The sequence below is a fragment of the Oryctolagus cuniculus genome, chromosome 6 (assembly GCF_964237555.1).
Source record: "Oryctolagus cuniculus chromosome 6, mOryCun1.1, whole genome shotgun sequence".
In the NCBI taxonomy this organism is placed as follows: Eukaryota; Metazoa; Chordata; class Mammalia; order Lagomorpha; family Leporidae; genus Oryctolagus; species Oryctolagus cuniculus.
The window spans coordinates 135,649,243-135,793,421 of NC_091437.1; the positions used below are offsets into that span (position 1 = coordinate 135,649,243).

The window sequence follows — 144,179 nt, forward strand, 5'->3', positions numbered from 1 at the left end:
CCAGAGAAAAGCGACAAATCACATTCAGGGGTAAGTCAATCAGACTCACCCCAGACTTCTCAGCGCAAACACTACAGGCAAGGAGATAATGGCATGATATAGTTCAAGTTTTGAAAGACAAACAATGCCAACCTAGAATACTATACCCTGCAAAGCTATCATTTATGAATGAAGGGGAAATAAAGATCTTCCACGACAAACAGAAACTGAAAGAATTTGTATCCACGCGTCCAACCCTACAACACTTGCTCAAAGACGTGCTGCACACAGAAATACGAAAACAAGAACTTCACTACAAAAAAAATTGAATGTAGAGTAACCCACAAAGTTCAAAATACATAAACAGCTCATTTAAGGAACATGAAGGGGAAAAGACAGTACTTAACAGTAATCACATTGAATGCAAATGGTCTTAATTCCACGACAAAGAGACATAGACTAGCTGATTGGATAAAGGAAGAGAATCCATCTATATGCTGCCTTCAGGAGACACACCTTATCAGCAAAGATGCACGCAGACTGAAAGTGAAAGGATGGAAAAAGATACTCCAAGCTAACAGAAATCAAAAAAGAGCTGGCGTGGCCATCCTAATATCAGACAAAATAGACTTTAACATAAAAACTATTAAAAGAGACAGAGAGGGGCACTATATAATGATTAAAGGATCTATCCAACAGTAAGGCATTACTATTATAAATGTATATGCACCTAATTACAGGGCGCATGGCTACCTGAAAGAATTACTAAAGGATTTAAAGGGAGGTATACACTCAAATACAATAGTAACAGGGGACTTCAACACCCCACTCTCACCAATGGACAGATTAACCAGACAGAAATTCAACAAGGAAACAACTGAGCTAATTGACACCATAGACCTAATAGACCTAATAGATATCTTCAGAACCTTCCACCCCACAGACACAGATTTCACATATTTCTCCCCAGTACATGGAACATTCTCTAGGATTGACCATATGCTAGGCCATAAAGGAGCCTCAACAAATTCAAAAAAATTGAAACTATACCATGCAGCTTCTCAGACCATAGCGCAGTGAAACTTGAAATCAACAACCCAATAATCTCTACACCATATGCAAATATATGGAGAATGGACAACATGATCCTAAATGAACAGTGGGTCATCGAAGAAATTAAAAGAGAAATCAAAAGATTTCTAGAAACAAATGAAAATGATAACACAACCTATCAAAACCTGTGGGACACAGCAAAAGCAGTGCTAAGAGGAAAGTTTATAGCAATTAGTGCCTACATCAAGAAGCTGGAAAGGAACCAAACAAATGAACTCTCCATGCACCTCAAGGATTTAGAAAAACAGAAGCAAATCAAGCCCAAATCCAAAAGGAGGAAAGAAATACTAAAGATCAGAGAAGAAATAAACAGAATAGAAACCAAAAAAAAAAAAAAAAAAAAAAAACAATACAAAAGATCAACAAAACCAGGAGCTGGTTCTTTGAAAAAATAAACAAAATTGACACACCATTGGCCCAACTAACCAAAAAAAGGAGAGAGAAGACCCAAATCTGTAAAATCAAAGATAGTAATGGAAATGTAACAACAGACACAACAGAAATAAAAAGAATCATCAGAAACTACAACAAAGAGATGTATACTAACAAATTGGGGAACCTGGAAGAAATGGATAGATTCCTGGACAAATACAACCTTCCTAAACTGAGCCGTGAAGATATAGAAAATCTAAACAGACCCATAACCATGGAAGAAATTGAATCAGTAATAAATGCACTACCGAAAAAGAAGAGCCCAGGACCGGATGGCTTCACCGCCGAATTTTACCAGACATTTAGAGAACAACTAACCCCCGTTCTTCTCAAGTTATTCAAAACAATTGAAAGAGAGGGAATCCTTCCAAATTCTTTCTACAAAGCCAATATCACCTTAATTCCTAAGCCCGGAAAAGACACAACAGAGAAAGAAAACTACAGACCTATCTCCCTGATGAACATAGATGCAAAAATACTCAACAAAATTCTGGCAAACCGAATCCAACTACACATCAGAAAGATCATTCACCCGGACCAAGTGGGATTTATCCCTGGTATGCAGGGATGGTTCAATATTCGAAAGTCAATCAATGTAATACATCACATTAATAAATTGAGAAACAAAAATCATATGGTTATCTCAATAGATGCAGAGAAAGCATTTGACAAAATACAACACCCTTTCATGATTAAAACCCTAAGCAAGTTGGGGTTGGAAGGAACATTCCTCAACAGAATTAAGACAGTCTATGATAAACCAAAGGCCAGCATCATATTGAATGGGGAAAAGTTGGAGGCATTTCCATTGAAAACTGGCACCAGACAGGGATGCCCACTCTCACCATTGTTATTCAATATAGTCCTAGAAGTGTTAGCCAGAGCCATCAGGCAAGAAAAAGAAATTAAAGGGATACAAATGGGAAAGGAGGAAGTTAAACTATCCCTATTTGCAGATGACATGATACTATATACAGGGGACCCGATAAACTCCTATAAGAGACTACTGGATCTCATAGAAGAGTTTCGTAAAGTAGCAGGATACAAAGTCAATGCTTAGAAATCAACAGTCTTTGTATACACAGACAATGCCACGGCCGAGGAAGAACTACTAAGATCAATCCAATTCATGATAGCCACTAAGACAATAAAGTACCTTGGAATAAATTTAACCAAGGAGGTCAAAGATCTCTATGATGAAAATTACAAAACACTAAAGAAATAAATAGAAGACGACACAAAAAAATGGAAAAATCTGCCATGCTCATGGATTGGAAGAATCAATATCATCAAAATGTCCATTCTCCCAAAAGCAATTTACAAGTTCAATGCAATAGCAATCAAAATACCAAAGTCATTCTTCAAAGACCTAGAAAAAACGATGCTGAAATTCATATGGAGAAACAGGAGACCCAGAATAGCTAAAGCAATCCTTTACAATAAAAACAAGGCCAGAGGCATCACAATTCCAGACTTTAAGGCATACTACAGGGCAGTTATAATCAAAACAGCCTGGTACTGGTACAAAAACAGATGGATAGACCAATGGAACAGAATAGAAACACCGGAGACCAATCCAAACATCTATAACCAACTCATATTCGACAAAGGACCTAAAACCAACCCCTGGAACAAGGACAGCCTCTTCAACAAATGGTGCTGGGAAACCTGGATGTCCACATGTCGCAGTATGAAGCAAGACCCCTACCTTACACATTATACAAAAATCCACTCAATATGGATCAAAGAACTAGATATGCGCCATGACACCATGAAACTAATTGAGAGCATAGGGGAAACCCTTCAAGATATCGGAATAGGTGAAGAATTCCTGGAGAAGACCCCACAGGCATGGGTAATCAAAGATAAAATAAACAAATGGGATTACCTCAAATTGAAGAGTTTCTTGACAGCAAAGGAAACAGTCAGGAAAGTGAAGAGGCAACCAACAGAATGGGAGACATTATTCGCAAACCACCCAACAGATAAAGGATTAACAACTAGAATCTACACAATGATCAAAAAACACCACAGAATCAAAACAAACAACCCAATAAAAAAAATGGGCCAAGAACCTTAACAGACATTTTTCAAAAGAGGAAATCCAAATGGCCAACAGACACATGAAAAAATGCTCAGGATCCCTAGCCATCAGGGAAATGCAGATCAAAACCACAATGAGATTCCACCTCACTCCGGTTAGATTGGTTTACCTACAGAAATCAACCAACAACAGATGCTGGCGAGGATGTGGAGAAAAAGGGACACTAATCCACTGTTGGTGGGAATGCAAACTGGTAAAGCCACTATGGAAGACAGTCTGGAAAATTCTCAGAAACCTGAATGTAGCACTACCACAGGACCCAGCCATCCCACTCCTTGGAATATATCCAAATGGAATTGAAGGGGAGAAAAAAGCCATTTGCACATCAATATTTATTGCAGCTCAATTCACAATAGGTAAGAAATGGAATAAACCTAAATGTCCATCAACGGATGACTGGATAAAGAAACTATGGGATATGTACTCTATGGAACACTGTACAGCAATAAAAAAACAATGAAATCTGGGCATTTACAACAAAATGGAGGAAGCTGGAAAACATCATGCTGAGTGAAATAAGCCAGTCCAAAAGGGACAAATATCGCATGTTCTCCCTGTTCGATGACAACTAAACGAGCACCTAAAATGATACCCATTGAAGTGAAATGGACACTATGAGAGACAATGACATGAGCAGCCCTTGGCTAGACTGTTGAGGAACAACTTACTATTTTGTTCCTTTAGTATTTTTGTTGTTGTTGTTGTTGCTCGGTTTGCTCTACACTAGACCACTGGTTGAACTCTGCAATCAATGCACAACCATTCTTAAGCGTTTAAAAATTAACAAAAATTTGATCTCTGTGAAACATAGGAGTGGGAATAAGAGAGGGAGGAGATATATAGGATGGCACATACTCACTCAGACCTACCTCCAATGGTGGAACTAGAAATGTGCCAGGGGATTTCAACTCAACCTTACCAAGGAGGCAGGTACCAATGCCAGCACACTTGGTAAAGTGATAAGTATAAATACACAACTGATCAAAAAGATAGGGTAAGTGTCGAAGAAATTACACAAATAAGGCCAGTGTAAGCAAATAATGAAAGATAGAATCAAAAGGGAGAGAATGATCCTGCAGGGGAAGCAGGACACACAGCAGACTCATAGAATGGCAAATGCCCAAAACAGCACTCCTGCCTCAGAACCAAACCTTGGGACATTCAGATCTGACTAAAAGGTCCATTGTTGCTCCCTCTGTTCATGGAGGAACGACACAGGACCCTGCGCTGTTCTTTTGTCTGCTCGGCCCTCCCCGGGTTTGCTGCTGGTTCTTCCCGGGTTGGCTACCGACCCTTCCACCTCCGTGGAAGGGCGGTTCCCCCTGGCCACTTTCCCCATTTCCGCGGGGGAGCGGCACACCGCCGGCCGGCTCTCTCAGGGGCTGCACAGGTGTTCCTTCAGATAGATGTTCCCGTTAGATGTTCCTGGTGCATGTTGTCTCTCTCCTCCTTTATAGTCCTCTTCCACCAATCCCAACTCTGCTACCCACACGCCGAGTACGCTGCTCTCTTCCAATCAGAAGCAGGAACAGCTCCTGCAGGTCATCACTCAAGCTGGCGAGAGGCAGCTGCATAGAAGTTGTTACTCCCTTCTCAGCGCCTATTGTGGGAAAGCAGATGCATAGAATAAGTCTTAATTCCAGTAACTTAGTTTAGTCCGAGTTGCTCCCAGTTGCTCCCCACAGATCCCCCTTTCTTTTTATTTTTTTTTTTTTTTGGCGTTGATACGCGCCTGTCTTCGGTGCCCCACAGCACACACTCTGCTCTGCTTGCTGGAGTTGCCCACAGGTGCTTACAAGTCCTATCAATCAGGCAAACCGAATCCGGGTCCTACTTCGCCATGTTGTGAGGAGGTTTTTAGGTGCTGATGTGTGCCTGTGTTCGGTGCCCTGCAGTGCATGCTCTGCTCTGCTAGAACTGCCTGCAGGTGCTTACAAGCCCTACCAATCAGGCAAACCGAATCCGAGCCTTCTCATTGCCGTATTGTGGGGAGACTTATTGATGTTGATAACGTGCCTGTCTTCGGTGACCTGCGGCACATAAGCTGCTAGCCGCCCGCAGGTGCTCACCACCTCCCTAATCAGGCAGACCGAATCCAAGCTCTCTCATTGCCATGTTGTGGGGAGGCCTTGTTTTTCTCTATTTCTCTATCTCCGGGCATTCCTATTTCTCCTATTTTACTTCTATCTACCAGCATTCCTATTTCTCTCATTTTACTTCTAAACTTCTGTTTCTCTTATCCCTGCGGCTTCCTGGCACCCGCCCCGAGGCTGCTTCTTGGCGGCTTCCCGGCTCTGAGCCGCTCAGTCCGCGTTTCTCTCATCTGCGCGGCTTCCCGGCGCCCGCCCAGTGGAGGGCTCCCGGCTCTGCGCAGCTCGGCTTCGCGTGCACACTCCGCGGTCTCCACACCCTTCGCGCCCACACCACGGCCTTCACGCCAGCCCCGCGTTCCCTATCTATTCACACCCTGTGCTCTCTCTGCACGCGGCGGCTTCTGCGAATCACACAGCGTAGCTCACATTTCCGCCACTAGCATTCAATCCAAGTTCCCGGACTAACCTGGCGAATTCCAACCTGGCAGCACACTTCTCTGCCTCTGGTTCCAGATTTTTGCCTTTTGCTCCCCGGGCTGACTTGAAGAATCCCAAGCTGGCGTACGTCTCCGCCTCGGCCTGCACTCGCGGCTTCATCTTCCCTAACATTTTTCTCTACCCGGTATGCTTCCCTAAGTTTTCTTCCAACAATATTCCTCCCTCATTTCTCCTGGCCTCTCCCCACAGTCCGTATCCAAGTCTAAGTTTCTTATAGGTTTCACTTTCACTTTCAACCTGCAGTCCATATCTGAGTCTAAGTTTCTTCTTGCTTTCACTTTAAATCCTAACTTCTTTCCCACAGTCCGTATCCAAGTCTATGCCTAGGCTTTGGATAGCTTCTTCCGGCACCTTTTCCGTCCGGCTTTTCCCTAGGCTCTTTGCTAGTCTCTCTCTCCGGTATTTTCCACTTCTTCCCATTTCTTCCCTCCTAGGTTTCCTATCCGAGTCACGGCACCATTATGTCGCTCCCCCTCTTCGCGGAGGAACGACACTAAACCCTGCCTAGGCTTCATATCCGAGTCACGGCACCATTATGTGGCTCCCCCTCTTCATGGAGGAACGACACAGGACCCTGCGCTGTTCTTTTGTCTGCTCGGCCCTCCCCGGGTTTGCTGCTGGTTCTTCCCGGGTTGGCTACCGACCCTTCCACCTCCGTGGAAGGGCGGTTCCCCCTGGCCACTTTCCCCACTTCCGCGGGGGAGCGGCACACCGCCGGCCGGCTCTCTCAGGGGCTGCACAGGTGTTCCTTCAGATAGATGTTCCCGTTAGATGTTCCTGGTGCATGTTGTCTCTCTCCTCCTTTATAGTCCTCTTCCACCAATCCCAACTCTGCTACCCACACGCCGAGTACGCTGCTCTCTTCCAATCAGGAGCAGGAACAGCTCCTGCAGGTCATCACTCAAGCTGGCGAGAGGCAGCTGCATAGAAGTTGTTACTCCCTTCTCAGCGCCATATTGTGGGAAAGCAGATGCATAGAATAAGTCTTAATTCCAGTAACTTAGTCTAGTCCGAGTTGCTCCCAGTTGCTCCCCACAGTCCATGAGAGTCTCACAGTCCACTCTCTCACTGTCCACTCTGCCTGTCAAAAATAAATAAATAAATAAATAAAGACACATGAATATGGAAGAAGATCACGCCTCCAAGTCTCTTTACTTTTGACTCACCATGTAATCATTTCTCTACCATCCAACATCATCATCAGACACCTGAACTAATGAGGCTAGGCCTGATCTTGGACTGTGAACCTACAAAACTGTAAGATGAAATAAACCTTCGTTCTTAAGTAGCTTCTTTGTGGCATTTTAGTTTAAGTAACCAAAAGCTGACTAATAAAATAAGTAAAAGAGAGAGAAAATATGTTGAAATATGAATATATTCCTTAAGGAACTAAAAGTTCTTAAAATATATTCTTTTCTTGTATAAAATTGATTTACATATTCTATAGAAACTCATTTTTAACATTGTATCATCATGTATATTAGAATGTCAATTAGGATAAATTTCCTTTGGGTTAAATTTCATTTACCTAAAGCAAATATTTGACCACCTCTTTTTAATATCCTGGCAGTTCAAATAAATTATATTGGATACTAGGTTAAAAGCTCTACAAATGTTTATAATGGCTGGAAATCCAAGGATATTTCTAAGATATCAAATACTGAAAAATAAATCTACTTTAGCTTCTGTAACTCTGAATATTACATTGCATTTGGCAATGACTGTGTTCATGGGTAGTCCTATGAAAATATGTAAAAGGAAGTTATAGTCTGTATTTTTCTCTGTTCTGCAAGGCAAAGGTTGACCATAGGCTTTAGTAACAGATCCAACTCTAGTGAATTATGAGCATTACTGTCTATGAAGCATCATTTTGTTGTTTTGTAAGAGTCAAACTCTTAGATCTTCATATACTTCGCAGAAAATCTTCTGACACTCAAATGTGACAAACTCTGTTCTGAAAATATGTTTAAATGACATTTTCAGAATTTTAAGATATTTTTCTTAATATGGTATTTTCTATTTTTATCACCTGTGTAACTTGTTAAATAATGGATAGGGAAACAGGATTCCTCTTTGATTGCAAATTGTAAAAATAATAAAGGAGCTGCAGAAGTAGGAAGAAACTATAGGTCACCTAGAGAGGACCCAGGAATCTCTTTTTTTGTAAAGATTTTATTTTATATTTTTAAAAGATTTATTTATTTACTTGAAAGTCAGAGTTACACAGAGAGAGGAGAGGCAGAGAGAGAGAGAGGTCTTCCATCCACTGGTTTACTTCCCAATTAGCTGCAACGGCCGGAGCTGCGCCAATCTGAAGCCAGGAGCCAGGAGCTTCTTCTGGGTCTCCCATGTAGGTGCAGGGGTCCAAGGACTTGAGCCATCTTCTACTGGTTTTCCGCGCCATAGCAGAGAGCTGGATTGGAAGTAGAGCAGCTGTGTCTTGAATGGGTGCCCATATGGGCAGCTGGCGCTTCAGGCCAGGGTGTTAACCTACTACACCACAGCACTGACTCCAAAATTTTATTTTATTAATTTGAAAGTCAGACTTAAAGAGTTAGAGAGAGATTGAGGGACAGCCAGAGAGAGAGAGAGAGAGAGAAATCTTCAATCTGCTGGTTCACTCCCCACCTGGGTACAAGGAACCGAGCACTTAGTCTGTCCTTCTCCTTCTTTCCCAGGCACATTAGAGGGAGCTGGACTGGAATTGAAGCAGCTGGCACTTGAACCAGCACCATATGAAATGCTAGCATCACTGGTGGCAGCTTTACCTGCTACACCACAATAGCGGCCCCAAACCAGGAATGTTATATGTAGTAGGTGCTCAATTAATGCTTATGAAGTGATAAAAATGAATAGTTCTTTTGCTTATATTTCTGTAACAATGCCCTGAACACTATTGTAGGACTTTTTCACACATTTAATCCCAGAACCAATATTGTAAAAATTGTTTGGACTCAAGTAGAACTGTAGATCTCAGATCTCTATCAGAAATTATATGATATCTTAATATTTTATGTGCATGTTCTTAACCTGATGATATTTCCTTTATTGATCAATCAGTATAGCAAGTAATAATATCTCCACAGAATAAATTAAGAAGTACAGAGTTAGAAAATCAAATTAAAAGGCCTGAAGAATGTCCTAATAAAGTTAACTGAATATTTTTCCTGGTGGGTGCATTATTGCCAAAACAGAGACACAGAAGGTCTGGTTTGAGCTCCAAAATTCCTGCAACATGTAGATGTTGACATCATAGAAAAGTACACATATTATTTTGATTCTACAGACTTATTAGCTAGTGCTTTGTTCCATATCAGCAAGGCCCTTCCCTACACAATTCTTTAAAATGTTTGGTTCCTTTCTAAGACCCTGTCAACTCTGATCTTCAAGTTCTTTACCATCTTACTTAGCTATTTCTGATCGATTTATGGTTCTTAACTGAAGGTCAATTGATCCCTTTAGAAATGGTAATTGAAATAACTTAGATGTTACATTTCCTTAGCAGGATTTAAAATAAATAATCCTTTAATTAATAACTTTCCTTTATTTAGGACTTTGTATTAGTTGAAAAGAAATATTTTACATTTATTATTTATTAATTTTTATAACATTTTGATATTTTGTAAGGCAGCTATGACTTGTACTTTTACTCATCATATGAAGAAAGTTATATTAATTAATATTGAATATTTAATTTATTTTTGTTTATATGAAAAGCAGAGGACAAAGGGACAGAGATCCTCTGTCTACTGTTTCACTCTTCAGTTGCTTGCAACATCTAGGGCTGGGTCAGAGCAAAGCCAGAATCTCAGAAATCAATCTGGGTCTCCCACTTGGATGGCGGAGTAGTATTACTTGCTACATCCCAGGTTGCCATTAGCAGGAAGATGAAATCGGCAACCACCAGAATTTGAGACCAGACACTCTAATTTGAGATGTAATCACCAGGCCAGATGCCCACCCAAAGAAAAAACCTAGTGACTTGCCCACAGAACCCTGTTCCTTGGGATACTTCATGGCACAGTGGGGAAATGGGGTCTTTCCATTGACTCCTCTCCCTTGCTTTCTTATCTTTCTTTTTTTTAAAACTTTTATTTAATGAATATAAATTTCCAAAGTACAGCTTATGGATTACAATGGCTTCCCCCCCCATAACGTCCCTCCCACCCGCAACCCTCCCCTTTCCCACTCCCTCTCCCCTTCCATTCACATCAAGATTCATTTTCAATTATCTTTATATACAGATCAATTTAGTATATATTAAGCAAAGATTTCAACAGTTTGCTCCCACATAGAAACACAAAGTGAAAAATACTGTTTGAGTACTAGTTATAGCTTTAAATCTCAATGTATAGCACATTAAGGACAGAGATCCTACATGAGGAGTAAGTGCACAGTGACTCCTGTTGTTGACTTAACAAATTGACACTCTTGTTTATGGCATCAGTAATCACCCTAGGCTCTTGTCATGAGTTGCCAAGGCTATGGAAGCCTTTTGAGTTCACCGACTCTGATCATATTTAGACAAGGTCATAGTCAAAGTGGAAGTTCTCTCCTCTCTTCAGAGAAAGGTACCTCCTTTGATGACCTGTTCTTTTCACTGGGATCTCACTCGTGGAGATCTTTCATTTAATTTTTTTTTTTTCCCAGAGTGTTTTGGCTTTCCGTGCCTGTGATACTCTCATGGGCTTTTCAGCCAGATCCGCATGCCTTAAGGGCTGATTCTGAGGCCAGAGTGCTGTTTAGGATATCTGCCATTCTATGGGTCTGCTCTGTATCTCGCTTCCCATGTTGGATGAATTTGGAAAGCATTGTGCTGAGTGAAATAAGCCAGTCCCAAAGGGACAAATACCATATGTTCTCCCTGATCGGTGACAACTAACTGAGCACCAAAAAATAAACCTGTTAAAGTGAAATGAACACTATGAGAAACGGTGACTTGGTCAGCCCTTACCCTGACTGTTGATGAACAACTTAATATGTTATCCCTCTTAGTATTTTTTTTTTGTTTGTTCTACTTAATACTTTTGGTTGAATACTGTAATTAATACACAGTTATTCTCAAGTGTTGAAACTTAACTGAAAAGTGATCGCTGTTAAATATAAGAGTGGGAATAAGAGAGGGAAGAGATGTGCAATTCGGGACATGCTCAAGCTGACTTACCTCAAACGGTAGAGTTAGAAACATACCAGGGGATTCCAATTCAATCCATCAAGGTGTCATGTACCAATGCCATCTCACTAGTCCCAGTGATCAATTTCTGTTCACAATTGATCATAATGATAGGACTAAGAACCAATGGGAGCACATAAACAAGACTAGTATCTGCAAATACTATCTGCTTTCTTATCTTTCAACGTGAATTTGTAAACTTTTGAATTCACTGATAATTTGTTCTCAGGTTTTGCTGGTGTAATTCAGATTGCCTTTGATTTTGGGTCCTGGCAGATAGGTCTTTTTTCTGTCTTCTTCCTAAGTAACTTTTTCTGACCCAATTCTGTACTTACTTACAAAAGCTTAGGAAGACTTCAGTGGTCTCCATCTGTCATCGGAAAAAAATTATTCTGATGCCTGGATTTGGAAGTTGGGTCAGAAACTTAATCCTAAACTAAATAACATATGAAAATAATTTGCTTTTCTTTGCTGTTTCTCTCTGTCATGGCCTATCTAGAGAAGTAGTAGCAGAATATAATATCTGTTTCACAACTGCTTGTTGCTTGCAAGGTATGAACACATTTTTTCATAAACGTTACTAGCTGAGCTCATTAGCATAATTATTCATTAACATCATGATCATCGAGTTAACATTAAATTGAACTTTGTTTAAGCAAAATAACTTTGTTAATTTAATGTCAAGCTCTACCAATGCTCAGATTAGATAGGATCAAATTCAGAAGGAATCTTCTGATATTCAGTCATTTAGTGACATAAAAGATGAAAAACATTGGCCTCCTTTAAAGTTGGCAATAAAATGTATTCTGTGTAATAGTTGATCAAATATCTTCATCAAACACTAAGAATAAATCCTTCCCTGAAGTCAGTTATATTTTAACATAACTTAATTTTAAACTTCTTAGTTTTATGTAGCTTTAGCATTTCATATCACTAAATCCTGTTAAGCTTATCTGAACTGGTATTCTTTGCAGGAAACATACAGTGGTTCAAAACTATGATTGCAAATAATATCACTATAATATTTTAGTTGTATGAATAATTTTGTTTTAAATAGCTAGATATTTATCTTACCTGCTTGTAATTTTGTAATTAAGAAACAATTAGAGAGGAATTTAAATAGTGAAAGAGAAAATAACGGGGTATTATATTTTTACTTTGATACAGATCAGGCTCAAGATCAAATCCTCATATTTTGATGTTAAGAATGCATAAGACAAGAAAAATCTGTACTTAATAAAAGATTCTCAATTACTTTTTAATTATTTGCCTTGGGTTAATACAGGTGGCTTGAACATCACATGCCAGGGCAAAAAGATATTGGAATCATGGATAGCATTAAATGTATCTATCTCTGTGTCAAATCTATCTAGAAAATTCAGTTGTCATGTAGTTTGTCTACTCCATCATTTGCTGAGATCTAGTAATATAAGTATACTCCTTTTTGAGAACAGCATTGGGAAATTTGTTATCTTCATTGATTTTCCATTTATGCACTTCTATTTCATACTTCTCTCACATCCTGGATTGTGTTGAAAAAATTCTAATTCATGAACTCTTTCTATCCTCTATGGAAATTGAAGCTTTATTCTTATGTCAGTGGAATAGACCATCTTTCCCCAGTCACCATTTGTCTTTTGGGTGGTGACTTGGGATTCCTTCCACATCATGTTGCTTGATTTAATATATATCTGAATCCCTCATATGCTTTTTTTCCCCCTGAGGAACAGGTACTTTATTTGACTTATTTAATCTACTTAATAGCTGCATTTTGTTGAGAGCCTAAACTCCCTTCATCCTACAAAGCTTTATATCAAGATCTTGTTTTGTAAAATAATAAATGAAGTCATGTGGAAATAAACATTTGTTCCTTAATGAAGGGGCAAAATTTGCACATGGAAGATTTCTTTTAAAAATCAAATCTGTTTAGGTTTATATAATAAGACTATTTTCCAGCCAAATATTTGCTGGTTATTGGCTGCTAATGTAGATAATACAAATGAACTGGCTATTGTTCTTGTCATTTGGATGGTTGTATTTTGAAAGACTGTGAGTTAGGTATGATCTAAGTGATACAATGTCCAAAAGAACACTCTGTGTCCAGTCAGCTTCCTATACTCACTTTCCTCTATAGACATATTCTTTCTTTAATTCCAAGAGAAATATCATGTCGTTAGAAAATGTATTCTTGTGTAGCAGGTAAAGCAAAAACCTGCAATTCTGGCAGTTTGAGTTCTGGCTGCTCCACCTCTGATCCAGCTCTCTACTAATACACATAGGAAAGTGATGGAAGATAATCCAAGTCATTGGGCCCCTGCACCCACATGGGAGCCTTGGAAGAAGCTCTTGACTCCTGGCTTCAGCATGGTCAAGACCTGGCTGTTGTGGCCAGTTGGAGAGTGAACCAGCAAGTGGAAGATTTCTCTCTGTGTCTCTCCCTCTCTGAAACTCTGTCATTCAAATAAATAAAAATATTTTAAAAATTCTTAAAAATATATTCAAGGATCAAAATGATGAATTCAAACAACCACTTCTGTGAATAGTTATGAATCAGCACAAACCTGAGTCTATGATGGAACTAATGAGTTAGTGAATGTAATGGTAGTCTTGCTTTTGCTATGAGCATTTTGGGATTCTAAGCAAATATGGAGTAGATATTTAACCTAGAGATTTAGATGCCTATTTCCCACATAGCAGTGCCTTGATTTGGCTCATGGCTCCAACTCCAGCTTCCCACCAAGGTAAATCCTGAGTGGCAGCAGCGATGGCCCAAGTAATTGGATTCCTTCTAGCCATGTGGGAGACTTGGATTGTGTTTTGGATGGTGTCCCTATCCCCAAAACAGCTGGGCCATTGTGAGCATTTTCAGAGTGAACCAGTGAATGGGAACTCTGTCTCTCTTCCTGTTTTTCTTTCTCTGTATTTCTCTTCCTCTTTAAAAATGTTTGGAAAATTGTCTATTATCAAAAATTATGAAAACCAACACTTAACCCTTTTGTCAAATGCTTCTAAACGTGGTCTTGTAAAAAAAACTTGAGAGAATACTTATGGCATGATTCCAAGATGGCAGAATAATGACAGGGCTAGGAGAAAATAGTAAAACAAATAAACAAACAAACAAAAAAGTGGAGAAAATGCATTTTCAGGGAATGGTTGGAGGGAAAGCTGCAGTGGAGATTCTGCCGAGGGAGGAGGTGCAGCATGGACACAGACACAACAAAGGAGCCCAGCAGCCCTGAGCCAGAGAAAGTGCCAGCTTTGGAAGACAAGGTGAGATCAGACTGCCGAGGCTCATGCCACTGGTGATGTAGCTGTAGGGAAAGCCTAGCGGACTGCACTGTCTTTGAGTTCAGCCCAGAGCCCTGAGTGGAACAAGGTGCTGGCTCACACAGAGAAAAAGAAAAGGAGCATGTCTCTCCGCACCCCTTGACAATAGTGTGTGGCAACCAACTGAGAGAGGGCAGTGCCATTTGGGGCATAAGTAAGTAGCAACTGCTGCAGGTCTCCTGTGTGTAGCCAGCAATTGGCATGGGCACTCACCATCTTGTCAGCAGCTTGGGTACAACTGGTAGAGACAGTTGCCATCTAGTCAGCAGAGTCAAACTCAATAGCTCAGGTGCACGAACTCGTAAACAAGTTTGAAGAAGGAGTCATTCCAACATGAGTGCTGGCTGCAGAGAGTCTTGTAGCTGCCCAGCACTGTTGTCAAATGAGTAGGGCTGCATTGGCTGGTGTTGTGCACACATGTGATCCACGGATTTTACCAGAGGGAAAAATCTATGCTCTCCACTGACTTTGAGTCTGGCTGGGAGGATTAACAAGGGACTAGGCACCCATATACGACTGTGAGGTGCCCCCAGCTGCTCAACATATGACAGGCTCTGGGGCTCTAGACTGAAGCCGCATAGACAGAGCATCCACAGGTGGCTGGCTCTGTGAACATTTCAGCCTATCTGTGGATGAGACAGGGTAGTGAGGTGAATTGTATCCTGTGTACCCCATGGCTGTGGGAGCCTTGAGTGCTGAAACTGGAATTGTGTTGCTGCATCAGAGGGCTCAGGGTATAGCTAGGTCTTTGGGCAATCACTGTGTGCAGCTCCACATGCTTAGAGCTCCCTGATTGCCTACAAGGTCTGTAGTTACAATTAGGACTTAACAGATCTTTTGTGCAGTTCAGGCAGAAGAACAGATAAGTGTTGTAACCACTGAGACCTAATACCTGGGGTTTGATCACCTTGGAAGAGAGGAGGTGAGGATGTGATTATACCAACAGACAGGACCATACCTCCTTCTGTTAATAAGAGGAGATCTACCACACCCAACTTGGGTGTTACCCTGGATACTACCCCACCCTGGAGAACTGACCAGGGCTCTTTGGACATACCTAGCACACTCCTCTGGTTATACACTGAAAGAGCACAATTCCACTAAAGCAGAGAGGCCTAGTTCAAAAATAAAAGCCATCAGTAGGAAAAAAACAACAAGTATCTGTTCAAATGCCTAAAAACAAATGCAGAAATTCGTGAAACAAGATTAAGGAAAACAGCATGACCACTCCAAATGAACAACATAGGATTACTCAGAAGCAATGAGAAGCAAATCCATGAATTAAAGAAATACACGCATGATGTTAATGGAAGTTTTTCCCATGAAATTGAGATTTTAAAGAGAAATTGAAATCAAAATTAAATATTAGAAATTTAAGATTCAATAAGTGAAATGAAAAATGCAGTGGAGAGCCTTAAGAACTGTCTTGGTGAGGCAGAAGATCTTAGAATATTTGAGCTAGAGGACACAACTTTGGAAATTTTTCAGTCAGAACAACAACAAAAAAGAAGAAAATAGAAAAATTCAAAAAAGTGTTGGAGATTTATGGAATTCTACCAAACAACTCAACATACAGGTCTTATGAATTCCTGAAGGCAGAAAAAAGAGAATTGATTAGAAGTCCTATTTAGTGAAATAACTCAGAAAACTTCCAAATTTGGAGAGAGAAAGATACATCCAAATATAGGAAGCACATAGGACTCCTAATAGACATGATCAGAGATCTTCACCACCACCTGTGGTAGTCAAACTTTCAACAGTAAAACATAAATAAAGATTCTAAAATGTGCGTGAAATGCAAGATTACTTTCTGAGGATGTCCAATTAGACTTATAGCCGACTTTTCCTCAGAAACCCTTACAGGCTAGAAGGAAATGGCAAAATATAGTCCAAGTATTAAAATAAAGAAAATGTCAACCCAGAATATAGTACCCTGTAAAGTTCTCTTATGAATGAAGGTGAAATAAAGACTTTCCATAAGAAACAAGAATTGAAAGAATCTGTCAGCACTGGTCCAGCATTACAAAAGATGCTTAAAGATGTGATACACAAAGAAACAAAGAATGAGAATGGAATGAAGCTGGAATTTAACAACTCTTGAATCTCTAGAACATATACAAATACATGGATACTTAACAACATACTACTGAATAAACAATGGGTCTTAGAAGAAATCAAAATAGAGATGAAAAACTTTCTGGAAACAAATGAAGAAGACAATACATGATATGAAAACTTTTGGAATAGAGAAAAAACAGGGTTAAGAGGGACAATTACAGCACTGAGTGCCTACATCAAGAAACTGGAAACATACCAAATAAATGAGCTATCAATGCGTCTCAAAGACCCCCCCCAAAAAAAAACACAACAAAACAAGGCCCCAAATTAATAGGAGTAAAGAAAAATTAAAATTGAAACCAAAAGAGCAACAGAACAGGTCAGTAAAAGGAAGAGCTGCTTCTTCAAAAAAAAAAAAAAAATTGACGCACCATTGGCTTACCTAACCAAAAAAAAAAAAAAAAAAAAAAAAAAGGAAATGTAACAACATGTACAACAGAAATAAAAAAAAAGTCATCAGGAATTTTGATAAAGAACTATATACCAAAAAATTGGGGAAAGTAAAAGAAATGGGTAGATTCCTGACACCTACAATCCACCAAAATTGAGTCATGAAGACAGAGAAAACCTAAACATACCAATAACCAAGAAGGATATTAAAACAGTAATAAAGGCACTCACAATACAGAAAAGACCAGGAACAGAGAGCTTCACTGCTGAATTCTATCAGACTTTTAAAGAAAAATTATTTCTCATTCTTCTCAAGCTCTTCAAAGCAATTGAAAGGATGGAATTCTCCTAAACACCTTCTATGAGTCCAACATCACCATAACTGCTAAGCAACAGAGAAATAAAATGACAGACCAATATCGTTTGATGAACATATATGCAAACATCCTCAATAAAACACTAGCTAACCTAATCAAATAACACATCAGAAAGATCATTCATCCAGACCAGGTGGGATTTAGCCCAGGTATGCAGGGTTGGTACAAAATTTGCAAATCTATAAATGTGATACATCACATTAACAAACTAAAGAACAAAAACCATATGATGATCTCAATAGTTGCAGAGAAAGTATTTGAAAAAATAAAACATCCTTTTTTGATAAAAACCTAAGCAACTTGGTCATAGAAAGATCACTCTCAACACATTCAAAGCAATTTATGACAAACCCACAGCCAGCATCTTACTGAATGGGGAATAACCGGAGGCATTCCCACTAAGATCCAGAAACAGACACGGGTGCCGGCTCTCACCATTGCTATTCAATACAGTCCTTGAAGTTTTATCAAGAGTTATTAGGCAAGAAAAAGAAATCAAAGGGATAAAAATTTGGAAAGAAGAAGTCAAACTATCCCTATTTGCAGATGACATGATTTTATATATAGGGAATCCTAAAGACTGCACTAAGAGATTCCTGGAAATCATAAAAGAATTTGGTGAAGTAGCAGGATATAAAATCAACACAGAAACATCAATAGCCTTTGTATACACAGATAATACCATAGCTGAGAAAGAACTTCTAAGATCACTCTCATTCACAATAGCTAAAAAAATTAAATATCTTGGAATAAATTTAATCAAGGATGTCAAAATCTCTATGATGAAAATTATAAAACCTTAACAAAAGAAATAGAAGAAGACACAGAAGTAGATAAATTTTCCATGTTCATGGATTAGAAGAATCAATATAATCAAAATGTACATATTACTAAAAACAAGTTACAGATTCAATGTAATTCCAATCAAAATACCAATGACATTCTTCTCAGATCCAGAAAAAATGATGCTAACATTCATATGGAAATACAAGAGACCCCAAATAGCTAAAACAATGTTATAAAACTAAAACAAAGCCTGAGGCTACACAATACAAGATTTCAAAGCATACTATTAGGAAGTTGTAATCAAAACAGCCTGGTACTGGAAAAACAAAAACAGGAATAAATACAAAAATAAAAACAGATGTGTAGACCAATGGAACAGAATTGAAACTCCAGAAATCAATCCATACATCTACAGCCAACTTTTCTTTGACATAGGAGCTAAAATCAATCCCTGGACAAGAGCAATCTCTTCAACAAATGGTGGGGCAAAAACTGAATCTCCTCATGCAGAAGTATGAAACAAGACTCTTAACCTTACAGAAAAATCCATTCAAAATAGAAAAAGACCTAAATCTAAGACCCAATACCATCAAATTACTTGAGAAAATTGAAGAAACTCTGCAAGACATTGGCTAGGGAAATACTTAGAAAGATCCCATAAGTACAGGCAATCAGAGCCAAATGGATAAATGGGATTATATCAAATTTAGAAGCTCCTGCACTGCAAAAGAAGCACTCAGAAAAGTGATGTGGCAGCCGACAGAAAGGGAGATAATATTTGCAAATCTTGAACTGATAAAGGATTAATAACCAGAATCTATAAATAGCTCAATAAGCTCAAAAACAACAAATTAATAATCTATCTAAAAATGGGCAAAGGACTTGAAGTGGCATATTTAAAGAGAGGAAATTCAAATGGCCATCAGACACATGGAAAAATGCTCAGGATCCCTAGCCATCAGAGAAATGGAATTCAAAATCACGATGAGGTTTCACCTCACCCCAGTTAGAATGGTGTTCATAGAGAAAGCAACAAATAACAAATGCTGGCAAGGATGTAGGGAAAAAGGTACCTTATCAGTGTTGGGGACCGGCACTGTGATGAAATGGATAAAGCCACAGCCTGCAGTGCCAGCATCACATATGGGCACCAGTTCAAGTCCTGGCTGCCTCACTTCCATTCCAGCTCTCTGCTATGGCCTGGGAAAGCAATAGAAGATGGCCCAAGTCCTTGGGCCCCTGTACCCACGTGGAAGATCTGGAAGAAGCTCCTAGCTCCTGGCTTCGGATTGGCCCAGCTCCTGCTGTTGCAGCCAACTGGGATGTGAACCAGCAGATGGAACACCTCTCTCTCTCTCTCTCTCTCTCTGTCTCTCTCTCTCTCTCTCTCTCTGCATTGCCTTCTCTCTCTGTGTAGTTCTTCAAATAAATAAATAAATCTTTAAAAAAACAATGTTGGTGGAATGTAAACTGGTGCAGATATCTCAGAATTGTGAATCTAGACCTCATATGACCCAGACATCCCACTCAGGGATTTATCCAGATGAAATGAAATCGGCATATGAAAGTGTGATCCATACCCCCATGTTTATTACAGCTCAATTCACAATATCTAAAAAATGTAATCAATCCAGATGTCTGTATACCAAAGACTGAATAACACAATTTTGGTATATATTCATTATGGATTACTATATAGCGGTAAAATAAAAAAAAATGGACTACTGTCATTTGCAACAAAATGGATATAACTGGAAACCATTATACTTAGTGAAATAAGCCAGTCACAAAAAGTCAAATACCATAAGTTTTCATAGGAATGAAACTGACACTGAGTTGTGATGATAGTGAATAGCCCTCATCTCAGCTGTTAAGGAACAGTGTTTTTATTTCTTCATAATATTTGTTGAATTCTTTACTTAATGTAGGGTTAATCTTATGAGTATAAAGTAAACTGAAACTACATCTTTGTAAAATATAAGAATGGGGATAGGAGAGAGGAGGAAGAAGATTGGGAGTGTGGGCAGGCATGAGAGTAGGGTATAAAGTTTTACTAAGTTCCTGAATCTGAATATGTGAAATACATGAAATTTGTATACATTAAATTAAATTTAAAAAATACTCATGGCATGATTTGGTGGGGGGTATTTTTCAGTGCTTTTTGATGCAATTTCCTAACTATAGTCTCTTTAGATAATTGTACTAAATTCCTTGATACCTGCTTATTACTCATCTTTGATAGTATTTTTATACTTCACAATCATATGTCAATATATACTCTTTAAGGAGAGTCTTCCTGTTATTGTCATTTGAACTTTTAATTATTATAAAAATGTAAATTAAATATATTTGTCATATCTAACTATCCTACGAAGTTTGGTAACTTTTGAATTGAAGCTAAGACTCATGATGTCATAAACAACTGTTTTGCTCTGCCTATGTTTTTATGAGACTTTCTTCTGATATCAATATCAAACACCTATCTTTTCTTTCAGGAAATTACTCTATAATATTGACATGAATAATAACAAATAAGATTATTTGGAATATAGGTAACAATTAGAATATAGATGTTGTCTCTCTAGGAGATGGTAAGAAATTATATTGCACAATGAGATGCCATAGAGAGAGGTGGGGAAAGAGACAGAGAAACAAAAGCCTGGTGTCAGATACCAAAAATAAATATTCAGAGGAATAGTATAAAGCAAACATTCTAAATCAAGAGTTAAAAAATTAGTCCTTGTAAAATTAAGATGAGATGCTTGTGAATAGGGAAATGACACAGAAAACACTAAGATATATGACAAAGGGAGTTTTGTAGATAATCATTCTTTAATTAAAAACAGCTTCTTCCTCCTAATTCTGTCAAATGCATTTATGTGCAAGCTGTTATCTTACCTTGAGGCATTTGCAAATATGCCTAATACAGAGTCATGGACATGGCTGATACTTTATTGATATGCAAATATTAAAGAATTTGGTGATATTTATTGCATTTATTAAATTAAAATATTTCACACTTATAGTTAGGAACTGCCACCAGAAATCATTGCTATCCAGATTTGTATATTTTAAATGGTTATTGTTAATGTTAAGCAAAAATAACTACTATCTCAAGCCATTCATAGACATAGGCAATCAAACATTTAGAAACAAAGAAGCAAAAGCAGAGTACCTTAGCAATATTATAGAGATACTTGTGAAAGAAATCACAATATCTAATAATAAAAGTGATTCAAAGAGTGAATTATAGAGTAAGGAATGTGAAAATAAGGGAAACATATTAAAGATGCAGAAAAAAAATCTAAGCAGAGTAAAATGCATAGTCATAGGAGAAACTTATAATGAAGATTGTAAAATGAGGTAAGTAATATTGACAATCACAGTTGTCTGGCTCGTTGATATTCCAAAGTCAAACAACTACTTTATCTTTATTAAGCCCTACTTCATCCCAGCATTTCAGAAATAACTTGAAATTAGGACTTAATAATTTATTCTGAATATTTTCCTATCAAGTCAAATTTGGTTTCAGGGTGTATTTGAGTAGGTATAATTTATAATTAAAGTCAAAAAGGTGGAAATATCTTCAGACATGAACAAAATTAGTACTATTAATAGCTCTTGAATTTTCAAAGGCTTCATGCTGGTTGATGTATCTGTAAGAGTCTAATTTGGGGAATGTGATTCTTTGTATTATATCATGTGGTGTGCTCAAAAATCTTTAACATCTGGCTCACAGGGGTAAGATGAGAAGGGTATGGTTTGTGGACTTGCCAGTTTCTGTGGTGTAAATACTCCCATCATGGAGAATTATTAAATACCTGTTTGGTATAACTGAATGTGGGTTTTGGAAGATATGTGCACAATTATTCTTATGGCATAAAACTGGTGCTAAGCTTCTTTTTATATTTTAAGGAGGAAATAATGGTAATTACTATCCATATATATATATATTTCTAATTATATACTCAACACTCATATGCAAGTAGCATAAGCCCAACTTAGTTTAAGTTTATTCTAAAATGATTTGTGGGTTCTTCACATACTTGGGAAGGTTAAGAGGTTGGACTGATTAAGATATCATGAGATTCAGAAGTTTAAATGATTTATTATCTTTATCTCCTCATGTTCTTACTCTTCTGCCACCCTCTCCTAAATCCTTAAAAAGGGGCCATCTCTAAATTTAAAAAGTTTATGATATGTTAATGCAAACATACATCTAATATAATAAAATAAAAAATATAAATCCCAGGAAGAAGGGATAAAAGGTGTTAACCAGCAATGTATTATTAATTTTCTTGCATTATTAATATTGAGATACTTTTCCCCATTATGACTATATTCGCATGAAAACAGAAAACACCATCTTCTTGATATTTGCTATACTAACTCCAAAGGTACCCTGATTTTATAGAAATACCGTATTTTGGAGAAAATATATTGTTATCCTTTTGGAGTCTTTAGTAGAGCTGAATATTTTTTCTGTAATACTAACAGTATGACATAGTGCTAGACAAACAGATCATACAATATTTCCTAAACATTTTATCTGCTTGTCTTTTAGTATATTTTGAGGTTAGACCTTTCATTGTGTTTGAGTTCTGTCTTTTTTCTTGTTATTTTTGTTGTTTTCTAAACTGATTATAAATCCTTCCAGTCAACAAAATGACTTATGCCTGATCCAGTTAACACCTCAATAATTTTAGTGTTTCTTAACTGTCACAAAAATACAGATAACCTTTTAAGCAATTAGATATTATGATGACACTCTGAAATGCCTAAAAAGTACATAAAATCAATAATAGTGTCTTTTATTTGTAAATTTTTTGAAATTCTGTTTTAACCCTTTGACAATGATATTGAAGTTTCTTATGCAGATTAAATTATTAAAAATAAAGCATGAATTTACTCAATAATGAACTTTTTCCACTTATAGGAGATTCTAATCATAATATGTTTGGTTTGGAGAAGAAAACTTTTCTCAGACTTTACAAGGTTTCATTAATAAATAATGACACATCATAATCTAATTTTTTTAAGTTTATTTGACAGAGTTAGACAGTGACAGAGACAGAGAGAAAGGTCTTTCTTCCATTGGTTCACTCCCCAAATGGCCACTACGGCCAGCGCTGCGCCGATCCGAAGCCAGGAGCCAGGAGCTTCTTCCAGGTCTCCCACGCAGGTGCAGGCACCCAAGCACTTGGGCCATCCTCCATTGCCCTCCTGGGCCACAGCAGAGAGCTGGACTGGAAGAGGAGCAACCGGGACTAGAACCCGGCGCCCATATGGGATGCCGGTGCTGCAGGCAGAGGATTAACCAAGTGAGCGATGGTGCTGGCCCTGCAATCTAATTTTTAAATAGATACAAAGTTCACCTCAAGGCTACTTTGCATCATTGAGGCATAAAAGAAAAATAACTCCTTTTGGGTTATAGTCATATTTTTGCTTCTGTAAGTGCTTATACCTTTGAAAAAATGTAACTGTTCTGAATCTCTCATTACAACTAGTGTCAAGTACCTTTAGTTCTTGCCATTTAATGTTTTAAATGAGTAACAGTGATTTCCAAATCTTGAAATATACAGAACTTATTCTTAGGCGACAAATGAAATATAAAAAATATCCAGCAAATATAATAAAAATAACTACCTAGAGAAGAAATAATTGTATGGAACTTACTCTCTTAAATGCCATTTTAATAGCCTGGTCCAGCAGTTTCATTTTATTTGGCATGGTTTAGTTCAACATTTTGGAGTAAAGAAGTGTTTAGATGTTTACAGGAGTTAGAAATGAATTCTCCACAGATCTCTCATATTGCTGCATGTCCTTACAAAGTCACTGCCTGCCTCTATTATACTTGCATTTTCTAGGAACATAGGGACAATATTTCTTTCTAGTGAAAATGCCACATGTGTTTATTACCTAGTCAACAAAAACACTGTCTCCCTAAAGAAAAAAAGCTCGAGCATGTTTATTATCATTCATAAAATATTCAGATTTCTTCAGCTTATGATTCTCTCCCATGGTCTATACAGCCTTCTTCTGTCCCATTTCAACCACTGTGTGAGAATTAGGGCTTAAGGCATCAAAATAGGAATGCTGATTCACTAGCTGTTCCTTTTTTTCAATGTATGATAATTCATCCTGCATTCGGAAACAGAAGACTTGTATCATCTGTCAGCATCTAAAGAATTCTGTCAATCTAACTTGTTAGCTTGCAAGTTTATAGTCCTTGACAGCAGGTAAATAATTACATTATAGTTGACAATACATTCTAGAACTATTATAGTGGACATTCTTTGCTAAATATAGTTTGTACAATGTATTTATTTAAGAGTTACTTTAAAATGTAGACCTGATTTCCTGATACTGCTATGCTAGAACAGATGGCTTCACAAACATCCTATTTGGATTACTTCTGTAATGTTTTTTTTTCACTTGAACAAAAATTATTGCAGATCTCTAGCTCTCTGGGAGTATTAAATGTTCCTAATTTTTATCATATGACTGATGAGCTTTACTAGAAATTCTGTTTGAATTTATTGAAAATGTTTCATTTTTATGATCAGCGTTAGGTTTTCAGCAAAAATAAATGCAAGAAATAGAGATTTCCAATATTTCCTACCCCAACCAGACAGAGCCTTACTGCCCCGTACTGCAAAGTGGTACATTTGTCAAAATCAGTGAACCTGGACTGATGTTTTATTATCACCCAAAGCAACAGTTTATACTAAGGATCTCTGTTAGTCTGGTAAAGTCTATGGATTTTGGCAAAGATAAAATGATGTGTACCCTTCATAGTAATACAATACAGGTTAGTTTTGCTGTCTTCAAATTCCTCTTGTGAACTCTCTATTCATTCCTTCCTCATCCCCCACTTCCGGGTTATCCCAGGTAATTTTACTGTCTCTCTAGTTCTGCCTTCCAGAATACCTATGGTTGGAATTATGCCCTATGTAGCCTTTTTAGATTGGCTTTTTCATCTTTCATAACGCTCCACATCCATGTCAGCATTTTATGTTGTCAGTGTTTTTGATTCCGGACATTATAAAATGTGTTCTGTTGCATCTCATGCTGTTTCAATTTGCAATTCTTTGAGAACATATAATTGGAGCATTTTTTCATGTCCATGTTATCTGCTTCTTTATTAACTGTATATCTTATTTAGTGAACTGTTTGATCTTTTGTACATATTTGAATTGGGTTGTTTATTTTATTATGAATTTTTTTATTTTTTTAAATTTTTTGACAGGCAGAGTGGATAGTGAGAGAGAGAGACAGAGAGAAAGGTCTTCCTTTTGCCGTTGGTTCACCCTCCAATGGCCTCCAGGGCCGGCGTGCTGCAGCCGGCGCACTGCACTGAGCTGATGGCAGGAGCCAGGTACTTATCCTGGTGAATTTCATAGGAATTTCGAGTAATGGGTTATCTTCTCATTGCCTTTGTGAATTTGTATGTAAGAATCTCTCATTTGAGTGTCCATACAATCAACTAGTCAAGAAAATGAAAGTAACCAGAATTATTTGTCATTGTGGTATTATTTATACAGATATACTAACTCTGATAATCTCTTTATTTAATTATATCTTTTGGTTAACTCAACAAATGTTCCATACATTATAAATCTCTCAGAGAGTAGTTTACTTTCATATGAATTTTGGATTGTTTTTATCCATAACACAATCTTTCTTTTTTTTTTTAATGAGATACTCTGATATGTGATGTGTGTGTCCCAATAAGCATCTTTTTAAAAGATTATTTAAGTATTTATTTATTTGAGAGGTAGAGTTACAGACAGAGAGAAGGAGAGACAGAGAGAAAGGTCTTCCATCCACTGGTTCACTCCCCAAATCACCCCAACAGCCAGAGCTGGACCGATCTGCAGCTAGGAGCCAGGAGTTTCCTCCAGGTCTCCTATGCAGGTACAGGGGCCCAAGCACTTGGGCCATCTTCTTCTGATTTTCCAGGCTATAGCAGAGAGTTGGATCGGAGGAGCAGCCTAGACTAAAACCAGCACCCATATGGAATGCCAGCACTGCAGGCAGAGGCTTAGCCCACTATGCCACAATGCCAGCCCCCAACACATAATCTATATCTATCTATCTATCTATCTATCTATCTATATTATATGTAATGTATATTATATATATATATATATAATTAAGTCTCTGCCCTAATGTAAAACATGGTAAAAATCTAAAAGATAAAGGTCCACAATGAGTGAAGTCAGGGTCTGAAGTACTGGGCCAGTTTCTGCTGTCTTCCAGGCACATTGGCAGGGAGCCAGATCTGGAGTCAAAGATCCAGGACCTGAACCAGACACTCTGGTGTTGAATGCCATCATCCCAGGCAGCAATGGCTTAACCCACTGCATGACAATGCCCATTCTGTGGACTGCATTTTTAATTTCATTTTAGCTCACCTAAATATAAAACCAGATATTTTATACAGTACTTGGAAAACTTTTTAGTATGTATAGAACAACTTCAACTATAAATTTATACATTCTAAATACACAACAAGTAATTCTGATGAAAATTTAACATCTGAATTAGGTTTCTTTAAGTATAAAATATATACTTAATTTTAAAGATTTAGTACAAAAACAAAGAATATACAATATCATCACTTTTTCTATCAATTATATGTTAAAAAGAAATTATTTTAGATACACATCTATATTTCCCCCAACATAGAATGCTTCTTCAGGCCCCATGTTTTCTCATGTGTTCCTCCTTTGGCCTTTCTTTAGCAATGCCTAGGACTGGCCCAATCTACCTTTCCAGTCTTGCTTCAGAGATTACCATTTTATATAACTTTTCTAGTGGCAGAAACACACTATATACTTTTTTTGTGAAAATTTGTAATAATTCATTGAACAGAAGATGTTAAATGTGGCTAGAGGAACTGATCAGATTCACAGATATATTTGATCCACCTAGTTTTTTCCTGACATACTAAAACTGAAACATCAGCAATAAAATCTGTATTTATGTCTTTTCTTAAAAATAATTAACTATAGCCAAGTAGGGTTTGGGACTTGATACTTGGCGGTCTGGCACCATCTATGAGCAGTCTCTCTCTCTCTCTCTCTCTCTCTCTCTCTCTCTTTTTTTTTTTTTTTTTTTTCATTTGAAACACAAAGCTGTTAGTGGGAAATAAACACCAATATAGTGTCTGTGGTCCAATTACAGCACCTATTGAATGCAACTTTTTTTAAAGTCAACATTACATTTAAATGTAGCACACTATTTAGTTTATGAGAAGACACATGCATTTTGAGTAGTAGAATGTCTGATTTGCTTTGAAATACTGGTTACAATATTGAAGACTGGCTGGAAAGAAGGCTCTCTAAGTAATTCTCTTAGGAAAGAGAAGTGTTGGGAAACTGAGTTTATGTAGTTGGATCAGTCTTGCTAAGCAGGAGGATTTCATATACTTGATACAAAATAATCTCTTGATATGGAGGAATTAGTTTTTGTCTCTGTGGATCTTATTAAAACTATGTTTTATTATATTTTTCATGTTAATTGATTAAATGAGTTCTCAGAGGTTCAAATTAAAAGCTTGTTAAAATGAAAATAAAAATGTGGAAGTTGGATAACATTTTAAAAGTCTTTGTAGGCATGCTAGTTCTCTAAATTAGTGACCCTCTTATATTATTTGAAAATCATCCCTTTGTCTTACAATAAGGAGCAAGAACACAGTCCATATGCCACCATGGTTAAAATAAACTATCTATATATCTATCTCTATCATATTATATATCTATCAGTCATCTATTTAGAATATTTATGACTATTCCCAAAGGCCAATGTAGATATTTGCCATATCCTTTATTCTCACACTTGCAAGTTATAAAAGCCGACATACATTGCCTTAAACACATAAAGAGAGTTACTTGGTTTATGGATTCTGACTGCCTATGCCTAGGAAAAGGGTGTGAGAAAAAACATCTAAAAACATTTCAAGGAGCTTATTACTTCAATATCTCATTTATTAAAAACTAATTAATAGGCAGGTTTTAACTCCAGACTAACTGGGATTACTTCCCTTGTGTCAACTTCCTCCTGAAGTTAGGATTCATCATGGAGACCAAATACCTAAAGCAGACCCAAAGCTCACAGAGATGTACTTAATAGTCAAGGGAAATAGAGAATTACTATTTCAACTTTTGCCCAAGTTCTTAAACTTTTAGGTTATTGGACCAAGTTATGATATATCAGTATTCCTGGGCCAATCACTGGGGACAGAGGAATAGTGTCTGCTAATCAACTTAATTCTGTGTTAAATGCAAATCTGTGCAACAACTCTTAGGGTTTGCATTACATGATTAAGGTTACAGAACAGACAAGCATCACCCTGTCTTGAAACTGGGTTTATAATCAGTTCTACCGAAATTACATGATTTCTGTTCAATGAGGAAGAGACAAAATAGAAACTATCCAAGACTTTCCGTCACATCTTGCTTCAAGTGTGTGACTCAGGCCATTGGGAATCTATTACTCCCTTTTATGTCTGCATTCCGTAGTGCATATTTCACACTCAGTTCTCAAACGGTGGCAAGATAGCCAATAGCTTCTCCACATTTAAAACATTCTACCAGTTTATGGGTCAGCATTGTGGTGCAGCGGAGTTAGCCACCACTTGCTACTCAGCATCCCATATCAAAGTCCCTGTCAAGTACTGGCTACTCCACTTTGGATCCAGCTTCTTGCTAATGTTCCTGGGAAGGCAGTAGAACATTGCACAAGCAGCCTACCACTTAGTGAGAGATCAGACCTATATGTTGTGACCATCTGTGGAATGAACCAGTAGAGAGAAATTCTCTTTCTCTCCTCCTATGTCTTTTTCACTCTCTCTCTGTTATTCTGCCTTTCAAATAAATAAATACATCTTCTAAAAAATTTACTAGTTTTAAAAATTAGAGAATAAAAATTCATTGTTCTCAGAGTTCAAATTACCATCTTTAATTTACATTAGACCATCTAGGGTCACACATCTATCTTGAAGCCAATGCTGTAAGATGTATTAATACACATATGAAAAAGCTCAGGATATATGTTATTATTAATAGTAGGGTTTAATGTCAATTCTATTGTGTCTCATGGACTTAAAATGAAGCCCAGGTAAACCACAAAATAAAAATGTGAACTGTTTTCCCTCTTAAAAACAAATAATTAAAACAATATATTTTAAACCAAAAATTCACTCAATTATTTTGTGATAACAAAAGCCAAATAACATATGTTTTATTGAATTTATTGAAGTTTATTGGAACTGGCACTGTGGTACAGTGGGGTAAAGCCCTGGCCTGAAGAGCCAGGATCCCATATGGGCACCGGTTGAGTCCTGGCTGCTCCTCTTCGGATCCAGCCCTCTGCTGTGGCCTGGGAAAGCAGTAGAAGAAGGCCCAAGTCCTTGGGCCTCTGCACCTGCCTGGGCGACCTGGAAGAAGCTGCTGGCTCCTGACATTAGATCGATGCAGCTCTAGCTGTTGTGGCCATCTAGGGAGCGAACCAGTGGATGGAAGAGCTCTCTCTTCCTCTGTCTCTACCTCTCTCTGTAACTCTTTCAAATAAATAAATATAAATATTTTTTAAAAAATTGAAATTTATTTACAGCTGGGGCCAAAATTCACAGTTTTGTACTCTCTTCATCCATCAAGATGCTTTAACTGCATGTCATAAACTGCATAGCTTATAAACAGCAGAGATTTGTTTTTAATAGTTTTGGAGGCTAAGAAGTCCAAGATGAAAGTTCCAGCTGATTTGGTTTCTGATGAAGACCTTCTTCCTGGTTCGATGACAGTTTCTTGCTATGTCCTCACAGGATGGACCAGTTAACTCTCTGGGATATCTTTCTTTTTGTATTTTTTTTAGATTTTTTTAAATTTATTATTTATTTGACAGGAAGAGTTACAGACAGTGAGAGAGAGAGACAGAGAGAAAGGTCTTCCTTCCACTGGTTCTCTCTCCAAATGGCCGCAATGGCTGGAACTGCGCCGATCCGAAACCAGGAGCTAGGTGCCTCCTCTCGGTCTCCCATGCAGGTACAGGGGCCCAAGCACCCTGGCAATCCCCCACTGCCCTCCAGGAGCACAGCAGAGAGCTGGACTGGAAGAAGAGAAACCAGGACTAGAACCCAGCGCCCATATGGGATGCTGGCGCCGCAGGCATCCTAGTGCGCCACGGCACCGGCCCTTGGGATATCTTTCAAGATAGCACTAATCCCAGTTATGACAGCAAAGCCCTCATGATTTAATCATTTTCCAAAGTCTCCATTTTAAATAATATAATTATCTTAGTGGTTAAAATTTCAGCATAAGAATTTTGGGGAAACGTAAACATTAAGACTATAACACTAGATATAACCAAATACGTGGCATGCATGTTCAGTTAAAATCACTTCATTGTGTTAATGACAAGAGATTAATTAAAAACAATTATGAATTTAAAATCCAATGTTGTTAACATTATACTTGGGATTTAATGTCACTGATTTTGAAAGATTTTTTGAATATGCTTTGAATATATAAAGGCTGAATAAGAAAGAGAAAGAGAAAGAGGAGGAGGAGGGAGGAAGGAGGAAGAACAGGTACAGTCACAAGATAGAGTTGATCTTTGGCCTAGCATTCTTTTCTACTTGACTGTAGGAGTCATTGAACATTTTCTTAGAGTAGAAAACATACTTCAAAATTATTTCCAGTTCCATTAAATTATCCAAAACTTATGTAGCATTATACAGCATTATGTAGTATTAATAACCCTGTCAGGAACAAGGTTGATGAACTAAGACGAGAGGGCTAATATCTGAGAGAAAAAAAAGCCATTTTAAAAGGTTTTCCAATTCAAACAGCATTAACATGTTAAATGCTCCATGGATTCTGATTAGTGGACCTGTTCACCATAAAATCTTTGCATGAGTCAATTTCCAGTATTATTTTGCATTCCGCTATTCACTACTCTATATTTAATCATACACAACATACATCATGAATCACACATTTAAACATGACTCAAGCTGTCTGCCTAATATTAGTATAATAAAATTACATTAAATAATGTAACTATAGAAACTTGCCTCCCAAAGACATGGGCTTCATAAACAATGGCTCTCGGTTGAATCAGAGCATTCACCTAAGTCAGAAGTTTCCAATGTAATAGATGTCTATCCCTTCCCTAACACTGAACAATTAAAATACTAAATAGTAAAAGTTGGTCATGTAGCTGCTTTTCCAAGAGGCCTTTCTCCTATGCCTCACCTTTTCTGTCCCTTTATTCATAGCAGTATTGATCACAGAATTCTGCTTAATGCAAGGAGGCACTTAGCTACAACTGAAGAAAGTCAGCATTTACCTGCCCCCAAGAGTTTCTAATACATGAAGACATTGTGTTTGTGTGTGTGTTGCATATATAAATAATAAATATGAACCTTTCAATTAGGTGAATATGTTATTACTTTTATTTATTAACTTTATAATTATTTCATGGTAATTTTTGAGTGAAAGGATGAATAAGTTATATAATTGGCTAAAAGTATACCTCTTAGCAGGTAATTTGAGCAGCATAGGGCAAACAGAAAAAAAATTGAACAGAAAATGTCCTAAAACCTCACAGAAGGTACATATAGCTAAACTTATAACAACTGCAATAAATTTCCACAGTTCTAAAATCTGCTGTAGGCCACAAACAACCAATGTTTTTATGGATTTAATACAAGGCAAATGATTGAAAGTGAGAATTTCTAAAGAAATTGTAATGTGTTTTGAATCATTTTTAATGGACTGAAGTTAGGGGATTGGATCACAACATACCAAGACATTTTCCAAAATGAATGTAACCAATCTGCAGTTTCCTAAATATTCTAAGGAGAGAAATAAAGGTTTAATAGAGGGCTTCCCTTTGGTCATCAATGTAATCCTCTAAAATGTACAGTTTTTGATTTTCTAAGCAATCACTGAATATTTCAGCTGAAATGTAAGAAGTTTGCCTCTGGGTGGCTCTTAACAGCATTTTTTTAAATGTAGCATGATTGGCTATTGGCTTAAAAATAAATTAAAATATGGATATTTTTCAGCCCTGTTGGTTTTCAGGCTTTATTCCAAATGAAGCTAATATGAAAGGTCTCTGAGAAAAAAAAAATCACAAAGACACAACCTGTTCATAAGGTCTTGCAGTAATTAGTACTTCATACCCTGTATTCTGTTCTGTTCTTTTTAGATCCAACCCCATGATTTCGCTAGGAGAAAAAAGAAAAGACTGATTTTTATGGAGTAGTGAAATTACAATGATTGCTTTAAAATTATTCACTAGATTTTATTCTTTTAACAGAGTCTTTTTTACATTTTAGCTCTGTTGGGAGCAGCAGTACACTGCCACTGTTTATCTGGATATTTTCTTTTTAAGTTTCATGTGTGCATATAAATATATAAGCATGGTTATCTTAGGAATGCTTACTATTACAGAAACATAGAGCTCTCCCTTGCTACAAATCTCTTTAGTGGAGATTCTCTTTTTACCTGAGTTAATAGTACTTTATCCCTGGAATTTTTCTCCATTCCTCCTTCTTCAAATACATTGGAGTACTTCATAAAGTACATCGAATGAATGAAATTCATAGCCATGTGTATGAGAGATCTACAAAAAGTTTAGGAAATACAGATTGTGTAAAACTATGCATGGGCTTTAAAATTTTTTGCAGTAGAATATACATTTTTAAATTTCATTCTCCATGCACTGTTTGAAATACTCTTGTGTCTTTGCCACTGAAATTAAAAAGGCCTCTTTGCAATCTGGAAACAAAGTAGCTTGCCTTAGATGAAGGGAAGTAAATGTGGTGAAGTGGTGTAGGCTTGACTTCTGCACTTCCAATCTCTCTCTTCAGAGTGGCCTTAGGGAAGCCTATGGAAAGTTTTCTCACCATATGAGAATAACAATAGCATTCCCTCCACCATGGTTTCATGAGGAGTAAATATAAGTAAAGGAGATGTATAAGAAAAGGAATTGCCAATCAAAATGGAGGTGAGCTGATGTGTTTCATGTTTATTTTTTTATGAGGTATCATTTTTTTAAAAAGGGTATTTATTTATTTGAGAGGCGGAGCCACAGACAGTGAGAGGGGGAGACAAAGAAAAAGCATTTCCATCCACTGGTTCACTACCCTATAGGCCTCAACAGCTAGAGTGGGCCGATCCGAAGCCAGGAGCCAGGAGCTTCCTCCAGGTCTGCCATGTGGGTGCAGGGGCCCAAGTGCTTGGGCCATCTCCTACTGTTTTTCCAAGCAGAGAGCTAGATTGGAAGAGGAGCAACCAGGACAAGAACCAGCACCCAGATGAGCTGTGGTGCCAGGGGTGGAGGATTAACCTACTGTACCACAGTGCTGGCTCTGAGAAGGTGTCATTTTTAGAAAAAAATTTGAACAGTCCAACTGATTATTCATAGACATTATGCATTCTCAGACAAATTCAGACAACCCAAATCAACCCAGCTGCCTTTGGTGACTCCCAGACGTCCACTCTCATCACTACAATGATATTAGGATTGTGAACAATGAATCTTCTCCCTTGTGTGCCTTTTGTTCTAGCTTTATGCAGAATAAAAACACAAAACCCTACTTTTAGTTTTGAGCAGAGTTTCTGTAGTGAGTTCAATCAAAATATACCCAGTGTCATAAAAACCAAGGGAATTGAAGATAATATTATATTTCATGAAATGAAGTCACTTTTAAGAGTGATTTTCTAAGATTTAAAAATAGTGAGTTTTTCTTTGGTGAGGCCTCATCGGTTTTCTACAAACTTTGTGAAATGTCTCACCTTATATTGTTTTCAATAGATTTCCAAATTGGCAAACACCAAATATTCTCTACATTTGATCTATTGCGTTTCTAAAGTATTTTCTTTTGTGAAATAGACATACAAAATGTACAAGTGAGCTGTACTGAAAAATGTATTTAAAGACTAATTATAAAGATCAGCTGAATTGAGCCCTTGATAAATAAATTCAACTAATTTTCTCAGAATCACAAGAAATACAACAAAATTTGGAATGCATAGTTATAAAATATATCTTAGAATATGTTGCTTTTGTTTGCTTCCTCAGAGATATTCTCAACTTGCTGTTTTCCCTAAGAAATTCACAACACATGTACCTTTCCCAAATAGGGGACACTAATCACAATTTCGGGCATCCTGTTTGAAAAAGATCCTGAGAAATTCAAAAGATATACATTGAAAGCAGGAACAGAATCTAGAAGAATGTATTTTCCAGAAATGTTAACAACCTGGTTTGTATGTCCACATAAGAATTATTATTGGTAAGTTCTTTTTAGGAATCAAAACCCTGAGAATGTTTGTCTTCCTTTTTAGACTCAAGAATTGAAAATACCCAGGGGTGGCCCTCAGGAGAGATTGGAACTCCATCAGAAATAGGAAAATAGAATAAATAGAAGCACACAACAGGAATCCAGAGGAAAGTTTTTTATCCCACAGAGATCCAGTGTTCATGGTCCAGATTGTTGCTGCTGTCACACATTTAGTTCAGGGGGACACAGTGAAAATTAATTTATTTATTAACTAAACAGGAAACTGTGTTACTTCCATTAACACACACTCTATCAGACATGATTGGATCTCACAAAATCTGATTCTTTTTCTCAAAATGTATTGTGATTCACGTTATATAACTGTGGGTAAGTACTGCATGTTCTTTTCTTCCACATTCCCTTTAATGCGCCTGTCAACCAAACTTCAGGTGATTCACTCTTCCATTTCTATTCTAAGATCTAGACTGGGAGTGAGAAGAGACAGGAAAGATACATGAGGATGTGTGAATTTCATCCTTTCATTTTATTTCCATGCCCAGTGTTAATAATTGATCTTCTCAGGGAGACCATTTCTGCTTTGGGGCACACGGTTCCCTGCAAGGCCATTCATAGGATGTTTTGGTAAATGGGCTGTGGGTTAGGTGACTCTTCTTGCTTTCACAGGAAGCAATCCTCATGATGCCCTGGCTTGTGAGTAACATCTCTTCTACAAGGTCATTGTCATGGCAATTCAAGGCCTAGGTATGAGAGCTATCGCTGTCTCAGGATGCAGAACTCACAAATAATCTGTTAAGGATTCTTAAGAGCAGTCAATTGTGCCATTTCTGTTTCAGCTAGGAGACACTCCAATTCAAAATGGTGAGACCAAATAGTCCATGGACATTTTAGCTATCAGACGTTTGATGGAAACTCTGATTAATTTATGTTTGTCTTTTCTTGTCCTTTCTATGCATTACCTACATCAGCTTAATTTTTCCTTAGTAGCCAAGTGTAACAAGCAGTTCCAGGCCTAACATCCACAGAATACATTATCTGTAAATACAAAGAGTGTTCCTTTTCTGAATTATAGAGCAAAATACTGGGATTTGTCCTGTGTTGCTATTAGAGGTTTATTTCAAGAGGGACCTACTTTGTACTGAGACTGTAGCAAGATTCAAAATTCTGACTGGACAACTGGGGTGCCCCTTGAGTCTGGGAGTGGCCTTGAGACTTCCTGAACTGTAAGGCTATTAGGCACTTGCTGACTGTAGCTAGAATTGCAATGAGCACTACAACTCGTGTCTCTTTTTCTTAGTTCTTTTACAAGCTTTGAGCAATTCTGAATGTTTAATAAATCACACTTTTTCCTGAATGAGAATTATGAAAAACTAATGGCTATCCTCTCTCTTTGTTTGCAAAGGTCACTGATGAGATAGCTTAGCATAACTGACTTGTTTTCATACCACAAAAATCATATTTTTATAATAGAGTTCATATTACCTGTTTGCATATATGTGTGTGTGAAGGATGATATTATACCTTAAAGTACAGAGTGATGCTTCCTTTTTTTAAACTTTTATTTAATAAATATAAATTCCCAAAGTACAGCTTTTGGATTACAGTGGTTTTTTCAACCCATAACCTCCCTCCCACCCACAACCCTCCCCTCTCCCGCTCCCTCTCCCATTCAATTCACATCAAGATTCATTTTCAATTATCTTTATATACAGAAGATCAGTTTAGTATATATCAAGTAAAGATTTCAACAGTTTGCACCCACACAGAAAAACAAAGTGTAAAGTACTGTTTGAGTACTAGTTATAGCATTAATTCACATTGTAAAACACATTAAGGACCGAGATCCTACCTGGGGAGTAAGTGCACAGTGACTCCTGTTGTTGACTTAACAATTGACACTCTTGTTTATGGCATCAGTAATCACTGTGGGCTCTTTTCATGAGTTGCCCAGCCTTGGAAGCCTCTTGAGTTTGCCAACTCTGATTTATTTAGACAAGGTCATAGTCAAAGTGGAAGTTTTCGCCTCCCTTCAGAGAAAGGTACCTCCTTCTTTGATTCACCATTCTTTCCAGAGTGATGCTTTCTAAAACAATAATCTTGTCAAAATATTATAACATAGGTTCTAAAAACAACTAATAATTACATATGATAATCCTTGAATTAATTAAAATAAATGTCATTCTACAATATATATTTATATTCTAATAAATTAAACATCCTCTATTATTTGTTACACAGGATTTAAGAATCTATTTATTATACAAATATCCAACATTTGTGAATAAAGTGATGACAAAAATGGAAAAATCCTCCATGCTCACGGATTGGAAGAATCAACATCAGCAAAATGTCCATTCTCCCTAAAGCAATTAATAGATTTAATGCAATACCAATCAATATATCAAAGGCATTCTTCACAAATCTAGAAAAAATGATGCTAAAATTCATATGGAGATGCAAGAGACCTCAAATAGCTAAAGCAATCTTGTACAACAAAAACAAAGCCGGAGGCATCACAATACCAGATTGCAGGACATACTACAGGGCAGTTGTAATCAAAACAGCATGGTACTGGTACAGAAACAGATGGATAGACCAATGGAACAGAATTGAAACACCAGAAATCAACCAAAATATCTACAGCGAACTTATATTTTATCAAGGATCTAAAACTAATTCCTGGAGTAAGGACAGTCTATTCAATAAATGGTGCTGGGAAAACTGGATTTCCACGTCAGAAGCATGAAGCAAGACCCCTACCTTACACCTTACACAAAAATCCACTCAACATGGATTAAAGGCCTAAATCTATGATCTGACACCATCAAATTATCAGAGAACATTAGAGAAACCCTTCAACATATTGGCACTGGCAAAGACTTCTTGGAAAAGACCCCAGAGGCACAGGCAGTCAAAGCCAAAATCAACTATTGGGATTGCATCAAATTGAGAAGTTTCTGTATTGCAAAAGAAAGAGTCAGGAAAGTGATGAGGCAACCAACAGAATGGGAAAAATGTTTGCAAAGTATGCTACAGATAAAGTATTAATAACCAGAATCTACAATGAGATCAAGAAACTCCACAACAACAAAGCAAACAATCCACTTGAGAGATGGGCCAAGGACCTCAATAGACATTTTTCAAGGAGGACATCCAAATGGCCAACAGGCACATGAAAAAATTTTCAAGATCACCAGCAATCAGGGAAATGCAAATCAAAACCACAAGGAGGTTTCACCTCACCCCAGTTAGAATGGCTCACATTCAGAAATCTACCAACAACAGATGCTGGCGAGGATGTGGGGAAAAGGGACACTAACCCACAGTTGGTGGGAATGCAAACTGGTTAAGCCACTATGGAAGTCAGTCAGGAGATTCCTCAGAAACCTGAATATAACCCAACCATACAACCCAAAGGAAATGAAATCGGCAAACAACAAAGCTCTCTGCACATTAATGTTTATAGCAGCTTAATTAACAGTAGCTAAGACCTGGAATCAACCTAATTGCCCATCAATAGTAGACTGTATAAAGAAATTATGGGACATGTACTCTATAGAACACTATAGAGCAGTCAAAAACAATGAAACCAGTCATTTGCAACAAAATGGAGGAATCTGGAAAACATTATGCTGAGTGAATTAAGCCAGTCCCAAAGGGACAAATATCATATGTTCTCCCTGATCGGTCACAACTAACTGAGCACCAAAAAGGAAACCTGTTAAAGTGAAAGGGACACTATGAGAAACAGTGACTTGATCAGCTCCTGTCCTGACTGTTGATGTACAATTTAATACTTTATCTTTTTTAGTATTTTTTTGTTTTAGTTAATACTATTGGTTGAACTCTGTAATTAATACACATTTATTCTTAGGTGTTGAAATTTAACTGAAAAATGATCCCTGTTAAATATAAGAGTGGGAATAAGAGAGGGAGGAGATGTACAATTTGGGACATGCTCAATTGGTTTGCTCCAAATGGTGGAGTTAGAAATGTGCCAGGGGATTCCAATACAATCCCATCAAGGTGGCATGTACCAATGCCATCTCACTAGTCCAATGATCAATTTCTGTTCACAATTGATCACACTGATAGGCCTAAGAGTCAAAGGGATCACAGAAACAAGACTAGTGTCTGCTAATACTAACTGATACAATCAAAAAGGGAGGGAACGATCCATGATGGGAAGTGGGATACACAGCAGACTCATAGAATGGCAGATGTCCTAAATAGCACTCTGTCCTCACAATCAGCCCTTAAGGCAGTTGGATCTGACTGAAGAGCCCATGAGAGTATTTTAGGCCAAGACACTCTGGCAAAAAAAAAAAAAAAAAAAAAAAAAAAAAAACTTAAAACTTAAATGAAAGATTTCCTCGAGTGAGATCCCAGTAGAAAGAACGGATGATCAAAGGAGGAGGTACTTTTCTCTGAAGGGAGGGGAGAACTTTCACTTTGACTATGACCTTGTCTAAATAAGATTGAAGTCAGCTAACTCAAGAGGCTTCCATAGCCTTGGCAACTTATGACTAGAGCCTAAGGAGATTTCTGGCGTCATAAACAAGAGTGTCAAAATGTTAAGTCAACAATACGAGTCGCTGTGTACTTACTCCTCATGTAGGATCTCTGTCCTTAATGTGCTGTACATTGTGATTTAATGCTATAACTGGTACTCAAACAGTACTTTACACTTTATGTTCTGTGTGGGTGCAAACTGATGAAATCTTTACTTAATATATACTAAATGGATCTTCTGTATATAAAGAGAAATGAAAATGAATCTTGATGTGAATGGAAGGGGAGAGGGAGCGGGAGATGAGAGGGGTGTGGGTGGGAGGGAAGTTATGGGGGGGTAAGCCATTGTAATGCATAAACTGTACTAAAAGTTTAAAATAAAGCTGTCTATGCTTTCCTTTGTGGTCATGCTTTCAGCTGACCCCTCTCTCCTGACAACCATTGTTTTATGTTTTCTCACTGCAGTTTACATTTTGGAAAAAGATGATGCTCTTTATAAATAAATTATATTCATAATTCATACATTGAAAACTAAACATAACCATTTTTACAAAGTATTTATTGTCTTTTTTACTACATCAAGAATACCATTCTATGACAACTATCTTTGGCTAACTCTTTATGATTCTATACATTTACATGCTATAACAGTTGTAGGTTTTTTAATATAATTTCATTCCAAAGCAGACCATGACTTTTTTATTAAACATTTTTGTGGCGTACAATGTGTGTTTTATTCCATTTATATAATGTGTTAATTCCATTTATTTAAATGTTTCAACAAGTTAAACATCTCATAATAATATGATGTTTCTCTGAACTACAGTGTAACATCCCAATATAGATATGAGAGTATACAATGTATACTGATTAAATCAGAGCAATCACTATCTCCATATACCCATGACCACCTCTAGCTCAGTCTTTGAGCTCTTCCCTTGCAGCCACTATTGTACTGTGGAATGAAAAAAAAAAAAAAAAAAAAAAAAAAAAAAAAAAAAAAAAAAAAACCTTATTGCTTCCATCTAACTGTAGTGTGGTATCCATAATCCAATCTCTCCAAATTCCCACCACCTCCAACTTTCCCAGTTTATATGATCTTTTTTTTTGTAAAAAAAAAAAAGGATATTTACATATTTTAAAGTCAGAGTTGCAGAATGATGTAGGAGGGGCGAGGGAGAGGGAGAGGGAGAGGGAGAGGGAGAGGGAGAGGGAGAGGGAGAGGGAGAGGGAGAGGAGAGAATCTTCACTCTCTAGATGTCCACAATGGCCACCAGTGCTGGGCCAGGCCTAAGACAGGAGCCACAAGCTTCATATGGGTCTCCTAAGTGGGTTCCAGGGGCCCAAGGACTTGGGCTATCTTCTGGGGGCTTTTCCCAAGCCTTTAGCAGGGAGTTGGATCAGGAGTGAAACAGTGGGTACTCAAACTGGCTCCCTTATGGGATACTGCTGTTCTAGACTACAGCTTAACTTGCCCTGCCAGAACACTGCCCCTCACGACTTTAACTATCAGAATTAGGTTCTGCATACTAGTTGAGCTCTATCACTTTATGGTTTTTCAGTTACTCCTATGCATTATGTACAAATTTCAAACTTAATAACTTTGACTTGAAATATTTTTAGTACTTGCTATTTGAATCTAGTTTTAAAAGTTGACATTTTTGATGCATCAGTTTATGAACAATATTTTGGTTAAAAGTTTTCAACTCACCGGCCATATATGGCTAATGGAATTGTCTTTGTCCTAAACTTTTTTGGGAACCTGTGTCCTTTTGTTTTCCTGTTGATCCTCTATGCCCTTTGTTGTTCCTGTCTCATGTCTGTTGAATGGTAATGGACTCATCCTTATTTTGGACCTTAAACTACTTTTAAGGAGCTTGGCTTTTTTTGCTCTGTGTTTTCTTAGCCTATGCCTTTCATGTTAATGGATTTCTATAGTTCTATCACTGTTTTTAATTTGGTGCTAAATAGAAGTTTTGGTTGATTGTACCCTTAAAATGTTTATACTCTTAATAAGTACTCTGCAAAGTGCTACCTGTAATCCAGGAAGGTAAGGGTCATCACAGTTGTTCTGGCTCCTGGCTGTACGTGAATAGCATTCAGGTTGGTCATCCCAGAGAAAGCCTTCCCTGCTGTGTAGAGGTCAATGAATTTGGGACACATACTGTGCTGCACAAAGTCTGGGCCATTTCTCTAGTAGGCTGCAGAATGGGATGTGTTGTTTAACTATTTTGATGCCAGTGTGTGCAAACTGTGAAAGCACTTCAAAAAATCCTCAAAATTCTATATATAGAAATATGATGTATTGTTGCTACCATTGTCATTGTAAACTATTGCTTCTCCCTCAATTTGAGAGAAATATATCATTTGGCAAGAATAAAATTACTATATATTTGTTAACTCACATGCACATTAATTCAACAAAATATTGTGTGTGCTGGACACTGTCTCAGGTGCTAAAAGATACAATCAATAATATTAAGTGTATCAGCTTTCATAATAAAATAAATACACATGAATTGACCATTGGGGCCTAGCCATTACACTTTAATGAATAAATGTGAATGGGTGTGTAGGTGCTTCATAGCTATGGTTCTTAAAAATGGTTCCAGACTACCAGCATCAACATCACCTGGTAGCTTGTTGGAAATGCTCTGCTGAATCTGAAATTCTGGGGATGGCTGCCAGTAATGTCTGTTGTATCAGGCCCTGCAGGTTACTCTGATGATGTTAAAGTTTGCAATTTATAGCATGCTATAATACAGGAAAAAGTTGAGGTGTTAAAACATAAGGAAAAGGCCGGCACCATGGCTCACTAGGCTAATCCTCCGTCTAGCGGCGCCGGCACCCCGGATTCTAGTCCCTGTTGGGGCGCCGGATTCTGTCCCAGTTGCCCCTGTTCCAGGCCAGCTCTCTGCTGTGGCCAGGGAGTGTAGTGGAGGATGGCCCAAGTCCTTGGGCCCTGCACCCCATGGGAGACCAGGAGAAGCACCTGGCTCCTGCCATCTGATCAGCGCGGTGCGCCTGCCTCAGCGCGCCGGCCGTGGCGGCCATTGGAGGGTGAACCAATGGCAAAGGAAGACCTTTCTCTCTGTCTCTCTCTCTCACTGTCCACTCTGCCTGTAAAAAACAAACAAACAAACAAACAAAAAAACATAAGGAGAGAGACAGTAGAGGTGAGTTTTTGAGGAGGAAATAAGAAATTGATACAAATTTCTACCATGAAAATAGCAGGCTTCGCAAGAGACATGAAAAGCCAAGATTTTATCACCTTAACAGAGAGCTTCCAGATATATGAAAAATGAAAATAATGAATTGAAAAACAACTGAAAACTAACAGCGTTAGTTTCAGAGAGGGCTGGCTCAGTCATGAACACACTAGGAATTGATTTCTTACTCTGTTTCTGCAAAATACTGCAATGGCCATGGGGTGTCTTGGTTTAATGAAGCTTCTAAAGATAGTTGGTGTCATATCTTCATCCTTGAAAAGCCTTTTATTTTTTTCTTTGTTCCTGAAATGTTTTGTTGGTAACTTGTCTCAATGAATGTGTCATCTGTGATAATTCATATACCGCAAATACAAAATGGGACACATGATTGTCAGAGAAAATTTAAATTTTTGATAGAATTATTATTTGTAGCTCTCCTGAAATACATTGTGGTTTTCATATATGTTTGTGTATATGTGTATCACCCAGTTATATGTTAATAAATAACAGCCAAAATAGTTTTGTTTCATTATCTACAGTAAAAATCTTGTGACTATGTAAAGTAATTCTTCATTCCATTTATTAAAAATCTTCATTATATTCCTACATTTAGTTAGTTCATGGTGCTTGCTTTGTCAGTATGAACATATAGAATTTCTCTTGTGAAATTCTCATTAACTTATATTAGTGTCCAAGCCATTAAGTTTGAATTTAGACTATAAAAGGAAAATGAACCAATACTTATTTCATTTTTGATTATGTGTGTCATCCAGATTTCTCCTTCCCAACAGCAAAGACCCTCATGATTATTAATATATATTCATTCGTATTTAATTAGTAATTCTAGGAACTTCCAACTACACTTCCAGATTAAATTATCTCATGTTGATATATTAAATGGAAAACAAGTCATTCTTCATTTAGTAAATGAATGTGCCTTAGAGATCCTCAATAAATATTAAATTATATTCCATGCAGTTATAATTCCCTTTGAATTACACAATCTTTAGAAAGAGCAAATGGTAGGCCAGTGCCATGGCATAGTGGGTTAATCCTCCGCCTGTGGTGCCGGCATCCCATATGGGTGCCGGTTCAGGTCCTGGCTGCTCCTCTTCCAGTCCAGCTCTCTGCTATGGCTTGGGAAAGCAGTGGAAGCAAGTGCTTGGGCCCCTGCACCCGCATGGGAGACTGGGAGGAAGCTCCTGGCTCCTGGCTTTGGATCAGCGCAGCTGCAGCTGTTGTGGCCATTTGGGGAGTGAACCAGTGGAAGGAAGCCTTTTCTCTCTGTCTGTGACTCTACCTCTCAAATAATTAAATAAAATCTAAAAAAAAAAAAAAAAAGAAAGAGCAAAGGGTTAGAAATAATGGAAGTGCTCTTTTCAAAGAATATATCGAATATTAACTCAGAATGGAACAAAAAATAATGCAATATAGACATGAATAGTCAAGGGGAGCATCATAAATGTCCAAATCTCAAATAAAATTTGGCTTGGAGTGAGTAAAATTTACAGGGTTACTTCAATTGCTCTCAGGGTATGGTATTCAATAAATAAACTGAATATATTTTGCTCCCTCTTTCTCTCCTTCTTTTCCTCCCTCCCTTCCTTCTCTTCTTCATTTCTGTCATGATCTTTTATGTTATTATGTTATGAATGTGCAATATAGTGTCAAGTAATTTGTGAAATTAGAATTATAAACAAGCTGAGTTCACTTGCTAGATTTTTTAAAAATGTATTTACTTACTTATTTGAAAGGCAGTGTGACAGACAGAGGGAGCCAGAGAAAGATTTTCATCTACTGGTTCACTCTCTAAATGGGTGTAACAGGCAAGGCTGGGCTAGGCTGAAGCCAGGAGTCAGGAACTTCATCTGGCTCTCACATGGATGGCAGAGACCCAATTACTTGGGCTATCATCCAGTACCTTCCCAGGTACATTATCAAGAAGCTGGAACAGAAGCAAACTAGCAGGGACTCAAACTGGCACTCTGATATGGGATTGTGTTGGCCTAGGCAGTGATATAACCCACTATGCCATAGTTTGGGCCCCTCAACTTCTGGCTTTGTATTCTCATACAAGTTACTATACATAATGGAGAATTTAGTTGTCACTTTAGTAAAATTTCTGTTAAATTTACTCATAGAGGACAGTGTTTCATCTGTCCAATGATTATCTACAATGCTTCAGACCCTGAGTGCTCTGTGCACTAGTGGATATCTATGATCTCTGAAATATGCAGGATGTATTGCTAGACATAAATGGGAAATATATGTGAAGAGGAAGGGAGAATTATATCTGAGGTTTTAATAATCAAGTTCTCCATAGACATCCATTTTATTCTGAACTCAATGTTGTGATATAAGAGTAATTATAAACCAATATTAAAATATTGGAAAACTGAGGGCTAGCTCTGTGGCATAATGGGTTAAGTTCCTACCTGCACTGCCAGCAAGTCATATGGGCTCCAGTTCCAGTCCAGGCAGCTCCAGTTCTGATCCAGCTCCCTGCTAATGCACCTGGGAAAGCAGCAGAGAATGGCCCAAGTGCTTGGGCCCCTGTACCCACGTGGGAGGCCCAGAGCTCCTGGCTCCTGACTTTGGGCTGCCCTAGCTCTAGCCCTTGTGGCCATTTAGGGAGCAAATCAGCAGATGTAAGGTTTATTTCTCTCTCTCCCTTGTCTCTCTGTAATGTGGCCTTTAAAATAAAAAATAAATACACCTAAAAAAGATTAGAAAACTGGGACTCAGACTATTATGTAATTGTTTAAGTAAATAAAAGTCTGAAGTGATAGACATAGAATATTATCCCATGAAATCTTCCCATAGAGTTTAGAATCATGGATATATTGTCTCGTTTTTGATAGAATATTTATATACACACACACATATATTTGTATGTGTGAACTGCATATGCATAGTCTATATCACATACTTTTGTATGACAGAAGGAGGAATACTTAAACTAGTGTGGAAAAACACAAAAAATTAGTAATAATGGAAAACAAATAAGATTAAAATATTCTAGGCACATGGTGATGTGTGAAAGCGCAACTATTGAATTTGTAGTGTCATAGGACAGAATTCTTATTGGAATGTATGAATCACTCAGATTAAAGAAAGAACAATATTGAGTAAGACAGAGGTAATCTAATGTCAACATAACTGCTCAAGCAAGGAATTGTTATTTACTTCAACTTACAGATGAAGAACTTGTAATATAGAGATGTTACAATTAAATTTCTTGTAGCTAATGAGAGTCAACAATGAAAAACTAAATCTGCTAGTTTTCTAATTTTCTGAAATTATACTCAGTTATGGAAAATTAAATTTATCAGTGAGTGTGTAAGGGCTGTGATAATGAGCATTTTAAAAAGCTTATTGATAAGAAAGGTCATGTTAAGAAAATGATATCCTTGGGGGACTTCAACTGGGATATTGTGAAAGCTTAAGTAGTAGAGATTTCAGAATTGCTGCCTTTGACAGCAGCATAGGGAATCATTTAGAAATATTCAAATAACATCGAGGACTAAGAGAAGATTATATGGTATACATTTTAGCAGAACAATGTAGTAAAGGATTGTGGAATAGCATAAATCATAATTGAATGCATAAACCCCACATTCAGGTTGATCTGGGAGACAAGTGAAGAGAGGTTTTTGAGTTATCATACCGGGAAACATTACAAATATGACATATAGCGGATTTTACTTTATTTCTCTTTGTTCAACAAAGAAATAGGAGTTATATGATAGTGAGATGATATCACTGCTTGACTGATATATTATTGAAGTGTTCAATAATCAGTTGATCATCCCGGGTACGACTCTGATGTTAGCCACACTGCTTTTTAATTTTTTTTTTCCTCTTCTTTCAATAGGCCAAAACATAACCTAGTTATCCCTCTTCATCCAAATATTTTCATGACTTCTTTCAGTTAAGGTCTGTTCAAATACTTACTTATGAAAGTCTTCCTAACTTTTTACTTAAAACTAATTTATGCTAATTCATATTGCCAAAGCTTATTTTTATACATAGCACTGACCAGTATTCTTCACTATATTATGAATTTATTTGTTTCCCTCATAAATGTGAGTACTTGTATTTAATGTCATAATATCCACTCCATAAAAATGCCTGGCACACAAAAAGCATTCATTCAATATTTACTAAATCAATAAGTGTCTGGATCAATGATGAGAATGAATGTCTTATGTAATTGTATAGAAATGTCCTGTTTTATTCAAGAATTATATAAAGACATAGATTGCAGTTTATCAAAGGCAGAGGAATAACTTCTGGGAAAACAACAGACATAGCAGATGTGCTAGGAAATACTAGATAGAAATGTTTAAGCATAAGATGTGGACTGCAGACACATTAAGCAGGAATTCTCTGTGCCATATGCCCAAAAGTTATTTGCATCAACAGTGGATGACACAAAGCTAAGAACCCCTAATGTGATGTACTACAGTGTTGTGATTGAGAAAGATTTTAAAAATAAAAAAATAAGATGCAGTCACATAAAAGATGAAATGGTATCAAGAAAATGGTGAAAAGTACAGTGTGATTTAAGAAACAAAATTGCCCTAGTATAAGGCAGGTGAGGGTACAATTAAAAAGTAATTCATAATGAAACAAATCAGCCTAGTCAAATCATAGAGATTTTAGTAAATCATAAACTCTGTAATAATTGTGTAATAAGCCTATTCTAAAAATAAATTCATTGTTTGCTTTCATAAAAATGTATAACATGACAATTCCACCCTTACATTGGGACTTAAGTAAAGTACATCTGAAATATGTCCTCAGTTTGCACATTGATTTAGTTGTTTAATAAAAAATTATCAAGTATCTATTATATGTTAGAAACTGTTCGAAACACTGAGAATACAACCATAAATACATCTCTGATTTCTTTGTGCCAGTATACTGTTCTGTAACAGAAGACTACTTACCAGTCTTCACCATTTTAAAATGTTCATAAAAAGAATGAAATCTTGTCTTTCACAACAAAATGGATGCCACTGGAAACCATTATACTTAATGAAATAAGTCAGTCCCAAAAGAACAAATATCATGTTTTATCAGGTCTGTGGTAACTAATAGAGTACTCAAAATGTAATGTATTTGAGTGAAATTGACATTTTGTGATTTGATTATTGAATACAACCCTTGTCTCTACTGTTGAGGAACAGTGTCTTTTGAAATCTTAGTGAAGTATTAAGTTTATGATTATAAAGTAAACTGAAAGTATGTCATTATAAAAATTAAAAGAAAGAAAGGATGGAGGAGGGAAGGAGAGCAAGGGTAGGGTGAGAAGTAGCACTATGCTTCTAAATCTGTATATATGTAATGCATGAAATATATTCACCTTATATAAATAAAGAAAATTCAAAAATTCTTCAACCAATATGGTGAAAATCTGAGAACTCTAGCAGAACATCACAATCAGCATCATAAAACCACTTTTATTCTTGGAAAGTGGGAAATGGTGCAGGTGGACCCAGATATGTTTTAAGAAAGTAATTATACTGATGCCATAAACAGGAGTGTCAATTTGTTAAGTCAACAACAGGAGTCACTGTGCACTTACTCCTCATGTAGGATCTTTGTCCTTAGTGTGCTGTACATTGAGATTTAATGCTATAACTAGTACTCAAACAGTATTTTTCACTTTATGTTTCTGTGTGGGTGCAAACTGTTGAAATCTTTACTTAATGTATGCTAAACTGATCTTCTGTATATAAAGAGAATTGAAAATGAATCTTGATGTGAATGGAAGGGGAGAGGGAGTGGATAAGGGGAGGGTTGTGGGTGGGAGGGACGTTATGGGGGGGGAAGCCATTGTAATCCATATTCTGTACTTTGGAAATTTATATTCATTAAATAAAAGTTAAAAAAAAAGAAAAAAAAGAAAGTAATTATATTGGAATGAATATACACTTCTTGGCTGTATGGTTGGAAGGAGTTTTTGTGAAGAACATCAATACAACATGATTATTTTATTGAAACTAGTAGAAACATTAGAATGATCAGATTAAGGCCGGCGCCGCAGCTCACTAGGCTAATCCTTTGCCTTGCGGCGCCGGCAGACGGGGTTCTAGTCCCAGTCAGGGCGCTGGATTCTGTCCCGGTTGCCCCTCTTCCAGGCCAGCTCTCTGCTGTGGCCAGGGAGTGCAGTGGAGGATGGCCCAAGTACTTGGGCCCTGCACCCCGTGGGAGACCAGGAGAAGCACCTGGCTCCTGGCTTTGGATCAGCACGGTGCACCAGCCGCAGCGTGCCAGCCGCGGCGGCCATTGGAGGGTGAACCAACGGCAAAGGAAGACCTTTCTCTCTGTCTCTCACTCTCACTGTCCACTCTGCTTGTCAAAAAAAAAAAAAAAAATCAGATTAAATAAATATTTAAATAAATTTAAATAAATATTGTATGAAGTCTGGGAAGATTATATTGAGCTATCTAGATGCCAAATTATAGAAATTGCCAGAAAGAGAAAAATTTGAACCCAGAATAGTAGGTAGGAATAATAGAATAATGGAAGCAGTGATCTAATAGAAAGATTTGGGGAGGGGAGAGGAATGTTAGAATTGTATCTCTAAAGAGTTGATGTGTCAATTGCTGAGCAAACTAATTTATGCAATTAAGAGGCAATTCCTCTTTAAATTTTATTGGTTTTGCCAATGTTTATTTGACGAAAGAAATCTTTTGGTGAATGAAAAATATATTTGCTTCTCTGAATGACAAGAAAGGATAAGAGAAATAACCTCAGATTTTGACTTGGCAGAAACAGTAATGAAGATGTGAAAGAGAACATAGTGACTCCAAAAACTTGAACAGTAGGTGCTCTTAACTGAAGAAGATATTTTAACACTATATATAAAGGAGAGCAAGTTCTTCCTTAAAGTTAAGCTAATCAAGTAATGGAAGTTCAGACAATTATGTGCACTGCTTTGGCTCAAGAACCCCTGGTACTGTGCACAATGTAGACAGTAAATTATGTTGAACACATAAGAACACATAAGACATTGTTATACCCTCTAGGTTGAATTTCCATATTCATAGCTCATTTAGTACTGTCTAACTTTGGGCAAGATAGTTAACATCACTGTGACACAGCTTTCTTGTTTGCAAAATGAATGCAATAAAAATGTCCACTTAAAATCATTGTGAGGAGTAAAATGTTCATATATGTAGAAAGGTTTTGATACCTAATGAGTATTGCATGTGAAATAGCTATTATATTCTAAATAGATGACCAACTGGACTATTGTGATGTTTTATAAGGTTATTATTGCTGTTACATGATCACTGCAGGTCTTGGCAAGGTGCAAGGGCAATTAGCACACAACCCCTTGTTTAAAGATTTACCCTAAGGACTGTGTGTATTATAGTTATTTTCTTAAAAGCACAGGTGAGTGGAAGATATATCTTTGATTTACCTGCTCTGATAAGATAGACAGAATGAACAATAATTTTAAAAAGTGGTTTATCTACCTTCCTTGTATGGAAATGTTTATGTACTCTTTTTGTTATCAGAGATGTTAAATGTTGCAAATGCTCGTTTTCTTGCATATTAAAGTTCTCCATGGCATCTAAAATGCCCTTTTACTCTAATTTGATCACTCTCTGTATCAGTCCTCAGTAACTCAGGAATCCATATTTCCATAAATGCAATCAAATCAGTTCCTTCAGAATTCGCCAGCCCTGGAGTCTGGCAATACACAATCAACTTTGCTTTTTTAGCCACTCAATCTTGTTTAGCAAAAGTTGATTAGATTCTATCATCCTACTCATTAAAGATTCCATCTGTTTAAAATTTCTTTTCTGTTTAGAACAAAAATTTTTTCTTGATCTTTGCTTTCTTTTTGGTTCATTTACTTTTTATCAGTATCTATAAAATGTTTGGTGTTATTTTGGAAAAATATGATTTATTTCTCATTTTGGAGAAGGTAAACAATTTTTTTGTTTATAAATAAAAATTTCAGACAGGTTATCTCAGTTGGCATAGCAGAGAAATGGACTAAAATGAAATCTAACAGACACAACAGATTTATTTAAGAAACACTGAAGAATAAAATGAATTTTTTATGAAGTGATGGGTGTATTTAGTACCTGTAGTGATGATATCATAAGGTACATTTATATCCAAACTCATTATGATATTTGTGCCTCTCTACAACAGTATTCAATATTGGCTATTTTTCCTTTTCTTGGGGAATTCTTAGCATTTTAGGAGACAGAAATTTTATCTTAAATTTTTTTGCTATGTTGAAAGAACCTCAGAAATAAAGATATGTACTTTTAAATAAAGATGTATATATTAAATGCATGCATTTTTACATATGGATTTATCAACAGATCTTTTTAGTATGTCAATATAGTCTTTTTTATTTGGTTATCTCTTTATTTAGTAAATCATTTTATCTTCTGAAATTAATGTAAATTAAAAATGTCATCTCAAAAATTATAAATAACATATTAAGTTGAAAACACATAAAAAAACCCAAAAGGTAGACAGATGGGATGATTGCAATAACTAGTACCAAAAAATAAGCTAGGAAAAACTTGAAAAACTTAAATGGAACATTTGCCTTGAGCAGAGAAGCTTTGAGGATGGATTGAAAAAGGTAAGAATACTTTGGTTCTTAAAAGGAGCCATAAACAGGAACTTGGAAATTTCAGGTTAGACTAGCATAAGAGGTTGAGTATGAGATTTGTAAACAAACTTGCTGGTTTTCAAACACCAGTTCCACTAATGAGTTCTCTTTTTAAATAACATTTATTAATATAAAGAGAACAGATTTCAGATATTTCATAGGTACAGTTCCAGGAGAACGACTATACCTCCCTTCTGGCTGCGTCCCCCTTTTAATTATTTAATCAAGTTGCACAAAGTCCTTGAATTTAAACTACTTTTTAACAAAATGGGAAAAATGCCATCTACCATGGAAAATTAAATTACATATAGAATTCCTGATTCAACGACACATACTTCATGTTCCTCATTTTTATGCTTCCTATCTGTATCTTTGCATGAGATTGCTGCAAACACTCTTGAAGAATCAGCCTTCAACAACGTTGCATTTTGTTCTGCATCTTGAAGATACTTTCCCTTCCTTTACCTAGATTGCCTCAATTGTCACACGACTGACCTTGTCAGTCACTTCTGAGCTTCCTGTCATCTCATAAGAAAGTTCAGTCAATCAATGGTGTCAACACCAGCTCCTATTTTTCTCATAGTATTTACTGTTTTTATTTTAAATTTTTATTTCTGTAAGGTGAATAAATTTCATGATTTAATATTTACTATTTTTTGAAAATAACTTGCACACACACATTTATTTTCTCTCCCACCAGAGTGAAAGTTCACACAGTATCTATGCTACCTTCTCTCTGTTCACTCAAAATTCTAGAGTAGGCTTTTTCACAAGGTAGGCAACCGATAATTATTTGTATGATTAATTATAAAATTAATAAATTTGTATAATGTATTATAAAGTAGTGACTCAAGATATAAATTATTATATGGATAGCAAAAAAAAAATAGAAACTTTAGAGTTGTAAATAGATTAAGTAGGAATCCTTCCTTGAAGCTATTTTAATTGAGTGACTCAAATTTCTTACAGTAATGCTTGCTCTGTGAAATAGACACTACATTTGACAGCAATATGTTTTAAATAAATAAAATCAGTAAATTCATATTGATTGCCAATTATACACAAAGCTTATAGTATATAAATAGGAAATTATTCATGAATACAAAGAGTTTATAATCTAGGAGATAAACAGATAATTTAAGTATATAAGAGTTTAGAAATATATGATTAAGAAATACTAAAACAAACCATTAGAAGTTTTTCCTTGATGTCTTACAGTTCATTATGAGGAATTCTGATTCCTTAGTATATACTAGTAATAGAAAGATTGACAGTCACAATTACAAGGACATGTTGCCCACTTATGAAGGTGTAAACTTAACAAAATGTAACATTCTTCTGCTCAGCCAAAAAAACAAGTTTGCTATTGAGGGAAAATGAATTACTACTTTCCTAGGCCATAGGAGAAAGCTGGATTGGAAGTGGAACAGCCGGACTCGATCCAGCATGTCGCTCCCCCTCTTCATGGAGGAACGACACTAAACCCTGCCTAGGCTTCATATCCGAGTCACGGCACCAATATGTCGCTCCCCCTCTTCGTGGAGGAACAACACAGGACCCTGCGCTGTTCTTTTGTCTGCTCGGCCCTCCCCGGGTTTGCTGCTGGTTCTTCCCGGGTTGGCTACCGACCCTTCCACCTCCGTGGAAGGGCGGTTCCCCCTGCCACTTTCCCCACTTCCGCGGGGGAGCGGCACACCGCCGGCCGGCTCTCTCGGGGGCTGCTCAGATGTTCCTTCAGATGGATGTTCCTGGTGCATGTTGTCTCTCTCCTCCTTTATAGTCCTCTTCCACCAATCCCAACTCTGCTACCCACACGCCGAGTACGCTGCTCTCCTCCAATCAGGAGCAGGTCCTGCAGCTTGTCAAGTTGGTGAGAGGCAGCTGTATAGAAGCTGTTTTCTCCTCTCCCAGCGCCATATTGTGGGAGAGCAGATGCATAGAATAAGTCTTAATTCCAGTAACTTAGTCTAGTCCGAGTTGCTTCCAGTTGCTCCCCACACCAGCACCCATTTGGGATGCTGGCACTGCATCCCAAGGTGGCAGCTTTACCCACTATGCCACAGTGCTGGCTCCTCCTTCTCTCTTTTTATTTTCAATTCAATATGCTTATGAGTACTCATGATTAAATAACCACAACCAAAATGCCTTGTCTTTAATTATCAGAAAGATAAAGTCAAGGTGTATAATGCGTTTGGCAAACTAGTTTATTTTGACAAGATCAAAGTTACTACATTATGGAGACTGGAAAGTTAAGGCAATACATAACTTTATATATAATACTACAATTAGTTTAATTAACTTGAAAATTCCACTACAGTTCCTTAAAATTTCTTTTATTCAATTAGTATGTCATTATTTTAACAAAATATTGAAAATAATTGAATAACTGAAAGGATAATTTTTACAAGAATAATATCTTACAACATTTACTTCAGAAATGAGATTGGGCCTGCCAGATAGACCAGAAAAATCATAATTTCTTTGCTAGTTTTGAAGTTTTCTCATTTTTTCCACTTCTTGTCAAATTCATCATAATTTGAGAGGTGGTATTTGTGATATTATCAAGTGTTGATTTTTTTCTCTACACTGCTTTTTCTTTTTTTACAGAAGGATTCAAAATAGTAAAAAAAAAAAGCATCTGTGAGATTAAGATATTGAACATTAAAGACACATTGCAGAAGAGGGTAGGAGTAGTGGGATAGCTTCATGATTTTGCCTGAAGTCAGGATTGCTACCAATGCATATTTATCATCAAGTTGATCTAGAAGTGCTGGTCGATTTCTCAGCTATTTCTTTATCCGTCTCTTGGGTATTATGGTGGTAGACCAAAATCTGAAGTAAAAAAAATCGTAGATTATATATAATTGAATATACTGATTTTGAGAATGCAGGTGGATCCTATGATTATCAAGAAGTCTACATGGTACCATAAGATCCTGTATAACATTTAGCTGTCTTCTGCAAGATTTAGCAAACACAAGTAAAGTAACAGGAATAAATGATAGGGGGGAGATATATAATTTTTATCTCAGATAAAATCTTTTTAATTGTGTGAAATGAGTTAAAAAATTTCAGTGTCACAAATAGAAAAAAGATAGCATTTCTTCTCTGAAATATGGTAAACCAGTTGATACGCATCAGGAAAAAAGTGATTATTGTATTAGGTGGGGTAGGAAATGAGAATTGGAGCTTGATTTTTCAGATAGAAGGCTGTGGGACTATAACCTGATACAGATAACAAGATGGATTTGATTCAGATAGAATGAAATATTCTAAGTGCATAGTTGCAGGAAATAGGCGGTAAACCTACTGAGAATTTGCATAGGAGAATTAAGTAATACCTTAGTATAAATCTGGACTGACAGAAGACACAAAGAAACTAGGTATTTGTAAATCAGAGTAAGTAATCAATTGGCATTAGAATTAAACCATCCTGTGATTCTCTCATTGAAGCTGGGAGGGAAAATAAAACCTGAGATCTTAAGGAGTCAGAGAGCTGGGTTGGCTGTTTAGAATTAAGTGTGAGGAGTGCTGCAAGAATTTCATTACCAGCCTGAGTACACTGAGTGTTTATTCTTAGAAACAGCATAGTTGTCCCACTACAGGAATCTGGGATTATGGAGCAAGGTAGATTTGTATCAAAACAAAGAAGAAAGGAATTTCTCCAAAAATTAAATACCTGAACACATCAAAACAAAAAGGTTCCTTAGCTAGAGCTAAGTAAATTTTGTGGATAAGTATTTTTTTGTTGGAAGAGAAGACATGGGAGGCAGCAACAAAGGATGGGAAGATGGAGCCCATTATTCTGGACTGAATATGAAACAATAGATTTTCTATTTAATTACATATTATATTTTAAATTTTCTATATTTTGAACTTGTTTAAGTATATATAATATACTAGTATTGGAAGCATAAAATTTACATATAGCAGTTTTACACAGAATATATGTGTAGTGTATTGTCAAATATTTTAATTGATATAATTTCAGGATCACAAAGATTTGGATACAGAATAGTGATGGGAAAAGGTTGATGGTATCTGCATCAGACAGCCGTAAGCCCACATTCTCTACCAGTTGTGAGAACTTAGAAATGTCTTTTACTTCTCTGAAAATTTGCTGTAAAACCTGTAAATTGAGAATAACAAAAGCTACCTCAATGGGCATTAAATTTATGTTAATTGTTAGTAATTTAATTAAAGGAAATGTAATTAATGTTTAAATCATTTTAAAAGCAAGTCATTTAAGTTATTCTCTTGCCATTGAGTTATTTGAGTTACTCTCATGTTTTGGATATTAACCCCTTGTCAGATGCATACTTTTCCAAGATATTATCCTATTTTATAGGTTGTCTCTTTACCCTGTCAACTATTTTGTTTTTTAAATTTTTTTCTGCACTGAAACTTTTGATTTTGATGGAATCTCACTGTTTATTTTTGTTTCGTTGCCAGTGGTTTTAGGGTCATATCCAAAACATCAATGCCCATACCAATATTATCTAGGTTTTCTCCTATATTTTGTAGAGTAATTTCATAGTTTCAGGGATTTACATTTAAGGCTTTATTCTATTTTAAAAGATTTATTTATTTACTTGAAATGCAGAATTACAGAGAGTCAGAGTCAGAGGCAGAGACAGAGAGAGAGATAGTGAGGCCTTTGATCCACTGGTTCACTCCCCAGATGGCTGCAATGGCCAGAGCTGAGCTGATTCAAAACCAGGAGCCTGGAGCTTCCTCCATGTCTCCCACACAGGTGCAGGGGCCCAAGGACTTGGGCCATCTTCCCTGCTTTCCCAGGCCATAGCAGAGAGCTGGATCCGAAGAGGAGCAGCTGGGACTCTAATCCGCTCCCACATGGGATGCCAGCCCTACAGGTTGCAGTTTTACCCACTAAGCCACAGTGCTAGTGCAGTCTTAAATCTATTTTAAATTGATTTTGCATGTAGTGTCAGATAAGTCATTCCTTTGCGTGTGGTTGAACAATTTAACCTGCAGCATGTTTTGAAGGAACTATTCTTTGTTAGATGGTAAGAGTCAATTAATAACAGATTGTATTCTTGAAAAACACAAAGAATATATCTTAAGTGTTCTCATCACTAAATGTGAGGTACTATATATGCTAATTAGCTAGATTTAATCATTCCACAATGCATACATTTCTAAACATCGTGTACACAATAAGTGCATACAATTTACGGTATCAATTTAGTAAGTAAAATAAAAATATATAAACTATAGTCTGTTTTTATTTTTTTTTATTTTTTATTTTTTTCAGTCAATGAGATAAATCAACAAACATTTATTTTATAAATTCACTGTGGCCAAAGCACTCTTGCTAGGATACAGAGATGAATTAGACAAATATTAACAATCTGTATAAAGTACTATGATAGAGGAATTGCTTTGACTATTATATGAACAGAGAAAAGAGACACCCAATTCTGCTTGGAGAAATCAGTGAAAGTTTCTCAGGGGCACAGACACTAAAGCTGAGCATTGATTGAATCATGGGGGATTTTGTTCCAAGCAGAGGAACTCACATATAAAAAAAAAAAAATAAGCCATTTGAGAACTGAAATTTGTTATATGTGGCTGGAGCCTTATGTGTTGGGGGGAGAAGGGACTTGGATTCATTCAATCAGTAAGTACTGTAGTTATTGACCAGCTTTAAGGGTACTTCAAAAAGCTCATAGAAAGTAGAATGAAAAGATAATGCACATTTTCCATGAACTTTCTGAAGACTCCTCATATATGCTGGATACTGTTCTAGGTCTGAAAAGCAAATCAGGTTATCATTAGTGAGTCAAAAGTGCCTGTCAGGCTGGCGCCACAGCTCAATAGGCTAATCCTCCGCCTGTGGCGCTGGCACCCCGGGTTCTAGTCCTGGTCGGGGTGCCGGATTCTGTCCTGGTTGCTCCTCTTCTAGTCCAGCTCTCTGCTGTGGCCCAGAAGTGCAGTGGAGGATGGCCTAAGTGCTTGGACCAGGAAGAATCACCTGGCTTCTGGCTTTAGATCAGCGCGGTGCACCGGCCGCAGCGGCCATTGGGGGGGTGAACCAACAGAAAAGGAAGACCTTTCTCTCTGTCTCTCTCTCACTATCCACTCTGCCTGTCAAAAAAAAAAAAAAAAAAAAAAAGTGCCTGTTCCACTTCTTGGAAGCTTCCAGTTTTACCATGAGAATAGTAAGGGAGTGGTGATTCCATCCTTCTGAGCTCACAGTTTACCATAAAAACAAGTTACCTTTCCCACCCCTTGGCAAATGAGGTTACAGGTCTTTTGCCTCTCTTGGAGCCCCTTCCTGGAGGTCATGGACTTAAATAAATCTTGCTTTTAAATGCAAAACAAAGCAAATTAGTAGATATAAAAGAAATTTCCTGCCTTTATGGTACTTATTTTCAAGTGGGCATGTAACAAAGAAGACATAAACATGATGCACATAGAGTGTGTTAAAGAAAATTTAAGTAGAGTAAAAGAATCAAGAATGATAGAGGAAAAGGACTTACTACTACGTAATAAGAGAAAGCTACTCCAAGGAAGTGACATGTGATTTGAATGTGAGTCAGCAATGTAAATATTGGTGGGAAGATCATTTCACATAAAGAGAGCAGTAAGTACAGTAATAAGATTAAAATGTTTGCAGAATAGCAAGAAAGTGTGCCAGAGAAAGCAAAAAAGAGAAAGAGCTAAGGAGGTAACATCAGAGATCATGAAGTGTTTCATAAGGCAAGTTTAGGAGTCCAGATAATATTCAGAGTACATGTCCTATGAGAGTAAACAGCTAGCCCTAAACCCTTGGAATATATTAGTGACTGCATGAAGAGCAAGCCACTGGAACTAGGCTCCATCAATTGCCACATTCTTCTATATATGTTTATCCTCTTCTTATTTTATCCTCATATTCTGTGTAAAAGTCCTTGATTATTTTTTTTAATCTTTTATTTAATGAATATAAATTTCCAAAGTACGACTCATGTGTTACAATGGCTTCCCCCCCCATACCGTCCCTCCCACCCACAACCCTCCCCTTTCCCACTCCCTCTCCCCTTCCATTCACATCAAGATTCATTTTCGATTATCTTAATATACAGAAGATCAGCTTAGTATACCTTAAGTAAGTATTTCAACAGTTTGCTCCCACACAGAAACATAAAGTGAAAAATAATAGATGATTTTTTTTAAATGATGATGAAATCAGATCTGACCTATTGTCATGTTTAATCCCAGTGAGAGTCAAGTTGGGAATTGATAATTTCTTTCTTTCTTTTTTTTTTTTTTACAGAAGATCAGTTTAGTGTACATTAAGTAAAGATTTCAGTCGTTTGCACCCCCATAGAAACACAAAGTGAAATATACTGTTTGAGTACTCGTTATAGCATTAAGCCTCAGTGTACAGCACGTTAAGGACAGAGATCCTACATGAGGAGTAAGTGCACAGTGACTCCTGTTGTTGACTTTACAAATTGACACTCCTGTTTATGGCATCAGTAATCTCCCTATGCACCAGTCATGAGTTTCCAAGGCTATGGAAGCCCCTTGAGTTCTCCGACTCTTATCTTGTTTAGACACGGTCATAGTCAAAGTGGAGGTTCTCTCCTCCCTTCAGAGAAAGGCACCTCCCTCTTTGAAGACCTGTTCTTTCCACTGGGATCTCACTCACAGAGATCTTTTTGCCAGAGTGTCTTGGCTTTCCATGCCTGAAATACTCTCATGGGCTTTTCAGCCAGATCCGAGTGCCTTTAGGGCTGATTCTGAGGCCAGAGTGCTATTTAGGACATCCACCATTCTATGAGTCTGCTGAGTATCTCACTTCCCATGTTGGATCACTCTCCCCTTTATTTATTCTATCGGTTGGTGTTAGCAGATACTAGACTTGTTTATGTGCTCCCTTTGACTCTTAGTCCTTTCATTATGATCAATTGTGAACTGAAATTGATCACTTGGAGTAGTGAGATGGCATTGGCACATGCCACCTTGATGGGATTGAATTGGAATCCCCTGGTATGTTTCCAACTCTACCAATTGGGGCAAGTCAGCCCGAGCATGCCCCAAATTATACATCTCTTCCCTCTCTTATTCCCACTCTTATGTTTAACAGGGATCACATTTCAGTTAATTTTCAACACTTAAGAATAACTGTGTGATAATTACAGAATTAAACCAGTCATATTAAGTAGAACAGACAAAAAAAATACTATGAGGGATAATGTATTAAGTTGTCCATTAGCAGTCAGGGCTATGCTGATCAAGTCACCATTTCTCATAGTGTCCATTTCACTTCAGGAGGTTTCCTTTTTGGTGTTGAGTCAGTTGTCACCGATCAGGGAGAACATATGGTATTTGTCCCTTTGGGACTGGCTTATTTCACTCAGCATGATGTGTTCCAGATTCCTCCATTTTGTTGCAAATGACTGGATTTCGTTGTTTCTTACTGCGGTATAGTACTCTAAAGAATACATATCCCATAATTTCTTTATCCAGTCTACCGTTGATGGGCATTTAGGTTGGTTCCAGGTCTTGGCTATTGTGAATTGTGCTGCAATAAACATTAGGGTGCAGACCGCTTTTTTGTTTATCAATTTAAACTCCTTTGGGTAAATTCCAAGGAGTGGGATGGCTGGGTCGAATGGTAGGGTTATATTCAGGTTTCTGAGGAATCTCCAGACTGATTTCCATAGTGGCTTGACCAGTTTGCATTCCCACCAACAGTGGGTTAGTGTCCCTTTTTCCCCACATCCTCGCCAGCATCTGTTGTTGGTAGATTTCTGAATGTGAGCCATTCTAACCGGGTTGAGGTGAAACCTCATTGTGGTTTTGATTTGCATTTCCCTGATTGCTAGTGACCTTGAACATTTTTTCATGTGCCTGTTGGCCATTTGGATTTCCTCTTTTGAAAAATGTCTATTGAAGTCCTTGGCCCATCTCTTAAGTGGGTTGTTGGTTTTGTTTTTGTGGAGTTTCTTGATCTCTTTGTAGATTCTGGTTATTAACCCTTTATCTGTTGCATAGTTTGCAAATATTTTTTCCCATTCTGTCGGTTGTCTCTTCACTCTCCTGACTGTTTCTTTTGCAGTACAGAAACTTCTCAATTTGATGCAATCCCAATAGTTGATTTTGGCTTTGACTGCCTGTGCCTCCCGGGTCTTTTCCAGAAATTCTTTGCCTGTGCCAATATCTTGAAGGGTTTCTCCAATGTTCTCTAATAACTTAATGGTGTCTGGATGTAGATTTAGGTCTTTAATCCACGTTGAGTGGATTTTTGTGTAAGGTGTAAGGTAGGGGTCTTGCTTCATGATTCTGCACGTGGAAATCCAGTTTTCCCAGCACCATTTATTGAATAGACTGTCCTTGCTCCAGGAATTAGTTTTAGATCCTTGATCAAATATAAGTTGGCTGTAGATGTTTGGGTTGATTTCTGGTGTTTCAATTCTGTTCCATTGGTCTATCCATCTGTTTCTGTACCAGTACCATGCTGTTTTGATTACAACTGCCCTGTAGTATGTCCTGAAGTCTGGTATTGTGATGCCTCCGGCTTTGTTTTTGTTGTACAAGATTGCTTTAGCTATTCGAGGTCTCTTGTGCCTCCATATGAATTTTAGCATCATTTTTTCTAGATCTGCGAAGAATGTCTTTGGTATCTTGATTGGGATTGCATTGAATCTATAAATTGCTTTTGGGAGAATGGACATTTTGATGATGTTGATTCTTCCAATCCATGAGCATGGAAGATTTTTCCATTTTAGTAAGTAAAATAAAAATATATAAACTATAGTCTGTTTTTAAAAAGCAAGTGTGTTAAAAGTGATAATCAATGTTGAGAATATTATCCACCAGGAGAAATCAGATCAGAATCTCATAATTTCCTGTAAAGGGTTGTTACAAAATATGGTATAGTTTTGTTAAAAATTAAGTTCACCATGAAAATTCTTTTAAACTATGCCTTTGAGTGTACCTAGAGGTATTTACTTATTTAAAGATTTGTTTCTTTATTCGAAAGGCAGAGTTACAGAGAGAGATAGGGAGAGACACAAAGAGAGATCTTCCATCTGTTGCTTCACTCTTCAAATGGCTGCAATGGCTGGGCTGGGCAAGGTTGAAGCCAGTAGCCAGGAGCTTATTCCAGGTTTCCCACATGAATGTGAGGGCCCAAGCACCAGTTGGATCATCCTCTGCTCCTTTCTAAGGGCATTAGCAGGAAGCTGGATTGGAAGTAGAGAAGCCAGGACTTGAATCAGTGCCCATGTTGGATGCTGGCATTCCAGGTCGCAGCTTAACCACCTGGAACACAGTGCTGGTCCCTAGAGGAATTTACACATCTAAATCAATGTGGGAAGAAAATATATGCACAAATATGTTCATTGATATATTAGTTATTGTAGTAAATGTGTAGAAATCTGAAAATATGTCAGAAGAGGAAAATTTAAGAAATCTTGAACACTGACATGTGAAAAATTTTAGTTCTAATTTTAAATGTACCAAAGTGTATTTATGTATAGATTATGATTGTTACCATGATTCTATATATCTATCATCAGTCTATATAATCTATCATCCACTTACAATGAGAATGAATGAAAATGGAAAACTTTAGTAGGATAGTGGACATGTGGGCAATAATTTTTTTTTCCATTTTATCAAATACTTTACCATTTCAAAATATCATCTGAGACAGATGCTTTTTGTTTATTAGAAGTGTTCAAACTGATCTGTACTAGCCAATCAAAATAGCCCACCCTGTCTTGGGAATAGTGATTGATACCAGAAAAAAATCTGAGCAAAGAAAATGTCATTTATTTAGGAATAATGGAGCTAAGTTCACTCTCTCTGCAGTGATGAGTTCTGTTGACAGGAGTTTGTGCCACCAGAGTTACTTTTAAAAGGATATGGGCTGGCGCCCCAGCTCACTAGGCTAATCCTTGGCCTTGCGGTGCCGGCACACTGGGTTCTAGTCCCGGTCGGGGCGCCGGATTCTGTCCCAGTTGCCCTTGTTCCAGGCCAGCTCTCTGCTGTGGCCAGGGAGTGCAGTGGAGGATGGCCCAAGTGCTTGGGCCCTGCACCCCATGGAAGACCAAGATAAGTACCTGGCTCCTGCCACCGGATCAGCGCGGTGCGCCGGCTGCAGCCCACCGGCCACGACAGCCATTGGAGGGTGAACCAACAGCAAAGGAGGACCTTTCTCTCTGTCTCTCTTTGTCACTGTCCACTCTGCCTGTCAAAAAATAATTAAAAAAGAGGATATGATTCAGAGACATTTGAGTACATTTCTGAAGCTTTTGGGCTTGTGATTTTCCCCTCTTTTTTTTTTTTTTATTTTTCAATGTGTTACATTGTACTTTAGTTTGTTTACTTTTTGTTTTTCTGAAAGAGAAAATTTTCAATAGAAGATGAAAATACATCAATTAGCTTAAAAGATTGGATTTTTCTCTACATTTCACTTTAATAATTTGACTTATATTGAAAATTAATCACATAGCCTCTTTCTTGCATTGCTAAAAGTATTATTCCCTCTAACATTGTACATGGATTCCTTCATTTCCGTATCCTAATTAGCATTTGTATTTTATACTGTTTTGAAAATAGTCATTCTAACTAGAGTGAGTTGATACCTCATTGTAGTTTTGATTTTTATATTTAGCACTTTTTAATTTTTTTGGCATTTGTATTTCTTTTTTGAAAAATATCTTTTTAAATGCTTTGACTATTTCTTACCTGTATGTTTGCTCATTTTGCTTTTGTTGTATTTTAGAGTCTCTTTTTTTTTAATTTTTTTTTAAACTTTTCTTAGTGAATATAAATTTCCAAAGTACAGCTTATGGATTACAATGGCTTCCCCCCCCCATAACGTCCCTCCAACCCGCAACCCTCCCCTTATCCACTCCCTCTCCCCTTACATTCACATCAAGATTCATTTTCGATTCTCTTTATACAGAAGATCAGTTTAGCATACATTAAGTAAAGATTTCAACAGTTTGCTCCTATACAGAAACATAAAGTGAAAAATACTGTTTGAGTACTAGTTATAGCATTAAATCTCAATGTACAGCACACTAAGGACAAAGATCCTACATGAGGAGTAAGTGCACAGTGACTCCTGTTGTTGACTTAACAAATTAACACTCTTGTTTATGGCCTCAGTAATCACCCTAGGTTCTTGTCATGAGCTGCCAAGGCTATGGAAGCCCCCTGAGTTCAATGACTCTGATCATTTTTAGACAAGGCCATGGTCAAAGTGGAAGTTCTCTCCTCCCTTCAGAGAAAGGTACCTCCTTCTTTGATGACTCGTTCTTTGCACTGGGATCTCACTCATGGAGATCTTTCATTTAGGTTTTTTTTTTTTTTTTTTTTTTTTTTTTTCCCAAAGTGTCTTGGCTTTCCATGCCTGAAATACTCTCATGGGCTTTTCATCTGGATCTGCATGCCTTAAGGGCTGATTCTGAGGCCAGAGTGCTGTTTAGGACATCTGCCATTCTATGGGTCTGCTGTGTATCTCACTTCCCATGTTGGATCATCCTCTCCCTTTTTTACTCTATCAGCTAGTATTTGCAGACACTATTCTTGTTTATGTGATCCCTTTGGTTCTTAGTCCTATCATTATGATCAATTGTGAACAGAAATTGATCACTGGGACTAGTGAGATGGCATTGGTACATGCCACCTTGATGGGATTGAATTAGAATCCCCTGGTATGTTTCTAACTCTACCGTTTGAGGTAAGTCAGCTTGAGCATGTCCTGAATTGCACATCTCTTCTCTCTCTTATTCCCACTCTTATATTTAACAGCAATCACTTTTCAGTTAAGTTTCAGCACTTAAGAAGAATTGTGTATTGATTACAGTATTCAACCAAAAGTATTAAGTAGAATAAACAAAAAAAATACTAAGAGGGGCAACATATCAAGTTGCTCATCAACAGTCAGGGTGAGGGCTGATCAAGTCACCATTTCTCCTAGTGTTCATTTCACTTTAACAGGTTTCCTTTTTGGTGCTCAGTTAGTTGTCACCTATCAAGGAGAACAAGTGGTATTTGTCCCTTTGGAATTGGCTTATTTCACTCAGCATAATGTTTTCCAAATTCCTAACAGGGATCACTTTTCAGTTAAAATATAAACACCTAAGCGTAATTGTGTGTTAATTACAGAGTTCAACCAATGGTACTAGAACAAAAAAAAAATACTAAAATGGATAAAGTATTACATTGTACATGAACCGTCAGGACAAGAGCTGATCAAGTCACTGTTTCTCATAGTGTCCATTTCACTTCAACAAGTTTCCCCTTTGGTGCTCAGTTATTACATTGTACATCAACCATCAGGACAAGAGCTGATCAAGTCACTGTTTCTCATAGTGTCCATTTTACTTCAACAAGTTTCTCCTTTGGTGCTCAGTTAGAGTCTGTTTTATATTCTAGATATCAGCCCTTTGAAAGATGAGTGGTTTGCATTTTTCTATAATTCTAATGGTTGTCTCTTATTGTTTCCTTTGAGGTGCAAAAGCTTCTTATTTAGATATAATCCCATTTGCTAGTTTTGCACAGTTTACTTTCAGGGAGTGCAAGTTAGTACAGCCGTTATGGAAAACAGTTTGTAGTTTCCTCAAAAACCAGAAAGTACATCATTCTTTGACTTATCCCATTTCACTGTTGGATATGTACCCAAGAAAATGAAGTCCATGTATGAAAAGGATATCTACATTTCAGTATTCATTGGGGCACTATCCATAATGCTCAAGATATGGGATCCAAACTGGGTGTATAATGTCAGTTAAATGGATAAGGAAAATGTGGTAAATATGAGATGCCAGTGAGCTGTGGCCTGACCAAAGTCACTCTACTTTGTCCCTCGACGTACTCCAATCACTACATTCTGTCCCAGGGTGTCCTCTGTTTTTTCTAACCAGTCACACGACTGCTATCTATTCAAAAGCTAATCTTGTAAAAATGTTATCCATAAGATTTGTTTACATTACATTCTGGAAAATGTGTCTGAAGTCCCCAAGATAAGCGTAGCTTTGCTTGCTATAGCTTCTGTAACAAATGCATGGCTTTGTAATTAACTTCCATCAAGATGTGGTGTCTGCCTTTATAAGCTTACCCCTGAGCTCAATCGTGGCTGCATGATTTGGAGAGTAAATACCCCCTTGCAGCCGCTGACTTTCAGAAATAAAGACTCCATAATTCGGCCCTGAGACTCACTGTTCCAAATGTAACATATGTACCCAGTAGAATATTTAAAAAAGAATCAAATTCAGATATTTGTATCAAATGGATGTAACTGGAAAACATTATATTGTCAGCCAGATACAGAAAGAAAAAGTCTTTGTCTTCTCTACCATATGAGGAAGTTGACAAGTATTTGATCTTAACTTAGGACAGTGATTAGTAGAGTCTAGGAATGTAGGGATGAGGATAGAAGAAGGTTGGTTAATGGATACCAAAACACAATCAGGTAGAGATAATAAATCCTAGTGCTTCACAGCATACTGGAATGACTATTGTTTACAATAATGTATGAAAAATTGGAAAGAGGAGCTGGTAGGCTCAATTGAAGTCTAGTTTCCTGGTTTCATTGGTTTATGCTGTGTATGGATGTTTATTAATCAGAAATTTAAAAGATAAAATAACTAGACAAGTATAGTTAGTTTTATGACTTATTTATGACCTCAGTTACTGATGTTTATGGAGCACACCAGTTCCTGCAATCTCTCCTCAGTACACTATAGTTTATTTTCATTTCCTAAGAATTACAGGAGTTTCTGCTTTCTACTTTAACTTTTCTTGAGACAGAATGCAAAGTGAGCTCCTTAGCCATTACAGCCAACTGCTGTTAATCTATTTTAGTTGACAGTTTCTGGGACATTATGACAAGAGAACATGGATGACACCTTTAGATAATCCTAAAAGAACAAATTCCAGACCCATCAAATAACTGTATTGAGCCAATTTTTTTAAAAGGTCACATAGAACAAGAATGTTTGCAAAATGTGAATAAAAGGAAGGGATTTATAGAAGGCATTTTTAGAATGTTTCCATATGGATCTTGACACAGCAAAAAAAAAAGGCAGGAGAACATAACACCTTTTTTTCATGCTTTGTTGGCAAGCACTTCTCACTTGAGAAAACTTTATTTTATTAAATGACTGTCAGAAAAGTAGAGAGTCTGTATTATCACATTTTTCAGGAAGGGTAATCTGGTGCAACAGCTGTTAGCCTTTGTACATTATTTGTAATTTTATATCTTTCAAGGTAGGTTAGGAGGCATGATTTTGACTTACAAGATTTTATGGCAAGTATAAAATAGATTACTGGTACTGTGCACAAAGAAACTCTAATTTTCATACAATAACCATTTTATCCAGGGGAGTATATGGAACTCAGGATAGTTATACTCTCTATAGTTCTTTTAAAAAGTTTTAAAATTATATACTACTGAAAAAATTATTTATTTATTTAATTTGAAATGCAAAGAGATGGAGGACAGGAGAGGTGACAATAGGAGAGGAGAGGGGAAGAATGGAGAGGGGAGGGGAGGGAAGAGGAGGGGAAGAGAGAGGAGGGGAGGGGAGGGAAGGGCAGGAGAGGAGAGGAGAGGAGAGGAGAGGAGAGATATCTCTCTTCTACTCGTTCCGTTCTAATATACCTGCAGTATTCAGGGTTTGAGCCTGGTCAAAGTCAGAAAATAGGAATTCAATCTGGGTCCCCTATGTGGGTGACAGGGAGCTAATCACTTAAGCCATCACTTGCTGCCTCCTAGGGCACACATCTGCAGGAAACTGGAATAGAGATCTGGACCAAGACATGAAGCCACGTACTCCATCCAGTATAGGATATGAGTATCTCAAGTGACATTTGCACCAAGCACTAGTTCTGATGAAAATGATTTTTGCATGTTAAGTTTATCCAGTGACTTATCATAAATAGTGCATAGCTTTGAATTACATAATTCTTCTTTGATAGACTCTATAAACATATCATACTTTATCTTCTTTAAATGTCTCTTCCCCTGCCACCAGCCTATCTCATTAGATTGGGAGCTCCCTGGGTATAGGGATCATGGCATATTGATTTTATGTATTTTGGGGACTGAAATATCTCACACAGTGTCTGATATGTAGTAGCTTATAATTATTTTCCTTGTTACTGATAATAAATGGAGGCAAATCTATTCTTTCAATAATAGTGACTTATTGCCAGCAATAGGCATTCTGTGGTTACATGTAACTACTATACAAAAACTAGAACTGAATTTAGGCAAGCCAGGACTTGATTATATAAATTTGTCTTTCATCATTGATGATCCACTTAATACAATTATTCTTCAAGTATATTCCATAAGAGTTTAGACCGAAAACTGTATTCTGTAATAAACTCTATATGCAAATAAATTTGTATGACCTGTTTACACTCTACATTGCTGTCATGGAAACTAATGTAAAAATCAGAAAATATCATTGAGAATTTTTGCTTTGTTCTACTAAAAGTCATCTGATGTTTCAAAGTCATTTTCCCAAATTTACTTGTATATAGAATTATTTTCTGTCTAATATCTATTACCATCCCACACTAATTATGAAGAGAAAACTTCAAGTTGTAATGTGTAAAATATTTTAGTGTCTTAAAAACATTTTTATATTTACATCCTCTCAATGTTTTTGCTTGCTCCTATTGCTCCAATAATCTAATACGTAAATACACAAGCCATTTATTCAAGAAAAAAAAACTTTTATACTTTCCAATATTCTACTACATAACAAAGATATCCATCTTTTTAATATTTAATTTTTACTAATATAAAGAACAGATTTCATGAATTTCATAAGTACAGTTCTATGAAGATAACTTCTTTCCTGTCACTTTGCAATCAACTTTCTACCTCCTCTCCAGTAGAAAAGTTATTGAGCTGAGTTCATGTACAGGAACTGGCCTGAACTTCAGTATGTTCTAAAATCAATAAGATAGCAAAAAGTTTAATTTATATTTTCATCCCCCTACTCTTTAGCAAAAGTACTTGAAATATATTTGAAAAGACCAATCAAAATTTCAACTGCATTAGATTTTTCCATGAGATCTGAATCCATTAGGATGATTTTGGCCTGTATCCAGTAAATGAAGGCTTTGGTATTTATTTATTATTCATTATCGAATCCTTTTTCCGTATTCCTTTCTCCTCTTTTTTCATAGATTCTTTGGATATTCTTTGCTTGGATAAAATGACCCACAGTTTTGGCACTATTGCAAGTCATTTCATTATAAATTTTATAACCATTTCTCTTGGCAGAGATAGGGAACAGATGAACATTTAAAGCAGAGTAACCTGTTTTAAGTAAGAAACATAATGACATGTGAAACCATAATTTTATCTTGCCTTTGAGTGTATAATCAGCAAAGAGCTATTGAGATATCAAACTTTCCTAGACAAATCAAACTATATTTTAAAGTGTTATGAGATCACAGAGTTTCTGAGAGATGGCATCATTTTTCTCTCTACTGTACTCTATTGTTCATATCACACACTCCATAATATTGGAAAATTACATTAGCAAATTTTAGAGATATAGCTCTGAACTTACCAATTAGATAATTCCATTATTAAACTAGGAACTCAAGAATCAATAATGAACATACATGCCTTAATAACTTTTAAGCTGCATAAAACACAAAAATGAAATATGATGCATTTTTGTCACAGAGGTATTCTAGTAGCTGAGTTTTCTTGTATGTAATATTAAAATTTATATCAATCTTCTGAATCATCTTTTTATTGGCATATATATGTAGTTTTTCCTAAAATTCTATACAATTGAGGTGCTGTTTTACCTCAACCCAATGAATTACTGATATGTACTTGAGGATTATGTGCAGTTAATATCCCGGGGCATTTTTACCTCAATTGTTCAGTTTTAACATTTGCTAAGTTGAAAAAAAAAACTTTTTGAAATACCATATTTTAACTACATTTTCATTCTTAAGCTGACAGATAAAATTGTATGTATTTTTTGTATGCCATGATGTTTTGAAATATAAATTGTGGAATAACTAACCCTAGCTAATTAAATGTGCATTACTTCATAAGATAAACAAATAGCATCTATATACAATGGACTAATATTCATCCATTAAAAGGAAGGAAATCCTGGCATTTGCTATAACATGGATGAATGTGAAGATCATTATTTTAAATGAAATACACTTCCTTCCTTCTTTCCCACCTTCCTTCCTTCCTTCCTTCCTTCCTTCCTTCCTTCCTTCCTTCCTTCCCTCCCTCCCTTCCTTCCCTCCCTCCCTCTTTCCTTCCTTCCCTCCTTCCCTCCCTCCCTCCCTCCCTCCCTCTTTCCTTCCTTCCCTCCTTCCTTCCTTCCCTCCCTCCCTCCCTCCTTCCTTCCTTCCTTCCCTCCCTCCCTCCCTCCTTCCTTCCTTCCTTCCTTCCTTCCTTCCCTCCCTCTTTCCTTCCTTCCTTCCTTCCTTCCTTCCTTCCTTCCTTCCTTCCCTCCCTCTTTCCTTCCTTCCCTCCTTCCCTCCCTCCCTCCCTCCCTCTTTCCTTCCTTCCCTCCTTCCCTCCCTCCTTTCTTCCTTCCTTCCTTCCCTCCTTCCTTTCTTCCTTCCTGCCTTCCCGCCTGCCTGCCTGCCTTCCTTCCTTCCTTCCTTCCTTCCTTCCCTCCTTCCTTCCCTCCCTCCTTCCTTCCCTCCTTCCATCCTTCCTTCCTTCTTTTTTTTTAAAGATTTATTTATTTGTTTGAAAGTCAGAGTTACAGAGAGAAGGAGAAGCAGAGGGAGAGAAGTCTTCCATACACTGATTTGCTCCCCAAATGGCCTCAATGACCAGATCTGGGTGGATCCCACACATATGTAGGGACCCAGGAGGCTTATGTCACCTTCTATTGCTTTCCCAAGCCATAGCAGAGAGCTAGATTGCAGGTTGAGAAGCCAGGACTTGAACTGGTTCCCATATGGGATACCAGCACTGCAGATGGCAGCTTTACCCACTGTGCCACAACGCTGGCTCCTGCTTCACTTTCAATCACTGTAATGGCCTTGGAAAAGCATAGGAAGGCAGCCGAAGTGCTTGGGTCCATATAGCCACATGAGAGACTGAGAAAAAGATCCTAGATCCTTGCTTTAGCCTGGTCCAGTCCTGGCTGTTGTGGCTATCTGTGGAGTGAAACAGCAGATAAAAAGATCTGAAAGTTTTTTTTTTCTTTTTTGTTTTTCTTTTTGTCTCTGTAACTCTGACTTTTAAAACAAATAAAGAAATCTAAAAAAAAAAAAAAAAAACTTCTGTGGAAATGTTCTTTTTTTTTTCTTCATTCTGAAAATAGTCTTAAGGCTTTAAGAAAGTTATAACTTTCCAATAAATCCTGTAATTCTTCATTGGTTTCCACCTATTTCTTCATTTTAGCTTTGATTTTGTAGTTAGGAATGCAGTTCAATATAGCATACCTTTCTTTGTTTATGTGTTATTGACCAGACAACCCAAAATCTGCGTAAATTTGAACTTATTTATGACACTGATGAACTAATGTGTATGTAATTGAGGTTTGGCTTCTATATAAATGCCATTGATAAGAGACATATTTGTGGTTACATTAACCCTTCTGGAACTTTTTTTTTTTTTTAAGATTTATTTACTTACTTGAGAGGTAGAGTTACAGAGAGAGGGAGAGACGAAGGGAAGTTTTCTATCTGCTGGATCACTCCCCAAATGACCACAATGGGTAGAGCTGGGTCAATCAGAAGCCAGGACTAAAGAGCTTCTTCCACAGACCTTAATTTTGACATTTCATAAGAATCAGTGGACTATGGGTTACTGCAACTGGAAATGATACTCACAGCAGAGTTGAAACATGGGGAATCTACATCTAAGCACCAAGTAAATAATCCAAGGGAAATACAAATATTGCTGTGTTATAGAATTGCCACATAGACTTACTATCCTAATGCAATATCTTTCCTTGAGAGAAGTTTCAACCTGTGTTTTGAAAGAGCAAAGCAACAAAAGTGGATCTCATCTGAGAATTAATTAATTAATTTTAAACGAGAGTGAGAAAAATATTTCCTCTGCTGGTTCACTCTGCAATTACTTGCAACAGTTCTGGACAAAAGCTGGGAAATCAAAACTCCATCCAGGTTTCCCATGACAGTGGCAGATCCCCCAAATGCTTGGACAATCATCTACTGCTTTCCCAAGTGCATTAGCAAGGGATTGGATCAGCCCAGCATATGGGACTCATACTCCCTGAAAATATACTGGAGGAGATCACAGGGAATCAATCACTCAGAAATAGTTTCTTTATGCTGGGGATATTATTTTACATTGAAACATACTTTCCAGGTAGGACTATGCCTGCCTCAATGCTGAAAATCTTTCCAATATCTATCAAAAATTCACAGTATCTTTTGAAAATATTCTCTTTTGGGTGATCCTCAATCACCTTGGAAATACCAATTCATGCTTTCTTATAGGATTCCTCTTTCTATAATTCATATGTAAGTACAGTATCATATGGTATGAGATATATTCATTGCCTTTGCAATACTGAGCACAGTGAAGGTAAAGTATGGAACCATAAATATTTTCTCTGTGATAGAGTGGATGAAGGCTAGCATGACTGATTAAATAGTTGAATAAGACGTACTGTGCTATTCATGTATTTGTTTCTTTAGGTATTCTTAAATGTGATTCATCATAGACATATAATTAAACATTTTCTGATTCTCAGCCACAGGAATTCTCTTTCAATAATTTTGAAGGATAGCCTAGAAAGTTTTTTTTTAATGTCTCCAGATTTGGAACTCATTATTCTAAAGTCCAATTTAGTTCAATTAGTAGATAACAGAAGGGATTGTTGTCTTGGAATATGTCACTCCACCGCTCTATATGTTCCCTGTGGCTGATCTTGTCTGGGATCCTGGCCTCACTCAGTCTTTCACTCCTTGAAAAGAACAGCACCAGAGTCACATTTTATGGAGCTTCTTTCTCAACTGCCATCCAACAGAGAAATCATATTTCAGTCTGGCAGATAACATTTGCTTACTTCTGTGTCCTTCAGGCTATTTTACATTCTAGTCCAGAAATTCCTTACCCTGAGACAAGAAAGACACATCTGCTACTTTCCTGAATGGTGTGTGTGTGTGTGTAGTTGAAAGGAGAAAAAAAGAGAAAGTAAAAAAATAATGTTCAAAATATTTGGATCAGATTTATCTGTATATTAGATATCTGTATATTTGATCAGATTTATCTTTTTTCAAGTTAGTTGCTAATCAAGTTGATTGAAAGACACATAGAGAGATGATATAGATAGATAATAAATAGATAGATAGATAGATAGATAGATAGATAGATAGATAAATGAGAGAGCACTCGTGTTTAGGTTCACTTCTCTAAAGCCTGGGCCAGTCTAAAGCTGAGAGTTGGAAATACAATCCAAGTCTTTCTTGAATGTGGCAGAGACTCAACTACTTGGGCCATCACGACTGCCTCCTGGGGTCTGCATTAGCAGGAGCTCATGGAAATAGGAGCTGCATCTGAGGACCACACTAAGGTTCTCGGATGTGGGACATGGGTGTTCTAACTGGTGTCAACCACTAAGCCAAACCCCCTTCTGTTTGTCTTTTGAGGGTGACTGGACAAGTTTGTCAACCCTGGCTTGTAAGGTGTAGTATCAGGGTCTCGGATCGTCAGAGTTGAGAGTCTGACTCATTCCACTTTTATGTAACTACCAAGATGGCAGAGATGCTTGCAGTGGATCCTGAGTGGATAGGGAGAGGGCAGACAATGAGATAGACTGCAACTGTGGAGTCAGTAATTTTATTTATATGATTCCCCTAGGAAGAAGTGTTTGCCAGAGTACTGGAGGAGGAGCTGTGCCAGATATATCTTTGAGGCAATGGATTCTAGCAGCTAAAAGCATAAACTGTGTTGTGTGCAGCGACATGACATTCCATGTATCTCAAAAAGGACTTGTTGATTCAGCCACAGGGTGCTCTCTGCAGACAAACTTAAACTTTCTGCCTCTTTGGAGATTGTCCACATTGCACCCTTTCCTGGGGTGGCCCACATCCAACAAATGAATATTGAAGAAATGTGAAAATATAATTATATTGTCCCAGGAAAGGATGTTTTACCATACTTAAGAGAGGTACAGACATGTTAAAATGTTGGTGAAAAGAAGCCATTATACAAGGAGAAATTTCTTCAAAAGTAGAAGAAATACAAGAGACATCCTTCTCTTATTAAAAGATATTTTAAAGAAGGTGTTTAAAACATTTTTATTAAAATTTTTATTTATATAAAGGAACAAATTTCGTGTATTTCATATATGCAGGGTTTTTTAGATTTATTTATTTATTTTGAGAGTCAGAGTTCCAGAGAGAAGGGAAAAAAAGAGACAGACATCTTCCATTTGGTGGTTCAATCCCAGATGGCTGCAAAAGCCAGTACTGGGCCAGACTAAAGGCAGGAGTCAGGAACTTCTTCCCATGTCTCTCATGTGGGTGGCAGAGGCCCAGGTACTTGGGCCACCATCTGCTGTTTTCCCAGGCCATTAGTAGGGAGCCAGGTCAGAAGTGGTATAGTCTGGACACAAACTGGCACCCATACGGGATGCCAGTGTGGCAGGTGGTGGCTTAACCTGCTATGCCACAATGCTGGTCCTTCATATATAGTTTTAAGAACTTAATGATGTTTTCCCTCCCTCCTCTGCTCACTTCCACCCTCTCCTCCTCCCTTTCTTATTTTTCTTTTTCTTTTTGCAAGATTTGATGATTGTTTGTAGTCCTTGTCTGTACTCCAGAGAAGCAGTGGTTTTTCTACTTACTACTTGCTCAATTCTTTATTCAGTGGAGGTTTAAGCTTATTTATAAGGGCTATCAAAGGAGAAATTTTAATGCATTTAAAAATGTACTTGAACACTTGGAAAGTACAGTGTTTTATTTGTAATGGTAAGTAAACGTAGGAATTGACACCTAATCATTTCATGTATTTCTTTTGTAGATTCTTTGATACTGATACATGTGACAGTACTCATTTACAAGTTGCCTGAATTGAAGATAAATGGTGAAGAACCTGCCAAAATATGGACCAGTTGTTTTTATGTGTAGAAACCAACCTAAGTACCTAACTGTTGGGTAGGACAAGCATGTTGACACCAAAGTATTGCAAATTTAAATGTCTCAGCAGTTAGGGCATCATTTAATAGTAAAAGCTAGTTTTAAAGTTGCAAATTAAAAAAAAAATAAAGAAGCAGAAGAGAAGGAAGGAGGCTGTGAGAGTCAGATCATTATTAATAGTTTTCAAAGGTTTATGCTTTATTAGTGTTATATAGGAGGAATGTATTTTCTTAAGAAGCATTATTGTTACCTTCACTGAATTTCCAAAAAAATCTACAATATATTAGAGTTATTACATTTGAATTATTTAATGATGCCTTTGAATTTTCTATACATAATAGCAATTTAATATTGTCATCAAATTGTCAATGTGATAGTATTACCCTCAAATTCAGGGCATTTGCAATATAATACACTACCTGGATCTGTGCTTGTATTTTTCTTTTAGCAAATTTTCCCTATGAATTTTGACTAAATTAGGCCACAGTTGTTGGCAAAAATATTGCATTGGCTCTGGGCTTCATACCAAATACTGTGTCTTTACGTAGTAATAAAACAAAACTTCTTATATCTGGATCACTGGGGAATGGTGCTGATTTGGATAGATGGAATCTGGAATGTCTGGCTGTCTTCTCAGCCATGTGGCCACTTGTTCTCCTCCCTTCTGGTTAGCCCCATCTCTGCATTGGGAACTGATCCCACCACTGTTTTGTGCCAGGTTCCTCTTGAATCCAGCTGGCCCTAACTCTGCTTCTGGCTTTGGCTCTTCCATGTATCCCTGCCAGACTAAGTCTTTCCTTTCCAACATGGCTGGCCCCATTTTCATTTCTGGTTTCAGGCCAGATTCAAATTTATGCAGATAAACTAAAAAAAAAATGGTGTAGATAAACAGGGCTGGGCTCAATATTTGGGGAATGTCCTATAATCCATCAAATTTTGTAATGCATTGGTCAAGACAGGGAATTTTCTTTCTGGGAAAAAATTTTTCCTGCATCATTTCCTCTTGACTATGCTTCCTTTTTCTGCTGGCTGAAAAATCTGGGTGAGAGTGATTCTGGGCACTTTTAAAGCTAGACTACTGCCACATAACACTCATGCCAATCTAAAGTATTTTGTTAAAATTTAAATGTATGACAAAGTGTCAGTCACCAGCCATTTCTGGAAAGCAACTGCAGCACACTGAGTGTTCTCTGGGACTAAGGGCATATCGAAGCCGAGCGAGAATGTGCATAAAGCAGAGCAAGAATCTACAGCAGCTGTACTTTGGGGACTAGTAATCCCTAACATCCAGCAGATAAGCAGACAACTTGAGAAGAAAAGCAAAGTGGTAACTGCAAAAAAACCCCCTCCTTTTATCCTGCCAGTGTTTGGAATTATTTAATCAAAATAAAGCAACTGTAGACATCAGTGGGATAGTTTTTTAGTGGAATGTAATGACCATGAAAAGGTGGTTGTTATTTTACTCTATTTTAGTGTGGGTAGATATAAATTCCTCGTTTTTATGATATAACTCTACAAAGTATAACTTCTATGTATATAAATTAAATATTGTAATGATTTATAAAAGTATTTGTTTCAGAACATGTAGAGACTAAAATAGGTTAAATATAATGAATGTCCTATATTAATTTGTGAAATGAGAGTATTTTTTTCTTTCCTTAAAGTCAGGTTAAAAAAAATCCAGAATTTTCACCATCTGTTTCTAAACTGCACAGATGGTTGCAAATTTAAGTCTGTTGTGAAAGCGTATTGCTTACTGTGCTGTCCACAATGTTCTCAGATAAGTGTCAAATAAATCAATTAAAAGGTAGTCATTATAGTAACTTCAACTACCAAAAGGTAGTATTGGAATCCACTAACCCATGCAAAATCGAGCTGACTCCTTGATGGTCCTTTATCAGCTACTTTTTGCATAGCTTTAAAATAAAATCTTCCAGGCAAATTTCCTGTTATCAAAATCACATGTATGCAATATTAAAATAGTGATAGAGCATAGATAGTTGAATCGTTATGACATGAGACTTATAGGAACGTGAGTACCTATAATAGTTTACTATTAGAAGTAATACTTCATCATTAATAAGAAATTAGAAATATGATTTGTTTTCTAATTTGTAATGTGATTTGGTTAGTGTATTAGCTTTATTTGTTTGGTAGTGGTAGGAGGACTACTACTCTATTACATAACTAGGTTGTAATGAAGAATGTCAGAGACTAAATTTTTATACACATAATAGGTGGCACACAAATCCTGCGAAGTGGAAAAAAAAAAAGTGTTCTACAGTGTGTTCTCTGAGCTTCTTGTTTTGATACAATCTCCACTCTGTCTTCCCACCCCAACCCCTACTCCCAACTACCCTCTCCCTGGCAACCATGGCAAATGCCTTGTCTTTTCAATTAAGACAACTTTAAAACATTCTATTTTGAAAATTCAACTCAGTGTCTACTTGACTCAGGAGTCTTTGAATCCCCTAAAATAGACAGATGACAGAAAATCACAGATGGTTTACATGTGAATCACTTTTTCTAAATTTAGAAGTTATTTGCTTGGTAGATTCTTATATCTCATACATAAAAGTATGAGAAGTAAACTTACAGTATTTTATTCAACTCACATTTATTGAAAACTCTTTAGTGAAAACTCATTTCATTGAAAACTCATTTCAGTAATGAGAATAGCTCCCAAACTCAATATATTTTATTGATAAACAGAAATTAACTTCATCCACAAATTTTTTTTTTTTTTACCTTATCTTGGGCATAACAGTCTTTGGCAGTAATTTCCAATTGAGAGTTATCTTTCTCTTTCTCATACTACTCACCACCATTGGTGTGTAAACTTCTTCTTGGAGCAATTCATTGCATCTGGGCTGGAATTTAAAGCATTCATTTACACACTTTGCCTCTGATGACCTCATGTAGAATTATACTAGTTTGTTGCTAGCTAGAATTTGAGGTGAGTTGTTCCTTATTTTCCCTCAAATGACCCTTTATTGGCATCTTAATTATTTTCCTGACTTTCTCTCTTTTCCCTTCTAGCCTCTGTGCAAGATGCTGAAGAACTGAGTTTCGATCGTCCCTTGCAAGATCTTAGCCTGAAGCTAATCTACTTCTCTACCTAATCCCTAATAGAGTAATGCACAACTCAAATGCAGTCCTAGTCTTGAGTTTTGCCATCTGTCTCCATATCCTCTTTCCTCATAATTCTGAGAATCCGAATACTGGGCAATTTTTAAAATGAAAGATTTCGATCAGTCTTCCTCAGTTTGTGCCACAATGGTAATCCTGAACAATCTTCCCTTTGTGACACTATTAATAAATGACTCAGCTAATTAAAAATATTTATTAGAGAAAGAATGAGATAGAAAAAGAGAGCTCCTGTCTACTGTTTCCCTCCTCCAAACGTTTGAGTCAGTGGGGACTGGGCTGGGACCACAGCCTAGGTCTGGTGAATGTAGGCATCCGGTATGAATAGTAGAGAATCAACTACTTGTACCATTACTGCTGACCACCCAGACATGCATTAGCAAAAAGCTAAAGCCGGGAGTCAGCACTAGCATTGAACCCAGGCACTCTGCTATAGAATGCAGTTCTCTGAAGTGAATCATAAGCAGTTAAGCCAAATGCTTGTCCCGAGGTAATTATTTTATTTATTTTTCTGCTTTCCTATTGGTGGCCATTTTCTAACTGTTTATTGGCCTCTGGATAAACTACTGCATTTATTGCAGCTGGTAGAAAGAGATATTTGCTTTTGAATACTTCATAATCAATTAGACATATTTAATTAATTATTAATATTTGCATAGTGCTCACTATATGTCAAGCACTGTTCTGAAAGCCTTAGATGACATCCTCATAAATTCTACTTGATTTGGATATTATTATCATTTCCATTTTATGCCATTATATATATGGCACAGATAAACTAAGAATCTTGCTCATGGTCACTCATCTACAAAAGGGAAAGATAAAAATTTGATTCAATACCACATGTTCATTTTTAACTACATCACTTCTGTTAAAATCCAATTGGGAACAAATAGTATGATTAGATATTTGTTGAAAACAGAGTTATTTTAACAATTAACCATTCAGTACTTTACAAGATATATTTACAATTTTTTTTTCTTACAAAAAAAATACAGCTAAATATAATGGCCCTTAAATTTAATCTAATCAAATGGAATTTTTCATAGGCAAATAAACTGAAATAATTTTACAATTATCTTGATTATTGTGGTGATTTTTAGACTATTTGATCTACTTTTCTAGGTATTTACCTAAATATTTCTCATCAATTTCAGTAATTTCTTACCGCTCCACAGTGTGAGCTTCTACTGGAAAAAAAAAAAAAAAAAAAGAAAAAAAAAAAAAAAAAAGAAAAGACGGCCTTATATGGGAGGGAAGGGAAATCCAGGGGGTGGAGAGAGGAGTGACCTCAAGCAATGCTGAAGAATGATGCCTCCCTGGAGTCTGGGGAAATGCAGAGGAGGAGGCTTTAGGAAGCTTTAGGAGGCAGGTGTTTATTTTTGTTTGTTTGTTTTTTGTTGTTTTTTTTTTTTTTTTGATTTTGGCACTGTTACAAGGATGCCTACACATTGCAGAGTTGGAAAAACTAAAATAACTCAGGTCCAGTTGAACAGAAGTGGAGTAACTCCTACAGAGAGCAACACTGAGGATTTTCAAATGGACCTAAAAGAAATATTTTTTCTAAATTTTCTGAAATTCACAGTTTGCAGAATTCTTTTGAGGTTAGAGTCAAGAAGGGAATGGTTGTAGGGACTGATTTTTGGATACCTCTCAAATCAGGGCCAATGGAGTCTTAGAACTTAGAACTGAGTTTGTTTCAACTTGGTAAATGAAATATTTAAATTTATTTGTGTATTTAAATATGTATATGTGTATATGAAAAAATTAATACATATCAGCATTGCATACAATTTTATAATCTGATATTTATTAATATCTGTCCTAAACTTTTCTTACAAAGCATAAGTTTGATATCTTAAGTTTGATATCTTTGTGGTAATGCATTACATTAATAGGGCTTTGCTTATTTAACCAAATCACTTTTTAGATCTTAAATGTATTCTAACTTTCCGAGCTGGCGCCGTGGCTCACTAGGCTAATCCTCCACCTTGCGGCGCCGGCACACCGGGTTCTAGTCCCGGTTGGGGCGCCGGATTCTGTCCCGGTTGTCCCTCTTCCAGGCCAGCTCTCTGCTATGGCCAGGGAGTGCAGTGGAGAATGGCCCAGGTGCTTGGGCCCTGCACCCCATGGGAGACCAGGAAAAGCACCTGGATCCTGGCTCCTGCCATCGGATCAGCGCGGTGCGCCGGCTGCAGCGGCGGCCATTGGAGGGTGAACCAACGGCAAAGGAAGACCTTTCTCTCTCTGTCTCTCTCTCTCACTGTCCACTCTGCCTGTCCAAAAAAAAAAAAATATATATATTCTAACTTTCCTTTACTGTTAATGTGGCAATGAATACTATCATAGTGAAAATATTTTTTAAAGTTTATTTATTTATATAAAGGGAACAGATATTATGTATTTCATATAAACAGTTTTAAGAACATAACCTTTGGGGCAGGTGCTGTGACATAGCAGGTAAAGCCACTGCCTGCAGTGCTGGCATCCATGTGGGCACCAGTTCGAGTCCCTGCTGCTCCACTTCTGATTCAGATCTCTGCTATGACCTGGGAAAGCAGTAAAGGATGGCCCAAGTCTTTGGGCCCATGAACCCATGTGGGAGATCTGGAGGAAGCTCCTGGCTCCTGGCTTCGGGTGGGCAGAGCTCCAGTCATTGCAGACAATTGGGGAGTGAACCAGTGGATGGAAGACCTCTCTTCTCCCTGCCTCTCCTCCCTCTATGTAAACTCTGATTTTAAAATAAATAAATAAATCTTAAAAAAAGAATATAACTCACCCTTCTGAATCTAATTTTGAAATAAAACTTTTTTTCTTTTTTTTTTTTGAGAGGCAGAGTGGAGAGAAAGACAAAAGACAGAGACAGAGGGTGTTGTGGTGCAGCGGGTTAACGCCCTGGCCTGAAGTGCCGGCATCTGATATGGGCGCCGGATCGAGACCCAGCTGCTCCACTCCACTTCTGATCAAGCTCTCTGCTATGGCCTGGGAAAGCAGTGGAAAATGGCCCAAGTCCTTGGGCCCCTGCAACGCATGGGAGAGACCTGAACAAACTCCTGGTTCCTGGCTTTGGATCTGCGCAGCTCTCCCTTTCTCTCTCTCTCTCTCTTTCTCTCTCTCTCTCTTTCTCTCTGCCTTATCTCTCTCTCTGTGTAACTCTGACTTTCAAATAAATAAAATAAATATATATATAAAAAGACAGAGACAAAGAAACAGAGACAGACTGTCCACTAGTACACTCCGCATGCAGCTTCAATAGCCAGGACTGTATCAGGCTGAAGTCAGGAGCCAGAAACTCAATCCAGGGCTCTTACATGGGTGGCAGGGACCCAACTACTTATGCCACCATTGCTACCTCCTATTGTTTCCATTGACAGGATCCTGGAATTAAGAGCTGGGAATCAAACCCAGGTACTCCAGTATGGTACACAGACATCTTAAACACTAGGTCAAATGGTGCCAAATAAACCTGATAAGTTTTTCGGTTATTGAGTGGTAGTAATAACTAAATTGGTCTTCAAAAATATACTGATTTACATCGTTATAGCAATATTGATTTAATGTAAATTTATCACTTTTAAAATAGTGGTTTACATTATTACAAAAATACTATTTATATTATTACAGGATGAGTGTGTGAATTCTCATTTCTTCAAATCCTTGAAAATGTAAATGTACCAAAATCTGAGTATTAAAGTTCTTTCTAAATCTTTTTTAAAATTACTTATTGATTGAAAGGCAGAATGACAAAAAGAGAGGGCAAGACTGAGAGAGACAGTGTTAGTTCACTTCCCAGATACCCACAGATTAGAAGCCAGAAGCCTGGAACTCCACCTAAGTCTATTGCTAAGGGGAAAGATCCCCAAACCATCATCCACTGTCTTCCCAGGAGCATTAAGAAGGATTGGAAATGTAGGAACCAGGACTAGAACTGGAACTCCAACATGACATGTTGGCATCTCAAGCAGCAGCTTAACCCACTAGGCCATGATGCCCATTCTTCTTTTAAAATATTTTACGTTAGTATATTAATTACCTTGTCTGATTTTAAATAACATGTTTTATATCAAGGATATAAATTTTTGTATTTTTTTGCAAATAGTGTCCTTATTTTTCAAATACAATTATTTTTGGTGCTATTTAGATTTATTAGGTGATGCAAAGTAAACCATGGACATCGGAAGGTGGTGGTGTTCAGAAATCTTCAGACTTTAGAAGATAGTGCTGTGCGTGTATCATATTTTGTGTGACCTTCTGCTAAGGTCTGAGGAAACTGTCTATAATACAACATTGATGTTTCTGCCAGAAAAAATTAGCTGAAAAACCTCAAGTCATATCAAAACAGGATTTGTTGCCTATGTTTTAGAGAACTCAAGGTCTGCTACCTGATGAATTATGCAAAGAAATACATTTTTAGAAATTTTTGAATTTTAGAATTTTTTCCTAGAATTTAAGTATAAAAGGTCTTCTCCACTTTATTCATGTGACCAGTTAACTATATTTTAACTGTATTAGTTTACGATTTCAGTTTTTTATATTTATTACTTGTGATGAATTTCAACTACACAAAAGAATTTTTTCTAATAATTTATTGTTGTATGAAGTCTGAGAAAGAGTCTGGTTTATTTTTTTAATTTTATTATTTTTTAAATTTGTATGTATCTCATAAATACATTATGGAAATAGTAATTCTTCCCATTGTACCCACCTTCCACCCATGTTGCTCCCCACTTCCTGCTGCCTCTCCTGTTTTATCTGAGAAATAGAAAAAGAAATAAAGAAAAAGAAAAAAAAGAATGAAAGAATTAAAAAAAAATCTAAGAGAACTGTTCCTCAACAGTTTATACAAGGAGTGTTCTATGCTGTTGCTTCTCAAAGGTGATTTTGCCTTTTTCCCCCTTCCTCCTTTTCCTTCCTTCCTCCCCCTTCTTTCCTTTTAGAAATGTAACTGTCTTTCCAGGAGACCCTAAGAATGATACATCTTTTGTGAGTTCTTAAACATAATTATAACTTATGAGACATCATAATATACTCCATTTAATACACTAAAAGGAAGCGATTCTTGAGAACAAGTTTTACTATTAAGTTTCATTGCACTAACCTTTGGGGACAGAGGTCCTCGTGGGAAGTTAGTGCACAGTGACTTTTGTTGTTTATTTAACAAATAGCACTCCTATGTATGACATCAATGATGAGCTGCCTCAGCTATGGAAGCCTTTTGGATCCACTAACTCAACAAGGCCATCAGCAAAGTGGAAGTTCTCTCCTCCCATCAAAGAAAAGTAACTCCTTCTTTGGTGGCTCCTTCTTTCCATTGGTGTCTCACCCACATGGGTCCTTTATGTAGGACATTTTTTGCCAGAATGTCTTGGCTTTCCATGCCTGAAATGCTCTCCCTGGGCTTTCCAGCCAGACTGGAGTGCCTGAAGGGTTGATTCTGAGGTCAGAGTGCTAATTAAAGCGATTGTCATTCTACGAGTATGCTGTATAGAATGCTTCCCATGTTGGAGCCTTCACTCCCTTTTAATTCTATCTATTATTATTTCCGTACACTTAGTCCTATTTATATGATCACTTTATCACTTGATCCTATCTATATGGTCACTTTACCACTTAATCTTATCCATTTGGTCATTATAATATTTAAGCTGATATTTTTATCAGCCAGTTTAAGTGATTTTGGGGTCCTATAGCAAGTTGTATAGCTGTATCCTTAGAAGTGAATCTGTAGGAAAGTATGTAAGACTATACTGTTTTGCAGGTATGAACTTCATACATTTAAAAATTTTAGCTTTAGGATCTAGGTAGTTCTGCCCAGCGTGCCCACCCTCCTACCCACCCTCCCACGCCTTCCTTTTCCCTTTCTTATTCTCTCTTATTCTTTACTAAGATCTATTTTCAATTAACTTTATACATATATGATTAACTGTATATTAAGTATAGAGTTCAATGATTCAAATGAAAGAGAAAAAGATAAGGAAAATATTAAAAAGGAAATGATAACCAAAAATATAGAATAAAAAGCTGTTACTAACAGTCAAGAGAAGGGCTGTTCAAAATTATTGCTTCTCAAAGTGTCAATTTCATTTCTACATGTTGCCTTTTAGGTGCTCTACTAGTTATCACAGGTCAGGGAGAACATATGGAAATTGTTCTTTTGAAACTGGCTTATTTCACTAAGTATTTTATTTTCCAGTTCTGTCCATTTTGTTGCAAATGTCCAGACTTCATTGTTTTTTTTTTTTTTAATGCTGTGTAGTATTATGGTGTACATATCCATATTTTGTTTATCCAGTTTTCAATTGACAGGCATTTGGGTTGATTCCATGTCTTTGCTATTGTGAATTGGGCTGCCATAATTGTGGAGGTGCAGATAACTCTTTCATATGCTGATTTTATTTCTCTTGGGTAGATTCCCAATAGTGGGTTGGCTAGGTCATATAGTAGGTCTATGTCCAGACCTCTGAGTTATCTCCACACTGCCCTCCAATGTACCTTTACCAGTTTATGTTGCCACCAACAGTGGAGTAGGGTACCTTTTTCCTCATATCCACACCAGCATTTGTTGCTTGTTGATTTCTGCATGAAAGCCATTCTAACTGGGTTGAGGTGAAACTTCATTGTGATATTGATCTGCATTTCTCTGATGGTTAGGGATCCTGAGCATTTTTCCATGCATCTGTTGCCCATTTGGATTTCCTCTTTTGAAAAAAATATCTGTTTAAGCCCTTTACCCATTTGTTAACCAGATTGTTTGTTTTGTTGTTGTTCTTGATCTCTTTATATATCCCAGTTATTAATCCTTTATCAGTTGCACAGTTTTCAAATATTTCTGCCATTCTGTCAGTTGTTACTTCACTTTGCTGATTGTATCAGCGGTGCAGAAACTTCTCAATTTTATGTAATACTTTTTTTATTATTTTGGCTTTAATTGCTTGTACCTCTGGGATATTTTCCAAAAACTCTTTGTCTATGCCAATGTCTTATAGGGTTTCCCCAATATTCCCTAATTATTTGATGGTGTCAAGTAGTAGAGTTAGGTCTTTAGTGCATTTTGAGTAGAGGTGTCAGGTAAAGATCTTGCTTGATGCTCTGCAGGTGGTAATCCAGTTTTCTGAGCACCATTTATAGAAGAGAGTGTCCTTTTTCCAGGGGTGCATTTTAGCTCCTTTGTTGAAGATTAGTTGGCTGTAGATGTTTGGATTGATTTGGGGGGGTTTCTATTCTGTTCCATTGGTCTATCCATCTATTTTCGTACCAATACAAGACTGTTTTGATTATAACTGCCCTGTAGTATATTCTGAAATCTGGTATTGTGATGCCTCAGCCGTTGTTTTTGTTGTGTAAGATTGCATTAGCTATTCCAGGTCTCCTATGTTTCCACATGAATTTTAGCATCATTTTTCTATATGTGAGAAGAATGTCTTTGGTATTTTGATTGGTATCACATTCGATCTATAAATTGGTTTCAGTAGTATGGACATTTTGATGATATCGATTCTTTTAATCCATGAATATGTAAGATTTTTTTCATTTTTTTGTGTCTTCTTCTATTTCTTACTTTAATATTTTGTAATTCTCATTGTAGAGATCTTTGACATCCTTTGGTAATTTATTCCAAGGTATTTGGGTTTTTTGGTAGTTTTTTGTGAATGGGATTGATCTTCAAAGCTCTTTCTCAGCTGTGGCATTGTCTGTATATAAAAGACTGTAAGTTTTTTATGTTGATTTTATATCCTGCTGCGTTTCCAAACTTAAATCCAATAGTCTCTTAGTGGAGTTTTTGGATCCTCTATATATAGGATCATATCATCTGCAAATAGTAATAGCTTGAATTCCTCCTTCCCCATTTGTAATTTTTGAATTCTTTTTCATTTCTAATGGCTCTGGATAAAACTTCTAGGACTATATTGAAAATCAGTGGTGAGAGTGGGTACCCTTGTCTGGTTCTGGATCTCAATGGGATTGCCCCCAACTTTTCCCAATTCAATACGACATTGGCCATGGTTTTGTCATATATTACTTTGATTATGTTGAAAAATGTTCCTTCTATTTCCAATTTGATTAAAGTTTTATCATGAAAGGGTGTTGTTGTCGCTCCCCTTCTTCATGGAGGAACAACACTAAACCCTGCGCTGTTCTTTTATCTGCTCGGCCCTTCCCGGGTTTGCTGCTGGTTCTTCCCAGGTTGGCTGCCGTCCCTCCACCTCCGTGGAGGGGCGGGACCCCCTGCCACTTTCCCCACTTCCGCGGGGGAGCGGCACACCGCCGGCCGGCTCTCTCAGGGGCTGCTCAGCTGTTCCTTCAGATAGATGTTCCTCTTAGATGTTCCTGGGGCATGTTGTCTCTCTCCTCCTTTATAGTCCTCTTCCACCAATCCCAACTCTGCTACCCACATGCCGAGTACGCTGCTCTCCTCCAATCAGGAGCAGGATCAGCTCCTGCAGGTCATCACTCAAGTTGGCGAGAGGCAGCTGCGTAGAAGCTGTTTCCTCCTCTCCCAGCGCCATATTGTGGGAGAGCAGATGCATAGAATAAGTCTTTATTCAAGTAACTTAGTCTAGTCCGAGTTGCTCCCCACAGTTGTATTTTGTCAAATGCTTTCTCTGCATCTATTGGATGAACATGTTTTTTATTCTTAGGTTTGTTAATGTGATGAATCACATTGACTGATTTGCAAGTGTTGAAATTTCTCTGCATATCTCTGTTATATATCTATCTGTTCCTCTTTCTGCCTTTCCAATAAACAAAAGATAATTTTTTAAAATCTTCAAATGATCTTCACTACCAATTAAAGTATTGTAATATTGACCCCTGTTTCCTGTGTGGGACATTACTTGGTAGAGGCCTTTTTGGGCTTTCATCAAATTACTACTTAATGGACCTAATAGCTCCTTGGTGTAGGGTGTAGAAGGTTCCCCTAAGCGTCCCCTGCACCTACCCAAAAAGTTTTTTGAATTAAGGCAAGATTTTGATACACAAATGCTGGTCTGCTTCCAAGGCTTTCTTTATATTTCTTCCCTCATTCAATCACATAAAAATTTCCATTTTCCATCATACTGTCAAACATATAGGCTAATGTCTAAACAGCTATATAACTTTCCCTCTTCAAGAATAGTAACCCATCATCATTACTGGGGTAAAAAGGGTGAAGTTTTGATTTCTGTATTTTATTTGAGCTGGTAGGTAGATGTAAATTTTCTTAGTATTATTATCTTGCTATCTGCCCTATGGTATTTCAGGGTGGCCTTGGAAAATATTGTCCTACATGGTCCATAGGGCTAGTCATTTCATCCAGTGTAATAGTCTGGAAGGCCTGCCTCATGGCCATCTGGAGCTGATGGAAAGGTGGGGCTATATTTCATTAGAGATTAAATGAACATGCACATTAAAGATACGTGGTATAAAGGGAAACAGTAAGAATACAAGAGCTGTGGAGCCAAGGAGAGGATGGCTAGTTGGAGGTTCTTGTCTGCACAAGAAAGAATTCAGACATAAGACAGTGTAGCAGTAAGCAGGCTAGCCAGGCTTGATGAAGAAAATGCAACTGATAGACCAGGTGGGTATCTCAGGAAAGGAGATAGAGCTCAGTCTATTCACACTACAGTTTTTATGGATATTCCTATGAATCCTCTGTTTCTCTTACCACTCCCTCTTCTGGAATTTTTTGGGCACCAGGTTTTCTGGATGTGAACCTAATAGCTTCCTTAGAGAGTAGGGAAAATTTCCTAAGCTGATCCCTGAAACTATATTGGTACCCATACAACCAAGTTTTTGAACAATGATGAGACTTCTGATGTATAAATGCTGGTTTTCTTCTACGTTTGTTCCCTCATTCAAACACTTAAAAGACCCACCCAACAAAGTTATCAAAGAAAGGCTTTCGATGTTTAAGTGATAGCTCCCAAGTCTTGATTCTGCATTTCTTTCCTCATTTGGTCATGCAAAAATGCTATTTGTGTCAAAAAATTCCTGAGTGAAAGTCCAGTTTCTGTATTTTCTTTTAGCTGGCATGTGGACATGGAGTTGGTTATGGGTTTTCATGTCCTGCTATCTGCCCTATGATGTTTGAGTAGCCTTGGAGCAGATTGTCTTGTATGATCCAGAGGGTTTGTTGCATTGTCCAACAGAATAGTCTGGAAGCCATGCCTTATAATCATCTGGAGCTAAATGACTTTTACTCTGTTAGAGAGAAATGAGGGCATTGAAGACACATGGTATAAAGAGAAGGAGGGGAGGAGAGGGGAAGGGAGGGGAGGGCAAGTAAGGGGAGGGGAGTTAATGGAGCTACAGGGCCAAGGAGAGACAGGATCCAGCATTTTCATTATCCATTGCTGGGCCAGAAATTTCAACCCTGTTCAAGTCCTGGACTTGACTTGTCTCATCCAAAAACTGTTGAATCTGGTTTTTAACTGTGTAGTTTGACCCAAAGGCAATAGTTTAGAGCATGAAATAGATGCCTACTTGGGCAGTAATAGCATTTCTTTCTGTCTGGCCGGTTTTGAAGGACTGGTTTAGCAATCCAAGCATAGGGGTCCTAAGCAGCCTTTAACTGAGTGAAGGCTAGATTTTGTTTTGTTTCCAAAGGAAGGGGCCCTGTTTTAGGTTGCTCTTGAAAGCCTAATATAGGCGTTTTATTATTTCCCCATACCTAAGGATCCATAACCTGTTAGAAAAATGCTGAATCTGTCTCAAGATTTCAGGAATAGGAATTTGCTGAATGTCCTATATCCTCTTTGGGGCTAGTTTTCATTCCCCCAGGGGTTAGGGTAGTCCTCAAATAGATGTTCAAAAACTTGGTTGTATGGGTACCAATATAGTTTCAGGGATCAGCTTAGGAAATTATCCCTACTCTCTAAGGAAGCTATTAGGTTCACATCCAGATGTTAGTTAAATGCCCAAGGCTATAGTCTTAGATGGGAGAACAGAAGAGCAAGTCATCTACCTCTGGATTATATTCCCACCCCCTTCTCAGGATAGGTAATGTAAGTTCTTCATGAAGGCCTGCCGAAATATTTTTAGCACTAACTATAAATCCTTATGGCAGGACTGTCCAGGCTGGCTGTTGCTTTACAGCCTGTTTCTTAACTCACCCCATTACGAGGTAGCACTTGTTCTTGATATGGAAAACCAGGATATTGGGCAAATTTTTCTCATGACAGAGGACAGAGGCCTGTTTCTGATGAAGCCCTGCTGACTTTGTCAAAAACTGTGTCACTGGAGACAGAACTGCTCAAAGGGTCAAAGGACTCCCGGTCAGAACTAGAGACCACATTGGCCCTAAGCTGAGGAAGCTCTTCATTCTTCCTGGCTCCCAAGCCCACCACCATAACAGAGACAGAGCCTCGGATAATTGTTGGTGCAGTATGCGAGGCCATGAATTCTCTTTTAGGTATTATAGCTGCCTATACTGCTAGCCTTCTATTCAGGCTGTATCTCTATCCAGTCCACGCAGGTAATGGGAAGCAATGAGGTGCCTTCCCTACAGAGATTCACAATTCACTTGTTATGTCTCTCCCAGAATCTCATGTAAAGAGATAGATCTGCATGTTAACCCACAGACATGGGCCTTACATATACCTGACCAGACCTTAAAAACCTGCCCAATTATTATTAAGCCTAAAAAATCCTCTTGCCAATTTTACTCTCTTTTCTTGTATGCAAGTGAAATTATAGAATAAATGTACTTGAGTATGAAATAAAACAAATCATGAAGAACTAAAAGAAAGTTTCTAAGACTAGCTACTAAAAATAGTATTACACACGGAAAACTTTTATTATAAGCATTTGTGAGCTACAAGCCTAAAAAAAAATTCCTTCTGGGTGCCGTCAGATTGGTTGATTCATTATTACACCACTTGTCTTGTAAGTTTGCTATAGCATGTGCAGGGCAATATGTCATGCAGAATTTATATCACAGTGTTAAAAGTCATTTGAGAATCCCATTAAAAGAAATAACCTTAATCATCCACAATAACATTGCATTAATTATTGATAAATATAATCAGTAGTCTGAAATTGCTCACATTTAATATTAATCAGAATTGCAGATGAATTCCTAGCATGGTGACATACTCTTTGTGCATTCAAATGTTTATGCTCTTATGATTTACATGCTCTTCTTGAATTGGAGAAAGTTTATATGAGCCAAAGACAGAAATATGAAATATTTCATAAGCATAACTTCACTGAGGTTAAATTCTACTCTCAAAATCCAAGAATTCAATAGTATGACAACTCACATAAGATGCTGTTAACTTCTTTGCTTTTTGTTCATCCTAAAATAATCATAAAATTATGTGTTCATTTCCTAACATTCTTCTCAGTTTATATTCAAGTAGTCACACACTCAAAAATTGCCTTAATGTATTTGTACATTTTATTTTGTATCTGACAATAGAATGAGATTGAGAATTATGTACTGTATGTTGATATATCTATATATAATTATATCAATATATAAATATTATTATATACCCATAATTCAGTATAAGACATGGAAGTATTGATATCAGAGAAACTTTCTCTAACCCTCCTGGATATTCTCTGCTCTTCCAACCAGAGTTAATCATCATTATAAATTTAAATTAAAGTTCATGATTCGCATATATTCTTTTATACATTACTATGCATATAGAATTTAAAGCAAAATGTAATATTACTGTCAATGTTTAACATATATAGAATGGTATAATCATTATATAATCTTTTAATATATACATAAATGTGTAATTCATTTCGATATGTGTAGAATGCCCTAATGCATAGATATACTAAAATACTAAAAATCTAGGATATTGATAAATTCTTTTTTTTTTTAAATTTATTTAATGAGCATAAATTTCCAAAGTACAGCTTCTGGACCACAATAGCCTCCTCCCCCCCCCTCCCCGTGTCTTCCCTCCCATCCACAACGCTCCCCTCTCCCACTCCCTCTCCCCTTCCCCTTCGCATCAGAATTAATTTTCAATTATCTTTATATACAGAAGATCAATTTAGCGTATGTTAAGTAAAGATTACCACATTTTGCTCCCACACAGAAACATAAAGTGTAAAATACTATTTGAGTACTAGTTATAGCATTAATTAACACCTAAGAGTAATTGTGTATTAATTACAGAGCTCAACCAATAGTTTTAAGTAGAATATAAAATGCATCTTTTAAATTGTTGTGGCTTCCCCCCGACCTCCCTCCCTCCCGTGGCCCTCCCCTCACCCACTTCCTCTCCCCTCCCCCCCCTTCATCATGTTTCATTTTCGGTTACCTTCATATACAGAAGATCAATTTAGTATATATTAAGCAGGGATTTCAACAGGTTGCACTCACACAACCGAACCAGGTATAGGGTATTGTTCGACTAGCAGTGTTGTATTTGAGTTTCATAGATAAACATATTAAGGACAGAGATCCTGCGAGGGGAGCATGAACCCAGTGACTCCCGTTGTTGATTTAACAATTGGCACTCTTATTTATGACGTCAGCAATCACCCGAGACTCTTGCTATGAGCTGTCTAGGCTATGGAAGCCCCTTGAGTTCACCAACTCTGAATTTGTTTAGTCAAGGCCGTATCACAGTGGAGGTTCCTTCCTCCCTTCAGAGAGGAATATTGATAAATTCTTAAAATTTCAAACAATGCTACTTAGAGCATCCTAGAGTATACAAAAGAGAAGTCATTTGAGAATTTCGCTAGAACACAAAGCTAGAGTAGAATGCCTTGCGTGAAGCATTTACGCTTCCTCAACATTACTAGACATTCACCAACTTAATTTAAAAATATCATTTTACTAATTTGCACTCTCACAATTAATGGTTGAAAAACTCATTTTCCTAAGAATTTAATCAAAACAATATATAGTTTTTATAATCTGATACATATTAAGATATATAATATTAAGTTATTATAATATTATATTTAAAATAATTTTGAAAACTAGAATATATTAACTATCAGAAATCAAATATTAGAATAAAATTAATAACAATTAAGACAGTATTGGCCGGCGCCGCGGCTCACTAGGCTAGTCCTCCACTTTGCGGCGCCGGCAGGCACCCGGGGTTCTAGTCCCGATCGGGGCGCCGGATTCTGTCCCAGTTGCTCCTCTTCCTGTCCAGCTCTCTGCTGTGGCCCGGGAGTGCAGTGGAGGATGGCCCAAGTCCTTGGGCACTGCACCTGCATGGGAGACCAGGAGAAGCACCTGGCTCCTGGCTTCGGATCGGCGTGGTGCGCCAGCCGCTGTGCACTGGCTGCGGCAGCCGTTGGAGAGTGAACCAACAGCAAAGGAAGGCCTTCCTCTCTGTCTCTCTCTCTCACTGTCCAAAAATAAATAAATAAATAAATAAAAGACAGTATTGATTTGTATGTTAACATCATATGTTAAGACTTTTGTTAACTGTCCTATTATTTCTAAAACTATGGGTGGCTTCTATTTCAATTTCTAAATAAATAGTTATACTCTCTGTGCATAATGAGAATATTTTCTATTCTGCTTTGTATACCTTCAGTTGCTTCTCATGTTTCACTGACTGAATCCTTTAGTATCTTTAATACAACTTTAATATTAGCATCTTTTCTAAATTCTTAACACATATTTTTTTAACATTTCAAAAGCTGTTATATTGTTATTGTGGGGGCTTGGGGAAAGGAGTTGTAGTACAGTGGATAAAACTGCTACTTGCAACAGCCGCATTACGTGGCTGAGTGCTGGTTCCAGTTCTGGCTGCTCTACTTCCAATAGAACTCCCTGCTAATACATCTGGGCAGGCAGCAGCAGATGTCCCAAGTACTGGTGGCCCTGCCATCCATGTGGGAAACCTAGATGGGGGTCCAGGTTCCTGGTTTCTGCCTGGCACAAACCCAGCTGTTCTGACCAGTTGGGAAGTTTACCAGCAGATAGCAGGTTTCTTTCTGTCTCTCCCCCTATTGTTGTTGCTCTGCTTTTCAAATAAATCATTAAGTAAATCTTTAGAAAAGCTAATCTCTTTCTGTCTTTTACTATTGAATTTAAGCAATTCATAATCATTATTTTTGATGGGTTTATACTTCTATCACTCAAAAATTTTGTGGTTTCTAGATATATAGCTTCTTATAATGTATATATCTAATACTTCTAGATGATATAATTTGTCTTCTTAAATGTCTAAAATGGATTAATCTTTATTTCAATTCCTGCCACAACATAACCATTCCATTGAATTAAATATATACCTTCAATTTTTATGCTCTTACGCTTAATCTTAAAATTTTACACACATGGTTAGCAATGACCAATGCTAGTTAATAGTTTTCCAATTTTTCTATCCATCTCTGTAGTACCAAACTCAGATAACAATTTGAGCCTGTCACTGCCCTTTTGTATTACCTCTGAAGTTGCTGAAGATACAGTTCTACATGTTTCAATGTTTGTTTCTCCTGAAAAATCTGCTTTCTATTTATTAGTTCCCTGTTGTATTTTAAAATTTGAGTTTATGAGCTCTTGCTTACTAGAGCGTTTCTGAGAGAATTCTGTGGTGGCTTGGGATAAGGATGTGTACTTCCAAAGAGGATTTTAGTTGGTTCTTGGTAAGGATGTTACCAGTGTGGGTGTCTTTTCTTGTGGTAACTTTTCAACATCAGAGTTTGTGGATACGGCATAGTGCTGATTCAGTAACTACCGTACATCAAGGTAGACATGGTTTTGTATTTCTTGGAGAAAACTCTCCTATGAAGCTCAGGTAAGCAGATAAACTTACTTTCTCTTTTTTCTTAGTCTGTCTTTTTACTAAAAATAAAACTTCTCCATAACTCTGCCCTTATACTGAAGTCACAGTTGTATTTCTGCATCTAGTTATATCCACAAAAGACTGTTTAAAACATAATCCCTTGTTTTTGTTTGTTTGTTTGTTTTTTGTTTCGTTTTTTGTTTTTGACAGGCAGTGTGGACAGTGAGAGAGAGAGAGAGACAGAGAGAAAGGTCTTCCTGGCAGGCGCTGCGGCTCACTAGGCTAATCCTCCGCCTTGTGGCGCCGGCACACCAGGTTCTAGTCCCGGTCGGGGCGCCGGATTCTGTCTTGGTTGCCCCTCTTCCAGGCCAGCTCTCTGCTGTGGCCAGGGAGTGCAGTGGAGGATGGCCCAGGTGCTTGGGCCCTGCACCCCATGGGAGGCCAGGATAAGTACCTGGCTCTTGCCATCGGATCAGCGCGGTGTGCCGGTGGTGGCCATTGGAGGGTGAACCAACGGCAAAAGGAAGACCTTTCTCTCTGTCTCTCTCTCTCACTGTCCACTCTGCCTGTCAAAAATAAATGAATAAATAAATAAATAAATAAAATAAATAAAAAATAAAAAAAAAGAAAGCTCTTCCTTTTCCGTTGGTTCACCCCCCAGTGGCTGCTGTGGCCTGCGCACTGTGGCCAGTGCACCACACTGATCCGAAGTCAGGAGCCAGGTGCTTCTCCTGGTCTCCCATGCGGGTGCAGGGCTCAAGCACTTGGGCCATCCTCCACTGCACTCCTGGGCCACAGCAGAGAGCTGGACAGGAAGAGGAGCAACTGGGACAGAATCCGGCGCCCAGACCGGGACTAGAATCCGGTGTGCCTGCTGGTGCTGCAAGGCGGAGGATTAGCCTATTGAGCTGGGGCGCCGGCCCCCTTGTTGTTTTAACACTGGTAAATGACCCTTGAATAAACACAACTTCAGAACTACTTACTTGCCCATCACTTTTATATATTCCTCTTTGCATTTAGGGTGAATATGCAGTGTAGAAATCAATACTTTGTTAGGAAGGTAATCTTGGAGTTCATTTAAACATAAGATATCTAGGGATCAATAATACAATAAAATATGTTTTGACATGATTCATATGGAGATTTCTGAATGATTGAGAAAAATCAGGAGATAACATTAGTCAGATGACATGTGTAATTTTGGGCATACAATGAGTACTAAGAATAGGCCCATCCCTGTTTCTTGTCCTTCCTTTTTCAACCTAAGGTTTATATTTGTGAGCCTCTTTTTGTGAACAGCAACACTGATGCAAAGACTAGAATTTCAGAGCACATTGTCTGTCCAATTCTTTTCATAACACTGACAGTAGAGCAAAGTATAAGTTTTCCTACTTTTCCCTTAGTACATTTCTAGTCCTCAAAGAAATCAAACACTGACTGTTATAATTCAAAAACAGAACTGGCCACAATTCCTGTTAGGCAATTAGACTAATTGGAATAATAATAAATCAATTTTTGTGTTTAATGAGAATAGTTAAAATTTTAAAAATATCTAAAATTAATTTGAACTTGCTTTCATCAGATATTTAAATATTTGACACATTATAGTTGTAGGAATAAGATTACACAGCGAACATTTTAAATGACATTGTATGTATCTAAATATTGTTTTATAATATTCATATATTCATTGTTAATAAAATGATATAGAAAGAGGAGCTTTTATAAAACTATTTCTATTTCCTTATTTTAAAGTCTCAGGTGTCTTAACTGAACAAGCTGGAACTTTATCATAAAGTTCAGTGGTATGATTGGAGTCCCTTTTAATTGCTCTTTGACAGACTTCACAGAACCATGTCAAATTCAAGAAGAGAAATTGCAAGAGTGTTTCGCCAGAGTTGTACCTGTCACAAAGAGAATAGTAGAAACATGGATAATGGGCGTGTACTCTGGGCTTCTTTGATTTAATTGCCTACAGTCTTCTCAGTAGCAATATGTCTAGCTAAGGTTTTCAAAGAGTGAAAGTTGCTAGACTGTAGAGCTATTTAATAAAAACCTTTATGACTGGCTTTTGAGAGAGTCAATCTCCCCAAAGACAGGAAAGCCTAGTTTGAAAGAAAAAAAAAAAAAAAAAAAAAAAAAAAAAAACCTAGGTTAATTGATCTTCATATGAAACTTTCTGGATAACTAGATAGATATTAAGCTTTCAAAAAATTCAGAGATGAGTCTGCTCTGCTTGAAATATGCTGCATTTATAAAGCTAAATGTCCACAAAGTGAACCTAACACTATGGAGTTCAAACACAGAGGTGAGCATTTTATCATCAGCCTCATTAACACCATTAATGTTCTGGGTGTGGTAGAAGGAGCACTCTCTGAGCTGTTTCAGTCTAAGGAGAAAAGCAGTTTGCCCTACTAGGTTTATCATCCTAGGAAAGACCTATGGGAAGCCTAAGAAAAGAGAGCTAACTTTATGGAGCCAAGGGACTTTAAAAGGAAATAACCACCTCCCTTTTCTCTGTAATTGGTCCCTTTGAGCCTAACTCTGCCTGGAGCCAATATAATTTCAAAAGGAAGCAGACAACGAGTGGGGCTTTTTTTTTAAGTAATCTGAGAGGTAGCATGGGGTAAAGACTGGGGGCATATCCCTTGGAGCTCTTCCTGTCATTGAGGCAGGCTCTCTCTTTAGCTCAAGGGAAATCTTGGGCCGCAGCTAAATCTTTTATTTTTACATTTTAACACTGTCCTGAGTTTGCTCAGAGTCCAATCGTATAACTATGTGAGTATTATCTTTGAAGACTCATGCATCACTGCTAATACTTATAAGCAAATACTATTTCTAAATCTACTCAGATATATTATATCTGTGTATAAGTATCAACATAGGCCTATCTATCATCTACTAAATAAAAGAAATGCAATATCAACAATGTTGACTGGAACATTATGATTCTATCTAGAATAAAGTTATTTCTTATCAGATAGTCAAAAATATTTATTAAGCTCTTTCCTAATAAAGAGCAATGTGCTACTTATCAGGAAGGAGACAGACACCAAAGCATGTTCTATGCTTTTGAGGCAATGACAATCTCGTGACAGATGCAGACTAAGTAGACTCCATGGCAGAAATTGGTCCTTGCCAGAAAAAAAGGAAGTGCTGTAGTAATTTAGAGCAGTGTTTGCTTTTTTTTTTTTTAATTTCATGAGGATTAGAATCTCTGTAACTTTTTTCGCCATGCAGATTTAGATTCATCACCTTCTAGAAAGGATCTAAAATTTTCATTCTTAATATAAACTCCAAGTATTTTTAATAGCATGATCTGAGGACCACACTTTGAAAAAAAACATCTAAATAGATATTATTTCTGGCTATGGGTGATGAATATAAAATCTTCCTTGAGCTCCTAGGATTTGTGATACCTCTTGAAAAATGGAACTTTGAGACGGCAGAGCTAAAGCATGTGATATTGAATTTAAGGTGTCACCCTGATAGGAATAAGGAGCATGTAGAGAACTGGAAAATGATTCCACTCGGGTGGGTCTAGGAGGCTGTTTCCAGAGGACACTGGCATGTGGGGCAGGGACTGAGTAGGGGGAGATACACCCTTAGTGAGAGTGGGCACCATTGGTCAGCTGTGGGCCCAGACAGAACAAAGAAAGGCAGAGAACAAGCAAGTTTCTCTCTCTTTCTCTCTCTCTCTCTCTCTCTCTCTCTCTCTCTCCTCTCCCAGAGCTGAGACACTTGTCTTCGGCCTTTGCACATCAGCACTTCTAAAGAAGGTTCTTGAGAGCTTTTACCCAGCAGTATCACTTTAGTTTTTCTAGTGAAGAATGTTATCCTAGGCTTCATGGTTCTTTGCTAAGGGAGTGTACAAAAGCAAAAACTGGGACAGGCAAGTATTATTCTCTGACAGGAAGCACTTGTAAAATATCACTTAATAGTCACATGTTAGAAAAATAGATGTAGTTAAAATGTATTACATGTGAGCAGTGTTGACTGACAGCAAGTAAATTCAGGTCTTATTTACTTCATATGAAAATCATGTAATTGCAAACATAAACTTAGTGAGTGAGTAAGAGGTTTTAATAGCTCAAATGATGTGTAGGAGAAAGAATAGTAAAATAAATGCCTATGACCTGACTTTGAATTCAATGTGATTAAGAAATAAAAAAAAGAAAGAAAATACTTTTATTCTTTATCTTTACTTTTTCTTTTCTATATTCCAGCTTTGTGTCCACTCTCCATTCTTTCAAATTTAGATTTTTGGTGTTCAATCATTCATTAAGTATTTCTTTAACAAAAAGCTACATATAGTTACTGATAGAGAGTACCCATTCAATGGAAGGGATAATAAAGTAATCTAAAAAAAAAAAAAAAAAAAAAAACCAAAAACAGAAAGATGGGTAAACATTTAGCCTACTTGTACCCGTGTATTGGATTACCTGGTTTCAATTCCTGATTCCATATCCTGACTCCAGTTTCCGCTAATGCAGACCCTAGGAGGCAGAAATGATGGCTCAAGTAACTGGGTTCCTACAACTCAAGGTGCCAGGTATGGATTTGTTATGGGAATGCTGGGTACCCTGTGCAGAACCACTATAGCCTCTGGCTACTTTATCTCTTCGGTGGAAAATGGAAAGCCCTCAAGCCTAAGCTAGAAAAGTAAAAACAAGAGTTTTATTTTAAAAAACAGCAAAGAGCACGCTACTCTGCAGACAGAGCAGCATCTGTGGGTTTTTGGGGTTTGATAAATGTATGCTATTGTTTATGTAGGATATTCATCTTATTTCTGGGAAAGGGTGGTGATTCCCAAGACACAGTAATCCATTTCTTTGCTCTCTGTATGGTTACTTCTGTAGGTTGTCATGACAATTTGAAACTGTCAGGGCATGAAAGGGAGTGTTTTATTAAATGTGCTAATATGCTAATTCATTACAATGAGGGTATAATGAAACTGGAGGTCAGGTACTGGTTGTCTGGATGCCATTTTGAATCCTATCAGTTTGTACCAGTCTCTGGCCTGCCTTCTATTATCATGTAGTCTGTCGCTCCCCCTCTTCACGGAGGAACGACACTAAACCCTGCCTAGGCTTCATATCCGAGTCACGGCACCATTATGTCGCTCCCCGTCTTCGTGGAGGAACGACACAGGACCCTGCGCTGTTCTTTTGTCTGCTCGGCCCTCCCCGGGTTTGCTGCTGGTTCTTCCCGGGTTGGCTACCGTCCCTTCCACCTCCGTGGAAGGGCGGTTCCCCCTGCCACTTTCCCCACTTCCGCAGGGGAGTGGCAAACCGCCGGCCGGCTCTCTCGGGGGCTGCTCAGGTGTTCCTTCAGATAGATGTTCCTGGTGCATGTTGTCTCTCCTCCTTTATAGTCCTCTTCCGCCAATCCCAACTCTGCTACCCACATGCGGAGTACGCTGCTCTCCTCCAATCAGGAGCAGGTCTGACAGTTTATTGGTTGAACTGGAGGCAGCTGTATAGAAGCTGTTTCCTCGTCTCCCAGCGCCATATTGTGGGAGAGCAGGTGCATAGAATAAGTCTTGATTCCAGTAACAGTCTAGTCCGAGTTGCTCCCCACAGTAGTCTTTGCAAGAACTTGGCTTGGCTATACGGCCTCTACTGGGGGAGGTCAGGGAGGAGCAGCAGAGGCTTGTTATATTCTATTTCATTGAGTTTTCATTGAGTTTCCCGTCCCTGGTTTGGACCCTTGCTAGTCTTGGTATTTACAGCCATTTGGGCAGTTAATCAGTGGCTAGGAAAGTTCTCTATCTCTCTCTCCCTCTCTCTCTCAGTCTTTCTCTGCCTCTCAAAAAATAAACTCTAAAAGAAAGAAAAATCATTGAAAATTAAACAAAAAAATCCACATTTAGCTGATAGTTGTTTCCGGTATCTTATTAGTAGGCAAGTAATCAACCTCCACATATTGTGTTCTATAATTTTAAGGCTCTCATAAACTCAGTATATAAGAGAGTTATTTACAAAACACTAAAACAAAAATACCATATTTATAGCTAAACACATTAGGTAAATTAGCTGGTTCTGACACTAGAACCAACTTGGATCAGTTAAAGATCATTTAGCCCAACTACCATATTGAGATTTTTGAGACAGTTCTGTTGTCTTTGATGCCATTCAAATCAGGCACTTTTCAAAGTAAAAAAAAAAAGTTCATTGCTTATTCTGATAATTACATAATCTTTCAGACTACAATAACAATTGCCAAATATTTAAGTCACCAATGAATTCCGTATTTTTCAGGAAATGTGAGTCCAGTGGGAAAAAACTTCCAGTCCTGTCCACATATGTAACATTTTTCTCTAATTTAGAAGCTAGGTCTCTTTAAAGGCTCCTCTCAGTACTGGGATTCTAGGAATGTAGCTTTAAAATGCATTTCCTCTTATAATTCCTCTTATTAAACATCAACCTCAAAACCAGCAAAGTTTCTTTTTCCCTGTTATGAGAGATTTATTTGTCTTGAACTTCTAGGGTAGATTTGTACCTATTTGTCTTTTTCAGATGTGCAAATTTGTTTTCAAAATCTCCCCCCTTCCTTCTTAACCAGCTGTATGATATTTAGGTTAGACAGATGAATTAAAATTTACTGAGCTTTGGGAATCTGAGGATTTAGAATACAGTTTGAATAACTGAATACATCTCTAGGTAATAATATCTACCTTGAATTACAGTTCTGAGAATTGAAAAACAGCAGCTGATGTAATTTCAGCAAATAAACAAATGCAAAATCAATTCCAAAAAGTGAGAAAAAAACTTAGTTTACATGAAAGCATTTGAGAAATCTTGCCATAAATTGTAGAAATCTACAAATCACACATTAAAACAGCATAAAATTTCGAACATCTATGACTACAGTTTATATTAAAGCATGATTGAAAATTCTAGGGATGTTAGCTTTCAATCCTGAAAATATTCTGTCTTATTCATATTTGCATGGGAGCAGGAAGGATACAGACAAGTGAAGACAGAGCACTATCATCCTGTAAAGGATACAGGAAACTTTTCCTGTTAGATTTTCCCTGATTTTCTAAATATGAATATTATTATTCCTCTCTACTATTGCAAACTAGCCTAAGTCCTTTGGCTCATTCAGCAAATTCCAAGGATCTTTTGATAAATACATTAGTCACTATGGTTATGAGTGAAGTGAGAACTATAAATCTTTCCTTTCATAGTCTTAGTACCAGGCTATAAGTATCAAAGAAGGCAAATACTGCCTAATGTACAAATATTTAATAGCCAGAAATCACAAGTCATATGACTTATCTAACAGCTCAGATAAGGAACACTCTTGTAGTTTTTTGCTGATCCTTCCAAGAAACCCTGGCTGCAAAGTGGACTCATGTATGTTCTGAGGATAAAACTAACCAATTCAGCATGATGGCAAGTATGACTTGGATGTAGGAAAATACTAGTTTCAATTAGTATTATGTAATAAGGTCAAAATCTTGAGAATATAAAAAAATTAAAAAATACTTATTTAGCTTATGTTTCTGGATATTGGTTCAAATGGGAAGGTAAGTGGGCTTGTTATTTTACACTGGGCCTGATTGGATGGCTCTGGTTTAAGAGTCAGCTCCAGCTTGCCTTGGCTCCTTGCTGAGGAACTATCTGTTTTGGGACCCAGGCAAATGGAGAAGTAGCTAAAGGGGAAGCTGGTCTTATAAGAATAGTGGAGACATGGTACACCCAACTGCACACGTGCTTTGCAATCTTTTGGTTACATTACTTACACCAATATTCCATTGGCCAAAGCATATCATATGGCCAAATTAGTAATGAAGGGGCAGAGAAGTACATTCCACCCTTTAGTCAGAAATATGAAAGTCAAATGGTAAAGGATGTAGATACAGACAAAAACTGCTGTCAATAAAACAAACTATCACATTGATTGATAAGGTTACAGGGCTCCTGAGCTGCATGTCCTGCATTCCAAATTGCTATATCTAATCTTAGGGAAATGACACTAATTCCAATATTCCTAACCAAATATTTTTCTTGAACATCACTATTTTACTAATGAAAGGTTCTCTTCTAAAACCCATTTGCTCTTAATCAAGCTCTCTGGCATAGATTACCATAATTATCTCTAAAATACTATTGTTTGAATATTGGTTACTGATTAAGGTTCTCCAAGTGCTATCAAAATGATCATAGTGATGTAGATATATATGTGGGTACTTCAGTAAGTATCTGGAAAATTAGGATAAAAAAATTTATTATGGTCAAAAATAGAAATCCATGCATAAAAAGATGCATCAAACAGTTTATAGGAATGCATATCATGAAAAAAACCATCATGCATTTCAAAGTATTTTTGCTTTTTGCACAGAAGTAAACTTATCTTTTAATTCCATTTTCTATGAAATTTTGAAGTACCCAAGTATATATCTCATCATTTGAACTGAAATATTTTCAAATATTTTCTGATTGGAGAGAGAAAAAGTTTCCACCTACTGGTTCACTTCCTAAATATCTGTTGGGACAGAGCCAGATGGAATCTAGGAGCAGGAAATAAATACCTGAACAGCAGGAATCCAACTATTTGAGCCATCACCTATTGCCTCCCGGGATACACATCAACAGGAAACTAATCTGGAGTGGAGTCATGACTAAAAAACAGGTTTTCTCATAAGGGATATGGGCATTCCAAGTAGCATCCCAAGTGCTAGATGAAATACTTATGTCTGAAGTATTTTTAAAGAAAGTTACCATGCAAGCAATAGAACAGTTACATGTGACATAAAATGAAGCACTACTTGGTTTTTATAGGACAGTCCCAATTGTACTCTGTGAAATCAGTCTTTCAAGGTTTAAATGATCTATTTTAGGTTGCAGAGAATTTTGGGTTTATAAAATAACTTTAATTCCAGCTCCAGCTCACTATTACATAAAATCCTTCTCCATAGATCCCTTTCTTTATATATCCTTGGAATACCTGACATCACCCATTCCTGAAGTATGAACACATTGATCCATTATTAATTGATTCACAACTGTGCTGCAAACTGCTAGAAAGTTTTCAAAACGATTGATAATGTCACTGCTACATAAGATTTCTTTCAGTAAGGAATGTACCCTGGAGGAAAACAGAATTACAATTCCAGCTAGTTAGTCAGAGATGGAAAAGGTGAGGAGAGCAATCTCTTGAAATGAGTGGCAATTCTTGACTGCAATCATCAGGAAGGAGAAATCGAAGTTGAGAAAAATATACACGAGAAAATTGCTCTCTTGATAGTTCTCAATGCTGGTATGGGAGGCCAAGCAGGTGGGTCATGCAAGGAAAAATAATTGCCTATGAGACTTGCAACAAAAGAATAAGCCATGGGGAAATTATGAATTGGAATCCAAATATAATTTTTCAGACAGGAAATTAGTGAATGATAATAAAGTCAAATGTAGGGGAGAAAAAAAATGTGAAATCCTACATAAATGAAACCAGACACATAGAATGTTTCTAACATAAGAAATCTAAGCTTTTAAGTCATCTGTTTATGTACTAACAGACTCCTCAGAATCTAAAATGAAGTTACTATTATTTGAAAAATAAGGGCTATAGAAAATGGAGCTATTAGATTTCCAGGAGTTGAAGCACAAATCACAAAATATTAGAATTTCTATGAAGAGAGGAGTATGGAAATCATAATTTGAATTATAAATCAAACTACAATTATGTGCAACAATTCTGGACAGTGAGGAAATAATTACAAAATCACAATTGAGGAATTTTAATAGACTTTCTGAGAAGAGATCCTTGAGGTTCACTTTTTTTTTAGTATCAGACAAATTAACTTAATTTTATTTTATTTAAGGTATACACATTTCACGTAATTCATATTACAGATTTAGGCACATAGTGATACTTTCCACCCTATCTGTCCTCCTGACCATGTTCCCACCTTTCTTCCTCCTCTCTCTACTATTCCCACTCTTAAATATTACAAAGATATATTTTCTGTTTACTTTATACTCATAAGATTAATCTCACACTAAATAAAGAGTTCAACAAATAGTATGAAGAGAAAATACTGTTCCCCAATAGTAAAGGCAAAAACTACAACAATTATCAAACCTCAATATGTCCATTTCACTCCTACACGTTATATATTAAGTACTCTATTAGTTACCACAGATTAGGAAAAACATATGGCATTTGTGTTTTTGGGAATGGCTTATTTCACTAAGTATAATGGTTTCTAGTTGCATCCATTTTGTTGCAAATAACTAGATTTCATTTTATTTTACTGCTGAGTAATATTCCATAGTGTATATACACCATAATTTCTTTATCCAATAATCTGTTGATAGACATATGGTTGATCCCATATTTTAGTTATTGTGAACTGAGCTGCAATGAACATGGGAGTACAGATAACTTTCATATGATGATCTCATTTTGTTTGGTAAATTTCCAGAAGTTGGATTGCTGGTTCATATGGTAGATCTATTTTTAGCTTTCATAGTTTTCTCCATACTGTCTTCCACATTGCACCAGTTTATATCCCCATCAATAGGGGATTAGGGTACCTTTTTTCTCACATCCTCAAGCAAAACTAATTTTTTATTGAATTGTTGAATTCTGTATGAAGGCCATTAAAAATGCAATGAGGTGCAACCTCATTGTGGTTTTGATTTGCATTTCCCTGATGGCTAGTGATCCTGAGCATTTTTTCATATGTCTGTTGACAGCTCAACTGTCTTCTTTGTAACAGTGCCTCTTAAATTCCTTACCTATTTATTGACTGGATTGTTCATTTTGCTGCTGTTGAATTTCTTGAGCTCTTTATAGAAACTAGATATAATTCCTTTATGCGTAGCATAGTATGCAAATATTTTCTCCCATTCTGTCAGTTGCCTCTTCACTTTGCTGAGTATTTCCTTTTCAATGCAGAAGCTTCTCAGCTTGGGGTAATTCCATTTGTAAATGTTCACTTTGATTCCCTGTGCTTCTGTGGTCTTTACCAAGAAGTCTTTGCCTATGCCAATATTTTGCAGGATTTCACTAATGTTCTCTAGTAATTTGATGATATCAGGTCATACATTTAGGTCTTTGATCCATTTTGCTGGATTTTTGTGTGAGTAAGGTGATGGTCTTTTTTTTTAAAGATGTATTTATTTATTTGGGCCGGCACCTCGGCTCAATAGGTTAATCCCCCACCTGTGGCACCAGCACACCAGGTTCTAGTCCTGGTCGAGGCACTGGGTTCTGTCCCAGTCACTCCTCTTCCAGGCCAGCTCCCTGCTCTGGCCCGGGAGTGCAGTGAAGGATGGCCCAAGTCCTTGGGCCCTGCACCCACATGGGAGACCAGGAGAAGCACCTGGCACCTGGCTTTGGATCGGCGTGGTGCGCCGACCATTGTGCACTGGTTGTGGCAGCCATTGGAGAGTGAACCAACAGTAAAGGAAGACCTTTCTCTCTGTCTCTCTCTCTCACTGTCCACTCTGCCTGTCAAAAAATAAAAATAACAAAAAAGATGTGTTTATTTATTTGAAAGTCAGAGCTACACAGAGAGGAGAGGAACAGAAAGAGAGAGGTCTCTGTCCATTGGTTTACTCTCCAATTGGCTGTAATGACTGGAGCTGCACCAATCTGAAGCCCGGAGCCAGGAGCTTCCTCTGGGTCTCTCACGTGGGTGCAGAGGCCCAAAGCCTTGGGCCATCTTCTATTGCTTTCCCAGGCCATAGCAGAGAGCTGTATTGGAAGTGGAGTAGCTGGGTCTTGAACTAGTGCCCATTGGGATGCTGGCCCTGCATGCATCAGTTATACCACCTACACCACAGAGCTGGCCCCAAGGTGGTGATATTGTTTCATACTTCTTCAGGCAGAGATCCAGTTTTCCCAGCACCATTTATTGAAGAGTCCTCACCCCAAAAGTTGACTTAGCTACTTTGTCAATGGTTAGTAGTTTGTAGATATTTGGATTGATTTATGGAATTTTTTATTCTGTTCCATTTAGGCCACAAGTCTGATTTTGTGCCACTACCAGGATGTATTGTTTACAAGTGCCCTGTAGAATGTCTTGACATCAGTATCATGATGCCCCAGCTTTGTTCATTATATAAGATAGTTTTAGCTGTTCAGGGTCTCTTGCATTTCCATATGAATTTTATCAGTTTTTTTCTAGATCTGAGAAGAATGCCTTTGGTACTTCGATTGGGATTACGTTGAATCTCTTAATTGCTTTTGATAGTACAGACTTTAATGTTATTAATTCTTCCAACTCATGAACATGGAAAATTCTTCCATTTTTTGGTGTCTTGTTCTTCTATTTATTTCTTTAATGTTTTGTAATTTTTCATCATAGAGATATTTGACATCCTTGGTTAAATTTCACCCAAAGTAGTTAATTTTTAGTAGCTGTTGTGAATAGGATTTCTCTTAGAAGTACTTTCTCACCTGTGGCATTGTCTCTATATACAAGGGCTATTGATTTAGTGTGTGAATATATCCTGCCACTTTTCCAAACACCCTTATGAGTTCCAAAAATCTGTTAGTGGAGTCTTGTGGTTGTCCTGTATATAAATCATGTCATTTTTCATAGGTATAATTTGAGTTCATCCTTTCCATCTTGGATCCCTTTGATTTCTTATTCTTGCCTAATGGCTCTAACTAAAGCATCCAAGAATATGTTGAATAGCAATGATTAGAGTGAGCATCAATGTTTGATTCTGGTTCTTAGTGGCAATGCTTCCAACACTTCCCTATTCAATAAGATGCCAGCTATTGATTTGTCATAAATTTCCTTTATTGTGCTGATGAATGTTTCTTCTATACCCAACTTGCATAAGATTTTCACCATGTAAGGGTCTTGTGTTTTATCAAATGCTTTATCTGCATCTGTTGAGATAATCATATGATATTTGTTCTTCAGACTGCTAATGTGAGGTATCACATTTATTGTATTTTGAATGTTAAACTATCCTTACATACCAGGTATAAATCCCACTTGATCTGGGTGAATAATCTTTCTGATATGTTATTGGATTCAGTTAGCCAGTATTTTGTCAAGGATTTTTGCATCCATGTTCATCTGGGATATTTGTCTATAGTTCTCTTTCTCTACTGCATGTTTTTCTGGCTAATGAGTTAAGGAGACACTAGCTTCATAGGAGTTTGTGAGGATTCCCTCCCTTTCAATTGTTTTGAATAGCTTAAGAAGAAGTGGAATTAGTTCTTCTTTAAATGTCTGGTAGAATTCAGCAGTGAAGCCATAAGGTCCTGGGCTTTTCTTTGTTGGGAGGGTATTTATTACTGATTCAATATCCATCCTGTTTTTTTTATTATTATTTATTTATTTGACAGATAGAGTTAGACAGAGAGAGAGAGAGACAGAGAGCGAGGTCTTCCTTCTGTTGGTTCACTCCCCAAATGGCCGCTACGGCCAGTGCTGCGCCAGTCCAAAGCCTGGAGCCTGGTGCTTCTTCCTGGTTTCCCAACACTGGTACAGGAGCCCAAACACTTGGGCCATCCTCCACTGCCTTCCCGGGCCACAGCAGAGAGCTGGACTGGAAGAGGAGCAACCAGGACTAGAACTCGGTGCCCATATGTGATGCTGGTGCTGCAGGCAGAGGATTAACCAAGTGAGCCATAGCGCTGGCCGTCCATCTTGGTTTTTAATCTTGTTAGGTTTTCTATGTCTTCATGACTCAATTTTGATAGGTTGTATGTGTCCAGGTATCTATACATTATTCTAGAGTTTCAAATTTTGTGGCATATAGTACTTTGTAGTAATTCCTGATGATGATTCTTTTTATTTCTGTGGTATCTGTTGTTACATTTTCTTTTCATCTTGACTTGGGTCTTCTCCGCACCCCCCCCCTTTTATTAGTTGCTCCTCTGTTGTATCAGTTTTGTTTATGTTTTCCAGAAAAAAAGTTCTTCATTTCACTGATCTTTTGTATTTTTGTTTTAATTTTATTTATTTATTCTCTACTTTTAATTATTTATCCTTTTAATTTTGGGTTTGGTTTGTTGTTGTTTTATAAGTCCTTGAGAAGCATCGATAGCTCATTTATTTGATGCCTTTCCATTTGGTTTATGTAGGCATCAATTGCTGTAAAGTTCCCTTGTAACAATGCTTTTGCTGTTTCCCATAAGTTTGGATATGATGTATTGTCATCTTCCTTTGTTTCCAGAATTATTTTGATTTCTATTTTGAGTTATTTTATGACCCATTGCTCATTCAGGAGCATGATGTTCAGTCTCCATTTTTTGTATATGTTCTGGAGATTCTTGAGTTGTTATTTTCATACTTCATTCCATTGTGGTCAGAAAAGATGCACCGTTATGATTTGTATTTTTTTTAAATTTGTTAAGACTTGCTTTATGGCCTAGCATATGGTCTATCCTAGAGAAAGTTCAATGCACTTATGAGAAGAATGCATATTCTGCAACTGTGGGATGAAAGATTCTATAGATATCATTTAGGTATGTTTGTACATAGTGTAGATAAGCTCTGTTGCTTCATTGTTAATTTTCCTTCTAGTTGATCTGCCCATTGAAGTAAATGGGGTGTTGATGTCCCCCATTATTATTGTATTGGAGTCTTGTCTCCCTTTAGATCCATTGACATTTCTAAATAACCAAATTATAGTCACATCTTCCTGTTGAATAGAGCCCTTAATCTCTTAATCATTACATAGTGCCTTTCTTTGTTTCTTCTCAGTTTTTGTGGTAGTTCATTTTCTCTTATATTAGGATTGCTACATAAGCTCTTTTTGGCTTTCAGTCAGCATAGAATATCTGTTTCCTTCCTTTCCCTTTCAATCTATGTATATCTTTGTTGGTGAATTATGTTTCTTGTATCTGGCAAATAGATGGGTTTTATTTTTTAATCCATTCAGGCAGCCTTTATCTTTTAATTGGAAAAATTCAACCATTTACTTTGAAGGTTTCTATTGAAAAGTAGCAAGTTGGCTACCATTTTTTTGTAAATATTCCTGTTGTTTACTTTGGATTTCCTTTCTACTTTTCCTGGGAGGTTTCTTTCACAATGCTGACTATCTGTGTGTCTGTCTGTATCACATCCTTAAGCATCTTTTTTAAGGCTGGATGAGTGCTAGTAGAGTCTTTCAATTTCTGTTTTGGAAGGTCATTATTTCATTTTCAATCATAAATGCAAGTTTTGGAGGGTACAGTATTGTGGGTTGACAGCTTTTTTTTTTTTTTTTTTTAATTGTCTTATGTCTCTCCATTTTCTTTCTGAGACTTTCTGAGAAGAGATCCTTAAGGTCCATTTTTTTTTTCAAAATTTAAATTATTAGATAGAGCTCACTATAATTGGAGCTCAGTATTATTAGATATAGCTCACACAAAATTCCATATGAGGAAATTTATTCATTCTACCTAATTTGTTGGATGCTTCCTTCTGTACTAAGAGCTGTATGATTTTATTGCAGATATCAGCAAATATCAATCTATATCTTTCCCTCCAGTTGCTTACTTTATGATAAGAATGACAAGTAATAAAAAATGAAAACACATAAGTAATATAATTTTAGATGTTGTTTAAAGGCTATGAGAAAATCTAAAGTAAGGTACAAACTGAAATAGGCATGTAGAGAGGCTAAAATAAATAGAATTTTGATGTAATGTATTTCAGGCTGTTATATTTGAACAAAGTTGTAAATTATGGAAAATGTATAATGCAAATTTCTGTGGAAGAGGGGCAGGTATTGTGTGCCTAAGTTAAGTCCCTGGCTGAGATGTCATGGGTGTACCTGGTTTGAGGCCCAGGTTCAGATCCCGGTTCCTATTAATGTGCATCACCCTGGGGGACAGCAGATGCTGACTCAAGTATATGATTCCTTGCCACCCAGACTGAAGACCCAGGTTGAGTTCTGGACTCCGGGCTTTAGCCTGGCCCAGTCCTGGCTTATGGACATCTGAGGAGTGAACTAGCAGATGGAAGATCTCCCTCTCTCTCTCTCTCTCTCTCTCTCTCTTTTCTCTCTGCCTTTTTCTCAACTGTGTGTGTGTATGTGTGTGTGTTTGTGTGTGTGTGTTGAGAGAGTGAGTGGGTGTGTGTGTGTGTGTCTGAGGGTGGGCTAGAGGTACTCAGCTTGTTGTTGTCCAGGACTACCCCTTCAGCCTACCCTTTTCCCACTTCAAGTGGCCACTCCCTGAGCCCTAGGAAAGGAGCAACAACAATAACATCAAGGTAGAGAACAGGAAGAGCAACTTGGAGTTACAATCTGCGGTTGACAAATGGGCTCATTAATGCACTGGAATGAGAACGTAGGGACCACTTCAGAGATAGCTTTCACAGTTTTCTGGACTCAGTTCCATCACTCCAAGGAAAGAAGGCATCTGGGTCCCAAATCCTAGACAAAGCCACAGAAGTAGATCCAATAGGAAAAACGCATATACCAGCAAGATATGGACAACTTCAGGTGGCAGAATATTCTGCTGGAGCAGCAAATCAGGGCACAGTAGAAGTCAGGGTCGAGTGCCCAGCTCACCACAACCCCCCAGACAACAACCGCTATGCCATCCCAAGGGCAGCGCCATCTTTGCCTTTGATGGGTTTGGGACTCCAGGTCAGAGTCCGAGCTTAAATAGTCCTAAAGCAGAAACAAGCTCTGGCTGGAAGCCAGTTCAGCTGTGCAGAGCAGTCCATCAGTAAAAACTTGGGGTCTCCGTTTAGTCTTAGCTTCCTTCTCTTCATCGTTACAATGTTCAGTACCATTTAAGAGACTATTTTATTTTGAAATTTATAACGTGTATTTGTAAAATTTGTCATGTAATATTTTAGATCATATTTGGCCATAGGCAATTGAAACCTCAAATAGCAAAACTGGATAAAGGGGGACTACTGTGTATTCAGAGGTCCCAGAATGTAGTCCAGGGTTTCTCAACCTGAGGTCAGTAAGATATTGATAAAATCCTTTTGTGGCATCACACGTTTTAAGATTAAATAATTTGTTGCCATCTGCTTCAGCATAGTAGACTAAGCCTCTGCCTGTAGCACAGGCATCCAATATGGGCACTGGTTCCTGTTCCAGCTGCTCCTCTTCCAATTCAGCTCTTAATGGCCTGGGAAAGCAGTGGAAGATGGCCCAATTGCTTGGGCCATTGTACCTGTGTAGGAGACTAGGAAGAAGTTATTGGCTCCAGGCTTCAATGGCCCAGCTCCAACGTTGAACGTTGATGCCATTTGGGGTGTGAACCAGTGGATGGAAGTCTCTCTCTCTCTCTCTCTCTCTCTCTCTCCCTTTCTCTGTAATTCTGGCTCTCAAATAAAATAAACAAATCTTTTAAAATATTAAGATTGCTTGTAGTCTTTCTTGCACTGTACAATGGCAGTATCCACCATCCATCAGTGCCACTGATTTTGTCAGAAATCAGCCACATGTGGTTGTGCATAGTAGGACCATGTCCATCTGGGGAGACCTGGCTTTGGTGACTGGAGGCTGCACTGCACAGAGAGAGGGAATGCTGATGAACAATGGCTTATCACTCTCACATTACTCTTCCGAACTCTTCCATGTCCAAGATGTAATTTACACAAGTTTTTCAAATAAATCAACATTTTTTTTTACTGATTGGTAAGATGAGGTTCAAATAGAAACATAGATCCAGAAGTTACAAAATTATATGTATATGTTTTGATTTATTGATCTTGTTTATGCTGATATTCATTTAAAAATATTTTACCAAAATTGAACTTCTCTTTTAATTCTATGTTCCACAAACATTCTTTTTACTTTTATTTGCATTTATTTTATGCTGAATTTATTCCAATGCCGTAGATTTTTCTCAGCTTATTTTGGGATATATTTTTCTTCTGTGAAACTTTCACATTGGGTTTACAAACAATTTGTTCCTTTTCAAAATGGATGATGTGATAGTGGCAAGGAGAGATCATTAATGGGTTAATCTGACCATCAGCACTCAAAGTGAAGCAGCACAGTGAACAGAGAATCTACATCAAAGCACTACTCTCTTTACATTTTTTAAAAATAATGTGCAACAAAAATTCAGTATTCTTTTTGAGCCACCCTCTAGCATCCAGTCCCATAGTTTGGTCCCAGGCTTGTCTACTGCAACCACAATTATAATGAGGAACAACAAACATTACATCTTTAATGTGACAGATTTCAGATACTTGGGGGCTTTTTGAATATTTAAGTCCTGGGAGGTTTCAAAGTATTCTTTTAAAAAATTATAAATTTAAAGAAAACACATTTCATATATTTCCTAGGCTCTCACTACTTCTATTCTTATTTTTTCTTTAATTTTTGGAAAGACATAATTTGGATCCATAATCACAGGCTTAATTCACCACTAACCATATTACTTAATATATTTAAAATGTAATAAGAGCACAGTTCTACCAGAATATAAACAAGGGTTAAAAACAACAATCATATTGCGATATGTCAGTTTCGTGTCTGTATTTTTTATATTCTATGTTAACTTCCACCCATCAAGAAAACATAATATTTTTCTCTTTGGAACTAGGTTATTTCACTAAGCATAATGGCTTTCAGTTGCATCATTTTTATTGCAAAAGTTAGGATTTTGTTCTTTTTTATGGCTGAGTAGTATTCCATAGGGTCAATATACAGCATTTTTGGGGCCAGCACTGTGGCGTAGCGGATAAAGTCACCACCTGTTTTGCTGGCATCCCATACGGTCACTGGTTCAAGTCCTGGCTGCTCCACTTTTTTTTTAAGAAAACTTTTATTTAATAAATATAAATTTCAAAAGAAAACTTTTGTATTATAGCAGTTCTTCCCCCCATAACCACCCTCCCACCTGCAGACCATCCCATCTCCTACTCTTTATCCCATCCCATTCTCCATTAAGATTCATTTTCAATTATCTTTATATACAGAAGCTCAACTTAGTATAAACTAAGATTTCAACATTTTGCACCCACATAGTCAGACAAAGTATGAAATACTGTTTGAAGACTACTTTTACCGTTAATTCTCTTAGTATAACAAATTAAGGACAGATATCCTACATGGGGAGTAAGTGCACAGTGACTCCTGTTGTTGATTTAAAAATTGACACTCTTAGGTGATTACTGACATCATAAATAAAAGTGTCAATTGCTCTACTTTCTCTGCCTCTCCTTCTCTCTCTGTGTGTAACTCTGTCTTTCAGATAAAATAAATAAATCTTAAAAAAAAAAAAAAAAACATTTTCTTTGAGCAGTCATCAGTTGATGGACATCTGTGTTGATTCCATATCAAGGCTATTGTTACTTCAGCTACAATAAACATGATGTAGATAACTCTTTCATTTCCTTTGGATAAATTCCCAGGAGTTGGATGGCTGAGTCATATGGCAGATCTATGTTCAGATTTCTGAGGAATCTCCATAGTATCTTATATAATGTTTATACTAGTTTACATTCCTGCCAACAGTGTATTATGGTAACTTTTCCTCTACATCCTCATCAGCATTTGTTTTTTGTTTTTTTTTTTATTTTTGGATGATAGCCTTTCTAACTGAGGTGAGGTGAAATTTTATTGTGGTTTTTATTTGTATTTCTCTGATGGCTGGTGATCCTAGGCATATCCTCATGTGTTTGTTGGACATTTGTATTTCATCCTTTGAAAAATGCTCAGGGGCTGGCACATTGGAATAGTTAATTAAGCCTCTGCCTGTGGTGCCGGCATTGCATACCCGTACCGGTTCCAGCTGACCCACTTCTGATCCAGCTTTCTGCTATGGGCCAGGAAAAGCAGTAGAAGATGTCCCAAGAGTTTGGGCCTTTGCACTCAGGTGGGAGACCCAGAAGAAACTTCTGACTCCTGGCTTTAGATCTGCCCAACTCTCCCCTTTTCAGTCATTCATCCAAAAAAAGTCATTTAGCATTCCTGTTGAAAGACTTTGAACAGGGCTGTTGCTGTGGTGCAACAGGTTAAAGCCCTGGCCTGAAGTGCTGGCATCCCGTATGGGCGTTGGCTTGAGACCCAGCTGCTCCTCTTCCAAACCAGCTCTCTACTATGGCCTGGGAAAGCAGTGGAAGATGGTCCAAGTCCTTGAGCCTCTGCACCCGCATGGGAGATCTGGTGGAAGTTCCTGGCTCCTGGCTTCAGAGTGGCACAGCTCTGGCTATTGTGACCAACTGGGGAGTAAACCATCAGATGGAACACATCTTTGTCTCTACCTTTCTCTGTAACTCTGCCTTCCAAATAAATAAAATAAATCTTTTTTTTTTTTAAAAGAAGAAAGACCTTGAAGAACTTTGTGGTGTACAAAACTGGAGACAGAGGCGTGTTTTCCTCCTGCCTCCCTCCTCCAGCTGTTTAAGCCTGCAGTGCCAATCTTTGGGAGAGCCATGTGACGCTGCTGTGGTATGTATGGGAGACAGTGGTAGTGAAGCTGCTACCACCAGTGAGTGGTGGGGGTGTCAATTTGGGTTTGGGACAAGAAAGAAGGGTTGAGTGGAGTAGAAGTTTTGTACTGAGGACCAATGATGATGATTTGAAGTTTGTATATATATATGTCTATGTATATATATGAAATTTGTCTCTTTTCATAAATAAATTTTAAAAATGCTGCTGAACCCAGCCTTTTTCTTCTTCCTGGATAGCCTTGTGATTCTTCCTCTGTGTGCACTCCAACATCTACTGTGACACTCTCACTGAAACCTGAAGCATGATCCTTGGGTTTCCAAACCTGCAAAACTGTGAACTAAATAAATCTTTTCTCTCTACACAGTTAGGTGTCTCAGTATCATGTTTTAGTACTGGAAAAATGATTAATGTAATTTCTGTACATTTATGTGGAGAGGCATGCTTCCAACTTGTATTGAGATTGATTGAGATGGTGTAATATTCAGTGCAGGAGAGAATAATAGTTCATTTCAAATATTAAGTTTCAACTCCCATTATATGTACAAGAACAGATGTTAGGTGGATATTTGAATCTAAAGCTCAAGACTAGAAAGGTAAGTTTAAAAATGATTAAAATATGAGGGATATGCCAACATAAAAGTTTCTCAACATATTTTTAGTTTCACTAAGGTATTTACAACAGACTTTTAATAAATATTTGCTATTATTAATAAGAAAAGCAGTGTGATACAAGAAAACATGACAATTACTGACATATTTTGAAAGCCATTTGTAAGAAGTCCAAGACAAATACTACATCAAATGAGAAGTCATTCATTTCTTTTGAGATCAGGAGTCAGTGAGTGTCTTTCTAGCATCTATATTAGTTTAGAGGCTTTATCTTACGTATTACTACAAAGCCACCATTCTGTCATACATCCAGTATCATATAATTATGGGTTTTCACAAGTCAATATTTTTGTGCCACTTTATGTGAATTAAAAATTTTCTATGTAAGCAGGAAAGAAGCCAAATATGCAAATAATATATTGCTTCATTCTAGCAATGAATTGCTAGAAGAGAAAATTGAATTAAGAAAGATTCCTAGTGAAATATTGATAGTTATTAGAAGTAATTAGTAATACAGATAATAAGAGGTATTTATGGCCTATATTATTTTATTTAAAAGCATCTCAAGAAGTACACAAATGAAAAATCAATATATGTTTAAGAGAATTCTAATTGGATCTTTAATATGATCTTAATGAGAAATGGAAATAAAAAGTTCATGTAGAAGAAAAACACTAAGTAATATCCAAAGAATTTTACAAAATAAGGATTTTTTTTTTTATTTGAAAGAGTTATAGAGAGAGGGAGAGGCAGAGAGGGCAATCTTCCATCTGCTGGTTCACTCCCCAGACGGGGCTGTGCAAGGCTTAAGCCAGGAGGCAGGATTTTGCTCCAGGTCTCACGTGCTGTTAAAAGGGACCCAAGCACTTGGGCCATTGTCCCCCTGCCTCCCAGTAGGGAACAGGATAGGAAGTGTAGCAGCGGGACTCCCACCACATCCATGTGGGGATGCAGGTATCAAAGGCTGTGGCTTAACCCACTATGACACAACACTGGCTCCCCAAATAGTAAAAGTCTTAAATGTATTTACAAAGATTTATGTATCTCAAGGAAAAATGCAAAACTTAAAATTGATTAATTGATTACAGAGTAATTAGAAACCATGTAAAGCTGAAACATCAATTTCTAAAAATGGAGAGTGATTATTGACAAAATAAAGAGATCACTGAAAAGAATATAAAATCAAAATTTCAGGCATATGAAATATAACTATTTACCATAAATTCCTTGAAGAAAAATATTTAAATAGCATATAAATGTATAGTCTACTAACAACTATGTAGAAAAAATAATTTTTATTGACAATATCAGAAGAAAACATTTTTAAAACTAACATAGGCCATCCTCTACTGCACTCCTGGGCCACAGCAGAGAGCTGGACTGGAAGAGGAGCAACTAGGATAGAATCCGGCGCTCTGACTGGGACTAGAACCCGGTGTGCCAGCGCCGTAGGCAGAGGATTAGCCTATTGAGCCACAGCGCCGGCCCAATATATTGTTTTTAAAGATTTATTTATTTATTTAAGAGGAAGAGTTACAGACAGAGAGAGTAGGAGATACAGAGGGAAAATTCTTCATCCGTTGGTTCACACCCCAAATGGCCGTATTGGCAAGAGCTGGACAGATCTGAAGCCAGGAGCCAGGACCTTCTTCTAGATCTCCAACATGGTTGTAGGGGCCCAAGCGCTTGGGCCATCTACCACTGCTTTCCCAGGCCATAAGCCAAAGGCTGGATCTGAAGAGGAACAGCTGGGACACAAACGGTGCCTTATGGGATGCCACCGCTGCAGACAGAGGCTTAGGCTACTATGTCACAAGCCAGGCCCTTTGGATAGATTTTTCAAAAGGATGTTGATCTGTATTCTCAATGATGCCAGCAATGACTCTTAGAACTAAGCGTGTATCTTTCTGGACCATATTAATCAGAATCTCTGGAGGTACTTCATCCAAATAAAATGTATAATTTTGCATTATAAAATCTGGGGATTTTTATTGATCCCTATGACAAACATTTAATTATCCTATATTGCAGGTCCATAAACTTGATTAAGTCTGCACTCAGAAGTGATTATGTTCAGATTTCTAACACATGATAATTAAGTTTAAATGAATATTTAGGAATTAGCCAGCAAAAACATTATGCACACATATGAGAAGTAATACATTTGCCTAGTTTACTTCAATTATTCTATTAGTTGCTTAGCATCCTCTTTATTCTGAAGCCAAATTTACATGACAAGTCAAGTGATAATGGAAACTTTGTTTTACGTGAGTAGGTGTTTATTACAGAAAAAGTTAAATGGTCAATTAAAGGCTAATCTGATTAGGTTATAAGAGCCTAGAATCTCCTGTTTTTGATTACATTTGACATCATAAATGCAAATATGCAAGGCAATCAGTCACTTTTTAATGGGCAGAACTAGAAACATTGGCAGTTCTTCCTCATTGTTTGTACCTATTCGAGATTCCTATTAGATGTTTAATTAACTAGATGTGCTGACATACAGAACTTGTATTAATTATATGAATCTATTTTCATAATTACTAAGTGTTTTTACAACCATATATTTATACATCCACACTTAGTAAGGTTGTATGGGGCTTCATTATTAAGAGTTTGACATACTATCAAATGATCCTAAGGTTGAAATAAGTAAGACTTCACTCATGTTTCAGCAGTGCTTCATATAAAAGTTGAAATTGATGTAACATGAGTTTTCCCAGCTTATCTGGATAATGTTCAAAATGATTTTGATGTTTCAATTCTAGAACATAAAGATGTAGTTATTGTAAACTTGGGTAACAAATTGCTATGAGTTATAATGTACACAAACAGCACATTTTAAAATTTAATTTAGTAGCAGTTATTAATTAAGATTAAACTCAATAATTTGTTTTACTGAATTTAAATGAGTTGTAAATAAAGGCAACCCAGTTAAATATCTTCTTTTGGTTAACAGATTTTATAGTTTCCTATACAGCAGAGATGTACAAGTAGAGATTCCTTGCTTTGAGAGTATGTTTTTGAGAGTATATTTTTCTGATTTTAATCATGTACACTTTACATAAACCTTAGTAGCTCAGGGATGAAATGGACAAACATGTGTGTGTGTGTGTGTGTGTGTGTATGCTTTGTCTTCATAGACTATTTTTTTTTTTTTTTGACAGGCAGAGTGGACACTGAGAGAGAGAGACAGAGAGAAAGGTCTTCCTTTGCCATTGGTTCACCCTCCAATGGCCGCCGCAGCTGGAGCGCTGCGGCCGGCGCACCATGCTGATCCCATGGCAGGAGCCAGGTACTTATCCTGGTCTCCCATGGGGTGCAGGACCCAAGCACTTGGGCCATCCTCCACTGCATTCCCTGGCCACAGCAGAGAGCTGGCCTGGAAGAGGGGCAACCGGGACAGAATCTGGCACCCCGACCGGGACTAGAACCTGGTGTGCCGGCGCCACAAGGCGGAGGATTAGCCTAGTGAGCCGTGGCACCGGCCCTCTTCATAGACTATTAAAGACTATCTCCTAATGCTGTATTGCTTACGAAAAAAGGGGGAAGTGTTTGTTGGGGGAGGAGAGACAGAGAGTAAGAATAAGAGTGAGAGAGCAGCAGTGAAAGAGAGCAATAGTGAGAGCAAGATGGGGCAGGGGGAGAATGAGAATTGGATTTAAGTAATCTTATAGCCATTTGACTTTGGTCTTTTTCAGATCAAAGTTCTCCACTTGGCTGCTCAGCCTGCCCAAGTAGTAATTGAGTGGCTAGGTATCAAAAATTATTTTAAAAATCATGTAGCATCCACAATTATTTTGTGGAAAATTTTAACAAAAATAATCTCATACTTGTCTTTTTTTGTTTGATAGTTAAGAGATCTGACTTTATAAAAGGTTTTATCTCTTGCTTCGCTTAGCAAAGAGAAGAAAGCTCCTGGACTATGTAGAAAGTCCAAAGCATTACCTTGGACTCAAAAAAGAGACAAAAAATTGTATTCGCACCACAAAGAATAATTAGCACTAATTTATTTTTTAAAGCAAAAATCTTAAGGAGCAGTGAATTCAATGTGTTCTTGAAAATAATTGTCATGTTGTTTGAGGTAAAAATTCTACACTAAGGCTATTTTCTTATGGTCCCTCATTTATTTAGAAAGGATTTCCATTAGTAAGGCAAGTATGCCTTAACTAAATTACATAGAAACAATACATAAAAGACTTCAGAGAGTGCAATCCCAACACAGTAATTCCCAAGCAATTTTCACTATCGTGACCCATAGTCAATATTCTAGCAGTATTTCACTCAGCTTGATTGTTGCCAAGCAACAATTACTGGATAGGGGGTAAGCTTCTAGAATCACTTACATACTAATTATAAGCCAAGAACATTAGAATAACACAAGTTTTAATAATGAAGGGTATTATGTATGTTGTCACAGTATGCTTTTTTCTTGCCCAAGAAAAGAAAGGCCTGCATGCTACAAGTCATGGGGAAGTGACATTTCATTAGTATTTGAAGGTGCCAAGGGAGTAGATTTTAAGAGAAAGAATTAGGTGTTTTATAGCTATCTTTCTCATTCTCAAGGTTTTCTTTCCTAATTGCTATTGACTTTACATTCTTTGAGCTACTGAAACTAACAATAGTGTAAGTAGGTGTTAAGTTTTCTAGTTAAGAAGTCGCCCAAGTGTTTGATGATTGCATGATTGTAAAAGACTTTGAGATGTAAAGGAATTAAAGACTATTAAATGCAAAGAAATTAAAGAACAATTTCTGCTCCCAATACTAGAGGTCTTTATCAGAATTAATTCTTTCTCTAGGAAAAGTGATATTCTGAAATTGGCGAGAATCTTCATTCACATCTCTAGGTGCTTATACTACTACCTGTAGTCACTCTCCTTTGTGTATCTTACTATTTGATTTTTCTTCCCTTCTAAATGGAAAACTACAGAACATGTGTTAGCTTAAGCACACTTTTTTCTCTGTATTGTAGTAATGTGCTGATATTTGTCTAATGAAATGGACTCAGTAAAACTGGAATTGGTGTTGGCAATGGACTGGTGAGAGTCTTGTTTATTTAGAATAGAAAAAAAACTAGATTGATGATCATTCAGAGTGGGCATCTCAAGCAAAACCTGGTCTGAATTATTTAGGCTGTGCTATGATGTATCAAAAGAACATTAAATTTGTCTCCTATATGAAAATGCATCCAGTCTCACACATATTAAAAACTCTTTGGGAAAAGTAAATAGTATAATGTGAATTGAAATAAATATGAATTTGATCTCAAGGTCTGACACTCTATATGTGCATAACCATGACTCAGTACTTCCTTGTTTCTTAGTCTTTGTTTATTCATTTAGAAGGAATAGAGAAGGAAGAAGAATAATCTATTTCAAAGTATCATTGTATGACCAAAATGGAGAGAGATAATATTAGTCATCCATAAAGAAGAATGAAATTATGTCATTTGCAGTGAAATGAATAGAACTGGAGGATGGGGACATTATGTTAAGTGAAATGGACTAGACACAGAAAGACATACTATGCATTCCTTGTGTGAAAGCTGAAAAATATGTTGATCTGAAATTATAATAGTGATTGATACTAGAGCTTGAGAAGGGAAGGATGGGTTGAAGGGGAATAGATGCAGGTTAGATAAATGGGTACCAAGTAGTTGAAAAGCAGGAATATGTTCTCATATTCCACATTACAGTGTGGCTACTATAGTTTATAATAACTTATCATGTATTTTATAAAGAACTAGAGAAAAGAGCTTGAAGCATACTAACATAAAGAAGGAAATGGAAATGCTAATTAGCATGAATTGATCGTTATAAGCTATATAAATGTCTTGAAATGTCACACTGTACCCCATAAATATGTATAATTATTATGTTAATCAAAAAGTACAGAACCTTTGTGAATTTAAAAATCACTAATTGTTTTATGATTTCTCCCTTTTGTATTGTTCTTTAAAATAATTTTCAAGACCAAGATTTTATAGTGATTCACATTTTCCTATTAATTTAACTAAGAAAAAAAACAGTAAATACTGTTTTAATTTATAAAATATGTTAATAAATTGCTTATATATCAGTTATATGTTTTATATAATTTATACATATATAGTTAAATATATTTATGACAGATGTTATGGATGTATAACAAGTCACTCCCAATCTAAGAGGCCCAAAACAGCAACCATTAATTTCTCCTTTGAATATGTGGTTTAGTACAGCAGTGTTCCTTGGCTGGACGAGGCTTCGTTGACTGGTTAGAATCACTCATGCCTCTAGGGTTACCTAGCCATTGACTATCACACTTACAAAATAGGTAGTTAGCTGATTGTCAGCTCAGGCATAATCCATAATCTATCAGCCTATCCCAGAATTGCCCCCATGGTGATGATCATGTTCCAAGAGGAAACATGGTACAGTGCAAGTCTCAGATTTAAAAACAGTATTGCTTTCCCCACATTGTGCTGGACAAGGTAAGGTACAAAGACAACAGAAGTTCAGAGGATAGAGATAGATGACCCACAAGGGGCAGAGAATTGTTGATGTTTTAATTTTTTCATAATATTAATATGATAAAAGACAAAAGATGAAATAACATTAGAATTATATCAGTTATACCTGCTGAGAGTGTTCACCATAACCAACAACATAGTATGAACTTTATGTTAAAGAGAGATAAAAGGATTCCTTTTAAGCCTAATGGAGAATATCTTTAGAATCATGAAAATATCTTCAGTTAGTAAAAGCTCTACTCACATTTTTTTTTTTTGACAGGTAGAGTTATAGACAGTGAGAGAGAGAGACAGGTCTTCCTTCCATTGGTTCACTCCAAAAATGGTCACTACAGTTGGTGCTGTGCTGATCCAAAGCCAGGAGGCAGGTGCTTCTTCAGGTCTCCCATGTGGGTGCAGGGGCCCAAGCACCTGGGCTGTCCCCCAATGCCCTCCCAGGCCACAGCAGAGAGCTGGACTGGAAGAGGAGCAACTGGGACTAGAACTCGGTGCCCATATGGGATGCTGGCTCCTCAGGTGGAGGATTAACCAAATGAGCCACGGCACCGGCCCCCATAATCAATATTTGTATTAGTGTCCACAAGCTTCATCATTTAAAACAACTGAAAAATAGCTCACTTTCAGTTTTGGAGGACAGAAGTCCAAAATCAAAGAATCAGTAGGGTATTATTAATACTATTAATATAGCATATAGATAAATATCATTTTGAATATTCTATTTTTCTGAATATTTATAGTAAAATTTTAGATACAGAAATAATACTAAGAACATAGATTATGAAAGAATATGAATTATCTTTATTACATTCTTTTTTTTTATTTTTTTTTATTTTTTTTAAACTTTTATTTAATGCATATAAATTTCCAAAGTACGACTTATGGATTACAATGGCTTTCCCCCCATACCGTCCCTCCCACCCACAACCCTCCCCTTTCCCACTCCAAATATTTATTTATTTATTTGAAAGTCAGAATTACACACAAAGAGAGGAGAGGCAAAGAGAGAGAGGTCTTCCATCCGATGGTTCACTCCCCAATTGGCTGCAATAGCCGGAGCTGCGCCGATCCGAAGCCAGGAGAAAGGAGCTCCAGGTCTCCCACATGGGTGCAGGGGCCCAAGGACTTGGGCCATCATCTACTGCTATCCCAGGACACAGCAGAGAGCTGGATCGGAAGAGGAGCAGCCGGGACTAGAACCAGCGCCCATATGGGATGCCAGTGCTTTAGGCTAGGGCGTTAACCCTGCTGCGCCACAGAGCCGGCCCCTATCCTTATTAAATTCTAAGATAGGATTGTGAAGCAGGAAACTTCCATTATTTCAGTTACAAGCTTTGGGGACTAAAGTGATGATTTAGTAAAATGGATGAATTCTAGTCAAAATGTATTATATTATCTGACATACTTCTCATTTTTGGTGGGTGAGAACAGTTAAAATCTACTCTCATAGTGATTTCAATAATGTGTCAGCTCAATTAACAATTCTTATATATATATATATATATACATGTATTTGTCATTATATTTTTAGTTAACAAAAGACTGATGTTTCCTAAGGAATTAAAAGGTTATATCCATTAAAGGCTTTTTTTGTTTGTTTGTTTGTTTACTGGAAAGTTAAAAAGTTTACCTATAACTGCCTCTATTTGTATTAAAAGTTTGATTTTTTTTATCCAATTTTAACTGAAATGGCAAAATCTGTGGTAAAAAGATGAATAAGTATAAATCAACTGGAGAGTAATTTTTGGATACAATTGCATGGTTCAGTTAAATTACTTCACAATAGGTTTGTACAGATGAGCTTTGGGATATTTTACACCTCCAGGCTATATTTTACAATGGTATTTTATCACAATAAAGGGACATTTTTAACAATCCTTCCTTCTACATTGCTTTTTGAAAAAAGGAACAAAAAAACTAACCAAACCTAGACATAAGAAGGAAAAAATGATTTGTGTCTATTAAATTTGTTAATGATTCTGTTGCTCCACAGAAAGGGTCTATAAACTATTGCCCTCAAGCCAAATCCAGCCTTCATTTTGTGTATGAGATTTTACTAGCATACAGCTACACATATTGGTGTGTATATTATCTATTACTTCTGTGCCACGCTAGTAGAACTGATTAGTTGTGATAGAGAGCTTATGATTCTCTGAGTCTAAAATAATTGCTGTTTAGCACTTGCCAATCTGTATTACCCTGAAAGACCCAAATATTAAACTGCTTCCTTGCCTTCCAGGGAGGGCTGTCAGTGTATATATTACTGATTATTTTATTTTGAATAATCTTTCTCAATAAATTTAAAATTCTATTTTATTTTCTTTATATAAGGGATTTTACAAAGTACTCAATGTTGTTTGCTCATGCCTGATTTGGCTCTTTCTTTGTACTCTCAGAACATTTAGTACCTAAAGTCATCCTGATTAATTTAAAGAATAAATATTGGTTTTATATACATTTATTATTTATTTATTTATTTATTTTTAAAGATTTATTTTATTTATTTGAAAGACAGAGTTACAGAGAGAGGTAGAGACAGAAGAGAGAGGTCTTCCATCTGCTGGTTCACTCCCTAGATGGCCGCAATGGCCAGAGCTGCGCCAATCCAAAGCCAGGAGCCAGGAGCTTCTTCTGGGTCTCCCACGCGGATGAAGGGGCCCAAGGACTTGAGCCATCTTGTACTGCTTTCCAAGGTCATAGCAGAGAGCTGGATCGGAAGAGGAGCAGCCGGGACTTGAACCAGAGCCCATATTGGATGCAGGCGCTTCAGGCCAGGACGTTAACCCGCTGTGCCACCGCGCTGGCCCCATATGCATTTATTTTAATTTGTAAAATTCTAAGCAAACAATTGAAACCAACAGCACATGAGCAGAACTGAAATAAAAGTAAGATAATGGTACAACTATTTATTTACCAGTTGTGGAAAATTTTAAAGCCCTATATTTACAGTGTTTTACTACTGACACAGTATATTCAGATATCTACTTCATTCTCACAAAAGTATGAGGTACATAAATATTATTTCTATTGTAGATATAATAGTCTAGAGTACTCAGTTATAATGCTTAAAGTTGGATAGCTGGCAAAGTAAAAATAATCTCGTACCTTTGAATATTTATTGGATACAACTGGAGAACTGCATGCAATGTCCTAGGAAGAAAAAAAAAAAAATCTGTGTGGAAAACTAAAATCTGTTTTAACAGGAACATCAAATTCTCTGCTTTAGACCTTTCTTCCTCTTACCAAAGAAATTTGGAGAGAAAAACATGTTTCTCTTTTTGCTGAGGGGAGAATGAGCAATGGAAATCATAAAGGATACAACAAATAAACCATGGAATAAAGTAGTAAAAGGAATTAAAATACCCTATTAAGACATATGAAGCACTTAATGGTCACATGTAGATTACCACAGTAAAAATAATGATTGTGTCAGTAAATAATCCTGGAGGTATAATGATGTTATGGTTTGATTGTATCCCCTTGAAAGTTCATGTATAGGAAATATGGTTCCCAAAGCAGCAGTATTGAAAGGTGTATTTTTCAGGGTTATTGGGTTGGGAGGTCTCTGCATTGATGAATGGATTATTCAATGATGAATGAATTAACTAATAGATTTTTGGGTTATTGTAGGAACAGCTTTGCTAAAAAAATTAATCTCTCTCTGGCTTGCTTGTTCTGTCTCACAATGTATTGTGCTGTACTGTGTGATCATGCAACAAGGAACCTCTCTAGCATCTGTTGTGGCACACTGGGTTAAGTCACCACTTGGTATGCTGGCATCCATTTCAGAGGGTTGGTTCAGTTCTGGCTGCTCCACTTTTGATTCATCATCTTTCCAATGTACCTGGAAAGAAAATGGGAGATGGCCCGAGTATTTACCACACATGGGAGAGCCCCAGATGGAGCTCTATGCTTCCAGCTTGTGCCAGTACCAATCCCTGCTGCTGTGACCATTTGGAGAACAAGACAGCTAATAAGATATTCTCTCTCTCTCCCTCTCTCTCGCTTCTCCTGCCCTCCTTCTCTGTCACTCTGTCTTTCAAATAAATAAAACAAACATTAAAATAAATTAACAGTGTCCTACTCTTGGACTTTGAGGCCCCCAGGATCATGAGGTAAATATTCTTTATGGATTCTCCAGTGTCAGATGTTTTGTTATTACAACTGAACACGGAGACAAATGAACTTCCGTAAGTCAAGCTCATATGTTTGTAAGGTCTAATGGAGAGCCAGGTTAAATCCATGTGTTGAGACTTTTCTCATGCTATTCAGTAACTTGGACTTAAGTAGGTACAATGGGATCCATAGTTTTCATAGTATACAAGTTAGTTGTATTTAATTGTCTGCATGCAGTGAAATAGAACTCCGAAATAGGAGTGGAAATATCAATATCTGAAACAGAGATAAAAGTGAAGAAAAAACAAAAAGTCATAAGAGGAAGTAGAGTCTGGGGAAATTGTTGAGAAAAGTGTTAAATCCCTGAAAAATGAAGAAAGATGGGCTGTCAAAATGATTAACATTCTTATTTTTAATCATCCCATATTCATTCATTTATTAAACCACAAGTAATGATGCATCAATTGACAATAGTGTGGTTAAATATCCTTTTGTTGATAACCTATCACACAGAGTATGGCTTGGGAAATTTCCTATGTATTTGCCAACTTTTGGTATTAACATGGATTAGAAAGTTTATCAGTTGATGTCACACAATTTTACTATTTTCTCTCTTGAGAAATTCTTGAAAAATCACAAAAACAAGAAAGAAAAATAGATAGGAGTTTTGTGCTTTGTGAAACAAGTTAATAGTTGGAATCTCAATCAGCAGACTATAAAGAATGTATTCTATGAAATAAGGAAAAAGGAAGGAAGTTTGAAGCTGTAAAATCCTCAGAGTGTATATATATATATATATATATATTCTTTTTTTTTCTTAAACAAAATCATCTTAAAAATTCTCTCATAACATTTTGATCACAAAATAATTTTTGTGTATTTGTGCAATTGTATTTAAAGACTAAAATGTTCTATTCTGAGGACAACTGAATCTCATGGAAACAGAAAAATTGAAGCAATGACAACATAAATTAATGAAAAACTCAATGAAACTGAATATCAAGCTTAGAAGATGAAACAAGTGCATATATGAATTTTATAATAAAAGAAACACACATGTAAGACCATGAGGAGGTACGAAGGCCAAACCCCACACTTTGGGTTAGAATCATTTGTCTTCATCTTCATGCATGTACAAGTTCATGTTGTCAAATTTTATTAATTTGTTTCAGAGTTTAATTATAATAAACTGCTCTGCCACTTTTAAAACTGCTTTACTTGAAATTAAAAAGCAAATTTTCCCCAGGAAGAAGCACTGCATTTTAGATATGATCTATGAAGTCTTGGTAAGATAATAAATACAAGTTGAATTCCTAATTTCAGAGATGTACTTATTTAATCATGTGATGGGTTTCTATGGTAGGCAATGACGTTTTCTAAACTACAGTGTTTAACTTTTCATCACTTTCTCTTGTCTTATAACTCTCTGCATATCTCCAAAATTATAATAAGAATCTCCAGACTTGGGGCATTCTCTTGAAGACAGTGTCAGTTTTTTCAGGCTCTGCCTGTAATGGGATGAAACATTCCATTAATGTCAGTATAAGAAAGTAAGGTTTTTTGTTTGGTTTTTTTTTTTTTTTTTTTTCAAATTTGTTTAGGCAGCAGAATATCTGGTTGAGCATCATTCTATGCTTTCATCTTTTCTGGACTGTGAAATCAAAAGACTGACATGGTACAATATAAATATTGAGAAAGAGTAGTGTGTCGCTAGGTTTGGAGCAAGATTTATATATTTTTGAGCAAATATAAAATCTGATTTCTTTCAGGTTATTGAGTAAACATAACTGATGTCATCAGTCTGGTAGCTCAGCATTCATTTTATACTATTCAAGTAGTGCTATGTCTAAGATACAGTGAAACTGTTTGGGGCAAAGTTCCTTTCTTATTCATTTTTCAATATCTGTGCCTAGCAAATTACATGACATGATGTAGGTGCATAAATATATTTGTCAAACAAAACTGAATTAAAATGAAGTCTCAATAACAGTTCTGATATATCCTAGTATATTCATTTAGATAGGCCACACATAGCAAATTGCTTAAATATTGGATTAATTTTGATTTAGCTTTGTACTGGACTAATCTTTATAATTGATCTAAAATATAATATCTTGGGGTGTTTTAATTCCTACTATAAAGATATTTGCACTTAATTATGAATGTAATTTCAGTGGAAGCAAGGATTTTTCTCCTTGCTTTTCTTAACCATTCTATATGCTTTTCTTCAGCTTTTATTTAATAAATATAAATTTCTAAAGTACACCTTTTGGATTATAGTGGCTTTCCCCCCATAACCTACCTCCCACCTGCAACCATCCCATCTTCCACACCCTCTTTCATCCCGTTCACATCAAGATTCATTTATAATTATCTTTATATACAGAAGATCAATTTAGAATATATTAAGTAAAGATTTCAACAGTTTGCACCCACACAGATACACAAAGTATAAAGTACTGTTTGAATACTAGTTATGCCATTAATTCGCATAGTACAACACATTAAAGACAGAAAGACAGAGATCCTACATGGCGAATAAGTGCACAGTGACTCCCATTGCTGATTTAATAATTGACACTCTTATTTATGACATCAGTAATCACCCAAGGCTCTTGTCATGAGCTGCCAAAGCTATGGAAGCCTTTTGAGTGCACCAACTCTGATCTTATTTAGACAAGGTCATAGTCAAAGTGGAAGTTCTCTCCTCCCTTCAGGGAAAGGTACCTCCTTCTTTGATGGCCCATTTTTTCCACTGGGATCTCAATCGCAGAGATCTTTCACTTAGGTGTGTGTTTTTTTTTGGTTTTGTTTTGTTTTGTTTTTGCTTTTGTTTTTGTTTTTTGTTTTTTTGCCAGCATGTCTTGGCTTTCCATTCCTAAATAATACTATCCTGGGCTTTTTTTTCTTTTTTTTCTTTTTTTTTCTTCATTTGTTTCTTTCTTTCTTCCTTTTTTTTTTTTTTTTTTTTTTTTTTTTGGATAAGCATAGTGGACAGTGAGAAAGAGAGACAGAGAGAAAGGTCTTCCTTTACTGCTGGTTCACCTCCCAATGGCCGCTATGGCTGGTACACCGTGCTGATCTGAAGCCAGGAGCCAGGTGCTCTTGGCCCAAGCACTTGGGCCATCCTCCACTGCACTCTCTGGCCACAGCAGAGAGCTGGACTGGAAGAGCAGCAACCAGGACAGAATCCGGTGCCCCGACCAGACTAGAACCCGGTGTTCCAGCGCTGCAGGTGGAAGATTAGCCTAGTAAGCCATGGCTCCGGCCCCTCCTGGGCTTTTTAGCCAGATCTGAATGCCTTAAGGGCTGATTCTGAGGCCAGAGTGCTGTTTAGGACATTTGCCATTCTATGAGTCTGCTGTGTATCCCACTTCCCATGTTGGATTGTTCTCTCCTTTTTAATTCTATCAGTTAGTATTAGCAGACACTAGTCTTATTTGTGTTATCCCTTTGACACTTAATTCTATTATTATGATCAATTATGAAGGGAAACTGATCACTATGACTAGTAAGATGGCAATGGTATATGCCACCTTGATGGGATTGAATTGGAATCCTCTGGCACATTCCTAGCTCTATCATTAGGGGTGAGTCCAAGTGAGCATGTGCCAAAGTGTACATCTCCTCCCTCTCTTCTTCCCCCTCTTATATTTAACAGGTATCACTTTTCAGTTAAATTTAAATGCCTAAGAATAATTGTGTGTTAATTAAAGAGTTCAACCAATGGTGTTATGTAGAACAAAAAAAATACTAAAAGGAATAAAATAGTAAGTTGTTCCTTGACAGTCAGCACAAGGGCTGATCAGGTCATTGTTTCTCATAGTGTCCATTTCACTTCTACTGGTTTCCTTTTAGGTGCTCAGTTAGTTGTCACTGATCAGGGAGAACATATGATATTTGTCCCTTTGGGACTGGCATATTTTACTCAGCATGATGTTTTTCCAGATTCCTCCATTTTGTTGCAAATGATCGGATTTCATTTTTTTAACTGCTGTATAGTATTCTATTGCATACATATCCCATAATTTCTTCATCCAGTCTTCTATTGATGGGCATTTAGGTTGATTCCCTGTCTTAGCTATTGTGAATTGAGCTGCAATAAACATTGAGGTGCAGACCGCTTTTTTGTTTGCCAATTTAATTTCCTTTGGGTAAATTCCAAGGAGTGGGATGGCTGAGTTGTATGATAGGGTTATATTCAGGCTATATTCAACAAATGGTGCTGGGAAAACTGGATTTCCACATGCAGGAACATGAAGCAAGACCCCTACCTTACACCTTAGACAAAAATTCACTCAACATGGATTACAGATCTAAATCTATGACCTGACACAATCAAATTATTCGAGAACATCAGAGAAACCCTGCAAGATATAGGCATTGGCAAAGAGTTCTTGGAAAAGACCCCAGAGGCACAGGGAGTAAAAGCCAAATTAACAATTCGCATTACATCAAATGGAGAAGTTTCTATACTACAAAAGAAACAGTCAGGAAAGTGATGAGGCAAACGACAGAATGGGAAAAATATTTGCAAATTATTCAAATGAGAAAGGATTAATAACCAGAATCTACAATGAGATCAAGAAACTCCACAACAACAAAGCAAACAACCCACTTAAGAGATGGGCCAAGGACCTCAATAGACATTTTTCAAAAGAGGAAATCCAAACGGCCAACAGACATATGAAAAACGTTTAGGATCACTAGCCATTAGGGAAATGCAAATCAAAACCACAGTGAGGTTTCACCTCACCCAGGTTAGAATGGCTTACATACAGAAATCAACTAAAAACAGATGCTGGTGAGGATGTGGGGACAAAGGGACACGAACCCACTGTTGGTGGGAATGCAAACTGGTAAAGCTATTATGGAAGACAGTTTGGAGATTCCTCTATAACTTTTTAATCTTTCTGAAAATGCATAATTAAAATTTTTCAGAGAAGAGATACAATATTTATTATTAATTCAAAGACTTGTTCATATAATTTTCTACCAAATTTTCTGTTAGGTGGGTTTTGCTATTTTGTTTAATGTTGTTTCTCCAAAATATGAAAATGTCGTTGTATGAAATATTTTTAACATGTTTATTTAGCTATTTGAAAGTCAGAGTTACATGAAAGAGAGAGGAAGAGACAGAGAAAAAGAGAGAGATCTTCCATCTGTTGGTTCACTCCCAAAATGGCCTCAATGGCCAGGGATGTTTCAGGCTGAATCCAGGATCCAGGAACTTCATCCAGGTCTCCCGTGAGGGTACAGGGATGTAAGTATGTGGACCATCTTTTATTGCTTTACCAGGTACATTAGCAGGGATTTAGATTGGAAGTTAAGTAGCAGGGATTAACCATGGTCACAGACAACAGCTTTACCTTTTTTTGCCATGGAGCTGCTCTCTGTATTAACCTTTGGATTCCCACTACAGAAAGGTTGATTGTGTATTTGGGATATAATTTGAATGGAAGCCATGTATTTTTCCAAGTTCTCCCATTATGAGGAATTCCCAAGGTAGAGTCATTATTACCCTCTGCATTTCCACCATTAGACCCTTTAAAGTGTATCCACTGGCTCTTGGAGAATGGGGAATGATATAACTGCTCTGGCTGGAAAGAAGCTGTTTGAGAATCTCAAGCTAAGATGTGAAAAAAAGCAAGACAAAATTTAAGCATTTACTCTAAGTGTTAAAGGCCCCAGGAGTAGACAACTAGAAAAACATTTTTTTTTTTTTTTTGCTGTAACTGATCTAATTCAGATTTGACTAAAATGTTTCATACCACTGGAATTTGCCAGTTTAAGTTTTCTATTTATGGCATTTTTATATATTTTACCTTTGGCCATAGAAGAGAATTCAATTCCAGTTTGTCTTTTGTTGGTTGGTTTATTTATTTTTTAAGCACTGTGATTTTGGAAAATTTTAATATCGACTCTGTTTTGTCAATAATGAAATAGATTGCAAGAGCCAACTAACAGGGAAAGTGCAAGAAACAACCTGCTCAAAATCCAGGATAAATTCTAAATAAGAATTTTTTCTCTTCCTTGAAAATATCATTTTGTTAAAAATTTAAGATTTTGAGCAATTAATTGCTCAATTATTCAGGATTACTGAATATAATGAAATTGTAATATGAATTGATTTAGAAAATAATTCATCACAGAGATGGACAAGGAATATTAAAAATGAATGATACCTCTATCAAATATTTTCTTTTAAAAACATGTGCGTGTGGGCAATATTAAAATATTTTAAAAATGTAATTTTGCTCCAAATAACAATATCTCTCCCATTTGAATCTATAACTTCCTTCAATACGGGCAACTATATGAAGTTTTGTAAATCCATCTGTCCATTCACCATTAATTTCTAATATTGTTTTTTCATCATTAATTTCTAATATTGCTTTTACAACTAAGACTATACTATAGTAGTATCCTGGTATCTTCTGATATTAGCAAAGAGATTCATGTTGTTATTTTTCATTGCTGTGTAATATGTATTTATGTACATAGTTTATTTTACTAATCCTTAGAGGTGAATATTTGTTTATTCCTTTTCTGTGAAATGCAGAAAGGGAGAAAGAGAGGAACGACAGAAATATTGAGAATGGTTAGTGATATCACACCAAACTGAAGGGCCAGCAGGATCAGGATGTAGAAAGGCTCTTGGAAAATTTTGTCAAACATCAGACTTGGACTCATAAAGTCAAATAAATAAATTTGTTCTACTTGTGTCGTCTTTGTGCTGAATTTAATTTAGAGAATAGAAAGATGGTTACCGGAGATTTGGAGGAAAGGGAGAGGTGGAGAAAGGAGAGATGTTAAAAAAGATACAAAGGCATAATTAGACTTTAGGAATAAGTTTTAATGATCATTGCACTACATAGTATATTGGTAATAACAATGGATTACATGATGATATTCCAGATGTTTTTGAAAAATGTTTATTATGAAAAGTTACGCATGATTTTAACTTACTGTACCAAAAAAATAAAGCTATTTTAATTTCTATTTTTCTACAAACTTTTAAAACTATCCTTGTATGTTCAAAATTGCTAAAATTGTAGATTTTTAGCATTATTCTCACAAAATTTCATAAATTGGTGAGTTAATGGACATGCTAACTAGCTTGGTCAAATCTTTTTACAACACCTAAACATACATCAAAATTTCAGGTTAAATCTCATAAATATAAACAAATATCATCTCTCAAAATTAATAGAGTTTATAACTTCTGGCATGTATCCTGGCTTCAACATAATTCATTCCCATGTTTTAAGTCACTCTCCATTCCCCAAATATCTTATATATCTCTGAAAAATACACATAATGAGAGATAGAACCCTCCGTTAACTATGTAATATCCCTGAATTTATCACAACTAGTGAATGAGTAACATATACAATATTTAATAAATATGAATTGTGAGAGCTTAAACATCCATCAACATTTTTTATTTTCTTGACATCAGAAATGCCTTCTGAGTTTGAACAGCTGGGTTTCAAGTAACCTTTTAGAAAACAAAAAATAAGAAATCTGGTGATCATGGGATTAGAATTTATAAATATGAGGATATTCATAAAGTTCATAGGAAATATGCAATAGGAAAAAAGTATGAATGGGTTTCAAAATTTTTCACACCAAAATAAATTTATCTTTTGGTTCCATTTTTTCTATGAACCTTTGAATTCCCTTCATACTGCTGTTGACATGATCTTTGTGCAATTTAACTCAGACTATTAAAAGAATTCATTTACAGATTATTATTTCTCTGTAAGGTCTGTGATGCACTCAAAATCCCCAAAAGCACAGATAGAAAAAGAAAAGTTAATCTGCAGAGAAATTTCATTCAATTAGTAATTAAATGATACATCGAAAATAAAGCACATTTATTATTTATCAAACCATGATAAAGCATCGTCATTTTCAGAAATGTTTTCAGCAAGTATACATGCAAAAATTAAATGCCATTCTTGAATTAAGAAAGGTGTAGAAAGTGAAGGAAGTGAGTGGAAAATCTTAGGGTCACCTTTGTTACATTTAGAAATAACTGCAGAGAAGTCTGAGTAGGAATCTCATTGTCCAAGTTGCAGATTTTCTTTTAGTAACCCTGCCCTAGTTTCTTTTAATAAATAACACCAAATCCATGTTATTTAAGGTGTCATATATTAATTGGTTATGAAAAATGCTCAGTGACTGTTCTGAGACCTGATGATTGCCTGCATCACAAGCATATCCCTATTTTACTGGCTGCAGTCAATTAAAATCTGGGTCTCCTGAGCAGTGTCTAGGTAAAGAAAGACTCAAGCTGATAGCTCATCATTAGTTCACATCCTAAAGACACAAAACCATTCCTGGAGACATTTGAATGTCAGCACCAGAAGCTTTCTTGATAAAGCTTTAAAAATAACTAGAACGCCTTCCATTAAAGATCAGAAATGGCATTACTGACTGGGGAAATAGGAGAACAATCTTTGAGAGAAGAAAATAATGGTTATTGTCATCATTTGACAACACATTTTAAGTGTAATTTGGTGCAATGAGAACCACTTATACCCAAGAAGGAAATAAAGTGGTGGGGTTAAGATTATTAGGTCAAATTATGCTTAGCTTTCAGCTATCTTTTAGAGGCATATCTGAAATTTTATTACTGAAAATATAACGCTTTTACCAAAGCTTACTCCCATGATACTATTGAATCAGAAAGAGCAAACATTATAATCATTCTCTAAAGGATAGTTTAAAATCTTGTTATAGAAGAAAAGACTAAAATACTATACCTTAAATTTTAAAAATATTTTAAAAGATTAAGTCCCAATCGTTATAATGTAATCCTACAGTGAGGAGGTTTCAATCTTAAACTGAGAGCCTGCAGAGATTTTCCTATGCCATGGAAGCTTTTGTCCATATTAGGTCTCCATGAAACTAATGAGCTAAGAAAAATTTATCACTCACCCCAAAATAATATTTTATATGTGAAGTAAAATTTATCTTCCAATGAGTGTTAAATAAAATGTACTCCATGGATTCATTAACAATATAATTGGAGAATATACAAATAACTTCCCTGGCACTTCTTGGGTCCTAATGTCAACAGTGGTGGAGTGAGAAGGCCATGCCAAGATGGCCGCTGGCAAGCGAGCATCAGTTACTCAGGAATGGCTTTGAAACCCACCTGGCAATGGAGCCTGCCTGGCAACAGGCTGTGATTGGATGGCTTTGGAAACTGCCTGGCAACAGGCTGTGATTGGTTGGGGCATAGACTGTCCCTTACCGGATTGGCTGGTCTTGGCTATGTAAGATATTGTACTAACTGAAATAAATGAGTCTGCAGGCTGCTTGCCTCAAACCCACTTTCACCTGACTCCCGGGGTCTGTGTGGTGACTCCACACCTCTTGCCCCCACCATGCTCCTCATCTCAGAATCCACTGCAACATTGTTGCGAAATCAACTGCAATAGTCAAAGTCAGCTCTCTACAACCAGCTATTCATTAAAAATTCTCTCTCGCTAACTCTCTACTTCTCTATGTCCCATCATTTCTTCCTTTCCCATTCCAATATATGCTTGTCTGCCTACTTAAAATGCCCTTATTTAGGTCACCAATAGCCTCCATGGAGCTAGACACACACACAAAAAATGTTCATCCTGAATTTACTGTGTTTCTGTGGGGTTGTGACAATGTTGATAAAAATGTGACAATGTTGAGAAATTGTCACCATTTAAAAATGTCTTCTCCCTTAGCTAACTTATGGGATTCATTCTCATTATGAAGATCGGTGTTTTAAAGTCATTCATGGCTGGGGAGACTCTCTTACCGCTTTATTCAAAATGACTTCCTCTTTAGAGGTATATTCTGCCTTGTTTTCTTTATATTATATATAATTAACTAAATTACATTATATATTCATTTCTTCTCTTAATTTTTTTAACTTTTATTTAATGAATATAAATTTCCAAAGTACAGCTTATGGATTACAATGGCTTCCCCACATAATGTCCCTTCCCACCCGCAACCCTCCCCTTTCCCACTCTCTCTCCCCTTCCATTCATATCAAGATTCATTTTGATTCTTTTTTTTAACTTTTATTTAATGAATATAAATTTCCAAAGTACGATTTATGGATTACAATGGCTTCCCCCCCATACCGTCCCTCCCACCCACAACCCTCCCCTTTCCAACTCCCTCTCCCCTTCCATTCACATCAAGATTCATTTTTGATTATCTTAATATACAGAAGATCAGCTTAGTATACATTAAGTAAGGATTTCAGCAGTTTGCTCCCACATAGAAACATAAAGTGAAAAATAATAGATGATTTTTTTAAATGATGATGAAATCAGATCAGACCTATTGTCATTTTTAATCCCAGTGAGAGTCAAGTTGGGAATTGATAATTTCTTTCTTTTTTTTTTTTTTTTTTTTTTTTTTTTTTTTTTTTTTTTTTACAGAGGATCAGTTTAGTATACATTAAGTAAAGATTTCAACAGTTTGCACCCCCATAGAAACACAAAGTGAAATATATTGTTTGAGTACTCGTTATAGCATTAAATCTCAATGCACAGCACATTAAGGACAGTGATCCTACATGAGGAGTAAGTGCACAGTGACTCCTGTTGTTGACTTTACCAATTGACACTCCTGTCTATGGCATCAGTAATCTCCCTATGCTCCAGTCATGAGTTTCCAAGGCTATGGAAGCCCTCTGAGTTCTCCGACTCTTATCTTGTTTAGACAAGGTCATAGTCAAAGTGGAGGTTCTCTCCTCCCTTCAGAGAAAGGTACCTCCTTCTTTGAAGACCTGTTCTTTCCACTGGGATCTCACTCACAGAGATCTTTTGCCAGCGTGTCTTGGCTTTCCATGCCTGAAATACTCTCATGGGCTTTTCAGCCAGATCCGAATGCCTTTAGGGCTGATTCTGAGGCCAGAGTGCTATTTAGGACATCTGCCATTCTATGAGTCTGCTGAGTATCTCACTTCCCATGTTGGATCACTCTCCCCCTTATTTATTCTATCGGTTAGTGTTAGCAGGTACTAGACTTGTTTATGTGCTCCCTTTGACTCTTAGTCCTTTCATTATGATCAATTGTGAACTGAAATTGATCACTTGGAATAGTGAGATGGCATTGGTACATGCCACCTTGATGGGATTGAATTGGAATCCCCTGGTATGTGTCTAACTCTACCATTTGGGGCAAGTCAGCTTGAGCATGTCCCAAATTATACATCTCTTCCCTCTCTTATTCCCACTCTTATTTTTAACAGGGATCACATTTCAGTTAATTTTCAACACTTAAGAATAACTGTGTATTAATTACAGAATTAAACCAGTCATATTAAGTAGAACAGACAAAAAAACTACTAAGAGGGATAATGTATTAAGTTGTTCATTAACAGTCAGGGCTATGCTGATCAAGTCACCATTTCTCATAGTGTCCATTTCACTTCAGGAGGTTTCCTTTTTGGTGTTCAGTCAGTTGTCACCGATCAGGGAGAACATATGGTATTTGTCCCTTTGGGACTGGCTTATTTCACTCAGCATGATGTGTTCCAGATTCCTCCATTTTGTTGCAAATGACTGGATTTCGTTGTTTCTTACTGCGGTATAGTATTCTAAAGAGTACATATCCCATAATTTCTTTATCCAGTCTACCGTTGATTCTCTTTATATACAGAAGATCAGTTTAGCATACATTAAGTAAAGATTTCAACAGTTTGCTCCCACACAGAAACATAAAGTGAAAAATACTGTTTGAGTACTAGTTATAGCATTAAATCTCCATGTACAGCATACTAAGGACAGAGATCCTACATGAGGAGTAAGTGCACAGTGACTCCTGTTGTTGACTTAACAAATTGACACTCTTGTTTATGGCATCAGTAATCACCCTAGGCTCTTGTCATGAGCTGCCAAGGCTATGGAAGCCTTTTGAGTGCACCAACTCTGATCTTATTTAGACAAGGCCATAGTCAAAGTGGAAGTTCTCTCCTCCCTTCAGAGAAAGGTACATCCTTCTTTGATGACCCGTTCTTTCCACTGGGATCTCACTCACGGAGATCTTTCATTTAGGTTTTTTTTTTTTTTTTTTTTTTTTTTCCCCCAGAGTGTCTTGGCTTTCCATGCCTGAATTACTCTTATGGGCATTTCAGCTGGATCCCCATGCCTTAAGGGCTGATTCTGAGGCCAGAGTGCTGTTTAGGACATCTGCCATTCTATGGGTCTGCTGTGTATCTCACTTCCCATGTTGGATCGTTCTCTCTCTTTTTTATTCTATCAGCTAGTATTTGCAGACACTATTCTTGTTTCTGTGATCCCTTTGGTTCTTAGTCCTATCATTATGATCAATTGTGAACAGAAATTGATCACTGGGACTAGTGAGATGGCATTGGTACATGCCACCTTGATGGGATTGAATTGGAATCCCCTGGTATGTTTCTACCTCTACCGTTTGAGGTAAGTCAGCTTGAGCATGTCCTGAATTGCACATCTCTTCCCTCTCTTATTCCCAGTCTTATATTTAACACCGATCACTTTTCAGTTAAGTTTCAGCACTTAAGAAGAATTGTGTATTGATTACAGTATTCAACCAAAAGTATTAAGTAGAACAAACAAAAAAAAATACTAAGAGGGATAACATATTAAGTTGTTCATCAACAGTCAGGGCAAGGACTGATCAAGTCACCGTTTCTCATAGTGTTCATTTCACTTTAACAGGTTTCCTTTTTGGTGCTCAGTTAGTTGTCACCTATCAGGGAGAACATGTGGTATTTGTTCCTTTGTGATTGGCTTATTTCACTCACCATAATGTTTTCCAAATTCCTAACAGGGATCACTTTTCAGTTAAATTTAAACGCCTAAGGATAATTGTGTGTTAATTACAGAGTTCATCCATGCCCTCTATTTGCACTCCTTAACAATCTCCCTCCTTCCTGGTCTTTGTTCTCCTTCCTAAGGTTACTTGCAGTCATGTAATTGTAGCTTGTTCTTTTATTACTGTGTTTTCAGGTAGGCTGTTGTGTCACATGGGAATACTCCTCATTTCTCTTATCCAATTCTTCTAGCTATTAATTACTCATCTTTAAGCAACAACTCTTGTCCAATATCTTCTGTGTATCAGGCACTGTGCTAGGTGCAGCAAGTATAGCAATGGGTAAAAAGCCAGAAACGTCTTCTCCTTTCCTGAAACTTATTGTGCACTGGGGGAGGAAGTTATATGGAGAGACTTCATATGGCATGATGGAGATAAAGGCTTACCTAGTTACTTATTGAAAGGTCATTTGAGGCCGGCGCAGCGGCTCACTAGGCTAATCCTCTGCCTTGTGGCGCTGGCACACCGGGTTCTAGACTTCTAGTCACGATCGGGGCACTGGATTCTGTCCCGGTTGCCCCTCTTCTAGGCCAGCTCTTTGCTGTGGCCAGGGAGTGCAGTGGAGGATGGCCCAAGTCCTTGGGCCCTGCTCCTCATGGGAGACCAGGAGAAGTACCTGGCTCCTGCCATCGGATCATCGCGGTGTGCCGGCTGCAGCGCGCCGGCCACGGCGGCCATTGAAGAGTGAACCAACGGCAAAGGAAGACCTTTCTCTCTGTCTCTTTCTCTCACTGTCCATTCTGCCTGTCAAAAAAAAAAAAGTCATTTGAATTAAGTTTCTCAACCTGAGAAAGTTTTGTGATGCAAAAAACAAACAAACAAACAAACAAACAAACAAACTAGAGGCACAAAAAGGAGATCATTAATTTAAAATGCATGTATTATTTGGAATGAGGATGATGTTTGTAAATACTTCTATAAGAACTCCTGAAAAAGTTCATGTATAATGTGTTTTATGAAAAAAAAAAAACTCTGCCTGTATTTCAATATTATTTTTGCATTAAAAACATATTTTAATTCTATCTTTCATAAATATTTTGAAGATTACAGTTTTGATGGTCGGGTAGAATACTAGAGTAAAGAAAGTAGTTTTGCCATTGGCATTGACACAGTGTTAATTTGCTGCTTGGGACTTCTGCCTCTTTTGTTGGGGTGCCTGGGTTCAAGCACCAGCTTCACTTTCCATTCAAGCTTCCTGCTAACGAACACCCTGGGAGACTATAGGTGATGGTTCAAGCACTTGGGTTCCTGCCATTCTGCCACTCACATGGAAGACCCAGATTGGGTTCTTAACTCCAGACTTCAGTCTGACCTAATTCGTTGTTTATGGGCATTTGGCAAGCGAAGCAGTAGCTATTTCTCTCTCTCTCTCTCTTTCTCTCTCTCTTCCGCTCTCTCTCTCCCTCACTCTCCCCACATCTCTGACTCTCTACCTTTCCGATAAATGAAATAAACACAGTAAATTAAAAAACAGTAATTACTTTAATGAATTGACACTTCTGCTCTAATAATTAGAATAATAAAAACACAAAGCTAGTTGTTGCTAGCACCGTTGCTCAAAGGCTAATCTTCCACCTGTGGCGCCGGCACCCTGGGTTCTGTCCTGGTTGCTTCTCTTCCAGTCTAGCTCTCTGCTGTGGCTCTGGAAGGCAGTGGAGGATGGCCCAAGTTCTTGGCCCTGCACCTCCATGGGAGACCAGGAGACGCACCGTTGGGGGTGGTGGTGGTGGTGAAACAACAGAAAAAGAAGACCTTTCTCTCTGTCTCTCTCTCTCTCACTGTCCACTCTGCCTGCCAAAAAAAAAAAAAAAAAAAAAAGCCAGTTGTCTATGTAAAACATATTTCACTGGTGGATTTTTAATACTATAATGATTGAGTAGATTGTTCCAGAAAACAGATCAGTATTATTTTTATCACTCAATTTGTAAGTTTGTATGTTAAAGATAGATGTATACTGAGCATGTAGAAAGTCTATTGGTTATAAAATTTCAATGTAATAAATAAGTGAACATTTCTTAATAAAAAGATAATTTCAAAGTGTGTGCTTCAATTTACAAGATATATTATTGATCTAGGATCTCAAGATGTATTATATTTGTGTTCTCATCAATATTACCATTTCTAAACGTTATTTAATAAATCAATATGTCACAGTTTTAAAACAAGTAAGTAAAATAAAATATAAATTCATCCCTACTCAAAATGAATGGTATGAGTATGATTTTGTGTGTATGTGCATAGAAGAATTAATTCTCCCTTCCACAGATGTATGAATCCTGTCATTATCTTTTACTAGCCTTACTGGGTTTTAGATATGTTTCTGGGCTGAGTGTGCTGTAAAACTGTCCTGTTTATCAATTTTGGGACTCATAAGTCATTATGTTAACTTTATAATGTTCATTATGTCATCAGAGCAATTATAGAACATGTTTGTCAAGATAAAAGAAATGCCACCAGAAATGTAATTGTATGAAAGTTGAATCCATAGTTTTGTGAAAATCATTTCCAAGACTAATACTAGGTCTTACTCTCTAGATTCCTTAGATATATCATTTTTTCCACCTATATGGGCCAAATTTTGAAGTTTACTTTATATAAGATCTGTATACATTTTTATCAGGTCTTAGATACCTTGTTGCTATGAGAATGGTTTATCTTTTGCCACCATAGTTTTATCATGGTGTCCCAGTTATTTTTGCTGTCCTTCCAGCTAGATAGAATGAGTTAGATTTCACCCATTTTTGTACCTGAAGCATAGATTTTCTGTGGAAAGGCTCAGTGTATTTTTATATCAATGTTATAATATAATGCAAAGTATGACATTTCCCTCATTCTGTATTATACTACATAACTTCCAGTAGTGAAAAAAACAACTGCTAAAATATGAAATACAAAAAGCATTATGGGTGGACATTTGACACAGTGGATAAAACACTTCTTAGAACATGTCATATCAGAATGTGTGGGTTTGAACCCTGGCTCAGATTCTGATGCATCCTTCTGTTAATGTGCACTCTGGGAGACCTCTAATGATGATACAAGTTTGTGGGGTACTGCTACTCTTGTGAGAGACCTGAATTGAGTCCAGGTACCCAGCTTTGTCTTGACTTAGTTCCAACTTTTTTGAACATTTAGGGACTGAACAAGGATATAGAAGACCATTGGTCTGTATATATGTTCATCTCTGTGTGTATCTACCTGCTTTTCAAATAAACTTTCTAAGGGAGTTATAATTACAAAGGAGAAAGGAAATGAAATTAAGTCACAAAAACAATTCAATTCACAGAAAGAGGACAAGTAGAGAGGGGGAAAAAAGGAACAAGAAACAGAGTCATTAAAAAACAAGAAAATCGGGCCGGCGCCGCGGCTCACTAGGCTAATCCTCTGCCTAGCGGCGCCGGCACACCGGGTTCTAGTCCCGGTCAGGGCGCCGGATTCTGTCCCGGTTGCCCCTCTTCCAGGCCAGCTCTCTGCTGTGGCCAGGGAGTGCAGTGGAGGATGGCCCAGGTGCTTGGGCCCTGCACCCCATGGGAGACCAGGAAAAGCACCTGGCTCCTGGCTCCTGCCATCGGATCAGCACGGTGCGCCGGCCGCAGCGCGCCGGCCGCGGCGGCCATTGGAGGGTGAACCAACGGCAAAGGAAGACCTTTCTCTCTGTCTCTCTCTCTCACTGTCCACTCTGCCTGTCAAAAAATAAAAAATAAAAAATAAAAAAAATAAAAAACAAGAAAATCAATTTTAAATGAGGATGTACCTAATTCAGAATATCAAAATATAAGAAGTAGAAACGTATAGAATAGTAAAATAAAATAAATAGTACATAATTATAGTCACAGATTTCAAATGCTTCTCCCAAAGTCTTAGAAAGACAGAAAATCACTATTAATACAGAAGATATGAACAACATGATCAACTTGACCTGACATTTATGGAGTACTTTACCTAACAACAGATTATGCAGTGTTTTCAAGTGCACATGGACTACTGAGATATATCATATCATAAAACATAAACCAAACTTCATAAATTGAAAAAAGATTCAAGTCAATGGATGTATTTGCTCTGTAAATAAAATAATTGAATTACAATTCAAAGTTCATTTCCTTATATAAGAGTGATTTCTGGAAAACCCAAATATCACTTAGCTAATGATTAGATTTAAAAAGAAAAGAAACCAAGAGCAAATTTACACAGAATTGCAAACTGAATGAAAATTACAATACATGAAAAATGTATTGAGTACCTCTAATGTGGATATTTAGAGAGAATTTAAAGAACTGAGTCCTCATATTAAAAAAAGAAAAGAGTGCTCAAATCAATAACTTCAGTTTTCATTTTAAGAACTGGTATTTGATAATTGGAGATCAAATTACCTCCCAACTAAGTAGAAAAAAATGAAATCATAAAAAGAAGAGCAGAAGTAAAGACATGGATAATGGTCCAATGGGAAAAAATAAAAGTCAGTAAGGGAAAAAGGAAACCTGAAATTGTTATTTTAAAATCAGTAAAATTATTCAACATCTAGGTCAAATGGTCATGGGAAAAGTAAAAGTTCTAATTCAGTAACGAGAGGGCCAAAAAGACACCGAACTCTGCTGATATTGCAAAGAATTATAAACAATTTCAAATGAAACTTCAGGAAAAAATCATTTTACGGAAATTTTTATTTATTTGAAAGCAGAGAGAGAGAGAGAGAGAGAGAGAGAGAGATCTTTCATCCTCTATGTTATTCCCCATATGCTTGAGACAATCAGAACTGGGTCAGTGGGAAGCCGACTCAGTCAGGTTCTCCCATGTTGGTGGTTGAGACCCAAATACTTGATCCATCACCTGCTGCCTGCCAGAATATGAAACAGCAGAAAATTGGATTGGAAATCAAGGAGCTGGGACTTGTGCCCAGACAATCTGGTATATTATTTGGGCTTCAGAGTTGGTGTCCTCATCATTTAACCATTTTCCTTACTCCTATTCATTCCTTGAAAGGTATAACCTAGGGACCTCACTTTAAGCTTAGCCATCTACATATAAAAGTGAATATATTTGTAGTTCATAACTTTCTCACCAAAGAAACCCCAGCCCAACACCTTCCCTAGTGAGTTCATTCAAACTTCAAATGAAGGAATAACATCAGTTCCAGCTAGGAAATTGAAATCCATTATATGTGCCCAACAGAGACAGTGTCAAATTATAATGTAAAAAATGGAAAACTAATAAAAATTAAGGAAAACATTCCTCAGAGATGTATATGCAAAACTTTTAAAAATTGGCAAATTTAACCACTTACTTAATCAATCAGGATCGAGCAGAGTTTAGCTTAGGACTTTCAGATCAATATAATTGAAAAATAGTCAATGCAGTTCATCATGTCAGCCATATAAAAAGTAAGAACCATTCTAATATCTTTAAAATATTATTGTTATTTATTTGAAAGAGTTAGAGAGATGTCTTCCATGTGCTGGTTCACTCTGCAAATAGCATCATGGCTGAGGATGGGCTAGGCCAAAAGGAACTGGGAGCTTCTTTCAGATCTCCCATGTGGGTGGCAGGGGCCCAAGCTCTTGGGCTGGCCTACACTGCTTTTCCAGGCACATTAGCAGGGAGCTTGATCAGAAATGGAGCAACCAGGACTCGAAACAGTGCCCATATGGGATGCCAGCATTGCAGGTGGTGGCTTAAACCTCCATGCCACCAGGCCAGCCACCTCTATTATCTTGTGGATACAAAAAATAATTGACAAAATCAGATATCATTCTGCATAAAACAATGAAACAAGCTATGAATAAAATGATATCTTTTCAACCGTTGCAAACCTTCAGTTCTCAGGATCCTTACAGATGAAAGTTATATTCATCACTGAAAAATAAAGAATATATTTAAGAAAGAATAAATGCTTTCTCTTAAGAAACAAGAAAACTATGTCCGCGGTTATCACTTCTATTTTGCACTGGATGATCTGGACTACTAGGAAAATTTAAAACAAAATATATTCCCTAAGCACAAAATTCCATGTGTGAAAGTCTGATAAACTTTACAGGAAAGCTATTGGAAATAAAAAGTCATTTGCACAAGGTTGCAAAATTCAAAATCAATACAAATAAGTTTGTATCTCTACATATTAAAAAGGAATAATCATAAACTGAATTGATAATATAATATTTATAATCAAATAGAAATATAAAATAGACAAGTTTAACAAAATGTGTATAAAACTTGAACACTTGAAACTATAAAACATTGCTGAAATAACATAGAAAAGATCTGAAAATGGAAAGATGTCATTATGGGTCAAAAAAAATGTTTTTGACAGGCAGTTAGTGAGATAGAGAGAGAGTCAGAGAGAAAAATCTTGTTTTTTCCATTGGTTCACCCCCCAAATGGCTTCTAAGGCCGGCGCTGTGCTGATCCAAAGCCAGGATCCAGGTGCTTCCTCCTGGTCTCCCATGCGGGTGCAGGGCCCAAGCACTTGGGCCATCCTCCACTGCCTTCCCGGGCCACAGCAGAGAGCTAGATTGGAAGAGGAGCAACCAGGACAGAATCGGGCGTCCTGACTGTGACCAGAACCCAGGGTGCCGGTGCCACAGGTGGAGCATTAGCCAAGTGAGCTATAGCATCGGCCAATGGGTCAAAATTTTTAGAAAACTAAAACTTCAAGAAATATATGTATATATGATTGTGTATATATATATGTATATATACATATATATACACATAACATACAATGTTTTTAAAAA

At 37.0% G+C, this 144,179-nt stretch overlaps 1 pseudogene; it reads left to right on the top strand.

Annotated features, from left to right (window-relative positions):
* The first annotated feature begins 14,593 nt into the window (after positions 1-14,593).
* LOC138850097 (protein max pseudogene) lies at positions 14,594-109,473 on the top strand (annotated as a pseudogene).
* Positions 109,474-144,179: the final 34,706 nt, after the last annotated feature.